Here is a 121896-nt window from a genome sequence, read left to right on the forward strand (position 1 = left end):
GTTCTAAAACATAATGCTTTCCTGAGTCTCTACCAAGAAGGCCAAGGGTTTGACTGATGGACTCTTGAGTCCTGAAAATAACTGATATGGTGGCCAAAGGTAAACAGAAGAGTTACTTGCCTCAATACTTGCCATTTAGCCTTGTCGCGTGTCCTAATCAAAGCGAGAGGGCAGAGTCTGACATTGAACTTCTCTGCCAGCTGCTGCAGACCTCTGCCCCCAGGGAGGGGTGGGGGAGAAGGAGGCAGCCCAGGAACCGCCTTGCCTTGACTGATTCTAAGCCACAGCAGCTCAGCGGCGGCAGAACTGCTGGGCTGGGTTTTACTTTGCCTCAGGGGTCACAACGGTGTCAGTTGAACAGGGATTGCTGCTGAATCTTTACTCCTGGCAATGAGGCGAGAAACAGCAAATGCACAGCTGGATCTTCTGATCACAGGTGGGGTTTGCAAGGCTTAGGGTTGGGGAGGGAGAGAGTCATCTTCTAATGCACTAACTGAACAATCAGGCTGGAAGTCAAAATCTATAAAATCGAAGAGGAAATCCCATATTTTGTCTGTTTCCAGTTCTCAGACGGGGCTGTTCTTTCAAAAGAAAGAACAGTATTCTTTTAGGTGACTAAATGAAAGAAGTAACCCCACCCTCCGGAAAAGAAGTAAAAATCATTGGATTTAAATAATTTAAATACAAATCCTGTGTCCTCGTCATAGCTTGTCTATAAACTTTTTCAGAGTAGGGACCTTATCTTCCCCCTCTTTTATGTCCCACAGTACAATTTATGGTGCCTCGCACCGGGCAGGGATTGAATAAATGAAAAAACACAGACCCAACACAGCTTAACTATTCATCAAGCACAAATGTATAGGCCTGAAAGGAGGCATAAAAAAGACGCATAGAATAAAAACTTTGCAACTAGTATATTTGGAAGGAAATATCCCTGGTAGATAAAGCAAAGACTTTAGGGTAAGAGCACCTGGGACAAATCCTGGCCCCACCACCTTCTGTGTGACCATCAGGAAATTAGCCCACTTTTTAAAGTTTTTTATTTTTATTTTTCACTTTTAAAAAAAATGAAGTATAGTTGATTTACAATGATTCAGCTGTATAGCATAGTGATTCAGCTATACGTATAGAAATTATCCCATTTCTTGAGCCTGCATTATTGCCTTTGCAGGGTGCTCCTGATCTGGTAAAGACATAAGTCAGATGATTTCATCCTCTGCCCCAAGACCTCCCTCCAGTGGCTTCCCAACTCATGCCAGGTAAAAGCCAAGGTCATTACAAGAATATTCTCCGCACTCTGGCCTCAAGCTGAACTCTCTAGGGGAGAAGAGCTATTCTCCCCACTCTGGCCTCAAGCTCGACTTTCTAGGGTAGAAGAGCTAAGATAGATCCTATGTATTTTGTTGATTTCTTTCATTTATTTTCTGTTTTCCTCCTAGAATGTAAGCTCAGTGAGGGCTGAGGATTCGTAGGCTTTATCCACAACACTTTGAATGGTACCTGGAACTCAATAAATATTTGTTGGATGAATGGATGAGTTTCTAGCACAGTATATGGCACCTAGGAGAAGGTCACTAAATGGATACTTTCACCGTAAGTCGGCCCTCTGTAGATTGTTAAATCTGCAGATGTGAAACCCGAGCATACAGAGGACCAGCTGTACTCTGCACTGGACCATTTTACACAAGGCGCTAGAGCATCCAGGGATTTTGGCATCCTCGGGGCTCCTGGAACCAACTCCCAGCCCCACCCCTGTGGATACTGAGGAACAACTGTACTCTTATTATCTAGGCTCTGAGGAAGAGCTAAGCTATGTACTGTGTGCTTTACATTAGACAGAAAAATCAGTCTTCTAAGAACAAAACCATAAACATACATTGTGAAATGTTTTTATATAATATTTTTCAGACCAAAAAAAAAAAAAAGCGATGAAATGAAAGAAGACACAGACCACAGAGTAAAGAGCAGCTACTAGAAGAACCTTAAAAGGTAGAAAGATGTAAGGCTCTGCACTGGGACAGGTTAATATACAAAACAATGGAGTAAAGGAGGCCAAGAAGGAAGAGCTTCAGAGAAAAGAGAGAGAGACAGAGACTATTAATTACACATTTTTGCAATGCTGTCTCCAACTTTATAACTTTGAGATGCCAGTGTGAGAGCTTAAAAAGCTCTATTTTCTTTCCTTGTAGGATATTTTCTCCAGCACATTGCCAGTGTGGCAACTGCATTGATTCCATTCAGTGGTTCCTAAGAGGCATACTTTCTCAGATTTCAAACATTTTTTTCAGAGTTGCTAATATAAGAAAATCTTCAGTTCATCTGGAAAACCCAAGTGAATCAAAGGAAAAACTACTATGATAATAAAAGAATTTAGTAAGATAGCATTTTTTAGCAAAGAAAAATAAACAGCCATTATTTATAATAAACAAAAAAACTAGTAAGATATAAAAGATCATATTTATGGTAGTGAAAAAGAGAGGACATACATCTTTCAGGCATAAATCTTAGAAATGAGTGTCTGAAACCCATATGAAGAAAACTGTAGAGGGCTTCCCTGGTGGCTCAGTGGTTGAGAATCCACCTGCCAATGCAGGGGACACGGATTCAATCTCTGAGCTGGGAGGATCCCACATACCACAGAGCAACAAAGCCTGTGAGCCACAACTACTGAGCCTGTGTTCTAGAGTCTGCATGCCACAACTACTGAAGCCCACGCCCCTAGAGCCTGTGCTCCGTAACAAGAGAAGCCACCACAATGAGAAACCCATGCACTGCAATGAAGAGTAGTCCCTGCTTGCCACAACTAGAGAAAGCCCATGCACAGCGATGAAGACCCAGTGCAGCCAAAAAACAAAAAAAAAGAATAAAATAAATCTTAAAAAAAAAGAAAAGAAAGAAAAGAAAACTGTAGAACACTTCTGAAAAGACACAAGAATAGACAAACAAGTAGGAGCATACTCCACATTCCTGGGTTGGAAGACTTAGGATCAAAAAGTTATCAGTTCTTGCTGAGCCAATATATGACTTTCATGTGATCTAAATTTTAAGATTTATCAGGTTTTTTCCCTCTGAGCCAGAAAGGTTGATTATAGAGTTCAATTGGAATAACAATCAAGAAAGAATAATACTCTGGAAAATAAGAGGAATGAGAGGAAAGGGAGGGTGGGTAGACCTATCAGATATTAAAACACACCATAAAGCTTCTATAATTTAAAAGGTTTCGTATTGGTGCTTGAATAGACAAACATGATACAGGATAAAAAAAATCTAGAAACAAACACATGAATACGAAAATTTCATGTACCGTAAAGACTACATCTTAAGTCAATAGGGAAAAGATGAACTTTTTTCAATGGTGGTATTGGGATAACTGCATAACCATATGAAATATTAAAAATTAAATCTTTACTAATGCTGTACACCAGGATACATTGCAAATGGTGTGTGTTTAAATGTTTTTTAAAAAATAAGATGCTAGAAGAAAATACGGGTGAATTCTTTTTTAACCTCAGAGTGAGTAAAACTTTCCTAATTATGACTTGAAATCTAAAAGCATAAGTGAAACGATAAATTTGATTACAAGAAAAACACTTTTTATGGCCAAAATAAAAAGCATAAGCAAAGTAAAGAGACAAATGACACTAAAGGAAAAATTCATGCAGCAGACAGTCAATAAACCTAATTTATAAAGAGGTTCTAAAAACAAAGAAGAAAAAAGCCAACTCCACCAAAAAGTAATCTAGAAATATAAATACGAGGGTGAGTCAAAAATTATCTGCACTCTGACTGTAGAATTTATTTTAATTAACTTTTAGAAAAGATAAATACATCATTTTTCGACATAATCTCCTTGCTTTTCAATACACTTCATCCATCTGTCAGCAAGCTTTCGTATTCCCTCTTTAAAAAATGGTTTAGGCTGAGCTGCAAGCCACAAATGCACCCCTGTCTTCACTTCTTCATCAGAAGTGAATCTTTGTCCTCATAGGGCTGCTTTCAGGGGACCACACAGGTGAAAGTCCAGTGGAGCAAGGTCAGGACTATAGGGAAGATGCTTTAACACCTCAAAGCGAAGTTTTTGCAGAGGGTCGACAGTGTGGGCAGAAGTGTGCGAACGTACACACCCTCAGACCACAAAATATGAATCACTGCACACTGCTCTTCTTTCATGCAAGTCACAAGTGGGGCATCCGTTTTTGCTTGTACCCCAGTTACAAATGAACTGATGTAATACGTTCACACCTGCACAGCAGTGACTGGGGAGACAGTAGCCTTGAATGGAAAGCGCTGATAAGACAGGGCGGGCAGCAGAAGTTTTAACATAACCGGAGTGCAGATAATTTTTGACTCACCGTCACAGATAGTTTATGGGAAAATAAACAGACTGACTCTTAAACAAATGAAAAGATACTCAAGATTACTTTCAATAAGGGAAAGGCAAATTAAAATTATTCTGAGGCAGAGAAAGACAAATATCATATGATATCTCATATATGAAATCTAAAAAATGATATAAATGAACTTATTTATAAAACAGAGACAGACTCATAGACATAGAGAACAGACATGGTTATCAAAGGGGAAAGGGCAGGGAGGGATAAATTAGGAGTTTGGAATTAGCAGATAAAAACTACTATATATAAAATAGATAAACGATAAGGTCCTACTATAAAGCACAGGGAACTATATTCAATTCAATATAATCTGAAACGGAAATGATCTGAAAAAGCATATATATATATCTGAATCACTTTGCTATACACCAGAAACTTACACAATCTTGTAAATCAACTACAGTTCAATTTAAAACAATCATTCTGTGACGCCATTGGACTGAAACACATCGAATATGGTTAAATCTCTATGTTAATAATGACATATATAGGCCAAAAAAAAAGTCTTCATTGTTTCCTGTGGAAGATGCCGGCAAACCAACTCATTATTGTGAAAATTAGTAACCAGAGAGAAAGAGTCAAGCATTTATCCCGCTTTCCATAAATGGGTTGTGCTTCAGTCTAGTTAAAGAGGTGATAGAGGAAACTTTCTCTTAACAGAACCATTCCAACTAATGAATGAAGAATTATGGAATTTGTACTTCACCATCTCGCAAGCCCTAATGAATTGATGGATTGGCAAAAATCCAAAATTTGACACTCTGTGCTTCACATTTGCCCTATGTGTCCCACTTCTGGATCTAAGCCAATGAGACACTGGCAAAGATTTAAAAACCTGTATTCAAAAGGCTATTCATCGCAGCACTATTTTTGAGATTGCACCAAACTTGAGACAACTCAAATATTTCTCCCTTAGCTGAACGATGAATTAACTGAGGTACATCTCCAAAGTACTAGGGTGCTATGCAGCTGTAAAAAAAAATGAGGAACATTTCCATTATGAAGTGATCTCTAGGATTTATGCTCAAATGGAAAAAGCAAGGGGAGAAGAGTAATTATGGAAGGTTAAGAAAAAAGGAGTGGGGGGGACTCGAGGGAGGGTGGGGGGGAGTCGAGGGAGGGAGGGAATACAGGGATATGTGTATAAAAACAGATGATTGAACTTGATGTACCCCCCCAAAAAAATAAATAAATAAATAAAATTAAAATTATAAATAAATAAATTTTAAAAAAAAGAAAAAAGGGGGCTGTGAATACATATAGGAATTTGATTAAATTAAAAAACAATTAGAAGTTTTCTTTTTAATGTTAATGGTTGCCTATAGAAAGAAAAAAGAATAGAATAGGGGAGATGAAAGTAGACTTCTTAGAATAAATCTTATTCTTTAGATTTAATTTTAGAACATGGTTATAAAACAAAATTAACTGTTGAAAAAGCAATCCATGAAAATCAAAAATAAAATGAACAAACTGAACTTAAATGGTATCCAGTTGATAGCATAACCACACAAAGGTACTATTTCAAAAACTGTTAAAACACATTTCCACCTGTACCTCTCCACTGACCACTCTCTAAGGTAAAAATAACTTCAAAGAAACCTGGAATTGTTTCCAGTACATATATTGCTCTTGCAAATGTTGATAATGTGATGTGAAACTTATATACGTGTGTGATAAAGCAAATGAGTGATTGCATTGGTGTCACCGAGAATCTGGAATTTTAGTGTGAAAGAAAAGATACAGAAAGTAAGATTGATTAGGTTAAGCAAAACACTATGACCCTAACTGAATTGGGAGTTTCAGGATGAACTCTGGATGGATTTTATCTTAAACAGCAGATAAACACACAGGAATATTTCTTAGCTCTGTCTACTGCAAGTCCTAGAATCCATGACCAGCCCAGTAGCAGTGAGAATCCACAGTGCAGAGATTTTGGTCTTGACGGCCTACATTTCCCACTAAAAGGAGTAAGTGCTCCTTGGTAAATAGGTATTTGCATGTCTGGGGCAGAAATGCATGAGCTGAGTCTGAATATTTTATCTTACCTGGAAAGCTAGAACACTGTGAAAGACAGCTCTCTCAAAATAACTTGGGGTCCAAGTGGAAATAACCCAAATGTCCATCAACTGATGAATAGATAAATGAATTGTGGTATAGCCATAGAACAGGGTATTATTCAGCAATAAGACCAAGAAATGAAGTATTGATACCTGCTCTAACATGGATGACCTTTGAAAACACTTTGCTAAGTGAAGGAAACCAGACACAAAAGACCACATATCGTATGAATTCCCTATATATGTGAGTTATCCAGAATAGGCTCAATAGGGGACAGAAAGTTGATTAGTGGTTGCCTGGGTTTGGGGTGTGTGGGGAGGGAGGAGGTAGCTTGAGGGAAACTGCAAGTGACTGCTAATGAGTACATGGTTTCTTTTGGGGTTGATGAAAATGTTCTAAATTTGATTGCGAAGATGGTTGTGCAACTCTGAATATACGAAAACCCATTGAATTATATCCTTCAAATGGGTGAATTTTATAGTATGGGAATTATATATATCTCAATAAAACTGGTTAACAAAATTTCAGGGACCAACTTGGTCAAAGACAGCAAATTCCATCCTCAATAAGGATGGTAAGTGCATTGGATTGAAATATGTCAAATATGGTCAAGTCCATAGTTCATAATAACACTAAAAAGAAAAAAGACTTTGGATATCTTTGGAAAATGTCTGGGAACCAACTCGTTATTATTAAAATCAGTAAGTAAAAAGAAAAAATTCAACTATTTATCCTGCTTTTCCTAAATGAGCTATTTCTCAAGATAATTAAATAGGTGATGGGGGAAACTTTCTTTATAGAAATAATCCAGCTAATAAAAAGGAAGTAAAGAGTGAGACCATCACCATTTTGCAATCTCTAATGAACTAATGCATTTGGTCAATCAGGAATTCTTTCTATAGCCCTCCAGCTAAGAGTAATTTTTACGTTTTCAAGGAGTTCTCAAACAAAACAAAACAAAGAACATGCTCAGCACCACGGAGAGAGCCAGGCACTCTTTGTGTCCCTCAGGTGGAAGGAAGCTCACCCCAGCACCCAAGGAGCAGCCTTGTCAAAGAAACCAAATCTGAATCTGATCATCCGTCTACCCACCACTTCAGAGGCAGGACAGCGGACAGAGGAACAGGATAAATGTCACAAGAGGGAAAAATCAGCAAAATCCAGACTGCCGGAGCCCCTACAGGATAAGCACCTAGACACATCCATAAGCAAGTGCAGGGAAAACCTATGGATGAAGACAGACGTAAGAGAAATGTCACCCAGTGCCCTGTTGGGGCCATGTTTGCATCCTGATTCAAACAGACAGATGGAGGAAAACCACAGAAATATACAAGACAATCAGGAAAAAGAAAGACCTTTCTGGGTGTTTAAGGATGTGAGGCATTCCTGTTACTTTTGTTTCGATGTTATGATACAATATATAATAATCCCATATACTTCATGTACTTTAAACAAAGTTCCTCTAAAATCAGCTTATTTAGCAGTATACCCTATATACCACCTTATTCTGTTTCCGCTCACCTCTAGCTTGCCTTCCAGCACCTGAGCCTATGTCCCACGCCCCCCCCCACCACTGCAGCCTCCTTTTCATGAAATAGGAACAGAGGAAGATGCCCTCCACCTTGCAGAGTAAAGGGTGTCTTTACAAGAACCAACACCCCAAAAACTAAAGCACCTTCCGTCAGAAAGAAATCCTGCTTCGTTTTATTCTTAACGAAGAGGAAAGCAGTTTCTCCCCCCTCAACATCAAACGAGGAGTTTGGGAAACCCCATTTGCCCCCCAAGAACCTCCCTCAGAACCTGAGAAATGGCTGCATTTCTGGGGGTCCCACTTTTACAAACTGTCCCCTGTGCAAAGCCTCCCAGAAAGTGTGTTATGCTTTAAGTGTGGGTGGGAGGGACCACTGCAAGCACCTTCGGTCCTGCCCTTGGGGTCTGAGATTGTTTGACACGTCACATGGTGGCCTGAGAGAGAAGAGGGGAGGCCCCAGCAGCAGGGAGAGTTGGCGGGCGTGCTGCCCCAATCCTGTCCGGAGCCTCCCCCCACGGCATGGAGACGTCGGTGCTTTGTGACCCAGACTCCTGTGCAGTCATCCTTCCACTTCTAATGCTGATCCTACATTTCCCACCTTTCCGTTTCCACAGGGACACCGCTTCTCCCTAACCAGGGGCTTTCCTGTCCCTGTCCCATCAGAGGAGGAGAGCTCCTGAGTCTCCAGCCTGGGCGATGCCCTGAGCACGCTCCCTTCCTGCCAGCCCAGCCTGAGGTCCCAGAGACTCCAGAAGAGCTTTGCCCCTTCCCCTGGCTTTCACTTTCTCCCCAGCTTTTCCACTCTTCTCCTCAGTGGTATACCCAGCATCCTTGTGGAGAGAAGTGCTTCTCCAAAACAGATCTGTGCTAGGATATTAGGCTTCAACAGCCTTTAGTGCTTTGTGAGAATTGTCTGCCCCAGAGGCTGTTGCGTTTGAGAAGAAGTTGCCAGAAGAAACCAGCGGTGATGCCTAAGATGACCCAACACGCGTGCAGGCTTTTCCGTTCTACGGGGCGTGGAGGCGGGTGGTGCCTGGCCCGGGGCCTCTTTACCCATGTTGGGGTACACCCACCTCCCAGCTGCTGAAAAATGTTGGCTGGTGTTATGGATTGAATTGTGCCACCCCCCAAAATTTGTATGTTGACACTGTAACCCCCAGCACCTTGTACTGTGACTTCATTGGAAATAGAGTCTGTTCTGAGGTAATCCAGTTAAAATGAAGTCACGGGAAGGGCAGTGAACCCAATATGACTGGTGCCCTTATACAAAGGTCCCCTTTTATTTGGACACTTACAGGGGGAAGGCAACATGAGGAGACACAGGGACAATAGTCTTTTTCAGATTCTTTTCCATAATAGGCGGCTAGAAAGATATCAAATATAGTTCCCTGTGCTATATACAGTAGGACCTTGTTGTTATCTCTTTTATGTATAGTAGTGTGTATCTGTTACTCCCAAACTCCTCATTTATCCCTTCCCCCATCACATTTCCCTTTTGGTAACCACAAGTTTGTTTTCTATGTCTGGGAGTCTCTTTCTGTTTTGTAAATAAGTTCATTTGTATCATTTTTTTCAGATTCCACAAATAAGTAATATCACATAATATTTGTCTTTCTCTTTCTGACTTATTTCGTGTAGTATGATAATCTCTAGGTTCAGCCGTGTTGCTGCCAATGACACTATTTCATTCTTTTTCATGGCTGAGTAATATTTCATTGTATACATATACCACATCTTCTCTATCCATTCATCTGCTGATGGACACTTAGGTTGTTTCCACGTCTTGGCTATTGTAAATAGCGCTGCTATGAATATCAGGGACCTTAATTTTGGACTTCTGGCCTCCAGACTGTCAGACAATAAATTTCTGTTGTTTAAGTCCCCCTCCCCACCCCCGGGGTCTGTGGTACTTTGTCACAGCAGTCTGCATGGACTAGTCAGCTGGTGACACCCTACTGGCCCCATCTCCTGAGCATTCTCCTTGTCCTAGTGGAAGCTGCCCCACTGCTACCCCATGACCACTGATCAGTGACCAAACGTGATTCAAAGGGCTGGCCTTGTTGCCTCTACAGGGACCAGTGTGTGGTACAATTCCTGCTGCAGAGCTTCCTGTGGCATCAGGCTGAAGCTGGTCTCCAGCAGAGCCCACATTCTCACCTGGCTCTCCTTAAACACACCTCCCACCCATCCTCTTCTCACCCCTCCTGCCATTGTCCTGAGGGCACTATCTCAATAAACCCCTTGAATGGCATCCCTGCTTCTGGGAAGCCTGATGTAAGCCACTCAGCATCTGAGTAAGAGAGTGTCTAGATGGGTGGAGGTTCTTCCGGTACCCACCACCCCTTCTCAGCACAGAGGCAAGTCCTACCTCATCTCCTTGTCTTCAGCTTAACATCCTTCTTCCCTGAAACCTCATGGTTCTGACAGCTGGGGCCCTAGGGCACCCCAGAAATCCAACTCCATCAGGGAGACTCCAGCGACACCAAGTCCCCCGCACCTCCCGTGGGCCGCGTCGCCGAGCCCCGAACACCAGCACATTTTATTCTCCTGCTGCCATTGCTCCTTCCCCAGGTACATGGCTTCTCAGTGCATTTATGTACCACCCTACTGGGGACGCCCGCAGAGCATCACAGATCCTGTTCAGCCTTGTTAGCAAGCCTCACTAACATGATGGAGGAGGGGGGAAAGAAAGAAAAATAAACAGGGAAAATCTTCTGTTTTAAGATTCCCTAGGGGAAAAAAATCCACCTGTTTTCCCACAGATTTCACATCACTAATGGTTTCATCTCAGTTTTCTCTTGCAGTAATGAAAAGAGAGTATGTTTCCCTTCATTTTGCAGGCATTTTGGAGGAGAGGTAATATTTTTGTTTTCCTTACTTTTTTTTAACCTCTAATTGGGTTCCTTACCCTAATGACAGCCCAAAAAGCAAACAGGAAGGGAGACATTGTGTAAATTACTTTCCCTTTGATCATGTTTCAGTGGGTCCAGGCCAACCCACAATTGCAATTTATTAATGGTTTCCATGTGTGTGCAGAGCAGATGGTTTTAAGGGTGTAGGTTTGCACTCAGAAGCCTGCTCCCTGCTGAACACTGCTGCTCTCACATGCTACAAACCATCTCAAAGGCAAGGTAATTCCACAGTAAAAAGAATTCAGAATCTCTCCGTCCAGCTAGCTTTCCGATGCAACGCTTCTGTGGAGTTGTCTCCAGAGATCAAATGTCTTTCTTTAAGAAAACATTCCAAAATATTCAGACAAAATTCTATCCTAAGTAGCATATATTTTAACATATAGCTGCAATGGCAGGTGAAGTAGTTGTGTTTCTTCTATTCAGGGTTTCTCCCACCCAGAGTTTCACATCTTCCTCTGGGTCATCCCAGAAGTGACACAATTCAAATTCATCTTTCCTACTTATTTTTTAATGGGTATTGTTTTAATTTTTTAATAGGCACTGTTTTAATTTTTTGCTCCTAATTTTAAAATAGGGTCAAAAATAGAGCAAAAAAAATGTAAAACAACGTTATTTTATCCCACCCATCTTTGCGAAAATATGCTACCCATCCTAGATTGAAGATGGAAAGATGAGCAGGACACAGAAGCTGTGCTCAAGAATTTTACAGTCAAATATTACGGCAATAAAAATATGCCTAAGTGGATCACAGGGCAGAACGCGATGCCTGTGGTGAGGATTTTACGAAGTGGTGCAGGGAGGGGAAAGCGTGATCCCACTGAGCTGTGGGTTTGGGAGAGCACATGGCTTTATAAACGTGATTTCAACAGTTAGAGATGGGAGAGGCATGGTGTGGGCATGCAAAAGTATTTTCCGTAAAGGGGACAACCTGTGTGTGCCAAGGCACAGAGGCAGGAAGTCTCAGACCATGTTCACTGCTTGGAAATCAGCCCAGCGTGAGCCGAAACACATAGATAAGCAGTGAAAGTAAAGGCAGGTCAGCTCCAGATTCTAAGGACCTTGTAAAGGCCAGTAAAGCCTAAGCTCCAGTAAAGGCCTCAGAAAGGAAGTCTGCTTAATGCTAAGAAACTGGAAGCCGTTAAAAAGTTTTTGAGCAAATGAGTGACTTGATCATAAGCGGTTCCTAGGGCTTCTGTAGCAGACTGGATGGCGTAAACAACAGAAATTTATCTTCTCACATTTCTGCAGGCTGGAAGTTCAAGATCAAGGTGGCAGCAGCGTTGGTTTCTTCTGCAGCTTCTCCCCTGGGCCAGTCTCTAGCTCCAGATGGCCATCTTCTCTGAGGTTTCTTCACATGGTCTCCCCTGTGTGCACATCTCTGTGCCCTAATCGCCTTTTCCTAGAAGGACACCAATTATACTGGATTAGGGCCCACCTTAATGACCTCATTTTAACTTAACCACCTCTTCGAAGACCCTGTCTCCAAATACAGTCATGTTCAGAGGTACTAGGGGTCAGGACTTCAACATATGAATGGGGTCTGGGCTACCAGTCACCCCATAACACAGTCTATGTAAAAAAATACCCTTAAAGAGGATGGAGGCAAACAGAGCAAGAAGGCAGTGGCATGTGGGAGGCCACTGGAGGTTGGCACTGTTGGTCCAGGGAGAAACAAAGAATGGACGGGATGAGGAGGTTTTGTGAAGATGGATGCACTGGTGGGTGTTGGAAATGTTGGGAGGGAAGGAACCAAAGACAGCTTCGTGAAACTCCATGGGCCGACTTGAAACTGGCACGGACCTTTGCATAAAATAGCTCGTCAGTAACTAGGCAGGGAGAAATGAAATAGTGGGAGAGAAAATTTGGTCAGGGACTAGTGTGGGAGGAAAATTTGTTGTCTTTCTTCTATAATTTTTAAATTTATTTTATTGAAGTATAGTTAATTTACAATGTTGTGTTAATTTCTACCGTATAGCAAAGTGATTCGGTTATACATATATATACATATTCTTTTTTATACTCTTTCCAATCATGGTTTATCACAGGATATTGAATGCAGTTCCCTGTGCTATACAATAGGACCTTGTTGTTTATCCAATTTGCTTTTTTTATAAGAACAGCATTTACCTTTATTATGCAGTGAATATCTTTAACAGTTACTTTATTACTTTTTATTAACTCTTTATTGGAATATAATTGCTTTACACTCTTGTACCAGCTTTTGAGGTACACCAAAGTGAATCAGCTGTATTTATATATATATCCCCATATCCCCTCCCTCCCGCGACTCCTTCCCACCCTCCCTGTGCTGGCCCTCTAAGGCATCACCCATCTTCAAGTTGATCTCACATTGTTATACAGCAACTTCCCACTAGCTATCTATTTTACAGTTGGTAGTGTATATATGTCTATGTGACTCTCTCACTTCTTCCCACCTTCCCCTCCCCATCCCTCCGCCAACCCCATGTCCTCCAGTCCATTCTCTGCATCTGCATCCTTATTCTTGCCCTGTCACTGGGTTCATCAGTACCATTTTTTTAGATTCCATATATATGAGTTAGCATACAGTATTTCTTTTTCTCTTTCCAGCTTACTTCACTCTGTATGACAGACTCTAGGTCTATCCACCTCATTACATATAGCTCCATTTCATCCTTTTTATAACTGAGTAATATTCCATTGTATATATGTGCCACATCTTCTTTATCCATTCATCTGTTGATGGGCATTTAGGTTGCTTCCATGTCCTGGCTATTGTAAATAGTGCTGCAATGAACATTATGGTACAAGTTTCTTTTTGGATTATGGTTTTCTCTGGGTATATGCCCAGAAGTGGGATTACTGGATCATATGATAGTTCCATTTTTAGTTTTGTAAGGAACTTCCAAACTGTTTTCCATAGTGGCTGTACTAACTTACATTCCCACCAACAGTGCAGGAGAGTTCCCTTTTCTCCACACCCGCTCCAACATTTGTTGTTTCTAGATTTTTTGATGATGGCCATTTTGACCAGTGTGAGGTGATACCTCTTGTGGCTTTGACTTGCATTTCTCTAATGATTAGTGATGATGAGCATCTTTTCATGTGTTTGTTGGCCATCTGTATGTCTTCTTTGCAGAAATGTCTATTTAGGTCTTCCACCCATTTGTGGATTGGGTTATTTGCTTTTTTGGTATTAAGCTGCATGAGCTGCTTGTATATTTTGGAGATTAATCCTTTGTCCGTTGCTTCATTGGCAAGTATTTTCTCCCATTCTGAGGGTTGTCTTCTTGTCTTGTTTATGGTTTCTTTCGCTGTGCAAAAGCTTTTAAGTTTCATTAGGTCCCATTTGTTTATTCTTGATTTTATTTCCATTATTCTAGGAGGTAGGTCAAAAAGGATCTTGCTTTGATGTATGTCATAGAGTGTTCTGCCTATGTTTTCCTTTAGGAGTTTTATAGTGTCTGGCCTTACATTTGGGTCTTTAATCCATTTTGAGTTCATTTTTGTATATGGTGTTAGGAAGTGTTCTAATTACATTCTTTTACATGTAGCTGTCCAATTTTCCCAGCACCACTTATTGAAGAGGCTGTCTTTTTTCCATTGTATATTCTTGCCTCCTTTGTCAAAGAAAAGGTGCCCATGTGTGCATGGGTTTACCACTGAGTTCTCTATTCTGTTCCATTGATCTATATTTCTGTTTTTGTGGCAGTACCATACTGTCTTGATCACTGTGGCCTTGTAGTATAGTTTGAAGTCAGGAAGCCTAATTCCACCAGCTCCGTCTTTCCTTCTAAAGATTGCTTTGGCTATTCGGGGTCTTTTGCATTTCCATACAAATCGTAAGATTTCTTGCTCTAGTTCTGTGAAAAATGCCATTGGTAATTTGATCGGGACTGTGTTGAATCTGTAAATTGCTTTGTGTAGGATAGTCATTTTCACAATGTTGATTCTTCCAATGCAAGAACATTGTATGTCTCTCCATCTATTTGTGTTGTCTTTGATTTCTTTCATCAATGTCTATAGTTTTCTGCATACAGGTCTTTTGCCTCCTTAGGCAGCTTTATTCCTAGGTCTTTTATTCTTTTTGTTGCAGTGGTAAATGGGAGAGTTTCCTTAATTTCTCTTTCTGCTTTTTCATTGTTAGTGTATAGGAATGCAAGAGATTTCTGCACATTAATTTTGTATCCTGCTACTTTACTACATTCATCAATTAGTGCTAGCAGTTTTCTGGTAGAGTCTTTAGGGTTTCCTATGTATAATATCATGTCATCTGCAAAGAGTGACAATTTTACTTCTTCTTTTCCAATGTGGATTCCTTTTATTCCATTTTCTTCTCTGATTGCTGTGGCTAAAACTTCCAAAACTATGTTGAATAATAATGGTGAGAGTGGGCACCCTTGTCTTGTTCCTGTTCTTAGAGGGAATTCTTTCCGTTTTTCCCCATTTAGAACAATGTTGGCTTTTGGCTTCTCATATATGGCTTTTATTATGTTGAGGAAATTTCCTTCTATGTGCATTTTCTGGAGAATTTTTATCATAAATGGATGTTGAATTTTGTCAAAAGCTTTTTCTGCATCTATTGAGATGATCATATGGTTTTTATCCTTCAATTTGTTGATATGATGTATCACATTGATTGGTTTGCATATATTGAAGAATCCTTGCATCCCAGGGATAAACCCCACTTGATCATGGTGTATGATCTTTTTAATGTGCTGTTGGATTCTGTTAGCTAGCATTTTGTTGAGGATTTTTGCATCTATATTCATCAGTGATATTGGCCTGTAATTTTCTTTTTTTGTGACATCTTTGCCTGGTTTTGGTATCAGGGTGATGGTGGCCTCGTAGAATGAGTTTGGGAGTGTTCCTCCTTCTGCTATGATTTGGAAGAGTTTGAGAAGAATAAGTGTTTGCTCTTCTCTAAATGTTTGATAGAATTCACCTGTGAAGCCATCTGGCCCTGGGCTTTTGTTTGTTGGGAGATTTTTAATCACAGTCTCAATTTCAGTGCTTGTGATTGGTCTGTTCATATTCTCTATTTCTTCCTGGTTCAGTCTTGGAAGATTGTACTTTTCTAAGAATTTATCCATTTCTTCCAGGTTATCCAATTTATTGGCATATAGTTGCTTGTGGTAGTCTCTCATGATCTTTTGTATTTCTGCGGTGTCCATTGTTACTTCTCCTTTTTCATTTCTAATTCTGTTGATTTGCGTCTTCTCCCTTTTTTTCCTGATGAGTCTGGCTAATAGTTTATTGCTTTTGTTTATCTTCTCAAAGAACCACCTTTTAGTTTTATTGCTCTTTGCTATTGTTTCCTTCCTTTCTTTTTCATTTATTTCTGCTCTGATCTTTATGATTTCTTTCCTTCTGCTCACTTTGGGGTTTCTTTGTTCTTCTTTCTCTAGGTGTAAAGTTAGGTTGTTTATTTGATATTTTTCTTGTTTCTTGAGGTAGGACTGTATTGCTATAAACTTCCCTCTTAGAACTGATTTTTCTGTGTCCCATAGGTTTTGGGTTGTTGTGTTTTCATTGTCATTTGTTTCTAGATATTTTTTGATTTCCTCTTTGATTTCTTCAGTGACTTCTTGGTTGTTTAATAGCATATTGTGTAGCCTCCCTGTGTTTGTATTTTTTGCAGTTTTTTTCCTGTAATTGATATCTAGTCTCATGGCGTTGTGGTCTGAGAAGATGCTTGATATGATGTCCATTTTCTTGAATTTGTCAAGGTTTTATTTGTGACCCAAGTTGTGATCTATCCTGAAAAATGTTCCATGTGCACTTGAGAAGAAAGTGTATTCTGTAGTTTGGGGATGGAATGTCCTATAAATATCCATTAAGTGAAGATGGTCTAATGTGTCATTTAAAGCTTGTTGTCCTTATTTATTTTCTGTTTGGATGATCTGTCCATTGATGTAAGTGGAGTGTTCAAGTCTCCCACTATTATTGTGTTACTGTCGATGTCCCCTTTTATGGCTGTTAGCATTTGCCTTATGTATTGAGGTGCTCCTATGTTGGGTGCATAGATATTTACCATTGTGATATGTTCTTCTTGAATGGATCCCTTGATCATTAGGTAGTGTCCTTCTTTGTCTCTTATAATAGTCTTTACTTTCAAGTCTAATTTGTCTGATATGAGTATTGCTACTCCAGCTTTCTTTTGACTTCCATTTGCATGGAATATCTTTTTCCATCCCTTTACTTTCAGTCTATATGTGTCCCTTGGTCTGAAGTGGGTTTCTTGTAGGCAGCATATAGAAGGGTCTTGTTTTTGCATTCATTCAACCAGTCTGTGTCTTTTGGTTGGAGCATTTAATCCATTTACATTTAAGGTGATTATTGACAAGTGTGTTCTGATTACCATTTTATAATTGTTTGGGGTTTGTTTTTGTAGGTCTTTTCCTTCTCTTGTGTTTCCTACTTAGAGAAGTTTCTTTAGCATTTGTTGTAAGGCTGGTTTGGTGACGCTGAATTCTCTTAACTTTCGCTTGTCTGTAAAGCTTTTGATTTCTCCAGTGAATCTGAGTGAGATTCTTGCTGGGTAGAATATTCTTGGCTGTAGGTTTTTCTCTTTCAGGACTTTCAGTATATCCTGCCTCTACCTTATGGCTTGCAGAGTTTCTGCAGAAAGATCAGCTGTTATCCTTATGAGTTTTCCCTTATATGTTATTTGTTGCTTTTATCTTGCTGCCTTTAATATATTTCCTTTGTGTTTAATTGTCCTTAGTTTGATTAATATGTGCCTTGGTGTATTTCTCCTTGGGTTTATTCTGTATGGGACTCTCTGTGCTTCTTGGACTTGATTAATTATTTCCTTTCCCATGTTGGGGAAGTTTTCCACTATAACCTCTTCAAATATTTTCTCAGGCCCCTTCTTTTTTTCTTCTTCTCCTAGGTTGCCTATGATTCGAATGTTGGTGTGCTTAATGTTGTCACCAAGGTCTCTGAGACTGTCTTCCATTCTTTTTTCTCTTTCCTGCTCTGTGGCAGTTATTTCCCCCATTCTATCTTCCAACTAATTTACTCGTTCTTTTGCCTCAGTTATTCTGCTGTTTATACCATCTAGAGTATTTTTAATATCAGTTATTTTGTTGTCCATTACTGTTTGCTTGCTCTTTAGTTCTTCTGAGTCCTTACTAACTGTTTCTTGTATTTTCTCTATTTTGTTGTCAAGATTTTTGTATCATCTTTACTATCATTACTCTGAATTCTTTTTCAGGCAGTTTTCCTATTTCCTCTTCATTTATTTGGTCTTGTGGGTTTTTTCCCTGCTCCTTTACCTGCGTGGTGTTTCTTTGTTTTCTCATTTTGTCTAATTTATAGGATTTGCTGTCTCCTTTCTCTATGCTGCCTAGTAGTAATTCCCCTTGTTTCTGCCCTCTGCCCCCTGTGGTGGGGTTTTCCACTGTCTTGAGTAGGCTTCCTGGTGGGGGGGGTCTGGTGCCTGCTTTCTGGTGTGTGGTTCTGTGTCTTTTCTCTCTGATGAGCAGGGTCGTGTCAGGTGGTGTATTTTAGGGTATCTGTGAGGTTAATATGGCTTTAGGTAGTCTGTGTGCTGATGGGTGGGTTTGTGTTCCTGTCTTGTTTATAGTTTGGTGTGAGGTATCCAGCACTGGCAGCTGTAGACAGTCAGATGAAGCCGGGCCTGTTACAGGGCTCCTTGAGAGTTCTCTGCAGTTAATCTTCCCTGTGCCAATATGCCTTTAACGGTACTTTTGTATTGCTTGGCTTTTAAAAAAATTATGTGCCAATTCAAAAAATCAAACACAAAAATAAATAATTGGGGAACTTCAGTGAGGCTTCCCTTCTGGGCTGGCTTTTTATATCATTGGGCTCTCTCCCTGACTCCTGGGCAGGTATGTTGAGGACATCACCCAAGAAAACAACCTGGGAAAAAATGATAGTAGTTAAAGGTGAGGTCAGCTGCTAGAAAGAGAAAACAAAACTCATCAGAACCACAACAAAACAGTTATTCAGAGAGAACAATTTGATGTAAGAAGGAGTAAACTTGGACTCTTCCAAGGAGATTCAGTTACTCAAGTTCCACCCCCTTCCTCCAAAAATTTCATTACAAGGGGGCTTCAGGCTGTTGAGATGATTGAGTGAGATGACACCTGTAAAGTGCTAAGCACCCTAACTGATGCAGAATAACTGCCCAATATGTGTTAGCTGTTATCATGGCACTGACAACATCCTATCTCTTATATATCCCATTTTGAAGAACATCATCTGTGAGTCACGTGGACCAGCAGAGGCAGTGGTTCTTGGTTGATGCCCAGCCAGCTCCTCCATTGCAGCTTCCCTCCTTGCCTGCCATCAGAATCCCAACTGTGTTCAGGGATTGGAAGGCCTTGTGCTTCTGTGGACCAGGCTCTCTCTAATTCCAGGGAGAATCTTGATTGGTCTAAGACAGTCACTGCCATTTTACTCTCCTTGTGGGTGACAGATTTAGATTTGGAAAAGGGATGCCGTCATGGTCAAGTGCAATGGAAGGAGGAGTCTGTTGGGAAATATCTGGGAAATCATTTCCTGCTCTTTCAAAGTGGTAGAGATGGAGTCATCTATGTGGTATGTTGGAAATTGTAGCAGCCATCTTTGGACTATAAGGGAAGCCAGCCTAAAAGTACAAGCCAAGACACTGAGGGTACCAGCGAGGGAAGGGGGAGTAAATCGAGTGCTAGGGATTTTTTTGAGGTGCTGATTTAACCAGTTCCAGCACTGGCCCATCTCAGGACTTCTTTTTAAAGGGTGATAACCCTAAACTTAACCTTGCTAGCTGTCTGTTACTTGCAGCCAAAAGTACCCTAATTAGTATAACTTCCTTTGGTCCATGTGGAAAAGTTCGATGACTCTTCCTCTGGCGCATCTGTCTTCTTCACCCAGACTAGGGGTGAAGTTTGGACCTTCCTGTGGCGGACTCTGTATACCAGCATCCCCCACAGCAGAGCAAGGCACACATCCCTGAAACAGCCACCTCTAGGAAGAAACTGGGAAAACAAGTGCAATTTCCTGGTAGCCAAAGTTCACACATTTCACGCCGACTCCTTCCCAAGTTGGAGCTTCTGTTCAAGAGTGACTCACATTGCTTTTCCTTGGACTCCTTCCAATGTTTTCAGCATCCTGATGCTGGTGTTTCTAAACACCAATGCAGAATTCCAACTGTGGGCTCGTCAGCTTTCTCCAGACTATTTCCTTTGTGTTTGCCAGGCTTCTTTTCTGACATGAGTCACAATGCTTTGCCTACGTTATCTGCTGATAAAGAAATAAGTCAGCCTCCCCACCCTGCCACCCTGGGCTGTGTGCCATTTTTCCCAGATCCAATCTCCCCTGCTGGACCTGAAATAGTAACAAGCACAACAATGCCTTATATTACACTGCAGAGTTCTCCATAGTTTACAAAGCATTTCCAACATGCCATCTAATTTCATCCTTACAATGATGTATGAGATAAGCAGGGCAGACAGAATTATTCCTATTTTAAAGAAGAAGACACACATTTAGAGAGGATGACTTGTTGGGCCAAGATCAAATGGCAGATACCTCGCACTAGTAGAAATCAAACCCAGAATTAGACAGAGTTTCTCTCCATCTAATTCAATTCCGTTCCACGTGTGTTTACTCAGTCTTCCCTTTGTGCTGAGCATTTGGGAGCTTGTCTGAGACAACTGTGAGAATGAGGACTGACGTTCCTGCTTAAAAGAGATAGAGGGAGGTCAAATTGATGCCAGACAGCAGTGCCTGGAATCACATGGCCTCTCATTTCGTAACTTTTGTGTCAATTTAATGTGGTTTCAGGAATTTAATATACTCTGCTCTTTCTCCCATTAGAAAGAAGCCCTTTGGGGGTTTTTTTCCCTTGAACGCTATATTGGGAAATGAAATGCAGCTTGCAGAGGATGTCCATTATCTATGAAGCTGACTGATGCATGTACTTAGCACAGAGACCAGAGGCAAATGGGGACTGGAGAGGAGAGGCACATGGGAAGGGGGCTCACAATGGTGGAGCCAGGACTTATTTGACCGGGTGGTCAAATAATTTGACTAATAACCTAAAAATATTAGTTATGTTTACAAATACTTATTGTGTTCCTGGTGTATCAATTAGTTACTGATGAGTAACAAAAAGCCCCCAAATTGTGTGCCTTAAAACTATAGCCATGTATCATTTCTGAATCAGCTGGACTGGGCTTGGATGTCCTTGGCTGCCAAGTTCATGTATCTGCAATTAGTGGACAGGGTGGCTGGGACAACTTGGCTTTACTGCATGTAGCCTTTCATTCTCAAACAGGCTAGACTGGCCGTGTTCTCATATCAAAACAGAGATCCACGAGGGAGAGACCAGAAGTGCACAGGGTCTCTGGAGGCCCAGGCTCAGAGATGCCCCATGGTCACATTCGCTGCATGCTTTGAGCCAGTGCAAGGCACAAGGCCAGCCCACGTGCAGAGGTAGGGAAATAGACATCACCTCTTGATAAGCAGAGATGCCAAGTCATCTGATAAGAGGTTTGGAAAGAGGGAGGGGTGAAGAATGGAGGCCAATGACATGAATTTTGAGGGCTGAAAGAAATCTGTTTGTAAGATTGTCTTAGTCCTTCAACGTGGAAAATATTTACAGGTCAATCCTAAGACCTGATAATGCACACTATGTAGGATTACTTAGAAAAGCATCAGCTGAGGCTTCTTCAACGATTACAAGGTCAAGGAGATATTTTTGCATGAGAGAGGGTGGCAGTCCGATGATTACAAGGTCAAAGGGATATTTTTGTCTGACAGAGGGTGGCAGTCCCTACACCTAAAAGATGAAAGAGCAGACCAAGAACCATAGCTTCGGTCAAGGTCAGAGCTGTTAGCATCTCCTGGGGCAGTGCCACTTGGGGAGTTGGAATGCTCACCACATTCAGATCAGGCTCACGCTCGCTGTGTGAAGAGGGCTTTACACACATTGTTGTGTGTCACGCCCACCACACCTGAAAGTAAAGAATATTCTGAGATTTGTTACTGAGCTTTATTCAGCACACTTTTGAGAACTCTGAGGCAGAGAGCTAATGTCAGGTTCACCTGAGCTCTATGGTGCGAGAACACCTCTCCAATGGAAGCAAAGGGAAAAAAAGAATCTCTCTTATACACTTTGTGTTACACAAAAGGAACATCCTTATTTCCAACCAGGCACTTCAGACCTATAGAATATTTTAAGGCTTGACATTCTCCTATTCGAAACTAAAATTAACTGTTAGGAAAATACAACATCTGAAATATGTATTTTTGTAATTATCTAAATACCAATAGTCAAATTTTTTACGGCCTGCTGGAGATCAGACTTGATCGAACACCTACTAACAGTAAACAGGTGGGACAAAAACACATCTCTCCATGAACCCAGACACGTCAGTGCCCTGGTTCTAATACAAAAAGTGTTTTAAAAATAAGAACCACCTTTAGGGCAACAGTTGCCAGGAGGGAGATGTGAAATCAGCCTGGAGACCCTGCTAAAAATCGAAAATATATGAAATTTATAAATTTGTAAAATTCGAGCCTATTCCCTTTCACAGGTAGGCAGCAAAATGACAGGCGTGCTCAGACACACAAGCGATTCCAGTTAAGGAAAGGAATATAACCAAGGCTTTGTTTGATCGTGGCTGAGGTTAGACTCGTTAGAAAAAGCATCACTTGGAAAAGAAGCCAAAGAAGACAGCCCAAGCAGGTGCGCCGTCAACACCAAGGCTGTTTATTCTCCTTTGCTTTGTTCATCAATTACTAGATGTTTCGAGCACCCACTTTAGGAGGGCATCACCTCGGAGGTAAAAATCTCCCTCTAGTCCTGCGATGGTTCTGAGAGGTCTGGGGTGGCGGTGGGGGTGGGGGTTGGGGCGGGTTGCGGGGGATGGCCTGGCCCCAGCAGCCATGGGTTTTCAGGTCACTGCACTGACACCCACACTTACAGGGCCCCGCCAAGGCACCTAGGACATTTTTGCATCTCTTCTCAGAAGAGCCCTGTCTTTCTTCTGCAGCTCCTCCCAGTGGCCGAGGGCAGTGATCTCCCACCGCCTTCCAAGGGCTCTCCTGCATCCCCCCTCACCCCCAGCAGAGCCCAGGGGCACCCTCGGGTTTAGGGAAGCACGCAGGATGGGCCTGAGCTGGCCTGACTGAGTGTGAAGTCCACACGCGGCCTCGGGCGAGTCTCTGCTCACTCGCTGGGCTCTAGTTCCCCCCAGAGCAGAGGGAGGGGCTGGGTGCAGGGAGGGGCCCCCTCCTCAGGCCTCGCCTGCTGAGTCTGACCAGGGGCCGCCTCCTGGGTGCTGCAAAGTCAGGGCGTGGGGCACAGCAAGAGTTAAAAGCCGGGACAGAAATGGATCCCTCACCTGGCCTGGGAAGGCAACATTGTTACGGTTACATTTGAGATACCACGTTGGTGGAGAAGAGAGTCTCAGAAACTGGCAGCTAAACTGAACAGCTGCCTCTGGCCCTTGAGAGACTGAATGGCGATATGGCTGAGGGGCTGGCACTTTGGCCTCCAGGTCTCCTTCTGCCACTTGCTGGCTGTGAGATTTTGGACAAGTTACTTCATGTCTTGGACTCTCAGTCTCCCCACCAGTGAAATGGGAATAGGTGTTACCAACCCCAGGGGATCCTTGCGAGGTCTAAGGCTCTTGTAATACATAAAGATTCAAGAGCAAGGCAGGCAAACTGTAAGGCCATGTAAGGGTCAGAGCAGCCCAGCCTCAGGGCACAAAGAGGCGTCCAGGGCTCCTGCCCACACCTCTCACTCTGGGTGGTGACTCAGGCCTCCTCCCCAAATAGCCTAAGCAGTAGCTACAGAGGTCAGACAAAAGCCAAGAGCTGCACAAAGGTTCAGGTGCCTGGGTCAGCCTAAGTTTTTACTGGAGAGGAGGAGAAAGAGGCCCAGCCGGAGGGTGCTAGGGAAGCGGGAGGCTCCGACACGTGGCCAGTCCAGACCCTCCCTGCCCCACCCCCAAAAAAGGTAAACAGGTGGGTCAGCTCTTCCTCCCTCCTCATTCCCCACCAGCCTCCCCCCTGCCAGGGCATCTTCTTCTCCTTAAAGGGCCCCGAATGTTAAGTTTACTGGGCAGAAAGGAGCAGGGGAGGAAAGAAGGGGAAGGATGTATTCGGGAGGAGGGAAGGGGAAGGATGTATTCAGGAGGAGAGAAGGGAAAGGATGTATTCGGGAAGAGAGAAGGGGTAGGATGTGGTCGGCGTCGCCCCAGCCTCATACTCCCCTGGGGAGTCCTCTTCACTCTCACAAGGCGTGTTCAGCTCTGAGCAGCTCTTTGCCCAGCTAATGAATGCCCAGTCGGATCTGACGGGCTCAGACAGGACGGAAAGATGAGGAAGAGGAACGAGAAACTGTGTAGCAGGGTGAGGCTGCTGGAGCCCTTGCACACACAGAGGCTCACACACACACACACACACTCACACAGAGGCACATGCATGAATGCACACACTCACACACACAGACACACACACACACATACACACAGCTATAGCTTCCGGCTGAGTGATGGGCGAGACGGCGGCAGTAGGACCCTCCAGCATTCTCCTCTGTTGGTGAAGCCCCAGACCACGTTCCCGGATGGTTACTCTTTGTCCAACTCTTGTACCAGGTCTTCTAGTGCTTGAGTCACTGAGACGTGACAGTTGCAGGCACTGAAGAGCTGTAGACATTTAACAACAGGCTCTCAGGGAGCAGCGGGGAGGCCATGATTTGTAGGGCTTGCCAATTTCTATGGTGTAAATAGTCCCTTGAGGCCAATTTCAAGTCCTTACATGATGTCACTGAAATCGTGGTGGGGAAGAGACACATACACCCAGCTGTGATGAGCAGCACACCTCACAAGTACCAGGGAAACACCAGTCGTGTGAATGCAAGAAGGGCTTCCCAGTTAAAAGACCATGGTACCCAACCTCAGCAAGAAACAGAACCGAAACACCAGCCCAGCTGCTGGCCAAGGTTTATTTATTCAACTGACAGTATTTACTCGAGTAAACAAAAACCATGGAGGAATCTTAGGGGAAAAAAGTCCCTTTGACTTTTGCCAAAATATAGTTAACATAGGTGGAATGTTTATCAGTCCAGAAATTGACAGAATAAGTATTACTGGATAAGCTTAGGGAGACATCTCTTATGAAATTTTTGTTTGTTTTGGTTTCAAATAACTTCAAACAGCTTTATATCATACGAGGTCAGAAAAGAACTTACTAGAAATGCACTCCAATCTAACTGAGGTCATGGGAAGGAGTCTCTGCCTCAGATGTGTAGGATTGCTTTGCATGAAGGGTGAAGGGTCATCTGAACCCTCTGTAGGGACTACCTGGTGTGGGCAGAAGCAACCCCCCCCCCCCGCCCCACCGCCACCGCTGCCGCCTAAGTAAAAGCTAAGCCTTGTCCAATTGTTCTGCAAACTCCTCATCAAACAAATTCTTTTCATTCCTCTGCTTTTGCCCAATTGTTTGCAGCTCACATTTTTGTTAGGTTTTCCGAATGTAAACCTGAGATGACTCCCAATGCAAACAGAGAAAGCTTCTGTTACAGTCCATTTGAAAAAGTGTTCACTGGAATAGGGGAAGAGAAAACACATTTCTGTATTTATCTAAAGGCAATGGAGCCTCAAACAATAAGTTAAGATTATAATATTCTTGAGGGAAGCAAAATCCTCATTTCCAATATAAACTCTACAATTGGTTATCTCTATACCGTTATGAAAGTGTCCCAGCCGAATGAACTCAATATCTTTCGGATAGCCCAGAGCCCTTACAGAACAGCAATCTGAACAAAGGCAGAGAGATAAAAATAGAATGCCTCCCCAAGACAGTAACCCCAAGTGGAAAGCCATGAACCTATTGGAAGTGTGGGTTTAACATCTCTTCCTTTGGGAGTTTATTAATGAAGCTGTCGGACTATCAGAGACTGGATTTATGAGGCACAAACTTCAGTACTGACTGGGACACCAGGACTCAGAAAGGTGAACGTCCAGCCACAGCCCCACTGCAGGAACGGGAGGAGTCAGGACCAACCCCAAGTCCAACGTAAATTAGGTCAAGAGGGCATGGGGATGCCACCGTCTCAAAAGATTCTTTCCATAACATTCCTTTCAAAATTAACTTCCCCTGGGGAATTTGAAAGATAGACGCATTCTATTTTGTACGCTTTTCCAAAAACTCGTACATTGAGTGAATGGAGGTGAATCTGCTTTTCCAGGTAACAGGGGGATAGAACAGGGAAAGATGCAGCTTTCCTGCATCTTGTGTTCTTCAGAAAGCTGAGGTGTGAGGGTCCTGGGGTCCTCAAGTTGCTTATTTCTTCCACCATTTTGAAGCTGTGCAATCCTTGGCGAGTTACTTAACCTCTCTGAATCTCAGCTGTCCTCCTTTGAAAAATAGGGGTCGTAATAAATATCATATGTAATAGGTATCCATGTTGAAAGTATTTAATGAGAAATACTAGGCGTGGTTGTCAGCTATTATTTCCGCATTTCATTGATCCTACAAGGCACATTTTCCCACATTTTCACATGTCTTCCATGCATATGACAGTCTGCAGCCTCCTAGCATTGTGTCAAATTTTAATGGCACATCCTACAATCAATTGAATCTTGGTTTGGTGAAATACAGTGTTGTAATTATCAGTACTATTATTACCAAAGAGATCTGACCATAAAATAATAATGAGACTGCTTTCACGAGCTGTGGAAAATAAGCAGCCTTATTATTTTATAACAGGACAGTACAGATTTCCCGACAGGAAGACTCTCCTGGGGGCCTCCATGCAGTGGCGAAGATGGATGAATGTTTCCTTCTAGCAGTAAGTGACTTTCTATAGATCTGTCTTACCTTAAGCAGCTCAAGATCTGAAAATCTGGATTTGTATTTAAAAAATTAATTAGAAGGTAATACTTTAAAATAGAGACTTTCACAAAAGTGTCCATTTAGAGTAGTGTTTCTCAACCTTTTTTTTTATCATCATCTCCGGCCTTCCAAAGAGTCTTTTTAGAGATTTTTGTCTTAATCACTTCCCAATGAAATGCCAATACTAAAGACATACTGTATATCTACTTAAGTATTATATAGTAAGTCCCCTACATACAAACGAGTTCCATTCCAAGAGCATGTTCATAAGTCTAACACAGTTAGCCTAGGTACCCAACTAACACAATCGGCTATATATACTGGCCTGTGATAAGCTTATAATACTTTTTACACAAATGATGCATAAAAAACAAAAACAAAAAAAAAATAAAGGAAACGTTTTTAATCTTACAGTACAGGACCTCGAAAAGTACAGTAGTCCACTATAACAGCTGGCATACGGGGCTGGCATCGAGCGACCAGGCAAGAAGAGTTACTGACTGGAGGAGGGGGAGGAGATGGGAGATGATAGAGCTGAAGGGTCGTCAGCAGTAGGAGATGGAGGGTGAGCTGCAGTGTCACTCACACCTGACTTTGATGGAACGCACGTTCTCATCTTTGAAAGATCACAACTAGAAGGTTCGTAGGTAGGGAACTTAGTGTATATCTGTACTTTGTACATAAAAAAGCTGTATAAATGATGTATAAGGAGTATGATTTTTCACCCCCTTGAGTGCAGAATTACCCCCTTTGAGAGTGCATGCTTTAGAGACAGATCTTAGAGGGCATTTGAAATACTACTGACAGGAAATTTTTATTTGCACTCAATTTTTCTATGACATGTCAACTCTGGAAAGGAGGCAACCCAAGTAGTGTATCTGATAAACTGTCCACAGGAGGGTGTCCATGCCAGATTCATTACAGGCCAGCGTCTCTAGTTGTTTTTTAGACCATGCTACCCTAGTGACTCACCAGAAGGTGGGACATATGTGAGTCAGAATTGACTTTGTAATTGAAGAAAACTTGCCTCAAAGTTAAGTAGACATTTTTTTAATGTGCATAAGTGTTTATCCACCCCATGACAAGTAGGCATGGATGATAAGTAGTTCATTCAAATAATAGTTATTGAAATTACTTTTACAATAGATCCCTGATATTTTTCCTTATCTCTTCTTGTTATGTAGCTGAAATCAGCATCCTGGTTAACAGTTTTCCTGAATATTCCCTACAGTGTAGCCCCAGGGCAGGATTCTCTGCATCCTTAATCTCACTAGCCACGGGCAGGCTGACGTTTCCTGGGCCCCAAAGGAAAGAATCCAGGAGCAGCTCAAACAATTACTTCCTGCTTCCGACTCCCTGCTTCCTGCTTCCCGCTTCCGGTTTTGGCCAAAGCAGCAGGAATGGTGGGCTCCTGGTACCTCTGCCTCGGAGTACATGGAGGAACCTGGGCAGAAGCTTGGTCCAAAGATGGACAGAAGGTACTCAGGAAATGAGCTCTGCAGAGTTGGAAATCTTTACACAGAAGGAGGAAAGAATACAGGCTAAAGGAAGCAGAGGGGTCAGGGGTGGGGGGAAGCCCCCGCCTCTGTGAAGGTGGCAAAAGGAGGGAACCAGTGGGGAGAGATAGGAAGGGGGGCGTGCACCTCACAGGGCAGAACTCTAAGGAAGTGGTGGACTCTAGCCTGGGGCCGCAGCGGGGGGAGCCCAGAGGCCCCAGCCCATGCTTGGGTCCCGTGGTCAGTAGCCCGGAAGTGGCAGGGATGGCCCACCAGTTAGCCTGACCCCTGTCCAGTGGCTGTTCAGGAGCAGGCTAGGAGGTTGCCCTGAGAACTGCTCCAGTCCAGGGCAGGATTCCCCAGTGACCTGAAGCCTGAGCCCAGAGATGCACCCAGATCCCCACCCCACTGCCCAGGAGACAGGCAGTTTCGTTGGCTGATGCCTGAAATGTCATTTAAAGAGGGCAGGGCCTCCCACTCCACAATAGGAGATTGGTTGCCTACAATGTTAATTCAAGAAACAAACAGCAGCCTGAGAGAATTTTCACTTCGATATAGCCCAAGTAGGGGATCTGGGACATTCAGTATGGCTGTCAGCTCTGTCCTGTTGAACCTCAGGGGAAGAAAAGGGGGCCGGATAAGAGCTTTCTCTCCTTCCCTAGATTTGAGTGCCTTCTGCCCACCTTGGACAGACAGTGTTTGTTCTGATTTGGATCCCATCCCTGGCTGCCTTGACCAGGCCTCCTGATGTAGGCAAGACCAGAGCTGGCCTCACATTCCTCTTTCCTTGTGCAATGGCCTGCCAGGGTCCCCAACCTACAACTCACTCAGCCAAGCTCAAGATCCTCAGGGATGAGAACTGTTGAGGTCACAGAAAAATGCACCATCATTATTCCTGAATAGAGAGCCCCAGGCCTGGTACCCCGACCCTGATTTTCCATCTAACCATGAATAAATGATAGCCGCTCTTGTCTTGTTTTCGTAAGTAGAAAGGATCCAAGATGAAGAGGACTGAGAGGTGGCCGGGGCACTGCCGAGGAGATGAAAGGGCAGAGGAACAGGAAACAAAGATTGTCATGCTGGGCTCTGCAATTTCTCCAGGGCTCTGCTCTGCTTCCACCGACTCTCACAAAATAGAGGTGGTTTCAAGGAGGTCAGATCATATCCGACGTCCAGAATTATGCCTGGTTCAGTGAAAACATGGCCAGGAACCACTTGTAGTTCGAGGTTGGTTGATAGCATATTTAATATTTTTAATACCTACAGTTGGGGTAAATTCAAAAGTCACTTTGCAGAACCTCACCTGGCAAATAAAAGGGGGTGAGCCAGGTGAGCTGGTACTGACATGAGATGTGTCAAGAGAATGTAGGTCTGCTGAGAAAGTATAAATTAGACGCTGGAAAGTTTAGCACTGGAGGAACCTGAGAGAAGGAGGCATACACACACACACTCACATCATTATCCTGTTTTATTTCCATCACTGCAATTATCACAACTTGAACACATTTCATGGATTTACTTGTTTGTCACCTGTCGACCCACTACTAGAACACCCCTGAGAGCAGGAACCTTGTGTGTCTCGTTCAACTGCAGGGTCTCCAGGATCTAGAATAATGCCTGGAACCAGGGCTCATCACTGTTTGGGAGGGAGGGGAGGAGGAAGGGGAGCTGCCAGGCGCTCGTCCCGCAATAGACACTGAAAGCAACCAGGCTGAAAGGCCCTGCACAAGCTGGTCACGTCAGTCTCCTCCATGGTCAGCAGGCCAAGTATGAAACCACATATTTGGGACAAAAACCATCTCTTGAATTCTGAGGTTACCTAAAGGGCAGCTACATAAACGAAAGTAAGAGAGTAAGATGGAGAGAAGGAACGTCCTTCCTGGTTTCCGATACACAGGAAGGGAGAGGAAAAAATGAACATGCCGATGAAAAACCTAGCTGCTGGCTTGCTGGCTGTGAGAAGCCCACCTAAGAGGAGAGTTTGGGGTTGGCATTGCCCAATGAGCTGGAAATCCAGGGAAGGGTCCCAGAAGTAGCGTCCTGCAAACTGGGGCTTACTTGCCTCAGTTTGTACCTTTGCCCTGGTCCAGATAGTGAGAATGAGTTCTTTCAGGTGACATACACGTAAAGTTCTGGCCCACAGTCTGTGCTCAGCCCACATTCCAATGCACTTATGTGGAAGGAACAGAAACGATGTGATCCACCTGGATGGGACACCAAGCACACAAACTGGGAGATTTTTGTTTACTCTGAGTATAAGAAGCTGGCACATTCAAAGCAGGATTGCGCGCAAACCCAGTTCCAGCCTACCCTGGGGACAACACGTTAAGATGCTCATTGGCAAACTGGAGGGTCCGAGAAGATGGGCCATGGTGGTCAGGAAACACTGGCCATGTCACCCACGGAAAGAAGAGGGGTCTGTACCCTGGGAAAATGAGGGCTCCAAAGTGCCTAGAAATCTTCAGGAAACACGTGACAGTGAGGAAAGAATACAGTCACTCTGGCTACAGAAGGAGGACAAAAAAGTTGGACCAATGAGATAGGGAAGCACAGACTGACCAAATGCAAAGGGGCTTCGGTAACAATTAGAAGTTTATGACAACTGAATGTACAATAGGGAGAAGCATTGCTTCTGAAATCGTTCCAACCTGGACTGGGGACCTACCCCACCACCTCCTAGGTGTGAGGTCTTGGGCAACTGATCCAATTTCTTTAAGCCTCAGTTTTATCACCTCTAGATTGGGAAACATGACAGCAGCTTCTTCAAAGTTTACTGTTAAAGGTTAAAATTGCATAATGCACGTAAAACATTTAGCACAGCTAGTAAGTACCCCATAAACATCAGCTATAATCATTTCACTATTAAGGACGATTCAGGACATCGCCACCTATTACGTGAAGGGGTCCTGTCCTTGGCTGAACTGTGTCCCCTCAAAAGGATACGTTAGAGTCCTAACCCCCCAGTACCTCAGACTGTGACTTTATTTGGAGACAGAATTTTTACAGCAGTAACCAAATTAAAATGAGGTCATCAGGGTGGGTCCCCATCCAATAAGACTGGTGTCCTCATAGAAAAGGGACATTTGGACACAGACAGGGGAAGACAATGGGAGGGTCACAGGGAGAAGACAGCTGTCCACGAGCCAAGGAGAGAGGCCCAGAATCAGATTCTCCCTCACAGCCTTGGAAGGAACCAGCCCTGCAGGCATCTTGAGTTTGGACTTCCGGGCTTCAGAGCTGTGAGACAATAAACGTCTGTCGTTTAAGCCCCCAGGTCTGTGGTGTTTTGTTATGAAAGCACAAGCAAACCACTCACCAAATATGTGTGGCCTCCTGTCGGGGTGGAGATGGTCATGGACAAATTACCATCTGTCATAGATACAGACTCCTGGGCGCCACCCCCAGAGGCTGATTCAACTAGGTCGGAACAGGACCCCAAATCTGCATTTGAAAAACATGCCCGAGGTACAGCAAGTGATGCTCGGTTTAAAGCCACTGGATGGACAAGCTGTAAAGTATCCTTCAGCTCTGTTTACTGTCCACGTGAAGCAAATATGAGAAGGAAGGTGTGTGCATGCACACGTGTGTGTCTGTGTATATGTCCACGTGTCCATGTCTGTGCCATTCTAAGCATATGTGCATGTTCAGAAAGAATCTCCATCTCAAGACTCTGCAGATGAAAATAAGAAAAGAAAGGTAAAGAATACAGGTCGAACTGATTTGTCTTTTCCAGAAGCAGCTTCCATCTTGGTCCAAGCCGCCCTGGCAGCAGAGTCCTACCTCCCGCTGCCCCCACAGCTCTGGCTAATGGGCACCCAAGCAGCTGCCAGGGGTCTGAGGGGCAGCGGGGCGAGCAGATGCGGCTGGGGCAACGCTGGGGCAGCTGCAGCTGTTCAGTGGCCGCTGTTCACGGCTCTTCTGCAGACCGCAGGTGCTGGGAGCTGCCTGAGCACGAGGGCTGCCCCATGGAGTGAAAATAGATCAAAGCAGGAATTTTTGCCAAGTCCAAACTTGTATTTGTGAGATGCTATAGTTTCATTTTCAAAGAAAGAAATAGCACCTCAATACAAAGTGGGCATTCCCTGGTATTTTCTTTTATATAAATATTAGCCAGTTCATGTATACAAGACCATTTTCCCACTTGAGCTAAGATCTTTGGTCTGGGCATAAAGATAGGTAAAGACCCAGCCCCTGAGCAGTAGGCAAAACTGTGAGAGGACAGATAGGCCCAGCATGTGCTTGAAAATAGGTGGGAACATCTGAGCTCATGTCAAATAACAGTCTACTTCCAAAGAGGGATAATTCACCTGTGTAATATTTTCCAATTTTATTTAACTTAAATAAATCAGACTGAACAAGTTCTATCAGCCTGAAAGTTGTATTACTCAAGTCTGGGTTTTTTCTCCTGTGTAACGGTTATCCATAGCTGCATAACAAATTACCCTCAAAATGTAGCAGCTTATCAACAGATGAATGGATGAAAAATCTGTGGTACATATATGCAATGGAATATTACTCAGCCATAAGGAAGAACAAAATAATGCTATTTGCAGCAACATGGATGGACCTAGAGATTATCATACTAAGTAAAATAAGTCAGAGAGAGAAAGACAAATATTATATGATATCACTCACATGTGGAATCTAATTTTTAAAAATTACATAAATGAGTTTATTCACAAAACAGAAACAGACTCACAGATTTCGAAAACAAATTTATGTTTACCAAAGGGGGAGATTGAGGGGGAGTGATAAATTAGGAGCTTGGGATTAACATACACACACTACTATATGTAAAATAGATAACCAGTAAGGACCTACTGTATAACACAGGGAACGCTACTCAGTACTCTGTAATAATCTATATGGGAAAAGAATCTGAAAAAGGATTGATATATGTATATGTATAACTGAATCACTATGCTATACACCTGAAACTAATACTTGTAAATCAATTATACTTCAATGAAATAAAAAGAAAATGACACACAATTATCTCACAGTCTCTGTGGGTTGGGAATCCAGGAGCTTAGGTGGGAGCCTCTGGCTCACAGTCTCTCAGGAGGTTGCAGTCAAGCCATCAGTCAAGGCTGTGATCTCATCTTAGGGCTGACTCGGGGGGCTGGGGTCCTGGATCTGCTTCCAAGTTCACTGGCACAGTTGTTGTCGGGGCTTGGTCTCTTGGTGCACGCGTCTCTTCACAGGGTACTTTACAAGCTGACTTCCCCAGGGCAGGCAATGCAGGAGCATATGAGAGTGAGAGAGAACCCAGAACAGAGGTCACAGTCTTCTTACAACCTAATCTCAGAAGCAACATCCATCACTTCACCATATTTTTTCCTTTCGAAGCCAGTCACGGGACTTCCCTGGTGGTGCAGTGATTAAGACTCCACACTCCCAACACAGGGGGCCCGGGTTCAATCCCTGGCCAGGGAACCTGATCCCACATGCATGCCAACCAATAGTTCGCATGCTACAACTAAGGAGCCAGTGAGCCACAACTAAGGAGCCCACAAGCTGCAACTATGACCTGGGGCAACCATATAAACAAATTAATTAATTTTAAAAAAAAAGCCAGTAACGAGATGCAGCCCACACTCAGGGAGAGGGGCTGATAAAGGACATGAGGAGGAGGAGGAGAGGATTTGGGGAGTAACCTGCTAGACTGCCTCCCACATTCTGAACCAAAGTAAAGTTTCATGTCATGAAACATGACATCAACATAAACATGGTCATGTCTCCCTAGGACATTCTAACAAAAACGGTTCTTCACAACTCACGTCGCAGATAGGAAAGGTGGTGCTCTCTGGAAGGATCTACTGATGTCTGTTTGAATACACATAAGAAATAAAGGGTTCACATAACAATGTAAATAAACTATACTCCAATAAAAAATTTTTAAAAAAAGAAAGAAAAAAACAAAGGGTTAAAATTAAATCATGGAAAATCCTAAAGTGGTCGATTATCAAAATCTTTACTGAGTACAAAATGCTTTGTTTCCATTTCTTTTCCCAATACCTATAGCAGAGCTGAAACATGGAAGAAAGCATCCTTCACCTGATTGAGTGTCATGAGGAAGTCAGTCTGTGTCCACCCCTGAGATGCCTTTGTTGTTGCCATTAAGTGCTGCAGTCAACAGGGGTGGGCAAACTTCCTGCAAAGGATCAGACAGTAAATATTTTTGGCTTTAAAGGCTATACGACCTCTGTCACAACTATTCATTCTTACCATGACAGCACAAAAGCAGCGTTAAGTAATATGTAAAAGAATGGACTTGGCTGTGTTCCAATAAAATTTTATTTACACAACAGGAATCAGGCAAAATTTCACTCACAGGCATAGTTTGCCAAACCCACCGTTGAAAATAGCCTGTATTCTATTTGTGAATAAAATAAAAATTAGCAATAAAGGGACAGTAGCACTGGTATGTTACTATTGACATTTCTAACAAAGGCATTCAGGTCACATGTATAAAATGCTTCATCACAAATGTGCAAATTATATTGAGTCCATATCAATAATCACCATCCAAGTAGAGGACATACGACCTGTGAATGCTCCTGTTGCCTGAAATCATATTAGAAGTTGTGTGACAATGGAATCAATACGGTGAGCGTGGGAAAACCTGTAATTACCTATTTTCCCTTTGTCAACCTAATATTGAATTGCTACCTAATCAACTAGAACTGGCATACCATTCATTTCTTTTCGTTGATGATACAGAAAAAAAAAAAAATTGTGCTGACTGTGAAAATCGCATGTGTTTGGAGAATACAGGACATGTAAATGAAAGAAAAAGCTCATGATAATAGTTACAGTACTACGCCTAAAGTGAAGACAGAGGAAGAGCCTTGGTCATGGAGAATTGTTAAGTCTGAGCACATGGAAACAGGAGTCAGGCCCACCATCACAAGTTCAAGGAAGTTTGATGGAATCTTTTTGTTAGAGGAACCGCTGACCCAAACTGCCAGATCTGGCCAGGCATGAGAGTAACCAATTGCCTAGGTTACTTTACAACAGGAGGTCCTGGTAAGGAACATGGAAATAACAAGCTACCACCAACCGGAAGAATTCGGGAAAGGTCAAAAGGAGAGAGGAGACGCCAGTCTATGTGTCCTACCAACCTCCCAGAACCCTTCTCACTGGAATCCATCTTGGCTGAACAATGCACATGCCACCAGAAAGGACCCTGAGTTAGAATGATTGGCCAGAGACCACGTGGAAACTAACCCCAACACCATAAAACCCGAGACTGTGAGCCACGTGGAGAGCCGTCCTTCTGGGTTCCCTTACCCTCCTGCTCTCTGCCCAGGCGCCCGTTCCCAATAAAGTCTCTTGCTTTGTCAGTACATGTGTCTCCTCGGACAATTCATTTTTGAGTGTTAGACAAGAGCCCACTCTCAGGCCCCGGAAGGGGTCCCCCGTCCTGCAACATTTTCATTCATCATTCATCCACGTAACCAGGGAAACATATTATTCCACACAGTGGACTAAAGGCTCCCAATGGTTACCCTTCCATTTCACCACGTAGACTGCATTTTGGAAATTCCAAGCATTGAGATCCAATGTGCCCAGATGCAGATTTTTTTTTCCTCCTTAAAAGAGGGCAACAGGGGGCAAGAGTCAGCAACCTCGGAGACAGCAGCACCCTCGTCCAGGGCAACAAGGGCACAGCCATCTCCCTCCCTTTCTCCTGCTTTCCACGGGAATCTGTAACTCAGGCTCATTCACAGCTTCCTGGGACAATGCGGGGAGTTGTTTTTAACCACAGAGCATTGATAGACATAAACAGTCAATGTCTTCTCCTCAACTGTGATCAAAAATTGAGATTTAACTTTTAAAAGGGACATTGATGTGATGTTCATAAATCAATGAGCTAAATATTAGCCTTCATGTTATAAAATCAGTTAATGATCCTTTCTGCAGTGAATACAGTTCCTAATCATTAATGCCATTGTTATATACAATGCCTCTCTTAAAATGCCTCATCCAATGCATCTCAACATGCAATATTCACTTTCTTAGCAATCACGTGAAAAAATTAGGAGACGTCAGGAATTCAAAAACTGCTTCCGGGTTTTGACTTCCTGGTAGGTCCCTAAAAATTATAGAAAAAAAAAAATCATACATTCAGTTGTTCTCAAACTTTAGTGTGAATCAGAATGACCTGGAAGACTTACTAAAATACAGGTTGCTGGGCCCCACCCCAGTTTCTGATGGAGCAGATCTAGGGTAGGGAGAGAACTTCCATTTCTTCACAAGGTCTCAGGTGGTGTAGGTGCTGTTGGTCCGGGGACCACACTTTGAGAACTGTCGCCTGAAAAAAAAATGCACAACCTAAAAGTTGAGAATTATGTTTCATTTGGTGGCCAAACCTGAGGACTTAAGCCTAGGAAGCAGCCTCTCAGATCGCTCTGAGGGATTGCTCTGAAGAGATAAGGGAGGAGTCAGGATTTATAGGGGTTTTTGCAACAAAGACCAGGTAGTTGGAACATCAAAAGGTTGCTGTTAAATAAAGAAAACCAAATATCTCAAGTTAATGAATTTAGCACTTTTCTACGTATGGGAAGATGCAAGGGTCTGGGCTCACTGAAATCATTCCTTTGATACGCAGCTATCTGGGGCCTGTATCCTGTGCTTTCCCATCCTAAGTCCCCTTGGGGGCACCGTTGGTGGTGGCTGCAGTGGCTGAGGGTTTGGCAACCAGGTAGCCTGTTTGTCCCCATCCTGAGTTCACTTCTGGGATCACCTTTGGGGGCTGCTATAGGGACTTGATGGCTGCGACATCCTTTGTTTACTGATATGGCAGGCAACATTTTTCATTCACAGAACCATTGTTCTAAAGGAGGCTGCAAACTTTCTGTGAAGGGTCAAATAATAGATATTTAGTCTCTGCAGCCCATACCGCACCTGTTGCAGCTCCTCAGCTCTGCCATTGCAGCATGAAAGCGGCCATTGGCAATACACAGATGAATGCACATAGCTGTGTGTCTGTAAAATTTTATTAAAAAATCAGTGGCGGGCTGGACCTGGTTCACGGGCTGCCATTTGCCCACCCCTGCTCCAGAGGAGGAAAGACTCTCACCGCCAGACCTACCCTGGATCCCAGGGTCATAGCAACACCTGAAACAAATAAAGTGTGTGCAAGGCAATCCCTCCATGTAACAGGGAAGAGCTAAATCAGACTCCATGTTAGATCTGCTTCTTTGACTTTAACCTTTGCTTTTTGCTGCTTTTGTTATTATAATCATACATGATGGTCTGCCTCAGGGAGCCCTGCCCCTCTGCCAGAATGTTAAACTGAAGTGCCTCTGCTCAGCTCACAGACAGATAGTTTGCCCTGCCCACCTGTGAATGACTACAAGAAAGAAGAAACTAACACATCCCCTCACAGAGGCTGGTCATTCCCGGAGATATTTTGCAAGACTGATGGCCCTTTCACTTTACTTCCTCACAGCCTCTCCCTCTGTGATTTTATAAAAGAAACTGGCATCCAGACCCCGATAAGATGGTTTTTTTGGAGACACTAGTCTGTCATCTTCTCGGTCTGCCAGCTTTCCGAATAAAGTCGTATTCCTTGCCTCAACACCTCATCTCTGATTCATTGGCCTGTCGTGTGGTGAGCAGCGCGAGTGTGGACTCAGTAACATCCACACCCACAGTTTCTTCCTGAAGGGTCTTGCGTGACATGAACAGAGAACCAGAAACACCACAACACCTGGATTTTGTCTTTTAAATTGTGTTCCGAGGAACACTTTCTTCAGTATTTGTGCAGAACCAACCTAGCATATTAACATCACCTAGCTTCAGAAACTGGGGAGTTAGCCAGCGTTTCAGTTGGTTTAGAGGAGAATATCAGAAGCCCACCTCTGCCACTTGTCATCATGCACAGTTTCAGCCTCCAGTCACCCAGAATAAAAGCTCTAGAAAAGCTGAAAACTTACCTACAATTTCTAGAAAATGCCTGGCACTTTTGCGGGCAGGTCCTCGAAAGTGTCTGTTGAACAAAATAAAGTCTATGACATCAGTACACCCCTTCCTAGTCTTAAGAGATCTAGATTTATCCTGGTAAATAATAAATAATTTGGCCTGGTAGCCAACTGTGCCTCCCTCCTCCTGTCCTTATAATCCTGGGATGGTAGTGAAACCACAAAACTCAAGTGGGACTCGAACCCAGCCAAAACCCAGATTGGGATCTGAACCCATGAGCTGAGACTCGAACCCACTGTCTTTTAATTAAATTTGCACACATGGTCTCAAGACTTAATGAACCTCAGTTTCTTTATGTCTCTGCACAGAAGGAATTCAGCGAGAGGCAAAGTGATAGGTAAGAAGTGGATTTATTTAGAGAGAGAACCATTCCATAGACAGAATGCAGTCCATCTCAAAAACACAAGAGTGGCCCTGGGAGAAACACACTCCACAGACAGAGTGTGGGCTATCTCCAAAGGCAAGAGTCTCCAAAATATGGGGGTTAATTTTTATGGGCTGGGTAATTTCAGAGGCTAATGAGTGGGAGGATTATTCCAGCTATTGTGGAGAATGGGTGAAGATTTCCAGGAACTGGGCCACTGCCCACTTTTTGGCCTTTTAGGGGTGGCCTCGGAACTGTCATGGTGCCTGTGGGTGTGTCATTTAGCATGTGAATGTATTATAATGAGTGCATAATGAGGCTTACCATCTACTGAAAGTCAAATCTTCCTCCATCTTGGACCTAGTTGGTTCTAACCAGTTTATGTCTCAACAGCTATGTCATTCTTTTAAAGATTGTGCCCTGCCTCCTTCCCTTCAGTTTCAGTAGGAACGACAGGCCCTCCAGGAGGGAGGCTTGGGGCCAGCATATGTCTAATAGGACCATCTCCTGTGAGTGGGTGATAAGGAAAGGGTTCCTTTCTATTCCTTAGCTACCGTAGCAGCTGTTGGAAACTCAAGGACCACTCAGTTCTCCAGCTATGTAAGTGGAAGTTGGAAAAGTTGGGAAAGAACATCAGGGAGGAGCTTGGGATGAAAGCAGAAAGCCTAGGGCAGCTGATGGAAAGCCTGGGACAAGTTCTGTGTCTCATGGGACAGGGCAGATTTTTGTATCAGAAAGGCCAGCAAGGTAGTATCAGAAAAGGGGTGACTAGGGGGAGGAGGGGTGGAGAGCAAAACTTCTGTCTGTGTCATGAATCCATTAGAGGAAATACTTTTTATTTATGTGCAATCTGTAAGTGTGAAAGGAGAAAATCTAGACCCTGAGAATCTTCCAACAAATAAGAGATTTTACACAAGATATATAATCCATGATGGTAAGTTAAATTGATACAAAAGCCAGGGAGATCATTTTGCAGTTTCAGTTATTAATGGTAGGTGTGATTTGTGAAGTCACTATTCCTCACTAGTGAATCCACTAGTTTAGGATTGATGCAATTCTCTTAAACGTATTTTACATCTTGGTGTTATACAAGGAATGGGGTTAAAGAATTACATTCCCCAATGAGTAAACAATGGATAACAGGAGTGTCCTTATCTCCTGACATCAAATTCCAGAAAAATCTGACAGAGAGGATCAGTAATATTTTATGATATATAACAGAGCCTCATCAAATTTATTTTACTTGAGATCTTCTAAGTCTGATTAGTCAGTTAACAGAGCTCCTTGTTTATTTAGCTCACTGGGTTGTAAATATTCTATCCACTTCAGCTTATTTATCAGTCCCCAGAAAAGTCATTTAGAGTGTAAAACAAAGAATGTTGCCCACCATCCAGTTCTACAAGGATCAAGTCATCAGCCAGTGCAGTCACTGACAGACAGAGCACCCTGAAAGGAATTCTGATACAAATGTTCTAGTAGGGTTCCCAGGAAACTCTTTGCTGGACCATCCCCAATTCCTAAGACTGGGAGAGAAAAAAAGAAGCCTTTTTAAACTCAAATGAGTAGACATTTTATTCCAACTGTTGTTTATAAACTAGTGAGTTTTATATTGTCGTACCTGATTCATGACTAAGCTTTAAAATGAAAACTATCCAGGATAGATAAGAAGATGTATCCTAGGATTCCCTTGGGCTCAAGGCCACTTGTGAGCCAATTTATATATGATTCCAGCAAATTTACCATTGGTATGAGCCTGATGGGTCACTGGTATCTCATCAGTATAACCATTTAGCAGCTATCTTTGTACTTTCAGTAAGGTTGGAAAATGTAATCACCCACATTGAATCCTTAACAAAATTCACTCAACAAGCCTTAAATGATAGTTGTCAAGCCATTATGCTACTGAATTCTGAAGTCTTTATGATGAGAAAAGTGGTATTACAAAATCACATGGCCCTAGCATCTCAAGGAGGCACTGGCACACTGATTCAAACTGAATGTTGTGTCTTTATACGGATTAATTCTTTAATATAACACATTTAATGACCCACATGAAAAATCAGATTTCTGGGACTTCCTAGGTGGCTCACTGGTTAAGAATCCACCTGCCAATGCAGGGGACACGGGTTCGATCCCTGCTCCAGGAAGATCCCACATGCCATGGAGCAACTAAGCCCGTGTGCCACAACTATTGAGCCTGTGCTCTAGAGCCCGTGAGCCACAACTATTGACTCCATGTGCTGCAACTACTGAAGCCTGCATGCCTAGCGTCCGTGCTCTGCAACAAGAGAAGCCATTGCAATGAGGAGTCCACACACCACAATGAAGAGTAGCCCCTGCTCACCACAACTAGAGAAAGCCCATGTGCAGCAACAAAGACCCAATGCAGCCAATAAATAAATAAATTAATAAACTTCACAAGTCTTTAAAAAAAAAAAAAAGAAGAGAAAAATCAGATTTCTGCCTTAAACGATCCACTCCCTACTTTTGGTGGTCTCAAAGATCTGGGTTGGTAATGGAAATTCTTGGCTTAAATTTTTGCTTATGACTTTATTAATGCTGCTAGCTCTATTATCTTTATTTTTATCTATTTTCCAAGATTGTTGTTTCTTGTATTACCCAATGTGTAGCAGTCTCTGACAAAAATAATGATGACTAAGCAACTTGAAACAGTTGACTGAATATATAGCTCTACATAAGATTGACATGATTGTAATAGAGTAGCTCTAGATATGGGAAGAAGCAACAAGGGAGAATCACCTCATGGGCTATAATGGACCAGTAAGACGTGTGGGCCACAGGTTTCTATTGCTAGAAAATTGAGTGGCCTATCAACGAATACTCACCTGACCTAGAAATGAGCCTTCCTAGTTCCATGAGACAAACCGGTCATGAAATGCCACCCAAACCTTGGTTGAATGTATAAACAAAAGGGGGGACTGTAAAACAAAGAATGTTGCCCACCACCCAGTTCTACAAGGATCTAGTTATTAGCCACCATAGTCACCGACTGGTGGTGTCCTGAAAGGAATTCAGGACAAAATCAGGATGAGGCACCCTGTGCTTTAGAAATACAGACCCCATCAAATAGTTAAATGCATATTTTAGGAAGAATTTTAATAAACTCACATTCTTTCATCTTCTCATATATAGAAAAGCACTAAAATCATTAACTGAGATATCTGTTCCTTATGACTGACAGTTATCTTCTACTGAGATGTGTGCTTAACTGCACATACTCCCTAGCCAAAAATCATGTATATACTGGCTTCTTTCCCTGCCTCTTCAGAGCAGCCCCTTAGAGCTCCAAAGGGCTGTTTCCCATGCTATAGTCTTCAGTAAGATCCCTGAAGAAAACTGAAACTCACAGCTCTTATGCTGCACATTGTTCTCTGAATCCAATCTTGAATGGAGAGCCAAGTGTATAAAAACAGTTGTAGCTAGTGTACTAGCCAGTGTTCTCCAGAGAAACAGAACCAATAGGAAATATAACTATGAGGGTGAGTCAAAAATTATCTGCACTCTGGCTGTAGAATTTATTTTAACAGACTTTTAGAAAAGACAAATACAGCATTTTTCAACATAATCTCCTTGCTTTTCAGTACACTTTGTCCATATGAAAACAAGCTTTCTTATTCCCTCATTAAAGAATATTTTAGGCTGAGCTGCAAGTCATGAATGCACCACTGTCTTCACTTCTTCATCAGAAGTGAATCTTCATCCTCATAGGGCTGGTTTCAGGGGACCAAACAGGTGAAAGTCTGATGGAGCAAGATCAGGACTATAGAGAGGATGCTTTAACACCTCAAAATGAAGTTTTTTCAGAATGTCAACAGTGTGGGCAGAAGTGTGTGGATGTACACACCCTCAGACCACAGAAATGAATCACTGCATGTTGTTTTTCTTTCATGCAAATCTCAAGTGGGGCATCCGTTTTTGCTCGTACTGTAGTTACAAATGAACTGATGTAACATGTTCACACCTGCACAGCAGTGACTGGGGAGACAGTAGCCTTGAACGGAAAGCGCTAATAAGACCGTGCGGCCAATAGAAGTTTTACTATAACCAGAGTGAGGATAATTTTTGACTCACCCTCGTATGTCTGTGTCTATGTCTATGTCTGTGTCTGTGTCTGTGTCTATGTCTACATCTGTGTCTCTCTCTATATCTATATCCATGTCCATAGCCATATCTATCTAGACAGATTGAGAGAGAGACACAGAGATATTTATTTTAAGGAATTGGCTCATGCAGTTATGGAGATTGACATGTTGAAAGTCTGCAGGGCAGACCAGCAGGCTGGAAACCCGGGGAAAAATTGCAGTTTGAGTTTGAAGGCAGTTTGCTGGCAGAATTTCCTTTTCCTCTGAGAGGTCAGTCTTTTTTCTATTAAGACCTTCAACTGGTTTGATGAGGCCCATTCACATTACGGAGGGTAACCTGCTTTACTCAAAGTCTACGGATTTAAGTGGTCATCTCATTTTAAAAATGCCTTCACAGAAACATCTAGAATATGGTATGACCAAATACCTGGGTACTGTGGGCTAGCCAAGGGGACACATAGAATGAACCATTGCCTGGGGTCATCCTCTGACAGCATTTTAGAGAGAGAAGCTCAGTTATTGGTATTCCTAGGGCTTCCGTGTTTCTTCCTGAAGCTACAGGAGTCCTCTCCTTCATTTCATGAATTCTTCCAGTATTCTACAATATTCCAATAAATACTCAGAGTTGGTTTCTTTTTCTGAGAAGTAAAGGGGGGAAAAAAGAGGAGAGGGGAGGGGAGAGGGAAGGGGAGGAGAGGAGAGGAAAGAAGAATAACATCTGTAAGTGACAGGGGAGCAGTAGATAAGCCAAATCCAACCCAAGCCTGGCCCAGCAGATACTCTCCCATATTGTAGGAGTGATATCACACCAAGTTTTACTTCTTTTGCGGGCCCTGCAAAGAATAGCTTAAGTGTAGATTTTCTTTACCCAAACACTTCATGGTTCTTTGTAAAGGAGATGAATAGTCATGATGTAAGTTTCCAGCAAGATGCTGAAGCTTGTAGATTTTCTTTCATCTTTTCCATGGCCAGTGGCAGTTTATTAATTTATGTCAGTGAAAAGCTCTGAATGGTGCCCCAGAGGGTCCCTCCAAATCTGAAGGATGGGCTTGGGATATGTTCTTATCTGGATTAAGAGCAATTGTATTTTCCAAGCTTGGACCTTTTTCTAAAAATTGAGCAAGAATAGAGCTGGCTTTTCTGCAAACATGCTAAGAACTAGGATGCTGGCTGAAGTCATTATTTACAGCCTTCTCAAGTCTGCAAAGTCACACACAGATACTTCAGCCTGAATGGAATAATTAATCAAATTATGTGAAATCACTTGGCTGAGAAAAAAAGATGGCTTAAAAAGAAAGCCAGGTAATTTCAGCAGACAAAATAGGATTTAAATTTGTAAGGGAACGTATTTGCCACCTCTAGCCCCAGAATTGTGAGAGAGAAGAAAACTGAAATGGGAAGAGCCAAAGACTATCTTTCAGAATCGTGGCCAGGTATATGTTTATTAATATAGATGCTTATCAATTATTAGGCAACTTCAAGTTATGAAATATTTAGCCTGTGTTCACACTGATTCCTAATATAGAGCCTAATACATGAATAAATTAACCTAAATCTACAAAATAAGCATATTTAAAACACTTTCTATCAGAGAGGTGATTTAGGTGAAAATCAATAGTAAGTCATAATGATAACACGTACCCTTGATATCATGTGATGAAAATGGCACTTCACTTATATGGCCTTCCTTCCCAAAACCCATAACCCCTGTTTAACAATGAGAGGGGAATTCTCTGGTTGTCAAGTGGTTAGGACTCAGCACTTTCACTGCTGGGGCCCAGGTTCAATCCCTGGTAGGGAACCAAGATCTTACAAGCTATGTGGTACAGCCAAAAAAAAAAAGAGAGAGAGAGAGAAACATCAGACAGACATAAATTGAGGGACAATCTATAAAAGGAGACAATTAAAAAGGATCCTTATGCATTTTTTTTTCTGGAAGCCTAGAGGAACATACAAAGAATAAGTGGTAGACTCTAATGCTAGTAGGATTGTTGAGAAGCAGACTTACTTTCTCCTTTGGACATAAAGAATATTCTTATTTAGGTTTTCCAAAGTATTTTGCTTTTCTGTGGGAAGACATTCTGGAACCTTTTTGAAGCATTGAAAGTGTTGAAGTATGTGGGCCGAGCGATGGGATTCAGAATGTCCTGCTTGAGCAGTGGAGGAGCTGAGGGTGCGGGGCGTGGAGACTAATATCACCCTGTTTGGTCCTGAGGGATGGCTGGTTAGCCAAAGACGGGTGAGATTCCTCAGAGGAGGAACAACCTAAGACAGGCACAGCCGCAGAGGGGCCAACAGGGGTGGTGCATAGAACCTTCCTTATATCACCCTGTTTGGCCCTGCAGGATGACTGGTTAGCCAGAGACGGGTAAGATTCCTCAAGGGAGGAACAACCTAAGACAGGCACAGTCGCAGAGGGGCCAACACGGGTGGGGCACAGACCCCCAATATCTGAGAGAGGTCTCCTGCCCCCAGGGCTGTTTTGCTCTCCACCCCCAGCTCAAATCCACACCTGCTCAACTCGGACCCAGGAAGTAAACAAAGATAATTGCCTCAGTCATGTGAGGCCTTTGATTGTTTATGAGTGTAACCTGAGAATGTTAGCCCACGAACTCAATAAAAGCAGCCTGGGATGAGTCAGCGGGGCTCTTGATCCGAGAGGTCTTGAGCCCCCCGGTCCCACTTTTCTCTTCAGTCTGTGTCTGTGTCTTCTTCAAGCTTGCGGCACCCGTCACTCACCTCGAGTCGCCGAGCTGGTCCCGGCACTTTTCTATTTTTTCAAAATATAGTCATAGAAAGTATTTCTTGAAAGCAGTCAAAACATTCACATGGCCTATGCAGATAGGCACAGCATGCATAATTGGAGGAAAAATATGGCCCGGAGCTTCCTGTGTGAGACTTTTGCCATTCCTCACTTAAAAGTCTGTGAATTTTTTCTAGTTCTGTGGAAAATGCCATTTGAATTTTGATAGGGATTGCACTGAATCCAAAGATGGCTTTGGGCAGTGTGGACATTTTAACAATATTGATCCTTCCAATCCACAAACATGGTATATCTTTGCATTTGTTTGTTTGTTCTTCAATTTCTTTCATCAAAGTCTTGTAGCTTTCTTAGTACAGATATTTCACTTCCTTGGTTCCACTTATTCCCAACTATTTTATTGTTTTGGATGGTGTTGTGAATGTGATGCGCCTTAAGGGCATTATACTAAGTGAGGTAAGCCAAACAGAGAAAGATAAATATTGTACGACATCACTTACATGTGGAATCTAAAAGAGCTGAACTCATAAAAACAGATAGTAGAATGGTGAGGGTGGGAGGAATGGGGAATGGGAAAGATATTGTTTAATGCACAAATCTGGGATTAGATAAATAAGTCCTGGAGATCTAATACACAGGCTAGTGATTACAGTCAATAATACTGCATTATAAACTTTAGAGTTGGTAAGAGACTACATTTTAATTGTTGTCACCACAAGAAAGAAATAATTCTGTGACATGATAGGGGTGTTAGCTAATGCTAAGGTGGTAATCATATTGCAGTATATAAATGTATGAAATCAACACAGTGTACATGTTAAACTTACAAAATGTTATATGTCAATCATATCTCAATTTTTTACGCTTGTGAAAGCAGCTCTTTTGAAAAGTGATGTCAACATTATCAAAACTCTAAGATTGCTCAAACTGCCTTTTCAAAGGCAAACAGCACAGCAGGTGGGCTTTGTAGATCCAGAAACAGCTGTGGTGAGTGGGGAAACCCAGACAGTAGGGATGCTACTGTCCTCTGGAGGCCAGCCTCATACTCCCCTCCCAGCTGACCCGGCTGGTCCAGCACCCGTGAGTCATCCTAGAAGACAGAGAGAGCCCCTGAGAGTCCTCCTGCGGCCCTGAGCCTCTGCTGGGGCACGCCACCTGGCATTGTAACCCTAGCTGATTGTAGGGCTGACATCACCACTGACTCCAGTGTGGAAGTTGTATTTTAATCCAAATTTTAAAATTCTTATCCTTAAATCAATGTGTCTAAAGAATGATCTACAACAGCAGTTCTCAAAGGGTGGTCCAGTGACCCCTAGAGGTTTTCTGTGAGGTCAAAACTAATTTATTTTTTTTATAATTCTGCAATGTTATTTGCTTTTTTCCACTCCTATTCTCTCTCAAGTGCACAAGGAAGTTTTCCAGAGGCTACGTGCCATGATACCGCAAGAAACTGAATGCAGTGTCAGAGATGAGAATCCAGTTGTCTCTCTTCAGCCGGACCTTAAACCAGGACCTTCTGGTCCACTGTTACCTTTCCAAGCTCGTCCTACCCTCAAGTCAGACTGGACCAAGCACCGCCTTGAGCCTGTGGACAGCTGCCCCACCTCGGCACGTCTCCTCTGCTCTTCTACCGAGCGGGACGCGCTCCTCCTGCCTCCCGTCAATCGGATTCCACCCCCCCCAGCCCCACCTCCTACACACTCCACCCCCCCCACACCCCACCCCCGTCCCTTGAAACCTGTTCATTATCACCATTCCTAGCCACCCACAAACCAGCGGGAATCTTTCTGTCCTAGAACTTTCATCGTTTGTTTTGCATTTTAAAATAAATGTTTACTTTGCTGTTGTTCTAAAATCTCTAACAAGTAATGTACTTTGGGTAGACTTGTGTTTAGTTCTTTAAAGTTTAGCCAGCATTTTCAATATGCTATCACATACACACATTCTAGAGGGGCATGTTATGGTCCCCACTTTTAGGTAAGGGCGCTGAGACTCAGAGCGAGTGGAGTTTCTCTGATGTTGCACATTTAACGTGTGATCAGGCTGAGTCTCAAACCTCAGTCAAGAGACCCCAGGACCCCGTGCTCAGTCATTCATAGATTCTCCTGCTCAGACTGATTCCATGTGGAAAGCTGAATAGAGGCTCATGGGCCTGAAAAGACAGGAGTAAAGTCTCAATGTTCTTTGGCTATTCATCTGACACTTAAGCTCTCTAAATATGACATACAGCCTTTCACACATACACATAAAAAAAAAAAAAATTAAGGAGAAACAGCTAAAATAATGTCCTAGTACCACTGAATCCTGGATAGATTCTTAGAAAAGAAAAGAAAAAAGAAAAGGCTAACAAAAATATGTTGTTCTTCAATTTCAGATTTCAGACTCCCTTGAGATGATTTTATCTTGCTGAAAGCCTCTTTATTCTTGATGTCTTTGTCATGTTTATTTTTTGTACTTATAGCAATTCGTATACCCTTGTAAGAAATTTTATACAAGGAGATAAATGCTAAGACATAATATTGAATAACTATTTGAATCCCCACTTGAGATGGGTATTATTGCCTCCACTATGGAACTATAATCACAGAATGTGGAAGTAGCTTGCGCAAGGTCAAATAATGACTCCGTGAAAGAGCCAGAAATAAAATTTTCCTACCCTCCACCCCCATTTCTCTGCTAAAACACAATTTTCATAAATAACTTACATAGCATTTGCAATTCTGTGGGAAATCAGTATTCACGGTTGTAGTACTCCCATCTTTTTTGCAGTTTCTATTTTCTCACTTCCAAATAAAGATAAGAGGAATATTTTGCAGAGATTCAGGCTGGTTATTTTTTCTTCAAATACCCTTAACTAAATGATGACCTCAGATGTGACGAAAAGTGACCTCCATGTCCTTTACCAGCTGTTGAATTACTTTTGCAAAATGCCTCAAAATGTCTCTCAATTACCCTGTGACTGACTGACAAGTTGGAGCCCAATGAAACTCTGAAGGATTCCCCGTGTGGGGGCGGTGGGGTGGGGGGGGGATCCAACATTTATATTTGGCTTTGGGACCTGCCCATCTTCTTCAAGGACTGTGTGTGTACTTGTGGGTGTCAAAGAATGCCAAGACCAGCTCGGCGACTCGAGGTGAGTGACAGGTGCCGCAAGCTTGAAGAAGACACAGACACAGACTGAAGAGAAAAGTGGGACCGGGGGGCTCAAGACCTCTCGGATCAAGAGCCCTGCTGACTCATCCCAGGTTGCTTTTATTGAGTTCGTGGGCTAACATTCTCAGGTTACACTCATAAACAATCAAAGGCCTCACATGACTGAGGCAATTATCTTTGTTTACTTCCTGGGTCCGAGTTGAGCAGGTGTGGATTTGAGCTGGGGGTGGAGAGCAAAACAGCCCTGGGGGCAGGAAACCTCTCTCAAAAGGATTAAGGGTCTGTGCCCCACCCGTGTTGGCCCCTCTGCGACTGTGCCTGTCTTAGGTTGTTCCTCCCTTGAGGAATCTTACCCGTCTCTGGCTAACCAGTCATCCTGCAGGGCCAAACACGGTGATATAAGGAAGGTTCTATGCACCACCCCTGTTGGCCCCTCTGCGGCTGTGCCTGTCTTAGGTTGTTCCTCCTCTGAGGAATCTCACCCGTCTTTGGCTAACCAGCCATCCCTCAGGACCAAACAGGGTGCTATTAGTCTCCACGCCCCGCACCCTCAGCTCTTCCACTGCTCAAGCAGGACATTCTGAATCCCATCGCTCGGCCCACATACTTCAACACTTTCAATGTTTCAAAAAGGTTCCAGAATGTCTTCCCACAAAAGAAGTTATATTTAAATTTATATTATTTAAAACCCCTGTAACATGATACAATGAGAAACATCCTGGATGTTACAAAGCAAAGTCGAGAGTGGCTGCTGCCCTCCCTTTCCCAGCACCATCAACAGCGAGAGAGAAATCCTGTGAAATGAATAAGAATTCTCTTCCATCAGACAGCAGCACAGGAGACAGAACATATAGGCCAGCCTAGAATAAGAAAGCAATGTTCATCAAACTGATTGATAGGTGGGGTTATTTTAATACACCATGGGACAATTCTTGTATTTCATGAATGCTAATGAAAACTCCCACTGCAATAATAACAGTACATTCTGCAGTATATTATGGTTTACAAAGCGCTTCCAAATATGCAACCAGGACGGTGGCAAGAGCCCGGCTCTCCTGGGTTTCTCCACAGTAGCTTCCAATCACTGTGCTTGGCCTTTCGCAGGCTCAGTTCCTCCATCAGAGGGCAGAGAAACCCTCGTGTCTCAGGATCTCACGGAGAGTAAGTAGATGGGATGATGCAGAGCTATGTGGGCGTACAGACGCCCTGGATTCTCACATCAGTCCCGAGAGAGGTCAGTGTTCACATCTCCAAGTTGCAGATAAGGAAACTGAGGCTCGGCATGTTTCAGTAACATAGTCAAGGTTACAAAATACACACATGGAGGAGAGAATCTGCATTTTCTCTTTCATCTTTGAATACTTTTTCCAGTGTTCACAACATTCACATTAAGTAGTGTCTTAGATTCAGTGCCATTTTTTTTCCAGCACCATTTGGGATTACAAAAGAGCCTTCTTAGAGAAGAAAGGGAAACAGCGCCCCAAACTCTACTTTAGAAGGCAGCCAGCGGTGGGGGTAAATGGGATTGGAGTAAAGATCTGCCTTCTGGTCCCAGTACACACTCAACAGGTTGGATCCCACATAAGTCCAACAATCCTTCCTTCTCCCTTTTGTTTGTTTGCTTTTACTTTTCTTGGTATTAAGGGGTCAACCTGCTTTAATCCCAGAGTTATAGTGAGCTGGTAAGATTATTCACTCAGTAATTCTAATAATTATTATTGAATGTGCACGTCCACATAAAAAGCTTCCAAAGGGTGGTGTCTGACATATATCCTCAGCATCTAGGACTTGTGGGGCTGGACACACACACACACACACAAATGTACTTATGAGTGAAAATAAGTATCAGAAAAGATTAGTGGTCATCTGTATTATTATCTACATACTGTGTATATTTTTCATTCTCTGTGTAGACTTCATTTGCTGCTCTTCATTTACGTAACAGTTGTGAGAAATTAAATGTATCTATGCCCCAGAATTATGGGGGAGAATATCAAATGCTACTCCTGTGCCCACCCTAGTTTCGGGTGGTGGGACTGCAATGAGCAAGGTGGAAAAGATCTCTCTCCTCATGGGGCTGACACACGACCACGCTAATCAGAGGAGAAAGACAGTAATGCCCAGGGAGATAAATGATAGATGAGGATGAAGACAAAGTGATGAGAGTCGAGTGCCTGGACTACCTTCTTCAGACCTGGTGGTCAGGATAGGACCTTTCAAAAGCTGACTCCAGAATGAGGAGTCAGCCATGCAACAATGTAGGGGAGACGGTCCCAGGTGGAGGGAACAGCTCATGCTAAGGCCCAAAGGGAAGGATCGGCTTGTCACACCTGAGGAGCATCAGAAAGGCCAGTGTGGCCAGAGGACCTGTGAGAGATGAGCTCCCAGAGGCCGGCAGGGCCCCATCACCCAGGGCCTAGTAAGGGTTGCATTTGGCTGGAAGTAAAGACATCAACCACAGGGACCGGATCTAATAGGGGTTTGTTTTCCACAACACAAAACAGTCTGGAGGCAGGGTCCACTGCTCTGCAGAGCCTCCACAGAACCTCAAAGTCCTACTCCTTTGGTTTTCCTGTTCTACCACCTTTAGCATATGGCTTTCACGCCTTTGGTTGCCTGGTGCTTGCAGTACAATTGCTCTGCCTTCCACCTTGTGCCTGAATTTAAGGCAGGGTGAACAACGAAGTCAACAGGACAAGGATGGTCCTCACATCAAGAATGCAGAAACTTCCCCAGAAAAACCCAATCTACTTCCACTTACATTTCAATGGGCAGAACTGTCTCTTGGCCACCCCTAGCTGCAAGGGAGCCTGGGAAATATGGGTGTTCTTTTCAAGCTAAATTCCTTAAAGAATAGTAATGTCGTCAGTAGGAACACTATGGATTAGGCAGGTACTTGCACCATAATGAATAATTTGGATTCTCTTCCAGATGGGAAGGCATCTGTGGGTAGGTAGGTGAGTCAGGAGTTCTGCTTCCACACGTAAAACTAGGCATGGCTGTTACACCAGATCAGTGTAGTCCCAGAACAGGTCTCAGGCAGAGACAAGGATCCTCTCAGACCTCGGTGCAGCCCAGTGCTGACCGGAGCCTCCAGGGTCCTTGGGTAGCTTGATTGCTTCCCCAGAGCCTCCTTCTTTTACTCCTAGGGTTTCCTAGCAATACTATGGATCACTGAATCTAAGATGCCATCGCTCTTAACATGCGACTTAATGTACCACGAAGAGGAAAAAAATGATGCCAACTGAGCGATAAAATGTTCTCTAGCCCAGAATTTTTATTCCATACTTCTTAGAAATGGTTCTTTCAGACTTAAGACATAAATTTTTAACCATACAGCATTCTTGAACACACATGAAAAGGAAAATATTCATACAACTAATTTGGTTAGGTATTCTTAAAGCTTCTTTCTATTTAGAATCCAAATCATCAGTGTCCGTGGATTTCCTCATTCTGTTCTATCACTAGTGTCAGTGATGAAGCATCTCTTAAAGGAGTGTTCCACTATTGATTTTGGATTTTCTTCTAAGCTGCTGACACCTGTCTGCAAGTTTTGATGTGAATGCAAGACAATGACAACTATATTATGATTGTCGCCTGGCCAACAGCTAGTAGTGCCAGTGAAATGTCGGGGCGGGGGAAGTCCCAGACCAACACGTAATATGTGCATTTCTCTGTGTGCCGCGATGCAGAGAGATGGGCAGTGCTGAGTTAGACATCCGGGTAGGGAGGTCAAGGACGCAGTGGGGTGTGAGTCTGCAGCTTAATGGAGAGGCAGGCATGGAGACATGGGTCTGCACATTTGGGATCCATAAGCATCCGGATACTAGTGAGCCTCACGTGACCAGTGAAACCAAGTCTAGACACGAAGAGGGCTGGTGTTGAGCCTCGGGATACTCAAGTGTTTAGAAATCTAGAAGAGGAGCCAACCAACCCGACTGAGAGTTAGCAGCCAAGCATCTGGCCCAGACACTGGATGTCAAGGCAGTGATGCTGCATCCCTGAAGCTGAGGAGGAGGCCGACGGTCAGCTAGGTCAAGTGCTGCTGAGAGGTCAAGTAGGATGAGAGTGGAAGACTGACCACTGGATTGAGCAACACGGGGGGCACGAGTGACCATGATAAAAGGATCTTCCTGGCGGGTGGCAGCCTCTGTGGAGCTGGATGACTACCAGTTGGACTGGACTGGCTTGAGGAGGGGGGGTGAGGTGCTCTTCCTGAGGTTGTGTTCTCAAAGGTACAGCCAAGAGAGGCGCTGCCGTCCCTTTTCTGAAGATGCTGGCCGTGTCTGGACGCCAATTTAGCAAGGAGGGCCTGTCAGTGCAGGAGGAGATACCTGCAGCTGCACAGCGCTTGAGATAGGCGAGAAGGCTGCCATCCAGGGCACAAGACCCAAGGGTCAGCTCTGGACAGAATCAAGACCCATCGCAGCAGGAGGACAGCTGAGAGAGGGGCACAGACCCAACCTTCCCAGACCTCTGTCCAGGTTTCCAGGCTTCACAGCCCTGCCTTTCTCTCCCGGGCGTAAGTCTCCCACCTGCAGCATCTTTTAACAAACCTCTGCTATTCTTGGGCCCCTGGTGGGTCCCACCTGGAGTCTCATCTCCGCACTTCCCCGGTCGCTCCAGTGTGAGCAGGGGGAGGCCGGCTGGAAAACCGGCCGGTGCCCCGACGACACGCCACTCCCGGGGCGCCGCCACCCCCACCCCATGGAGGCCGTTTCCCCATCCCCATCAACGTCTGTCTGACCGATCGGCAGAGCACCGCCCACGGAGATGCCACTCTCCCGCTGGGCTCTTTCCAAAAACCTCCCGCCACGGCCCCTGCCGGCAGCAACTCCCGCCTCCTCCGACCGCCAGCGCCCCGCCCCCGCCCCCGCCCCCACTCGCCTTCCCCCTCCTCCGCCCGCCGCCGAGGCTTCCGACGTGGCGCCGCCGACGGCGCATGCTTCGTACACGGGGCGCGCGGGGGCCGGCGGGGCGGGGCGGGGCGGGGCCGGCGGGGCGGGGCGGACGCCGTGACGCCACCGCGCAGCCGCGGGCCGCCGAGGCCGCGCCACGTCGGCGCGCGCCGGCCGCGCCCCCTCCCGGCAGCCGCAGTCCGTCCGTCTGCGCGCGGCCCCCGCCGCCCCACGCGCACGCGCCTCCCTCGCTCCCGGCGCTCGACGCCCGCGCGCGCGAGCTTCCCGCCTGGCCCGCGAGCCCGCGCAGCCACCGCCGTCCCGGCGCCTCCGCGACCCGGCCGCACCATGTCTTCGCCTCCCGAGGGGAAGCTAGAGACGAAAGCTGGACACCCGCCCGCCGGTACTGACTCGTTCCCACTTCCTCTCCTCTCGCGGGTCCGGAGGGCGGGCTCGAACCCGCGAGGCGCGGGGCGCCGGGCAGGGGGGTGGGCGGCCGGCCGGCCTGCGACGTGTCGGCTCGCGGGGTCTGAATTCAGCTCGGCCCTGGGCTGCGGAGCCCCGTTTCTTCCTGCGGAGCATCGCGAGCCCGTGGGCGCTGCATGCAGACTAGGCTGACCTGAGTCAGCCCCGTGGAACAGGTTGCCCCCAAAAAGTTTGCGCGGCGAATACTTCTCTGGCACGTACACATGTTTCAGAAAAACGAGTGGCCGAAACGATGACAGATCCATGTCCTTAACATCATGGTGATGATTAATGGTAGGCTGACGGCGTTAGCAAAAGAACCAAGGCAGCGGAAATCATTTCTATCATGAATCCCTAAGTATGACTTTTTTTCCCGCCAGTGTCTTTCGCGTTCTGCTTTTCCTCAAATATGGTTTTGCTTTTTGCTTTTGAACATCCTGAACGTCTGAGCCGAGCAAGTTAAAGGGAGGGAAGAGTCCTTTTTCTTAGAAAATGTGACTCGGAGCAACCTTTCTGTCCATACCGTCTCCTCCCCTCCCTGAGCCCAGTTCCTGTTTGCTCTTTCGAATCGGGCCCCGGACTGGTCGATTGCTCTTTCTGCTCTCCTTTGGGATGACGATCGATCCGTATGGAAGGACACAGGGAGGGAATCCAAAGTGACTGGGTCCCAGGATCCGAATCACTTCAGTGTGTGGGGTTTTTAGGGTCTTCACTGCACACGTTAGTTAGAGTACCAACTCAGAAGCCTTAGCCAAACATGGCTGCTTTTCATGGAATATTTGTGCCATCCTCTTGTTAGAGGGAAGATTCCCCTAATTTCGGTCTGCCGCCCTCGCACCGTAGGGCACTACCTCTCTGCCCCAACGCAGTAGATAGAGAAGTTCTTTACATGTGTTGCATTCCAGCGTAGGTAATGCTTTTCACTCCTGAAACAAGCTCTCAACAACGAGAAGACTGACGGGCACCAGGAAAGAAAAAATGGCTAACCGATGGGTGGGGATGTAAGAGGCATGGTCTTTTAGAAAACAGTTCCACTGTAATGGAAAATAGACTTTGAGGGCCTCTGTGTTGAATTAGCTTAAAATTAAAAAAAGAACTTCAGAGGCGTTTCCTTTAACTTATAACTCTGACCTTTCATTCCTGCCGCTGCGGGTTCGTGTCCAACTGCCGGATGACCTGGGCAGCACCGCAGGAGGGAACACCTTCATTTACACTGGTGGCGGTGGACCACGCAGCAGCAGTCTGCACAGGGCTCCCCTGTCCCTGGGTAATGAGTGGCCTTAGATGTATGTGTTGGAATGATACCAAAGCAGTAATTAAATTGCATGTAGAGACAGCCATATGGAGGTTTTTAGGATCAGAGGTATAAGCTGTCTATATTAACTCCCTGGGAGAAATTTCATGAAGGACTCTGCTTTTCTTTGAATTGTAAACAGCTAGGCCTGTGTGAATTACAAATTAAATATCTTATTTGTGCCCAAGGAGAGGGGATCCAATGTGCTGGTGTAGCAGTGAACTTGGGTCCTGAGTTTTGAGGCCCGTCACTTCCCCAGGGCTCGGTTTTCCTATCCATCAAATGGGAGGTTTGGGCCAGATGGTCCCTGAGGAAGGAGCAGGGCGGGGCTGCCTTTGTGCTGTTACTGTCACCAGCCATCAGGATTGGAGCCCAGGGGCAGTTAATCCCACTGCTACACTCCTCAAGTGACTTCAGGGCAGGTCCCTTAAGCCTTTGAGACCCGAATCCAGCGGGGGAGCTGCTGAGGAAGCTGTCGGCTGTCATCTTGCATTTCCCAAGGCCGGTCACACTTGGCCAGAGTTGGAGGAAGGGCCTGGCATCTTGGCCCAGGGGTGCAGGTTGGAAAGAGACCTTAAATCGGTTGCGGTATTTTGTTTCCCAGGTATTACTGCTCAGGTGCATTTTTCCCCATGATACAGAGGCCCCTGTGTGGAAGCCTTTTTTGGCAGAAAGCTCTGGGTGGTCTTGTTTACTGTGACATGACCAGAGAATAGACAGTTTTGCAGAGTAGATAGTAAAAAAAAAAAAAAAAAAAGGCAACCACTATAATAAACAGTAATCATCAAGAGCCCAGTTCATAAATCAAAATACCAGCCTTAAAAACGTTGGGGACGCTTCCATTAAGTGCTTCAGTTGGGTGACAAAAAAACTTGTGCTTAAATCCTCAATCGAAAACAATAAAATTCTCCTCCATGACTCTCTTCATGTTCTTTTGTGTTTTCCCATTGCTGTCAGAACCAGGCACACTCCTGTGTAGCCCCACAGCCTCCCCCGGTCTGCCTGTCCTCCCTGCTTCCGGGCCTGGGTCCGACTGATGAGCGCAGTGCCTCGTTCAAAATAGTGAATAGCTCCTGAGTTTCTGCAGAGCCTCTTACTGCCTCTCACTTCTTCCTAGCATGTGGGGCCCACAACTTCCCTCCGCTTGCTGCGCTGTCTCCAGCGTGTCCTGGGGGTGCAGGTGGGACTGTCAGCTGGCTTAGGTAGCATCGTAATAGTGGCAGTTGTCACTGACATTTGCCGAGTGTTGCAGTGCGTGGGGTATAGGGGAAGATAAATACTTTTCCCTCTACCCTTCTAGGTTCTTGACTGAGATCCTCTTTACAGTAAAGAACAGATTAACAAGAGAAAAACAACTAGAAGTTTAATAACATGTGTATCTCCTGTATACATGGGAGATACTCAAGAAAAGTGAGTAACTCCCAAGCACCACCTTAAATACTAAAGATGAAAAATGCTGGGGAGAGGCGGAGGGAGCCAGGAAATACACAGTAAACCGGGGGACAGTTGTTATGCAGAGGTAAGATTCTCCTGTGATTTAGTCATCCTTCTCTTCCTGGTACAGAGGGAGAGACACTTACAGTGGAGATTTCCCTTGTAAATGTATCCAGCTTTTATCGATATCCAGCTTTTCCTTGTGTGCTGTTTCTTAATCAGCCCCAAATCATTCTTATGCCAAAGAGGCATGTTTTGGCATGGCATACTCTGCTCCCCATCCCTGGCCAGGTTCTAAGCACTTGGCACGAATGAGCTCCTGTACCTCGCAGTCACCTTACCATCGGGATAAACACTCCAGGGGGTGTTGCCGACACCCTAAGCCAGTGACTTCAGGGGGGCCAGCCTGGGGGGGCCTTCGCCTCCTGGAACCTCAGCAGCCCTTCTCGACAGGGGGCTCCATCACTCGCCAGGGGCCTTGTCCCCCAGTGTGAAATTAACGAGGCTTCTGAAGAGCCTGGGAGAAAGGTGCTGTGTGACTAAATACCAGTCCACCCACTGAGTGGTGGCTGGCGCTGCATGGTGTCTTGCAGTGCACAGGGGGCCTGGTCCTCTGTAAAAGCAACCAAATCTTCATGATTTGAGACCTTGTCACTGCCCTCGGCCACAGAATACCTGCTGAGAAGTGGGGTGAGACTGCTGGTTTTATGGGAGTTCTTGCAAATTCGTATCAGCAAAGTGAGTGAGGTCCTATTTCATCGGATAGCCTCACTCTGATCCCCACGGAAGCGGGGACGTGAGACAAGCCTCACTGTTACTCACTCCTACCGGTCTCTGTGAGTTTGTGGTGGCGATGGGGATAACATCTCTTTGTTAAACATGTTTTGCTGGCCCCGGTCCCCTCCATTCCCCAGGGGAGCCAAAACCATATGTCAGGAAAGTTCTCATAAATCTAATACAGGGTAGCTTTGAGCGTTACAAATTTTATGTATGGTTTTCTTTGAAGAGTAGACCTAACATCCCTTCTAGAACTGAGTCAAATGGAAATAGAAACACGATTCTGTTTATTAAAGTGAAATGGGAAAGAGACCACTTTGCTTTTCTTTAGTAACTTCAAAAAAATTCAGTTCTCTGTTCTATGAATCAGTCAGGATGCATTTAAAGGGTTGTGGGTGAGACTTCTCCCTGAATTCTCTCCCTTGGGGGTTTTCATATTACCGAGGCCACTCTGTTGCTAGAAAGGCAAGACGGATTTGGTTTTTATTGTATTAACCGTGCAATCACAGGTGTGCTAAGCATACCCCCGGTATGCTCAACCCAGTCACTGATAAGTGCTTGAAGATACAGGAGAGGGGTCTGCCTTTGTTCCTGACATGCCAAGGAGAAAGAGAGGCCCTCTTAGTCACTGCATTTTTTCAAAAAGCTTTCAGTCAGGGTGGACCAAGGGCCCCTAAGATGTGTTTTAGATTTCTCCTCTCTGCTCTAGTACTTTGGATGACAGATGCCTCCTCTCTTCTGGGAGTGCCCTGTTGATTTCAGATGATGCCTCTGCAGTCTCGTTTGGTTTTGTGAATGGCTTCCCCCCATCCCAGCTTCAGAAATGCTTCTGTTTCTATGGGGACTATTACTTTTGTATAAAGTACTACATTAGTCACAGTTACACTGTACTCTATTGTAACAGACAACCCCAGATCTCAGTGGCTGAACAAGTTAAGGTGTATTTCTCTCCCGGGTGGCCCTCTTACCAGGAGAAATGCAGAGGCCCAGGCCACACCTACCCAGGGACTCTGCCATCTCAGCGCATGGCCTCTGCGGAGGGGACTTAGAGGGGACGTGGTGCAGGCCATGGTGCGGGGCCTTGTGGTGTGGCCTGTGGGCAACGGTGTCCCTGCGTTAGTTTCCTGTGGCCTCTGGAGCAAAGCACAATGCATTTTATGGCTTAAAACAATGCAGTTTGATCATCTTACAGTTCTGGAGGTGAGAAGTTCCAAATGGGTCTCACGGGGCAGAAATCATGGTGTTTGCAGGGCTGGTTCCTTCTGGAAGTTCTAGTGGAGAATCCGTGTTCTTGCCTCTTCCAGCTTCCAGAGGCAGTCCGCAACCTTAATTGCATCCGTGACATTCCTTCCCCTTTGCCACGCAGTTCAGCACATAAACGGGACTAGGGCGTGGCCATCTGGGGGTGGGGGAAGCATGACCTTGCCTGCCACAATCTCGCTTCACCGTATTAGGCCACGACCCAGGTCAACGGCCCCAGCCAGCTGCAGGGGAGGCTGGGACTGGGGTTGGCGAACACTGTCTCGTTGCCTGTCCACAGGCACCTCCAGGCAGGGATCCTGCTTTTCTCTGGACTTTTTGAAATCAGCCTCCCTGAACCCAAGGTTTTCCCCCGCGACTGCCTCTCCCACTCCTCGGCTTTGGCCCTGTCACTGTCCGGCAGGGTCCCTGTCTTGGCCCAGTCACCACACAGTCTGTCTTCTGGGTCACAGCCGTCGGGGATGGAACACTCACTGCTGTCAAAAACAGGCTGTCCTGTCTAGTCCTGGTCCTCAGCCCCATGGCCCTGGCCCATGTGCCACGTCTCTGAACCTCACCTTCTCCTCTGCAGAGTGAGTGGGGTTGCCTCCGTGTCATTTAAGGGCCTTTCCACCTTAACAGCTTTTGCCTCTAAGCACAGAATAGCCGTTTCCCTTCATTGGTCCTCAGTTTTCTTAGAGAGGAAACCATCAGGGGTGCAAGTTCAGCAATTTATCAGGGACTCGGTTTTTAGCACAAGCATCACTTTCACCTGCTGCCTCAGACCGGAAAGCCCCTGTGGGGACTGCATGTGGTCTCGGGGGTGGGGGGTTCGGAGGCTCCCGGGATCCCCGTAGCTCACTGCCTCTCACCCCTCATCCTCCACTCTTCCTTCACGGGGCTCCCCTCTTGGGGCCACCAGCTTCCGCATGTTGCCGTAGAATCCGTCTAGGGAGTGGATTCGTGATCTCCAAAGGAAAAGAATTTCTCCTCAGGACCAATAACAAGCCGTCGCTCAGGTTTAAGCCACAGAATAACAGTTTATTAAGAGGAGCGCACAGCAGCTTCTGGCACAGACACCAGAAGGGAGTGGAGAGACCCCAGAAGGGGTCGTACATGAGTAGGTTTTATATCTTCAGAGCAGAGTTAATTATAGCATCAACCTTTACCTAAAGTTTACCGTTTCCTTAGGAATTTACAATCATTGATAATTATCAGAACAGAGACTTCCATTATTCAGTGATCTATTTCAGTTAATCGTTGTCCCAGTTCCCATGCTGTAGTCACAAGACAGAGTCCTTAGGGTTTGGAAGGATTGGTCACAGTCAACCATGTTCTTCCAGTTCTACCACCCTTCTCCCAGCGAGTCATCCCCTCGAACTCTCACCCAGATGGGCGTGGCTTCTCTGCTGGCCAAGGAGCCTCCTCTCCTGGTGGAGCCCTTCCTCTTAACCTTTGCCCCGATCCCACCCACTCTCCCCCATCCCGGGGGACATCCAGTCCCGTGTCCGCTTTGCTTTCCGGCCACTGCACTGCTGTACCTGAGATGATTGCGTTCACTGCTCCCCTGCAGCTCTGGGTGTGTCTGGTTTGCTTTCTTTTGTTCTCACCGGAACAGTTCTCGGAGTCTTTCATCTCTTAGGTGGATTTGCTTTCCTTTGACTCACATTTCAGTCGCTCTTTTTGGGCAAGGACAACGGAAGCATCCACTCACCGCCCCCTGGCTCAGGGCGCTTTCACAGTTAGGAGCCATCTGGGGTCACCCTTCTTGTCCCCCTGCCTGGCTTGCAGCTGGGGGTCTTCCTAGACTGCTGTTGAGTGTGGTCCGAATGAGCTGTCAGGGACCCCCTCGCCGTCAGGCACCCGGATGCCTGAGGGGATGCCCGGCCCCGCGGGATATGTCATCCGTTGCTTCCTCAGTGTTTGCTCACCTGGCAAAGTCTGACGTGGAGGTTGCTTCCTCCACCCCCTTTGCCCCTCGGATAGGAAGCTGCTCTGCAGAGAGCTTTCGACACCAAACGCAGTTTCTTCCCCAGCCTAGAACCTGCCCGTAGGCTGTCACTTGTGTCTCTCTGAGGAGCAGTGATGCTCTGTTTCCTGGAAGGTTCAAGCGGTGAAAGGCCTGCGGGGTGTGGTTAAGGGCACAGGCTGCCGGGTCAGAAGCTTGCTAGCTGTGTGGTGGGGCCTCTGGCTTCCCCTCCTCGTGGTGGGGTCTGCACCATACGGTTGCGGTATCGTGGGGGACAGCCAGCCTGTGATGAGAACAGGGCCTGGCACGTGGCGGCATGAAGAGTGGAAGGGGTATCCAGGATCTGCGATTCTCCAGAAGCTTCCTTAGATGGTGAGGCATGGACCACAGCCCTGGAGGCGGTCAGCTGACCAGGGCAGGGGAGCCCCCCCACGGTGGGCAAGCACTTTGCAGGGTGTGTCGCACACTCCTCAACAACCCGGAACATCGGTCCTGCCATCCCCACTTTACACACAAGAAAACTGCGGGGAGGAAGTGATAACCACTGAGGACTCTCACAGTGGAGGGTTCGCTACGTGCTAGATGCTAGTTGTGAAAACCCGTCTAGTAAGAGTAGCTGAGAGTTGAGGCCGTGGTGGAGGTGTTTCCCGTGGGCTCCCCTTCAGTCCTCAGAGAACCCTGGGGGAAGGGAGAGCACTGCCACCCTTTCTTCACAGACAGGGGACCCTGGGACAGACTGCCAGCAACTTGCCCAGACACACACGCACACACACGTGCACACACACATACACACACGCACGCGCACACACACACACACAGAGGCAGAGCTGGGATTTGAACCCCGGGGTCTGGCTCTCAGAATCCAGACCCTCAGCCTCTGCTCGGCACTCCTGCTAAGAGGAAGCTTGCTGGTCTTGAAATTTGAAGCTCACATTTGAATCACAACCACAACAAAAATCTGAGTTGTTTTTTTTTTTAGCTAATGTCTCTCAGAAAAATACTTACATTCACAAAGAATTCTGCAAGGATTTCTGCAGAAATAACTCTGCCTTTGTATTTTTTAACCAGTGACGTTTCCCAGAGACAGTGATGAAACAGCCAATAAACATGTGCTGTCATTTTTTTGGCATCCGTGCGAGTTAACATGAACCTGTCCCAGCCTTGAGTTATTATTATTTTGGCCACTTTTATTGCTGCATTAATCACTGCACACACAGTGAGGGATTGAGGAAGTTAATTGTTTTTATAAACTAGATTAAATGAAGTGCTAACGTGGGGTGACTGGGTCTGGACGTGTGTACTTACGTCCACAGAGAGTGGACAGGGTCCCTGGGAGCTTCCTGAGACTTGATTATTTCGAACGTCACCTTGACATTCATCGTCTATTCCTTCTGTAGTGAGTTGCACAGCCCTTTTTGCTTTTAGCCACTTTATAGGCCACACCTGGGACTTCTAGTTTTCATGTTTTGTGTCTGCCAAGCAGAAATGATTCAGAGGTTATTTTTGAATGGGCATCTGTATTAGTTTGCTCGGGCTGCTATAACAAAATACCACAGACTGGGTGCTTTCAACAACAGAAATTTATTTTCTCACAGCCCTGGAGGCCAGAAGTCTAAGCTCAAGGTGCCGGCAGGTGTAGTTTCTGCTGAGGCCTCTCTGCTTGGCCTGCAGACGGCCACCTTCTCTGTGTCCTCATGTGGCCTTTCCTCTGTGCATGTGCATCCTTGATGTCTCTTCCTCTTCTGATAAGAACATCAATCCCATCAGGTTAGGGCCCCATCCTAACAGCCTCCTTATATCTTTTTTTTTTTTTTTTTTTGGGGGGGTACACCAGGTTCAATCAACTGTTTTTATACACATATCCCCATATTCCCTCCCTTCCTTGACGCCCCCCCCCTCAAGTCCCCCCTACCCTCCCTGCCCCAGTCCTCTAAGGCATCGTCCATCCTTGAGTTGGACTCCCTTTGTTATACAACAACTTCCCACTGACTATTTTACAGTTGGTAGTATATATATGTCTGTGCTACTCTCTCGCTTCTTCTCAGTTTCCCCTTCACCCCCCGCCCCCTCCCATACCTCGAGTTCTCCAGTCCATTCTCTGTATCTGCTTCCTTGTTCTTGTCACTGAGTTCATCAGTACCATTTTTAGATTCCGTATATGTGAGTTAGCATACAATATTTGTCCTTCTCTTTCTGACTTACTTCACTCTGTATGACAGATTGTAGTTCTATCCACCTCATTACATATAGCTCCATCTCATCCCTTTTTATAGCCGAGTAATATTCCATTGTATATATATGCCACATCTTCTGTATCCATTCATTTGTTGATGGGCATTTTGGTTGCTTCCATGTCCTGGCTATTGTAAATAGTGCTGCAATAAACATGATGGTACAAGTTTCTTTTGGGATGATGGTTTTCTTTGGGTATATGCCCAGGAGTGGGATGACTGGATCATATGGTAGTTCTATTTGTAGTTTTTTAAGGAACCTCCAAATTGTTTTCCATAGTGGCTGTACCAACTTACAGTCCCACCAACAGTGCAGGAGAGTTCCCTTTTCTCCACACCCTCTCCAACATTTGTTGTTTCCAGACTTTGTGATGATGGCCATTCTGATGGGTGTGAGGTGATACCTCATTGTGGCTTTGACTTGCATTTCTCTGATGATGAGTGATGTTGAGCATCTTTTCATGTGTTTGTTGGCCATCTGTATGTCTTCTTTGGAGAAATGTCTATTTAGGTCTTCTGCCCATTTGTCTTAATCGCCCTGTCTCCAAATCCAGTCAGGTGGGAAGTTCTGGAGATTCAACATAGGAATTCAGCTCATAACAGCACCTTTAATCAGTTTCTCATGGGCATGGGATAGGGGTGGGATAAATGGGGGAGGAAAATGAATTAAAAAAAAAAAAACATTTAGTGAGTCATTTCTTCCAGCTTCCTCTTTTGGCCAAAAGCATTCATAATTTTATAGTTCAAGAGAGTGGGTAGGAAATGATCTTAAATATATTACAGACTTTTATTTTCAGTCTTCATTTCTTAAGATTTGGCAGGCTACATAGCCTAGTAAATCTTGATAAGCCACCTGCAAACGATATTTTTGTATTCTTATTTTTTTAAAAAATCTCAGCCCAAAGTAAGGGAACTCTGTAGGAACCACACCCAAAGAAGAAACTAAATTCAGAACAGTTAGCCTGAACCTTGGGCCCACGTGAAGCAGGAAGTGACCTGGTGTCTCTTCCTCTTCTTCTAAGAACACTGGTCATAGTGGATTAGGGCCTCACCCCTACGACCTCATTTAACCCAAGACCCCAGCTCAAAGCTGGGTGCTCAGAGGCCAAGCCCATGGAGAAAGGGTGCAGGAAAACACTGTGTCCTGCAACGCCGTGGGAGGGTGAGGAAGCTGGTGTGTTTTGGCCTGGCCTCCGGATGGAGAACAAAGTCTCCTTGAGAACTTGTAACTGCAGGCCTGCCTTTACGCCGGCGATGCGTTCAACTTTACACTGTTTGGCCGTTCCTGTTCTGAGAAACCTGACGTGAAAAGGATCTCCAGGTGCCGTTACTCCCGGTTTCACAGAAGCATGTACAGCATCTCTCCACAGGGATGCTGCCTGCGCCCCACACCCCAGAGGATCCCCACAGATAAAGGCCTACTGAAGACAAGCCCATGGCCCACCCACACCCCAAACAAGCCAGAATCAGAGAAAAACAAACAGTGCAGCGAGACTCCCGAGGACCTCAGATAATAAAATAATTATATATACAACCCTAAGACAAGTGTGCCTAAAATGATTAAATACATAAAAGAATTAAAAACACAAGAAATGAGTAGCACACTATCAAATAAAGACCAGACGAATTTGAGGGGGGAGAAGCTCTAGAAATGAAAAATAAAATGATTGGAATAAAAATCAGTCTGGATAAAAGTGGATTTTTGACAGAATTCTTGGACAGGATTCTATTTCCTTCTTTACAAAGTGCATGTCCCCTCCCCACTGAAAAGAAGTGGTGGGGCAGCCGGGAGGGTCTAGTTCCAAACCCAGATGCATCATTAGACACAGTCCTTTGTTTCACATGCCCTCTGCTTTGCCTTCCTCTGATGGACTGATGCTGGGTACCACTGGCCATGCAGCGGGCATCATCAGCTTCCTGAATCCTCCCAGGGAAACTGAAAACTGATAAACCTGAAGTGCGTAAGCCTCAGGATGTTTCACATTCTTCTTCCTGTTCACAGCGTCACCAAGAAACCAGTCCTGGACGCTCACAGTTCAGCAGGGTCCAACCTAATTTGAAACCCTGGAGGATGTGGCCTGAGAAGCTGGTGGTACTGTGTGGTCAGAGCAGGGCTGTGGCAGAACATGGAGTGGCTGTCCTGAGGCAGGTGTGGAGATGGTAAGCACGCTGAGCCCCACACGCAAACCTGGGGCCAGTGTGCTCAGCTCACTCACTCTGGTTTCTATCAAGTGCCAGGAAGCTGCCAAGCACCTCTGTCTTAGTCCGTTTGGGCTGCTGTACCTTAATACCACAGACTGGGTGGCTTGTAAGCAACAGACATTCTCGTGGTGCTGGAGGCTGAAAGTCCAAGGTCAGGGCACCAGCAGACTCGGTGTCTGGTGATGTCCTACTTCCTGGTTCACAGACGGCTGTATGCTCTGTCCTCACCAGGCCGAAAGGGCAAGGGAGCTCTCTGGGGTCTCTTTATAAGGGCACTAATCCCATTCATAAGGGCTCCACCCTCGTGACCTAAGCACTTCCAAAGGCCCCACCTCCAAACAGCATCTCTTTGGGGTCAGGATTCAGCAGCTTCTCTTCTCATCTAAACTTCTCCATCTTAGGACGTGGCTCTTATCCACTTTCTGGAGATGAAGCATCCAGGCTTTGAGCGGCTGACTAACCCAAGACCATATAGCTGAGGACGTGGAGGGACTTGCTGACCCTAAAACATGCACAGATGACTGCCATGTGAGGCTGGCTTTTTGGATATAAGGCCAGCATTTCCAAACTTTATCCCGTGGAACACTAGAGTCCTGAAGAATGATAACCAGCATTATGGGGCGGGGGAGTTCTGTGGTCAAATACACTTAGGAAAGATGGCACACTCTGTGCCCCCTTGTAAAGGTTACAGTGCCTGCTAAAGGCAGAAAATCTGTCTTGAGGAAGCCTATTTAATTTGTTCAATTTAGCATTTTCCATACTTAATAGATCCTAGAATCCCCACTTTCGTTGTTTTTTTCTCTTGCAAAACAGTGTCAACATATTAGCCATTAAGGGAATACAAATCAGACTACAATAAGACACCAGTTCACACCCACTGGAATAACTATAATTTAAAAGATTGACAATAACAAGTGTGGGTGAACATGTGGAGAAACTGGAACCCCTACTGGTGGGCATGGAAGACGGTGCCGTGGCTTTGGAAAGCATTTGGGGACCCTTCAAAAGGCTAAGTATGGGGTTACCGTGCGACCCAGCTATTCCATGCAACCCAGCTATTCCACTCTGTGCATGTACCAAGGAGATGAAGGTATACATCCACGTGTCCACACAGAACCTTGTACATACACAGTTGTTCACAGCTGCCAAAGAGTAGCCACGGTAGCCAAAGAGCGGAAACAATGCAAAAGACCATCCACAGGGCTTCCTAGGTGGCGCAGTTGTTGACAATCCGCCTGCCAGTGCAGAGGACACAGGTTCGATCCCTGCTCCGGAAAGATCCCACATGCCGCCGAGCAGCTAAGCCCGTGAGCCACAATTATTGAGCCCATATGCTGCAACTACTGAAGCCCATGCACCTAGAGCCCGTGCTCCGCAACAAGAGAAGCCCCGGCAATGAGGAGCCTGTGCACCACAACGAAGAGTAGCCCCCACTCACCGCAACTAAAAAAGAAAGCCTGTGCACAGCAAAAAAGATCCAACACAGCCAATAAAATTAATTGATTAATTAATTTTTTAAAAATTATGTCCTTTAAAAAAAAAAAGACCATCCACAGATGAGTGAATGATAACATGTGGTCGATCTGTGTCATGACGCATTGTTCAGCCATGCAAAGGGCTGAAGTACTGATACAGCTATGACATGGACCCTTGGAAACATTGTGCTAAGTGAAGAAGCCTGTCACCAAAGGCTACATATTTTATGATTCCACTTATTGTCAAATGTCCGAATAGGCATATGCAGATGACTGGTTGCTGGGAGCTGGAGAGAGGAGGGATTGAAGAGTGATGGAGGATGGGTTTCTGTTTAGGGTAATGAAAATGTCTGAAAAAAATTGTGGCCACAGTTGTGCAACTCTGAATACACTCAGAACCATTGAATTGGACACTCTAAATGGGTGAATTATATTGCATGTGAATTATATGTCAATAAGGCTGTTTTTAAAAACCGAGTAACTTCTGCCAACACTGGGGTTTCACAGCACAGTTTGGGAAAGGTTGCTGCCAGAGTAGGCGCTGTGACTGTGGCACAGCTGCTGTCATGTGTCACCTGTGGCTGTATCGCCCCGTTGAAAGCATCGTTGGCATTTGAGAAAATATCACGGGCAGGGATTAAGTGGCCTTTGTTGCGTCGCAAACATCACTGTACAGAACCCAAAGCAAGCAGCCACTGTCTCACACGGTGTATACTCTGGATGCACTACTGCTCTTACCAGATATTTGAAGGGAGACCAGACACACAGATGAGCCTTGGAAAGTTTCCAAGTGGAGTAAGAGACAGCACTGAGTGTCACATCGTACTGAGTCTGCCCCCCAACAACACTACCCTCTCTGGTTAATCACTGTCACCACTGGCTGATCTGGACTAACTTGGGGCCGTGGGACCACCACACACCCTAGAGCTAGTTCCCCTGCCCCATGGTGGTTCCGTGTCCACACTGATCATACCCCCATTTGTCTTCATTTCAGTGAAAGCCGGTGGGATGCGAATTGTGCAGAAACACCCTCACTCTGCAGACAGCAAAGAAGAGAAGGACAAGGACGACCAGGAGTGGGAAAGCCCCAGGTGGGAGAGTTCTGGCGAATCGCGAGGTGTCTCGCAAGTCACCATTATTCAGTTAAACATTAATGGTTGTTCTCTGCTCTGTGCTTGCGATGACCCCTGGGCTACGTGGGGCCCTGTGCTGTGTGCGGCCCTGTGCTGTGTGCTTTTCCTCTCCTGAGCAGTGAGGTGGGGGTTCTGTTCCCAGACAGTAGAGAAATACGGCATCTAGAGCACGCCCTCTGCCCCGAGTAAATCTGAGCAGATACATCCGTCTGTGGGCAGAAGCCCTCAACCTCCACCAGCATATTGAACTCACCGCAGACCTTCGAAAATGCCATACTAGTTGAATCTGTGGGCTGGACCTGGCATTCTGTGCAGTGAGGGCGGAGAATTACTGATTTAAATAATGTTCACAAGTGTTAGGGCTTTGCCAGTTTTAGCCGAACCTAGAATCATTGAGGCCACACCCTTATGAGTGACAAAGTGTCCTTAAATGACATCTCTGCCCCCAGCCCCCTGGGTTCCTGACAGCTCACCTTCCTGCCACACCACCACTTCTGTTTACACCGGTTTTCCTTGCCGATTCTGATGTGAAGTTTGGTCCAAGGACCTTGATACAAGTCCATTTCCTTCCGTCTTGTAACACACAAACATGCACCACCCATGCCCACCTTTCTCTGAGCTTGTCCATATAAAGGAAAGTGGACACTAAGCTTTCTGCCTTATAAGTCGCCCCCAGAGGAGTCTCAGTCAAAGGAAAAGGGAGACTGGAGGGCAGCCAGCTTGTGTTTCGTTATTTCATTCCGACAGCCTTGAATAGCAGGTGGAATGCTCCCTGGTTTACACGTGGGAGACTGAAGTCCACAGAGGTGATACTCTTGCCATGCTGAGCAGGAATTAAACCCAAGCCTGGGGTCCAGAGCAGGGCCAGCTTCCATAAGGGTAGCTTCTGACAGCATGCACCCCCTAAGAAGGACATGCATGTGCTTGGTGACCCCACATGTCTGCACCATTGGGTATTTTCTATAAAACCTCGTGTGGTATGACTTGCAGGACTATCACTGGAGGGGAGGACAAAATTTGGAGTAAAATTTCTGAGTGATTGTTACCTATTTTAAATCATGAGATCAGCAACAGGAAGGTTCAGCCCAAGTTTTGGTTTTATAAAAGAAGAAGGAGGTTTAAAAAAATTCTAGAATTTTCTTTCCACTGGCTATTTTCACAAAGCTGTGTTTGGCATGTAACAGCAGGAATTCTCTTCCAGGTCCACGGTCCTGTATCTGAAAACCTTGGGGCCTAATTTATTCCAGAATGGAGAAAGTCTGATGTTTTAGGAGGATAAGACCGTACACATTTCACACAGCACCCGTAGTGGGGTCTCAGGCAGCCTCATCTGTGTATGATGTTCACATCAGCAGAGATGCATTTTAAACATCTGCAGACTTGGGTCAGTTCGGGATAAGTTTTTACCTGCATAAGAGTTGTAACAAAACATTCAGTATTGAAGACGTTCTTGGATTTGGAATTGAGGGTAAGAGCACGTGGCCTGTGGTCATTTCTTCCGCTAGGGAACCTGGGATGCCATTTCCCTTCACACCCACTGTTCTCTAAGAAGGAAGAGAGAGGATGAGACAGAGAGCCGTGCCTGATAAAAAATCCTAGGAAGTTAATGAAACATGCTTTTCTACGTGAGTTTAAGTGGCATAAGGGGCAAGGAGCTATTTCTCTGCATAACACAGTGTCAGTGCGGTGACAGATGGTAATTTATTAGCATGTTTAGAAGTAAGGACGGAACAGCCCATTAGTTTTCTTTCTATTGATTTTTTTTTCATGAGGTGAAATACAGCATTTATAGAAGATGCGCAATGTAAATATATGTGCCGGCGGATGAATGATTGCAGGAGAAAGGAGGGAGCACCCAGCTCTCCAGATTTTAGCATCTTATCCACCACGAAGGTTGCTTTGCTCTGGAATCAAGTGTTTTGAAGCAGGCTGACTGCAGGGCAGGTTTGCATATGAGCAAGGGTATGTTTGTTCCCTGCAGTCAAATTGTACTGTGTTCCTTATGGGTGTGCTAGCTCTTGTCTTCTGGACTTGGGCATCTTTCTTTACTGCTGTGGGTTTAACCACCCGGCACGCCACTGACAGAAGGCATAGGCCTCTGCAGACCCTGAAGCTATTGGCATATGTTGCCAGTACAACTCCTTCCAGACCCCTGCTCCAGACCTGGTACTCTGTGTAATAATAGTTTACTTCCACCACCACACACTCCCCATTTTTTTGGTGGGCTAATTGAATAATCATAGTTAATAACGATCATTGATAATATTACAGATGCAGTAAACCTGGCTCCATTCTGAGTGCTCTGCCCACGTTGATTCATTTGATCCCTGCAGCTCCCCTAGTCTCATCCCTGTCTGAGAGTTGGTTGTTGACTGTTATCCCCATTCCAGAATACTACTCCCACTTCAATGGCTCAGAGAGGTTAAGTGACTTTTCCAAGGGCACATAGCGAGAGAGTGGCAGAGCCAGCATTCCAGAGTGGTAGCTGGGTCCAGAGTTCCCCACTCTCAGCCCCTGGGCTATGGGTACCAGTTGCGTGCTTGTTTTGTGCTGGGCACTAAGTGCTTCCCATTGGTAATGCTCATACCACCTAAAAGCTGGTATTACTGTGCCCATTACACAGATGAAGAAACCAAGGTGCAGTGAGTTTATCTGACCCAATGATACATAACCAGTCAGTAGTCTGGCCAGGATTCAGCCCTGACTCTCTCTTGACTTGGAAGCCCATGAGCCCATTTCCCTAATAGGCTACCCTGAATCCCCCTGAATGGACAAAATATTTTCAGGATCAGCATAGACTGCGAATCCAGATCCCCCTATAAAATAAAAGTATTGATTCTGAGGTTGCCCATAACCTTTTCCATATCCCTCAAGCCCATAATCCCATCCATGCAGCATCACCATCAATAGGTTGCCTAATTACATCTTATAACAAGGTTTCAGGGCACTGGGCTGGTTTTACTTTACATATGGAAAGGCCTATTTATTTCCAGAACTGGTCAGATATTTAATGTTTTACATTAATGTCCCTTGGAAATGTCATGGCATGTGATTGCAACATTCATGTTACCCTAATCCTAAAGTTTTATATTTTTTCATGCTTTGATCCAAGTGTTCTCCAGACATGGAAATAAATGCATGATCTCAGATGCCAATTTCCTCCTTAGATCTGCATTTGCAAATCTCTTTGCTTTCCTTCCCAGATATTTAAAACTGGCTTTGCATTTACTGACTCATCTCTGGTGACTTCCTTCCACAGTCAGAAAATCAAATACAGATTACAGAGAAAATGAACAACTGGAGCATTCAGGAGGTTATTATGTGACCCCCCCCCCCCGAAAAAACCAAAAAACTTTTACTTGTAATTTTCTTTTGCAAGTCTGTATGTTACTCTTACTCCCCTTAATCTTATAATTTTTCAGAAATTTAAAAAAATATTTCTTATACCACCAAAATTGTTTTGAAATGCTCCATTTAAAAAAAGAAAAAATAATAATGTAGCACAAATTTGAAAATGTTTCCCAAAAATTCCATCCAGCTGAGTTCTAGTGACCTGTGGCTCCTCATATCCAAGCAAAGTAAGAGGCTTCCTTATTAGTAGCTAATATTTCCTGAGCGGCTGCTAGATTCCATCTCAGAACTGACACAATCAAGGAAAGCTGTGATATTCCTCAAAGCCTTCTGTGAGCATGTTAAGACGAAGTGCCCAGTTTCATTATGTAAAAGAGAAACTGCAGACGTAGAGTGGACTTCAGTCGTCCGTAGGATTCACTAACAACAGTATCGTGGCAAACATGTACTGAGGTCCTACCGTGAATCAAGCTTGGTAAAAAATATTTAAATAGGTAAGTGACAGGTGGAGTAAAGTAGAGATGGAGAGGTTTGTGTGGGCTGGGGGTGGGTAGGCAAGGGGTGGAGGAAGAGAATAGTGTGGATGAGACAGCAGGGGTGGGGAGGGAGCAGCCCTTCTTTGAGCTTGGCAGTTTGTACACCTCTGACTCAGGACTGTGGTGCTGTGTAGTGTTTACATACCCCCAAATAAGGAAACAATTCCAATCATCCAGGATGTGGGTGAGACCCAAGGTGAAATACACACAGTAACAGATGGACCTAATTGTGATACAAATGCTACTGTTACCAACTGAAAGGTGTGGGTGGAGAGTGACCTAACCCAAGTACAATAATAGTATTTTGGGAAACAGTGTTTTGACTGGATAGTATAAGGCTAAAGACAAAAAATGCAAAAGCCTGTGCACAAATGCTACACTCCAGTCAGTAAATATTTCTTCAGGGGTTTGGGTTAGCGATTCTGAAATGGCTTTACGCGTATGCTATGATTGAACAAATAAGTAAATATTTTGTAGCTGATGAAGAGTCACCTTTCTGACTGTTTGGGAAAGAGAGTTACAAATAGGAAAGGGGGAAGACTAAGGGGACTCTGTGGTGTTTAACCGGAATTGGAGGTATTAGCGTGAACTCACAGTTTTAAATGGATGGACAGGTGGGTGGTTGGATGGATGAATGGATAGCAGATACATACAGACATTACATGCATACATAAATAAATATACATGGGGAAGGATTAGTGTATTTACCTGTACTTCCTAGCTGTGTTCACTGATACGGCATAAAAGAATTGGTACCATGTAGCCATGACCATCCCTAGGGCTGGGATCTTGGTTTCTAAACAGCATTCCCCAGTCAAGTGAACTAGGGTTGTTTGAAGAAGTGGTTAATTCTAGGACTGGGACTGGAAAAATACCAGATGCGTCTGGGACAACTTGTGGTGCTAGAACATAAGGAAGTGTTCCAAAAAGGATGGGACATGGCAGAACAACACAGAAGCCAACCTGAAGACACACCTAATGCAAAGCTGGAACAGTTTGTGATAACATAAATAATGATAGTATTGGATTATAACCCATAGAGTGAAATATTCATGAGTCCATACTGAAATAAATAGTTGAATACATGAATGAGAAGGGACAGCTCTTCTTTATAGAAGAATTCCAAATAGTAACTGTATAAGGAAGGAGGGAACTAGAATATCAGCAGTAGGCAGACAGCGCAGTGATTGTTAGCAAGATCCATTGATGGATGCTATGATTAGTGGGGGAAAATTTAAGGAGAAACAGGATAATTGCACAGTCTCGGTTTCCCCCAACATATTTATTAATTGCAAAACAAGGAATGTCTTTACATGGAAAAGGACACTTGCTTACAGTATAAGAGCTGAAATAAGAAGGTAGAGAGTCATCCTGTCGGACCTCAGAAAGGCACCTGCGTATCCATGCCAATCATCTTCGCTGCTCTGTGCGCATCTGGGAATGGCCGTGAAAGTGCCACGAGTATTTGTTTCTCAACAGACTTTCACCTGCTGCTTCTAGCTGCCCCGATGACTCTGGCCTGAAACAGTTATTACTAGTTGTAGGCTGTTACCATGAGGCTGCCGTCACAAATACCACAAACAGGGTGGCTTAAAATAACTGAACTGTGTGGTCTCACAGATCTGGAAATCCAAGATCCAGGTGTGCCTGGGGTTGGTTCCTCTGCCAGCAACCTTTGGCATCCCTTGGCTTGTAGATATATCATCTTGATCTCTTCACCTTCCCTCTGAATATGGCTGTGTCTGGGTCCAAATTCCCTTTTTCGTAAGGACATCAGTCATAGTTGAATAGGGCCTACCCTAAAAGCTTCATTTTAACTCAGTTAAAAGCTTAACTCAGTTAAATTCCTATAAGACCCTATTTCCATAAAAGGTTAAATTCTGAGATACTGGGGGTAAGGATTTCACATATTTGGAGTCAGGGAATAATTCAGTCTCTAATGGATGCCAAATGGTAATCTGTGGCCATTTTTAGTGGTTCTCTCAGTTAAAGTTAAGTCTTAACATAAGAAATAGAAAATTGAAAACGGTGAAGTAAAGAGGTGGCACAGCCTGTATGCCTGGGAATTTTTATCTAAGCCATTATCTGCATGTTTGAACTTGAATTAAACAGGTGTGGCTTGCGAGCCAATTTCAACATCATCCTTACTTTGCAACAATATTGTCTTTCATATGGAGGCTAGTTGTCAGCTGCCTTTTAAAAGAGATGTATCATTTTCCCCATGAGATGTGGGGACGCCAGTGGACTAGGAGTGCTGGGTGCAGCCAGCTACCAACTCCTGTGCTATTTGAGTGGCCAGTGTCGACAGGCAGGCCCATGACGTGGCAGCAGACCCCTGCCCTCGGCCGAAAGCAGAGTCAAATGTGGTGGGGGGTTGAGTGACATGGGATATCCTTGTGATGGGGATAACTGGTTGTCACCTGCTTGTGGACAGACATGCCACCTCCAGGGAAAAGCCATCTTAAAGGTACAGCAAGGGACTTCCCTGGCAGTCCAGTGGTTAAGACTCTGTACTCCCAATGCTGGGGTCACAGCCTCGATCCCTGGTTGAAGAACTAAGATCCCGCATGTGCAGCACAGCCGAAAAAAAGAAAAGGTGCAGCAAGATCCTTAGACCATAAAGCATGGGAGGCCCGATTTCATGGCAGCAGGAAATGGTAATGGACGGTCCTGTCTGCCCTGGTGGGGAAAATGGGGAGAGTCTGATTGCTGTTCAGCAGCTCTCACTGTCCAATGTGCCCACGTGAGTCTCATAGATCAATGTTCTGCGTCTGTGGGCTACCCAGAGCACATATGAAGTGTTACAGGTTGCATGCCACTGAAGGAGCGGTGAAAGTGATCATTCTGCCTGCAGCCACCTGGACAACAGAAGGTAGACAGAGCTCGCGCAGACCCCCAAGTCTCCCCAACCCCCTGCCCTCATGGCAGCCTATGTCAGTGGGTAGCATCTGTCTGCATTTACAGACTCTGCAGTCCGTCCTCAAGGCAGCACCCCTCTCCCCATCTCTCTGCAAAGGCTCAGATGAACCCACTTGCATTTCCACCCGGGTTATAGTGGGACCTTCCCACCAGGCTGGCTGCCACCCCTCTAAGGAGTCCTGAATAAATTTCCTAGACCCAGCAGTTTAAACAACAGAAATGTATTGTCTCACAGTTCTAGGGGCCAGAAGTGTGAGATCAAGGCGTCAGCCAGGCCCTACCCTCTCTGAAAGCAGGAGGGAAGGATCTGTTCTAGGCCCCCTCCTGGCTCCTGGGCTGCTGGTACTGTAACCCCAGTGTTCACAGAGCGTTCTCGCTGTGTGTGTCTGTGTCCAGTTTCCTCTTTTCATAAGGACGCCAGTCATATCGAATCTGGGCACACCCTAAGGATCTCATCTTAACTAATTATGCAACAACTTTATTTTCAAATAAGGCCACGTTCTGAGGTACTGGGGCTTAGGACTTCAACATTAGAAAATTGGGTGGGGGGACAGGTGTGCACACAGTTCAAACCATAATGAGCAGGCACGAGGCATCGGTTGGGCAGTGTCCAGCTCCAGTGACATCCCAGCAGCAGTGGCAGCTCAATAACCTATTAACCGTGAGGCCTACGTGGCAAATGCCTCTTGCTTCTGTGTGAGCACGTACAGTTGCCCAGGCTGAGCCCTGCAGCAGCCTGCCTTGCCGTCCAGGTGGATGCCCTGGACCAGGGGTGTGGCCCCAAGTACAGGGCATCGATTTAAAAAATGCTGTTTGCCTGCACCCTCCATATTTGCATATTCATTTAAAAATTATACGTGCATATTTTGCTACCGTTATATACATTGTAAAATGTATACAAAATGGATATTAATGTATTAGATCAAGGTGAAATAAGCAATATTTTAGATGTCTTGCTAACCATTATGACTTTTTATTATCATTAGCTAATATCTCAAGGTCCAAATGCCCTTGAGATAGTGTTTCTCATTAGTGATTCGGATGTAAATCTAAATTTCTAATGTCCTTCCTGGTGATTTCAGGTTTTGTGGGGAAGAGTGCCTTCCTGTTAAGTCTGATAAGATCTTCGGTGTTTGTAATGTGGTTCATGAAATACCTGTATCAGGACGAGAAGAGCTCTTCTCCTTTATTAATGTTCACTTGTGCTTGTATTGGTGTTAACTTGCACCTCTGGAGGTTTTTGGTGGTGGTGGTGGTGCTTTTTTGTTTGGTTGGTTGGTTGTTTGGTTTTTCAGGAATCTTTTGAAGCCATGTGTCCATTTTGTCAAAGTTAGTTTAAATTCATTCATTATACATTGGAGCACAGATCTAGGTGCTTGGAATCAAAGCACCTAGAGACAAAGACAGAACTAGAGAACTTAATCTGTTAGCCCACTAACCAGACAGTGTCCTATATATGTTGCAAGACACAGGAAGCAAAGGAAGGGGCCCAGGGACCTGTGGGTGGTGACCCCCTCCTCCCTCCAGAGCCTTAAGGACCGCGAGGCTGGGTGATGGACAGTCAGCCCACAGACAGGCAAAACAGTCCCTGTAGCAGATAGCAGCAAAGCATAGTTTGTTTTATTTTTTTTTTAGATAAAAGATAAAAGTAAATAGAATAATTTGCACATTCGTCTCATTTTCCCGATGACACGATGCCTTCTGCAGCACAACGCCTGCCTTCATTGCTGACCGGTTGGTGATGGCTCCAATTCCAGTTCTCTGGTTGTATGTAGTGTAAATTAAACGTGTCTTCCAAAACCCCTGGCTGCGTATATCTTAGGATAATCAATAGGAGTGCAACTATGTACATTAAGAAGTTTTGCCCAGAATTGCGCAGTGAACACAGAGCAGCTGGTGTGGGATGCAGATACCTTGTGTCCCAGGAGTCATGGCAATGGTGTTGTCAGGAACTCAGAGTCTGAGCTCCCCTTTCACGTAGATGGGCCACGACGAAGGCTTGGGTCTGCAGGTAGTGAATCAAAACCTTGTCGTTCCACAGAGGGAGGAAGCATGTGGGCATCCCCGTGTCACGGGAGCGTGGCTGGACTCCACCAGAGGGAGGATGAGAAGGCTCGGCTGCCCTCCAGCTGCTGCCCATGGGCTCGGAGGCAGTATTTGCCCAACATCTGGTTCTGTAATGCAGTGGTCCCCAACCTTTTTGGCACCAGGGACCGGTTTCATGGAAAACAATTTTTCCACGGACCTGGGGTGGGGGGAGGGTGATTCAAGAGCATTACATTTATTGTGCACTTTATCTCTATTGTTATTACACTGTAATATATAATGGAATAATTATACAACTCACCATAATGCTGACAGGAGGTGGAGCTCAGGTGGTAGTGTGACTGATGGGGAGTGGCTGTAAATATAGATGAAGCTTCCCTCACTAGCCCACCGCTCACCTCCTGCTGCGTGGCCCGGTTCCTAACAGGTTCCAGGACCAGTCCGTGGCCCGGGGGTTTGGGACCCGTGCTGTAACAGATGCAGAAATGAGGTGTGATGGCTGAGCTTCTGAGCATCCATCCCATGCCTGGGCCCTCTCCCTCCACAGGCCTCCAGCCTCCTTGCGAGACTGCCACGCTCCCCACCACCTTTTATCAGATAGAAAGAGGGAAGAAAGGAAACGGAGCAATCAGTTTTCCTCTCCAGACACAGCCCTGTGTGTCTGCACAGGAGTCAGCCTCTTGGAACAGATGAGTCTTTTGTTTTTATGGTGTTCCTCAAAGGGCTGTGCTATTTATCAGGAGTGTTTCCTTATTACATAAACATAGGAACTGAATTTAAATCAACTCTCCAGCGGTTGGGTTTTACAGAATGCAATATGTAATGATAACTACATAGAAGGATGCTATGTAGAAGAATAACTACGTAGAAACAAGAGCCCTTTATTAAGTTTATTACATTACAGTTGCAGTGCCTGAAATTTCTAAACCCTCTATTTAAATAAACTCCCTTGACTTCAACTGGACCGGAATGTATAGCGTTCAGAAAATAGTGAATCAGTAATAATTAGCTTAGAATTTGATTCTTTAAAGGTAAATAATTAACTTATCAACCTGATTACTTCTTTTTTCCCACCTGGTGGTCAGTGTTAAGGACAAGAATCCTTCATCCTTGTGGGCATATTCTACTGAGCCCCCAGCTCTCTCTAGGGAAGATTTACTTTCATTTTTGCTTTGGTATTTATTTTGATTTCTGCTTGTGTACATCCTCGTGGGCAGAGATGTACTCCTTAATGTGGACTAGAGTCATGAGGATGGTATTATACTCAAGAAATCCTCACAGAATCATTGGATTTAGAGCCAGACACACCTGAGAGGTCACCTAATCCAGGTGTTCCTGGGTGGAGCTCTTGATAGGTAAGATGGCAGATTTTACTGAAGATCTAGAAAGGTCTAGATACCAGAAGCCAAACATCTATTGAGTAGAGATCCACAGAGACTTTTATATTAAGAAGAAGCCATTGCCCACTTATGGGTATATATCCATATCCAAAAGAATTGAAAGCAATGTCTCCAAGTGTTATTTTCACACCCATGTTCATAACAGCATTATTTACAATAGCCAAGAGGTGGAAGCAACCTAAATGTCCATCAATGGATGAATGGATAAATGAAGCACAGTGTATACACCCAACAGAACAGTATGCAGCCTTAGAAAGGAAGGAAATCCTGTCACATGCTACAACGTGGACGAACCTTATGCTAAGTGAAGTAAGCCAGTCACAAAAGGACAATACTGTAGGATTCTACTTACACACATCAATATACGTAACACTACTGAACTGTACACTTTAAAATGGTTATGGTGCTAAATTTTATGTTACGTGTTTTTTACCCCATTAAAAAATTTTTTTAAGAAACAAACAAAAGAAGCCCTTGCTGTTGTGGAAAGCAGCCGTGTAAACATGGCATTCCTGTGTACCCAGCGATTCTGCTCCCCGATGTGTATCTAAGAGAACTGAATACAGAAGTCCATACAAAAACGTGTATGTGGGTGTTTATCACATCGTTATTCACAATAGCCAAAAAGTGGAAACAACCAGACAAAGCTATATACACCATATGATATATGCATATAGTGGACTATTCTTCAGCCATAAAAAAAAAAAAATGAAGTGCAGATGCGTGTCACAACATCGGATGAACCTTGAAAACGTGATGCAAAGTGAAAGAAGCAAGACGCAAAAGGCCACACATGATATGATGTCATGTATATGACATGTCCAGAATAAGCGAATCCAAAGAGGAGATTACATACAGCCTTACATGCAGATTGCATATAGCAGATTCCTGGTTGCCAAGGAGCTGGGCAGAATAGGGAGTGACTGCTTAATGGGTCTGGGCTTTTGTTTGGGGATGATGGAAATTTTCTGAAATTAGATAGAGGTAATGATTGTCGAACATAGTCAGTGTTCCCTGGTGGTCCAGTGGTTAGGATGCTGCCCTTCCAATGCAGGGGGCACAGGTTCAATCCCTGGTTGGGGAACTAGGATCCCACATGCCATCCGGTGTGGCCAAAAATTAAAAAAAAAAAAAAAAAAGCCATTGAATTGTGTTTTTAAATGGCTAAAATGGTAAATTTTATGATGTGCGAATGTTACCTCAATTGAAAAAAAAAAGAAGTCTTCAGGCACGAGAAGGTGGGGAACCACAGCCATAATCCAGCCCCCACATTTTTGTAGTTGGGGAAGCAGATGTGCACTGAAATGACGTGCTGGAGGGCCATGGCTGCAGTGCTCGAGGACGGCAGGACACCTCGGGGAGGTGGGGAGACAGGCATTAGTTGGATGCCTTCCACTGCCAGCAGCAGCAGCAGCAAATCCCGACGCAAACAGGCCCAGGCAGCAGGGACACGTGCTGTCTCCTATGCAGAAGACCCAGGGTAGGTCTGGCTGCAGGGAGGTGGGTCCCTCTTCCAGGGACACCACCCTGCACTACTGGTGGCTCTGCCTGGTCCTGGAGCGGCTTCTTCACCGTGGTGGGTTGGCCACAGCCGGTCCCGTCTTCACATCCTGATGTGTGGTACCCAGAGGAGGAAACAGGCATCTCTTCTTGCATCTTTTTAGGAGCAAGAAAGCTTCGCCAGGGCTTCCTAGGTGGCGCAGTGGTTAAGAATCCGCCTGTCAATGCAGAGGTCACGGGTTCGATCCCAGCTCCAGGAAGATCCCACATGCCGCGGAGCAACTAAGCCCGTGTGCCCAAAAAAAAAAAAAAAAGAAAAAGAAAGCTTCGCCAGAAGCCCTCTAGCAAACTCATTGGCCAGAACTGGGTCCCGGGACTCTTCCTAACTCATTCACTGTGGTTTTCAGTAACCTGAGTATCGTGGATGTTGAAAAGTCAGGCTCCAAGACCAGTACCCTGGGTCATGTGGGCGGTCCAGGGAGGGCTCCTGGAGCTGGGGGTTGGTGGGGGAGGAAGAGCAGGTGCCGCAGGTCTACACAGGAGAGGAGTGAAGTCCAAAGAGGGCAGTGGGACCAGAGGTTGGAACCCCAGCCTACAGCCTAGAGGACAAGGTTTGAGGAACCACACCCCAGGGCTGAGGACCCCAGGGCTGAGGACCCCAGGCCAATGAGGCTGGCAGCAGGAAGTCAGTGCCTAGACCAGGGTCTGAGTTAAGGACTGGCAGTTGGCCAAGGCCACAGAAGGATTCCCTTCCCAAGGGCGCTCACAGAATTCCCCTCAACAGCCAGACCCCGCCCCAGAGTACGTTTGAACCCAGAAGAGGTGGCCGTGCACGTTTAGAACGAAAAACTGAAGGATTTGTGAGTTAGGCTAAATCTTCTTAAAGGTTATTCCCTGTTGGTACCATCAGAACTGACCAGAGACCACTGGTTAAGTTATTAGAATTGCACCGTGCCCCGTTCCTCTAGATCTTTATGGGCTAGAGCGTTTTTGTACGCCAGTGTTTTTCCACGGGGTATCCTTCAGCGATTTCCCAGGGTGCCTACATCCCTGTCCTCCCTGCTCAAGGCCTTTCATTTACTCATCCCGTCTCCATAAGCACCTCCTCTGTGCTGGCCCCATGCTCCACAGCTGGGACACGATAGTGAACAAAACAAAACCCCTCTTCTCACGGAGTGGACGGTCACCACATTCGCAGGTAGACAGTCGTGGCAAGGTAGACAAGTGCAGCAGGCAGCGGGAAGGTTCATCTCTTAGGAGAACTGCACGTGGAGGAAGCTAGTGGAATGTTCCTCACCTCTGTTAAGGCAGCCAAGACCCCTGGGCATGAGCTGGCCTGAGGCATTGGCGTGGGGGGGGGGGATGAGGATGGATGCTGGTGCCACTGTCACAGGACACAGCTCGGTGTCCCCCTGAGCCCACGAGTACCACACATGAGCTGACCACCAGCATCACTGAGCACGTCTGCTCCGCTGCTGACGTGGGGTCACAGCAGAGATGAGATTTCTGCTCAGGGGAAGGGAGAATAGGATCTTGGTGGAAAAGGCTTCAAGAATAGTAGTCAAGCCTGAGGCTAGGGATTTTGCAAAGAGGGCAGATTATTATGGGCTGTTTGTGTGCTGGTGGGAGGTGGTCGGCAGTGTGTCCCTGGCGTTCGAGGTGAGCAGAGCCCCACGGGGGCACCCCAGAGCCCTAGAGAAGACTGTGTCCATGGTACCCCGAGAATGGGTCCAAAAGTTGGACTGCCACCGCTGACTTTTTAATCTGGCTGACTTTGACTTTGTATAAGTCAAGACGGAAGGTGAAAACCAGGGTGGGGGGGCTGGGGGCAGAGATTCTAAACGACCTCGGTTAGGTGTTCTTTTGTAGCCGGGTCCCTCGGTGTCATGCTAATGAAATGCAGAGTGTCTTTGGCCAGGCTCACTAAACTTAGAGAAGTAATTGCTGTTTACTCTTCTGGGGGGCATCGTGGGAGACACGGGAAGGAAGGGACACAAAACCGAGATGACAGAGTAGAAGCAGCCAAGTTCCGGTTTGGGGGCCCCATTTTGAGGATGGCAGTCGAGGAGGACGTTTAAGTTTGATTATAGGAGCACTAATTCCCTCCCTATCTTTAACGGCATTCCTTCCTTACGGATCAGCGTGACCTTTGCAGGGAAGCTTAACTTTGCTGCACATGGATTCAGCACAAAGCTGACCGGATGAAACAGCTTTGACAGTGTTTTGTTTTTTTTTTTTTCTAATTTAAATGCAGTTGATTTACAATGTTGTGTTAATTTCTGCTGTACAGCAAAATTATTTGGTTATATGCTTTTTTATATTCTTCTCCATTATGGTTTGTCACAGGATATTGAATAGCGTTCCCTGTGTTATACAGCAGGACCTTGTTGTTGATCCATCCTATATATAATGTTTGCATCTGCTAATCCCAAACTCCCCCTCCATCCCTCCCGCACCCCTCTACCCGTGGCAACCACACGTCTGTTCTCTATGTCTGTGAGTTTGTTTCTGTTTCGTAGATAAGTGCATTTGTGTCATATTTAGATTCCACATATAAGTGATATGGTGTTTATCTTTCTCTGACTTACTTCACTTAGTCTGATAATCTCTAGGTCCACCCATGTTGTTGCAAATGGCATTATTTTATTCTTTTTTATGGCTGAAGAATATTCCATTGTATGTATACCTACCGCATCTTCTTTATCCATTCCTCTGTCAATGGACAGTCAGGTTGTTTTCATGTCTTAGCTATTATGACTAGTTCTGCTGTGAACATAGGGGTGCATGTATCTTTTTGAATTACAGTTTTAGTTTTGACAGTTTTGAAACCTACACTCTGTAGAGAAAGTGGGTTTGATATCCTGCAAAATTGGATACGTTCTGGGAGTTGAGAGAAAAACTAGGACAGTTAACAACATGTATCATTAATTAACATGCTGTTCAGTTAACATGGAAAAGCTGATACTCACTGAACCTGGAAGCACATACAGATTTTGACGGGCAGAAATATGGGGGTGCTTACGGGCCAGGGAACAGCGTAAATGGGCATTTTGAGAAAGGTGGGGTGAGTGATGCTCGTGCTGGCAGGACCGCAGGGCGGACTATCCCCGCCGCTTCCTCCCCACGGCTCTCCTCCTCTCCTCGCTCACACTGTGGCCGGAGGGCTCCACGTGGAGGGATATCTCTCTAAGCTGCTTCAGGCTGTCACCAAAAACCCATATCTTCAGCCAAGATGGTCCTTCCGGTTTGTCATTAATTTGAACCTGGGATTTTGATGATTATGTCCGTTTACTTGGACTTACTGGCAGGTTGGGTTTCTAAAGAACACCCACAGATCAGTTAGATTACAAATCAGTAGCACTGCTTTAAGTTCCTGAGCCCAGAATCTACCACTCTGTACATCTATTTATATTTCATTTCCCTGAAGCTCTGAAAAATGAGGCGAAAGAAGGACTTCCCTGGTGGTCCAGTGGCTAAGACTCCACACTCCCAATGCAGGGGACACGGGTTCGATCCCTGGTCAGGGAACTAGATCCCACATGCATGCTGCAACTAAGAGTTTGTGTGCTGCAACTAAAGATTCCACATGCCGCAAGTATTCTGCAATGCAGATCCTGCACGTGGCAACAAAGATCCCACATGGCACAACTAAGAGCTGGCACAGCCTAAATAAATAAATAAATATTTTTTTAAAAAAATGAGGCGAAAGAAATGCAGTGTTGGTCCATCAAAGGTCCCCGTTGCTGTCTTTTTTGCCTACCCCCCGGCTGCCTAACTCTGTTCCCCAGCATTTTAAGTAACTCCGTACTTATGTTGTGTTTTTTTTTTTTAATACCAGTGATCATTTAAAACCGAATACAGACTGAAAAAAGGAATGGGAAGCACACAAATTCATGGTGAAAATGTCAGAGTCCTAATGGACTAAAAAGACCATAAATAAACAGTTCACAAAAGAGTAAATATTTGTGAACAAATATTACGAGTAAACAAATAAAACAAAAGTAAACAAAAAAATAAAAGTCCATATTCTGGTGTTAAAAAATGAATAAAATCGCCTTGATGTTATTTTTAATTATTCACTAATTATATATAGAGTGGATATCTCAATCCTGTATCCCTACAAATATTTCAAATTGCCTGCCAATTGGAACACATCGTTTTCTTCGCTAACTTTGATCTCCTCCTAGCTTTCCAATCTCATTTTTTCCCAGCTTTATTGAGATATTATTGACATGTACGTTTAAGTTTAAGGTGTATATATGGTGAAATGATCACCACAATAAGGTTAGCTGACACCACCATCCCCTCAACATAATTAACATTTTTAGTGATGATAACATTTAAGATCTACTCTCTTAACTTTCAAGTATATATACAGTACTGTTAGTCACCATGCTGTACTTTAGATCCTCAGAACTTATTTATCTTACACCTGGAAGTTTTCACTCTTTAACCAACATCTTCCCATTTCCCCCATCCCCAACCCCACCCCTGGCCACTGGCAACCACCATTCTACTTCTATCTATGAGTTTTCCATTTTAGGTTCCACATATAACTGAGAACATAACAGTATTTGTCTTTCTTTGCCTGATTGATTTCACTTAGCAAAATGCCCTCAAGGTGCATTCATGTTGTCACAAAAGTAAAAATTTCCATGTTTTTTATGGCTGAATAATATTCCATTGTATATACGTACCATATGTTTCTTTATTCATCCATCGATGGACACTTAGGTTGTTTCCATGTCTTGGCTATTGTGAGTAATGCTGCAGTGAGCACGGGCATGCAGATATCTCTTCAAGATAGTGATTTCATTTCCCTCTGATATAACCCAGAAGTAGGATTGCTGCATCATATGCTAGGTCTATTTTTTTTAATAAATTTATTTATTTATTTTTGGCTGCGTTGCATCTTCGTTGCTGTTCACAGGCTTTCTCTAGTTGCAGTGAGCAGGGGCTACTCTTCGTTGTGGTGCACAGGCTTCTCATTGCAGTGGCTTCTCTTGTTGTGTAGCATGGGCTTTAGATGCACAGGCTTCAGTAGTTGTGGCAGTTAGGCTCAGTAGTTGTGGCTTGCGGGCACTAGAGCACAGGCTCAGTAGCTGTAGCGCAGAGGCTTAGTTGCTCAGTGGCATGTGGGATCTTCCCGGACCAGGGCTCAAAGCCGTGTCCCCTACATTGGCAGGTGGATTCGTAACCACTGCGCCACCAGGAAAGTCCCACTAGATGTATTTTTAATTGAGGAAACTCCATACTGTTCTCCATAGTGGCTGAAACAATTTACATTCCCACCAGCAGTGTACAGGGTTCCCTTTTCTCTGCTGCTTTACCAACACTTGTTATCTATCTCATTTTTTTGATGATAGCCACCCTAAGAGGTGTGAGGTGATATCTCATTCTGCTTTTGATTTTAATTTTAATTTTAAAATTTGAATTTAATTTTAATCCCTGATGATTAATATATGCATTGGCCATTTGGATGTCTTTGGAAAAATGTTCAAGTCTTCTGCCCATTTTTTAATCAATTTTTGTTGCTGTTGCCATTGAGTTATATGAGTTTCTTATATTTGGATATTAACTATTTATCAGGTATACAATTTGCAAAAATTTTCTCTCATTCCATAGGTTGCCTTTTCATTTTATTGATTATTTCTTTTGCTTTGCAGAAGCTTTTTGGTTTGATGTAGTCCCACTTGTTTATTTTTGCTATTGTTGCTTTCATTTTTGGTGTCACATCCAAAAAAATTGTTGCCAGGATCAATGTCAAGGAGCTTTTTCCCTGTGTTTTCTTCTAGGAGTTTTATAGTTTCAGGTATTACATTTAAGTCTTTCATCCATTTCAAGTTAATTTTTGTAAGTGGTGTAAGATAAGAGGTACACTTTCATTCTATTCTGTGTGTATATCCAGTTTTCCCAACACCATTTATTGAAGAGACTGTCCTTTCCCTATTGAATATTCTTGGTTCGCTTGTCAAATACTAGTTAATTGTATATGCAGGGGTTTATTTCTGGGCTATGTCTGCTTTTATGCCAGTATCATACTGTTTTAATGACTATATCTTTGTAATTTAGTTTGAAATCAGAAAGTGTGATAACTCCAGTTTTGTCCTTCTTTCTCAAGATTGCTTTGGCTATTCAGGGTCCTTTGTGATTCCATACCAATTTTAGGAATTTATTTTTTCTATTTCTGTGAAAAGTGTCATTGGACTTTTGATAGGGATTGCATTGAATCTGCGGATGACTTTGGGTAGTAGGAATATTTTAACAATATTAATTCTTCCAATCCATGAACACAGGGTACCTTGCTACTTAATTGTATCTTCTTTAATTTCTTTCATCAATGTTTGATAGTTTTTGGCTCACAGATCTTTTACCTACTTGGTTAAATTTATTCCTAAGTATTTTATTATTTTTGATTCTATTGGAAATGTAATTATTTCTTTTATTTCTTTTTCAGATGGTTCATTGTTAGTGTATAAACATATAGCTGATTTCTGGGTGTGCTAATTTTATATCCTAGATCTTTATTGAATTCCTTTATAAGTTCGAATAATTTCTTGGTGGAGCCTTTAGGATTTTCTAAGATTATATCATCTCTAAACGGTTTTACTTCTTCCTTTCTAATTTTGATGCCTGTTATTTCTTTCTCTGGTCTAATTGTTCTGGCTAGGGCTTCCAGACTAGGTTGAATAGGAGTTTTGAGAATGGGCGTCCTTGCCTTGTTCCTGCTCTTAGTGAGAAAGTTTTCAGTTTTTCACCGTTGAGTATAATATTAGTTGTGGGTTTGTCCCAGAGATCTGTGTCTTCTGTACGTTCAGACATGCAGACACACACGCACGCGCACACACACGCACGCATGTACACACTGTGGCTGACTCACTAATTAGCTGGCAAGTAAGGTAAGACCCAGACCCTTCACAGATGCCAGTTTAATAGGAGGGAGGAGGCGTGGATGGTGTGTGACTTGCCCAAGTGGTGCTCAGCCAAGCGGCAGTGCTCCTCTGAGTGGCCCAGGAGTGCGCAGAGCCTCTCAAATTTCAATGCACTTGCAAATCACCTGGGAATCTTGCCAAAATGCCATAGTCTGGGGTGGGGCCTAAGACTGCATTTCTCCCAGGTTCCAGGGCATAGTGGGGGGGGGGGGGGGGCAGGGGAGGAGGGGGCATGGTGCTGCATGTTCCCACAACACTTTGAGTAGCGTGACTCCATCCTAGTCTCTCTAATGCTAATAAAGTCTATATGCTTTTCAGAAACATATCGACACTATGTAAAAGGTAGAAAACAGCATATGAATAATTTACCTTTTAGCTGTTCATAAGTAATTATAGCTTCCTAATTAACCAACATGTTTATCAGTACTCCAAGGAGGAGGCAGACAGTGTGAGAACTGTCCATAGAGCAGGATTGAACTTTTTTTCTGTGGGACTTGAATCTACTGAGAAAGTATCTTATCACTCAGCTGATTGAGTTTATGGTTACGTCTCATCTTAATCTGGCCTCGGGGAATGAGAAGTTTAGATTGTCCCTGCTATCAGACAAGCAATTCAGCATCATTCAGAAGTCTAATGGCCAAATAATGACAGATACAAGCTGCTGTTAGATCAGGTGCTTTATATACTTAGTCTTATTTTGTCTTCGCAGCCTACAAGGGAGGTGGTAGACCCTTATTTTATGAATGAGGAAATTTGCTCAGAAAGGCTAATAACATGCCCAAGGTCATTCCAGTAGGAACTGACAGAAGTAGGATTTGAACCCAAATCTATGATTCCAAAGACACACACTGCTATATTTAAAATGGCTGACCAACAAGGGCCTACTGTATAGCTCAGGGAACTCTGCTCAATATTATGTAACAATATAAATGGGAGAAGAATTTGAAAAAGAATACATACGCATATATGTATAACTGAACCACTTTGCTGTACACCTGAAACTAACACAACATTGTTCATCAACTATACTCCAATATACAATAAAAAGTTTTTTAAAAAAGTCCTTTACTATTATTTTTAAAAAAAACAAACAATAACAACAACAAAGACTTGCCGCTTTGCTGCCTGACCCTTGTATTCTGGCCCTCTTTGTGCAAGGAGTTGGACAGAAATTATCGAAAAGAGAGCCTAAAATTCTACTTAGGATTTTAAAGTTCAGAGACCAATTTTCAGCCCTAGGATTGTATTACTAAATACTGATTTCCAGCTAAGCTCACTTAAGATGGAAGAGCTTCTATGATTTTCCTTCCACCCCAACTGGCAACAAGTGTTGCTGTTTCAGAAGGTTCATGTTGGAGGAGCTCTGCAGTGACCCCGGCTCCCACAAGGGCATGTCTCCCCACTGCCCCCCACCCCACCCCCGCCCCCTTGGCCTGAATAATAGCAGCTGCTGCTCCGGCAAGTCAGTAGGTCTCCAAGGCAGGAGCCACAGAGCCAGGAAGAGGACCATCCCCTTAGGCACCGCGCAGCCCCGAGTGTGGGAGACACAGGGCACAAGACCAGGTCCAGCTGGATTTGAGAAGCCATAGATCCAAGGTTCCCAAAGTCGCTGCAAAGAATGGAAATCAGACCAGAAAAGTACAAAGAGGAAGTTGGCGTCAAGGTAAAACTGATGACTCACGGCTGCTAAATTCGTTGGGACTTTCAGCGGGAAAAGAAATAATGTCTTAAATGGAAAGGGTGATGCCACATGGACCCAAAACACACACCACTAAAGAATGGGAGGGTCTGTTTTCATTTTGCCAGAGGTTCCAAGTGTGATTATAGGGAGAAACAAATGCAAACCCTTCCCACCTTCGGCAAGGGTGAGCCTACGAGGTGGATTTCTACAAGAAATGCCTTTGTTGCCTTTGCTGGGCCAGAGAGGAGCCTGGGAGGGGAGAGAGAGTCAGGTCAGCAAGGGTCTATTGACCCTCACCTCTCCCCGCGGGAAGACGAGGGAATTCCACCCCGAGCATCTCTGGGCATTCAGAGCTTGTGGCTTCCTGCCCAGATGGCTATTGTCCTGGGTGGGAGGCACTGAAACCCCAGGCCTGGGGGTGAGCACAGGGGCTCCTTAGGGGCACACAGAACCAGAAAAGAGAAATGATTCCTCTCGAAGCGTGAGTTTGACCCACTCTGGTCTTTCGTCGGTTAGTTTATCTGTTGGTCTTCTCAGCTTCCTTTTTAATCCTAAACCACCCTTACGCCCATGAAATCTAGCAATTTAGGTACACATCGTCCTTGAGAATTGGCTTTCCGTGTCTGCCTGAAATGTCTCTAAAGCAGCTTGGCCTGGGAAAGGGCCGGCCTGCGGGATGGAGCCGGCTCCCCGTGTCCTGGCCCGTGGCCCCTGGGCAGTCCCAGGTAGGACGCTAACCTTCGGGGCCCGTCCCCTCGTCTAGAGGCCTGTCTCAAGATTTGTAGACCAATCTACTTCTCTTACGGGACTTTTATATCGAAAACAGAGTGAGGGCAGTGAGTCTCTGCAAGCTTTGAAGAGAACTCACAGCACAGCATGAATCAGTAACAGTCTCACCTGGTTATGGAGACTCTGCCACACGGCAGGAACTCCACTAGACTTGAGATGAGAAACACAAGTCCATCCTCCAGAGACTGGGGGAGACGGCTCAGTCGTCACTGAGCTCCTCTGCATTCCTTTGGTGGTAGAGGAGTTCCTGGGTAGATGTTTTATAAACCATTTCAGGCTTAAACAGGAGGAAAGGTGCTGTGCTGTTAAATCTTTTAAAGTTTTCACCAAAAATTATTGCATGACATTTTTAGGGGAGCACAGGGAAATGGACGCTCTGTGCTCAGTGGCTCACTAAACAAATCTCTCGGGTTTACTTCTGTGCTGTAAGTGTCTTTCTGTACCCACACGATGCACCATTTGTATTTTGGCATTTCTTCAGTAATCTTCTAAATGGATGCCTGGAGATGTACTCGGGTGGCGCCCAGGCCCCTGAAGATGCAGGGCAAGCTGGACGAGCGTCCTTTTCTTACACCCTTAGGAGCCCTGTCGACACTGCAGGTGTCATGACTCAGCACCAAGATGAGGATGAAGGTAACGACATAGAAAATGTAGAGCCAACCCAGACCAAGATGTTTAATGAGGAGGGAGCTGGGTTTCACACGTTTATTCTTTTGCTTTAGTATTTGGCCCAGAGCCTGCACGATAATCCTTGTAAAGTGCTATGTGTTCATTAGTGACTCTAGCATGCTGTCTTTTTCTTTACGAAAAATGTCCAAAACTGTTCTGTTTTCTCTCTTGCCTGGGTATTCTTAATGATCGTTCCTGTATGTGCCTCCGCTTCTCATCTGTTATTTCTCCCCAAGTGTCCCGGGGAAGTGGGCTTCACAATAGGGTTAGGGTGATCCAGAGGTGCGTAGTCTTGTTCCCGTGGTCCTGTAGCCACTGAATTGTCCGTACAAGGCAGCCAGGTGGCATAGAAGGACTTGGAAGACCTGAGTTGGGCCAGCTGTGCCACTGCCTAGCTGAGAGATCTCGTGCAACGCCAGTTATATTAATAGGATGGAGATATACACACACACACACACACAGGGAATTGAATTAATTTCCATGCTTTTTTACAGTCATCTCTTTTTTATCCAATGGGCTATTTTTTTAAGTCTTTATTGAATTTGTTATAATATTGCTTCTTTTTTTTTTAATGTTTTGGTTTTTTGGCCATGAGGCATGTGGGATCTTAGCTCCGCAAACAGGAATTGAACCCATACCCCCTGCATTGGAAGGCAAAGCCTTAACCACTGGACGGCCAGGGAGGTCCCTCTAATGGGCCGTTAATTTGGTATCTTCCCTCTTCTATCAGCTTAAAAGTTTGTTATCATAAATACTGTTTCAGAAGGAGGAAATGGTTTTTTCTTTCGTAATCCACTTCCTCTTTAGCAGAGACCATGAGAGCTGTCAGGAGGTGAGGCGGCAGATTTGCAAGGCATGTCTGTCTGTATTTCTTTGGCGTTGACATTTCATCAAGGGATGTGGCTCTGAAGGATGGCTGTCCCTTCTCACAGCCAGGACTTTTGCGTCTGCAGGGCCAGGAGCATAGAGACGTGTAAAGAGGATTTTTCGGTACATCGAACACTGGATGTCTTGCTGTGCAGCTTCTGTGATTTATATTCGGTTCTATGGGCTCCTTCCTAACTGCATCCCTTAAAGGGTGGTCGGGAATGTAATTTCCAGAAAGTCTCTGCTGGAGGGTCCGTTGCTGGTGGTGGACGTGAGCTGGGAGGGCACCACTGTCAGTGGCTAAGCATCTTCATTTAGACACCATTTTCCCCCAGGTGCTTTTCCTTAGGGTGACCAGCACGTTCCCCAGGCATCTGGACTTGGGGGTGGGGTGGCAGCCAGCAGCTGACCCTCATGCCACAGGGACCAGGTTTAGTTGGCAGCTGCTTGTAGGAGGCGTGAAGGGGTAGAGATGGAGAGATTTCTTCTGCTGCTCACGGATGTCTAGTCCAAAGGGAGTTTGCTTGGCACCATTAATGTGTTCCGGAAAAATTAATCATAAATCAGTTTCCCCAATCGAATGTTCTTTTCTTCCTGACATAATTTCAGAGTGTATTCAGCCTTGTTTTCCCGCCGAGTCTCCATTGATGGCCCTCAATTTCTGCTTCTCCTCCTGACATCCTGTTCGCCTCTGAAAACTGTAAATGATCTGTGGAGCAACCGCGGGACACCCTGCTTCCTAAAACTGGCCACGGCTGTCAGAGGAAGGGGCTGCGCGGCTGTGAGATGGGCGCTGAGTGGAGTGCTGTGGGAATTGTAAACGTGGCCCTGGTTGATCCCTGCATCTCTGCTGGAGAAATTAAAAACGGTGTTCATCTCTGCCGAATCCAGGCGTGTCGTATCATCAAGAGGCTTCTTGTCAGGTCCGATTTGGGGGTCATCAAATTAATTGTTGCATGTGACAAGCTGACATGTAAAGAAAGTGATAAATGCCTCCCTGTGAAAATTCCACAGTGAGGTTTCATGGCTTCGGGGCCTGGATAATGGACAAGGCAGGAGAGCGTCCCTTCTTCCAGCAGCTACTCATGTCTCCAGGGCATCGAAAACGGCCCCATTTGCCTAGAAACCCTCATTAACCCACTCCTTTCCCAGATTGTGTTCATTCTTTGCCTTTGTCTGTTGCTTCCTCCCCAGATAAACTCTTATGAATTCTTTCCAGGGGGGCTATTCAACCCCTAGAAGTGACCCAGCAACTATTTTACAAAACCCTTTGCTGGGTCTCAGGAACTGCCTGTTACGTGGCCCAAAGGACAGTCCGAGGACTGTCTGAGTTTCTCAAGGTTGGAGGATGCTGCTGTGGGAACCCACAGTGTCAGGCTGCTCCTGATGTGCAGCGGGGAGAGGGGGGTGGGGCACAGCTGTTAGACTCGGCTACCTGAGTGTCACCTGGAGGTGGGCGGGAGCGTCAGCTGCCTATGGGCTGGGACGTTACTCCCCATGTTGTCTAGAGCCATCCCCATCACGTCACGAATACTCTGTAGTATCAGATGCAGCACCACCCCTCTAAGGAGCAGACCCAGGACAGCAGGGTGTGGTAGCGAAAGCTCTGCAGCATTCGCCCTGTGGGTGGTCCTCCCTTCTCTCGCCTCTAAAAAATAGCAGCTCGGCAACCGCCCACATGTCTCCCTCCACGGTGGGTGCCGGCAGGTTTACAGCCACATGTGAGCCTCGAACCATAGGAAGGACCTTCATAGGAAACCCCTGCTCTCCCAACAGGAGAGCCTACGCTCTGCCCATCTATGTTTCCTTGTTTTTTCAAACCCTCTTGAATTTTTCCTTATATATTTTTCCTGATTTTGTTTTTGTTTCCTTCTAAGGCAGGTTTTCTCACCATAAGCGGTATGAAATGCAGTTATCAAAATAATGCTTCAAACGATGCTATATTTATTTAAAGATTTAACCACAAGGGTTCGTGACCACTGCTGTCACTTTGTAGTGGTGATGAATGTGAACAGCATCTCGAGGTGTCTGCCGTGTGAGTGATGTGAGAGCTACAGCTGCTGCGGATACTACCGTGGCGTGTTGCCTGCGTCCATAATGAAGGAGAATGAAACTTCAAATATAGGGATTGGTTTTGTTTGTTTTCCCCTAGCCTGCTTCCTGGAGGCCCTGATTTTTATTTCTGGGCCCCTTGGGTTCAGAACCCTTGTCCTCTCAGAGCCATGCTGTGTCAAATCATACGTGTCTAAACTTGTGTGTCAGGTGTATTCTGATTTTCCCTCACATCAGACAACTTTGCAAAGCTCTGGATTCCGGCATGGTTCTCAGGGTTCTACACCCCACATGTACCTTCATTCAATGTGGGAGGGGCCCACAGCTTGGTGTAAGTGATTGGACAGCAAGCCTGCATCCGTGCTGGTCCCAATTACCTTCTCCGTTTTCAAATATAACGAGAACGCACATGGGCAGACGGACGAGACTTCCTCTCACACCATGACTGTTCTCTCAGCTCAGCCCTCAGACGCCTCCGTGCTGTTTGCTATTCACCGTCCATTCCAGAACTTGCGGGTCTTCCTGCCTTGGTCCTCACCCCGGAGGCGGGGGTGGGGGTGGGGTGGAGACGTGAGGGAGGGGAGGGCCACCTGCAGCACCGCTGGCCCAGCCCCGCTGCTGCCCACGGCGCACCAAGCCTGCCCTAAGCTGCGGGGACGGCACCCTGGGGTGTCTGGTCTCCCCTCGACCTCTGCAGTGGAATGGGGTGCAGCGTTAGGGCCAGAAAACGTGGGTTTCAGTGCCAGCTCGGTGACCTGCTGCCTGTGCGATTGTGGAAAAAAATCGTAATTCTTAGAGCCTGGGCTTTTGGGGGTATAAAATGGGGGTAAAATAATAACCCCTTGCAGGGTGAAAAGACACCAGCTCTGTACAAGACAAGGTCCTTTGTGAACAGCAGCTGTGGCTCCCTGGGGAAGCCAAGGGCTCGATCACAGAATCACGCGCTCACCGGGCGCTGGTCCATGACTTCCCGATGTGCCACGTGGGTGTCTGGAGCCCCCACTGTCTGTGACCTGTCGCTGAAGGCCCTACCCAGCCTCACTCCATCCAGCCTTCCCTGCAAACCCCAGGCCCCACACTTCCCCATGAATCCAGGCCTGAGCAGACAGCATGCAACGCCCAGCCCTGCTCCACACCTTTGCACGGCTGCTGCTCCCATCTGGAAGGTTCTCTCAACTCTCCTCAAGCCCCCATGAGCTCCTTTCCACAAAGCCTTCTTCCCGCATTCCTGCAGCGCCTGGGGCCATCTCCCCAGTGCATTCCTTCTACGTGTGCTGCAGTGTGCCTCTGTACCACTTTGCTGGGACTGCCAGAAAAAAAGTGCCACAGACTGGGCAGCTTAGACAACAGAAATGTGTTTTCTCAAAATTCTGGGAGCCAGAAGTCCAAGGTCAAGGTGTCGTCAGGGTGGATTTCTCTGAGGTCTCTCTCCCGGCCTTGTAGAGGGCTGTCTTCTCCTGTGTGTCCACATGGTCTTCCCTCTGCGTGTGTCTGTGTCCTAACTCTGTTTTTGTGAAGACACCAGTCATACTGGATGAGGGCCCACCCTAATGACCTCATTTTAACTTAATGCCCTCTTTAAGATCCTGTGTCCAAATAAGGTCGCATTCTGGGGTGCTCGGGGTTAGGACTCCTCCACAGGAATCTGGGGACACAAGTCAGCCCGTTACAGCCCCCCACTTAGCACAGGGTCACCACCTGCTGGGGTCCTTCCCGGGCTGCCGGTGAGCTCTGGTGAGCTCTGTTTCCACCAAGATTGTCTCCTCTTTGGGGAAGCATCATCCGTTCTGTCCCTTGGCACCCCTGCGGTGCTCGAGGACTCACTCAGAGGACTGTGATTTAGGGACCTGGTCACGGTCTAGTTAGGGACACAGGGCGTAGACACTTGTGGGCAGGACAGCGAGAAACAGCAACCGAGTAAAAGAGAAGACAAAGCACTGTAGGAGCTCGGAGGGTTTTAGAGCCGAAAGAGTAACACTCCAGAGGGCCCGTGTGTCCCCAGAGCACCAGCTGGGAGGATTCCACTAGGATGCCTTTCTCAAACCACGCTAAGCATGTCCCCAGCCCCACCCCGTCCAGGCCTGGCCTGGTAGAGGACACATGCAGAGGTGGAGCTCTGGCTTGGCAGGTGAAACTCTAATGGTTTCTAACGAAGGAAAAGGGTCCGGCCCACACCAGGGGGAGGCCAGCCTTCCAGCCAGCTGGGAGCTGCAGGTTACTCTCTGCCAGGCTGCTCCCCGGTCCTGTTTGCCCTTAACTTCCCCTTGCCGTGTGCACAAGGGGAGAACCCCCTGCTCTCCCCTCACTCTGAGACCTGGAAGCGGGTACCCTGGGGCAGGATTTGTGTCATGTTCGAAAATTTCAAGTATTTCAAGAGGTCAAGTTTTGCACTCACTTGTATTTCAGGTAAAGCCCTCAGTTGTCATTTTTTTAGCTGCATCACGTGTTTCCTCTGTCCCTTCTTTTCCCACTTGATAACCTCCAAGGGTAATGTCATTTCCACTCACAGTTTTCACACCGTGCGGGTGCAGATAACCCCTTAGCCATTGTCTGCAGGTGTGGGTAACCCCAGGGCCCTGTCCCCAGCACCACTTCCCCAGTTCAGGCTGGGACGGCTGACCACCTGCCGGGTCTCTCTGTCTGGATGTCCAGGGCGAGCTAAATCCCATCGGCCCTCCCCTTCATGCCTGCTCTCTTTCACCCCCACCCCCTTGCACCTTAAAGCCCTAATAGGGGAACTTTTATAGCCCCCACCCCCACAGTGAACACACACACACACACACACACACACACACACACACACGCACACCACCCTCCAGTCCCAGGCCCGAGGAATCTGCCCGGCTGGACTCTGAGTCTCAGGGCGGGCTTCCGGCCATCCTCTCTCCGCTTCTGATGTGACTCTGCCCCACACTCTCTCTCTCTGAGGCCCCAGGGCTCCCTGAGGACATCCAGGCCTTGCCCGCGCGTGCATTCCTCCGTCCCGGGCCCCGAGGCGCTGAGGACTGGATGACAGAGGCCAGGACCCCACCCCCCCCACCCCGCACCTGGCTGCTTCCCACTCACCCTCATGCCCCGACCCCCGGGCCTCGGCTGCCCCGCCTGGGCTCCGTGGAACTCTGCTTAAACTCCTTAAGGGCACCATGTGTTAAAGTTGTGTTTTAAAACTTTCTCCTGCCTCCTTGGAACTCTCATTGCCCTCCGGGCCCTGCAGTAGGCCTGGAGTGACACCTTGGGCACAGGCCAGCCCGAGAGCACTGGAGCCACCCTGCAGGCAGCCTGACAGCAGCCCTGAGTGCCACCCCCACCTGCACCCCCTGGGAGGGACAGGTTGAGCGGTGCACAGAGACAGCCGGGCCTGGTTCTAAGCCGGCAGCCTGGGCGTTTTCCGCAGGGAGGCCCTGGGAGGGCACGTCTGCCCGGCTCTCACCAGCCAGGCACAGAGCTCCCAGCTGCCAGTGCTGCAGAACATTCCCAGAGAGGTTTCTCCCCATCAGCTACAGGAGGCACCTAGCAGTGCCCCTTCCTCAGCCCAGGTGCACCGTCGCCGCCCGCATCCCCACGTGATGCCCTTTCCACGGCGCCGACCGCTGGGCCTGGTCCTTGCTTCCCTCTCCCATCCCGAGCATCCCCACCCAGCCTAGGCTTCAAGACCCGATACACCTGACCTCACCTGTGACCCCTTCGCAGACCCCGTGACTCAGGGCTCTGTCTCCCTGTGGCGACGTTTCCCACAGGCAGCTTGGTGCCATGAGCACAGGATGGGAGGGTCCGGTCCTGCCGCAGCCGCGGTGTGCTTTGGCCGCGTGCCTGCCTGTGATGCCCTGAGCCTCAGTTTCCCATCTTGGCGATGGGGTGGCTATATCTCATTCAGAGGATCGTATGTGATAAAGCTGGTTGAGGCTTCTGTTCTCCAACAGCAAGCACACAGGAAAGAGCAGCCTGCTCTGCTCCACCTGAGGCCTTAGGACGGAAGCGCTCTGGATGGGTGTGGGGAGGGAAGGGGGTTAGCTTTTACATTGTGCGTGCGTGTGTGTGCATGTGTTAATACGGATTAAAAGCTGTTTCCTGGTCTGTCATCACTGCCCGAGCATATGGTACAAAAACTTCCCCCTAGTTGTTTTGAAGGTGGAGGGGACTGGACGCCTGGGGCCGCCCCTCTCCTCGTGAGCACAGTGACCTTGGGGACAGCTTGGTTCTCAGGCTGAGTCACGGCAGCACCTCCTGGGAGTGGCTGAAACACAGATGGCCAGCCCAGCCCTGGAGTTTCTGGTTGAGCATGTTTTTGCGGGGCCGCGGGGGGTGGGGGTGGGGGTGGGGGTGGGGGTGGGATGTGCCTTTACAACCAGTTTCTGATGAACTGATGCTGCCTTCAGGGACCACGCTTTGAGCCACTGCCCTGAAGAACACGAGAGAAAGGTGATAAGTTTGGTTGAGTACTGACAACTATCCTTCCCTTTTAAGGCCCTCCCCTGGGACATGTTACAAGGAGCTAAATGTCAGCTTCTTTTACATCAGCCACATTTTTCGATGACATCGTGCCATGTGGGTGCATTCCTCGTGTTGCGATGTTCAAAACCAGCTTCCCAGCAGGCCAGCCCTGTAAAGTACCCTGATAAAGAGTCATGTGGCCCAGATTTCCCCTCTCTGTCTTCCTGTGGCCTCAGGGTTCCTGAGCGGCCCCTCCCAAGAGGCCGTTGGCTGGGAACCAGGTGGCCGCTGTGCCTCAGGCCCCATCCACATCCACAGATCACGCGCCAGCCGGTGGGCACCGCACAGGACGAGGCACGCCCGGGAAATGACCTGCAGGCAGCACAGCTCACGGGCCACAACCAGGGCCGCATTTTTAAAAGTATTTTTAAAAAATATTTTTAATATATTTCTTACAGCTCCAAATAATCTTTTACTGCTTCAGGCAAACCAAGGGAAAAGGGGCTTTTCCAGCCAATCAGGAAAATTGAACACATTATTGGTTGTATGATATTTTTTTAAATGACTGTTAATTGTGTTGGGTGTGTTAAAATGGTGTTATTTCGTTCTGTCAAAAGTCCTTATCTGTGAAAGATACCTGCTCGGATGGTTATGGACGGAACGATGTGACATCAGGAATTGGCTTTAAAAGCCACCAACTAAACAAAAGTTGAGGTGGGAGGGACAGAGGGAAGAGGATTCTCAGTACGTTAGCTGTTGGAGCTGGGTGCCAGCATACACTACGCTTTCTACTTTTGAGTATATTTGCAAATTTTAAGTAAAAAGTTAAAATTTAAAAGAAAAATTTTAAGAGTCCCATAGAGGCCTTGCCACCATCTCTTGTGGTCCCCTCTCGGGAATTCCCAGTGCACCTGAGCCTATGACCTGGCTGGGGAGCCCCAGCTGCAGAGAAAGCCAGGAACCCTATACAACCCGGCACGTGCCACACGCGTCTGCGGCCCTCTGTGCGGTGCGGCGGGGAGTTTCCAGACGCGTCTGGGCAGTGAGGTGGGATGAGAAACTTCTCTGATGGTGGGACGTCTTTAGCACTTGACCTGTTGAGCTTGTTCCTCTCTGGAGCACATTCTGTTTGGCTCTTATATCCTGGGCAACAGCTGCACTGCCTCAAGGACACTGATGTGGGATCTCGTGGGGTTAATTGCTCTTTTGTTATCTGCCATCGTAAATAATTTGTCTGACTCTCTATAGGAATGCGTGTATATATTCTGAGTAGCAAACCTAACCGCTCTTATAAAGTATAACCTCACGCAGTAGAACTTTATCAATTGGTATGAACCCTAGTGAATAATAGTGTGATACACCTTTTAAAATTCCATGTTAGAAAATATAAAGAAATGTGTTGTTGTCGCTTTTGTTGACCATACTGTAACTCAGACTTGTCTAATTAGAGTGTTGCCAGTAAAGTTCCTCACAGAGGAGACATGATTTCACGCATAAGTAAGAATTCTTTGTAATAAACATATCAACTATTTGTGTATACAAATAACACACAAATCATATTTTCACTGTAGGGTGTTTGGGGTTTCTTCCCCAAACCTTATTTTCTTAAGGGGTTTTGACATTCTCCCTACTCTTCTGTTTAGGTTGCCTACTTGCCCAACCTTTCTCCTAATGAATATAAACTTCAAATTAGTGAAATCTGACCAAAACTTAATGTTTTACTCTAACGGAAGAATCATTCACCTATAACACACTCAAGCTACCCCCAGTGCTTTGCCATCTGGTCCAAGGACGTTGTGTCCTGGTCAGAGCCTTAGCTGTTAGTCTCGAAGCCCGTTCCTGTAACCACCCTGTGGTGCAGGAGTTGACCTGCGAAATCCTGCAGTAACTGTCATGCATTATTATAATTACGGAGAAAAATGGAGGCTCAGGAAAGCTTATCATTTCATGCATCACCTCAGAGTAAACTAGACTGTGGTCCATTGGTAGGTCCAGAGGTCGGTTCAGTGGGTGGAGACAGACCAGCATTTTTTAAAAAAAACAAGCAGAATAGGATCAAGGAGAAAATATGAGAGCACATCCCAGGCTGTAAGAGTCAGAATTGTTTGTTTTAGGTGTGTCCGCGCGCGCACACTGTGTTAAGTGACCCAAGTTTTTATTCTGGGTCCTGATCAAAGCCACCAGATAGAAAATAGTTTATGCAGTTCCAGACTAGAGAAGAATTAGTAACTGCAGATTAAACTTTTTCCCCTTAAAGTTATAATTTGGCCGTCTACGCCCCCAGTCTGTGCTCTGGCAGTGCTACGCTCATTGTGAGCAGCCTGCTAAACGCAGTTGCAGTGACACCTACGTTCGTGTCACCGGCGGAATTCCTTTGCACTGTTAAAGGATGATCCTGCTCCTCAGGGTAGCGTCCAGTCTTGGCGCTGAAGAAGAGCTGCAGCCCCTTGGAAGAAGGGATGTCACCAGGGTGAGGCACCAAACTGGTGTGATCGTGGAGAATTTAAGAGAGAACGGGACTGTGAGCAGGGCTGGTGCCACCAGCGTTCCCCACCCCTTGATCGGGGCCGGTGCTACGTTGTGAAGTAGTGTGAACATGAAACTTTATTCAGGGAGAACCAGTGTCCTGCAGCTGAGAAAAGATGAGACTCGCCCCTGGTCCTTTCCCCCCAGTCCACTGCGCCACCACGTGGCGAGCGCTTGTCTGTTTCAGAACCTCTGCCGGACAGATGTCATCTGTGCTCAGCACCGCTCATCTTCAGAGCACAGCCGCCAAAGCCTCCCTGTTCCCGCGAACCAGATCCTCCAGCCCCGTGCGCTCCCATCACGCCTTGGCTTCTCTATAACACCTCTGCCTAAATACACATCTTCGACTTGACCGGGGTTACGTGGTTAGGGGGAGACGGGGATGGTTTGCAGCTGTTCCTGCAGCAGGACAAGAATAGTCCACATGCACCGGGCGTGTGGACCTCTCAGCACTCAGAGCTGTGCCTGCTGTCTCCACGCCTATTCTCTGACCTACACTGTAGGTTTATGTGCACCCATCTGACGACCTTTTTTTTTTTTTAACAGAATAAATTTTCTTCTCTTTTCTTTTTTTCGTTTTGGCCGTGTTGGGCCTTTGCTGCAGTGCGCAGTCTTTCTCTAGTTGTGACAAGCGGGGGCTACGCGTCGTTGCGTTGCGGTGCGCGGGCTTCTCCTTGCGGTGGCTTCACTTGTTGTGGAGCACGGGCCCTAGAGTGCACAGGCTTCAGTAGTTGCGGTGCGCGGGCTCAGTAGTTGTGGCACGCAGGCTGTAGAGCGCAGGCTCAGTAACTGTGGCGCACGGGCTTAGTTGCTCTGAGGCATGTGGGATCTTTCAGGACCAGGGCTTGAACCAGTGTCCCCTGCATTGGCAGGTGGACTCTTAACCACTGCATCACCAGGGCAGTTCCTGACGACCTCTTAAGTGTAAATTAATGTATTAAATTTGGATAAACATTTTCTGACCCTAGGTACTGTTTCGAAGTTAGTGTGCCCTTGATCAAATCCCATGATAATTTTTCTCTCAGAAACTGTTACAAGAAATTCCTCCTATTAAAATGTTTCTCAGCTTCATAGTCATTGATTAGTAAAGTGAGTGAATCTTACTTAACTCTCCTCTCTGTCACTGGCTGATTTTCTTATAACATAAGCAGCATTTGGGTAAATTCAAAGAATTGTGCCATGGCCATAGAAGACCTTAAAGTATTTTGAGGTTTAGACTTTGAAAAGCACTGGCTGCCGTGAGGGGCCCAGGCTTGTGAGTTCAGATGCTGGCTCCTCCTCTTACTAGCTGTGTAGCCTTGGGCAGCTTACTCAACCTCTCTGTGCTTCAGTGTCCTCATCCGTAAATACGCTGTGGTTGATGACAGATCTTACCTGATCGGCCCTTGTGAAGATGACATGAGTTAATGCAACTCCAGCACCTGGATTAGTTCTTGGCACAGAGCAAGAGAAGTATCAGCTCTTATTAGCAGTCTGTCCATAACAGACTCTTCACCTTCATCATTTCACAGTCAAAATCCCAGAGCTGAAAGCAACCCTCACACTCTAAGTCGATCACTCTGGTTCTTCTAGAACATCAAAGGCACGGGGTGCTCAGGAGGCCCCCTGCCTGTCGGGTTTTAAGGCATCTTTTCAGAGTCCCACTGTTTGCTACAAGTGCCAACGCTAAGCAAAGCCCAAGCTCCCCCGTCCAGAGTTTGGAGATTACTGTGGCTTTCTCATCCCACGTAGTAAATAATGCATGTTTGAAAAAAAGCTTTGTTTCTAGGGATCTCCCACAATTTCAAGGGCAGTTTTACTATTACCCAAATGAAGGCAAAATTCCTATTCCCAAATGAATGTCACTTTGTTATAGCCCCTGGAACAAATATTCTACCAATGATACTTGGTGCAGCTTTTATAATTTCTAGAATTTCCCAACATCAAATAAATTCCAAAGGAAAAATCAGAGCTCAAAGATATGACTTCGCTTTACTTTTTAAATCTCCTGCTATCCCCTCATCACTTTGCTCTGGAAAGGGTATACTGGCTTGGAAAGGAAGACTGGAGGAGGGCAGAGTCTTAGACCTCAGGTGTTTCCCTTTCTCCATTAAAAATGCGCGCGGTCCACCAGGTTTTGCACAAACAGTGTGTGCCGGTGAGGGCATTCAGCCCTCGGTGGGGGCGCTTTGTTTCACCACAAGTGACAAGGTGCCCAAGCGTCTGCGAGCCAGGTTCACAGCCTTGTCCACAGTCAGCAGTGGAGCGGGCCAGGCTTGTCCATCCAGTGACCCAACAGCACATGGCTGTAGTTTACTGGCCGTGGGGAGGAAAAGGAGGAGGGTGGAAAAACGGATTCCCTAGACTTGGGTCTCCCAATAAATCGTTGTGGTTTCTCTTCCATCCTTGGAGGTAGGACACTTTCCAAGTGGATCAGCTGCTTTCAACTGTGTTAGTCTGGGCACAACTCAAACTGCCTTTAATCAGCATCCCAGGGTGCGTCAGTGCTGACGGTATTCTGCCCCAAAGCGTTCCCTATTCAAATGCATTTAGGAAACATGGGTTAAATGAAATTAATGCGGTTTCCTTATGACATCTCAGGGCCCTCATGCTCTGGGGGCATTTGAATCTCCGAGAGAAGGAGACAGGCAGCAGCGTTTCCAAAAATTACTTGACCAAGGTTACTCAAATCACGTTGCAGGACTAGAGTTGGTTGGAATGTATTTGGGGCCACAGTCTGAGGACCCAGGTTCTTATCTGGGTTCCACTTCCTCTCAGACCAGTGACCACAGGCAACATGGCCCCCTCTGTCACTAGGCGGCTTCCTCATCTGTATAAAAGGAAGCCGAGCTCTGTGTGTGCCGCCCGCCCTGCACACCTCACAGTGAGAGGTCTGGAACATGGGCGAGCAGGCTCTGAGATCAGCTGCAGAAGTGAGACAGGGTTATTAGTACAAGTTCTCTGAACCCAGAAATGGCAGAGGCAGGCTGCCAATTTAGGAGGAATTCCCTGGTTACAGTTGTTTTATTCTGCCTTGGCAAAGGTTTTGCTTAAATGCGTGAATCAAATGTTTCTCTCTATAGATAAAGGTGCAGAGCTGACCGCGGCTTCTCTGTGTAATCCCAGACTAATGCCTGTGATTCTTTTTACCCCTTGACAGCTATACTGTCTTGGTTATTCCAAATCCATTTCTCTTGCTTGGTGGTAGAGGAAGCCTCGTAGGAGGTAGTGAGCAGAAAGTGCCCCGTGTCCCCAGAGCAAGCAAAATGCACAGTCCGGAGGACTAAGAAAACTGCAAAGGTTTTCATATTTTCGCACTAAAACTCATACGGTGGCAGAAACTGAACTGATGTGCGGCTATTTATAGTTCTTATCTATCCTACTTAGTGTAATCGCCATGCATTTTGCTGTAAAAAATATTAATGATTTTGACTATGGGGTGCTGCCCGGACCGCCTTGGGAATATTCATTATACGTGATTTATGCAATGTGATGCCTTTATACTATTTGCAAAAAATCTGAATTCTGAAACGTGTCTGGCTCCAAGGGTTTTGGGTATGACAAGATCAGGGACCATAATGGAAACTCTGAGGCACAAAGACACACATGGAAATGAATGTCACCCAAGTTAGCTGGGGGGGGTTGGAGGAGCAGGCTGCCCTGTTATTGGGTTCAGGTGAGAGGCTGCCGACCCACCCTTGTGGATGTTGTTCACTGTCATGAACCTGGCAAGGAGAAGCCACATCAGGGCTTTGGAAGCCCCTCCCCGGCTCCTTCCTTCTTTCCTGCCTCCTCCTTAAAGCTACAGACACCAGCGCGCACCCTGGGCTGGGTGGCAGGGAGACACATCACATACCGCAGGGCCCTCCCTGCTCTCTGCTCCACCGGGGTGCCTTGGGAGGCCAGCCAAGGAGAAGGCTCCCTCGTACCCCCACACCTGGGCCGACGGGTAGAGAAGCAGTCAGCTTGCACCCCAGGTGCTAGCGACCGCCAAAAGCCAGCAGTACTTTATAAGCCCCGAAATCTTATTGTACCAGTCCATTTTGAATTATCAAATTAACACTGCATATTTATAGCAATTTCTTAATAGTGTAATGATTTACTCAGGCCTTATGGATCCTCTGGTGTATTTCTTTTAGATGTTAGAGCAAAGAGTCCTTTTAGAGCTACTTTACTGGGCGAGTCCCTGCTGATGCTTCCAGAATTCTACAATAGAATCCCACACAACTGTTCCTGACACACATACTTAAGAATCCAGTTGAAGAGGCAAAGGGAGCTTAAAAACGGTCCATGTTGAGGGTTAGAATAGCAGCTGCCCGTTTTTTGTTGTTGTTGTTTGGGTTTTTCTGTTTGTTTGTTTGTTTTATTTTTATTTTTTGGCCGCACTGCGTGGCATGTGGGATCTTAGTTCCCTGACCAGGGATCGAACCCGGGCCCCCTGCATTGGAAGCACGGAGTCTTAACCGCTGGACCACCAGGGAAATGCCCAGCTTGCCTGTTTTTATCTTCTCCAAGCTCCAGAGGAAATCCCTTGAACATTATGGTCACTCTTGCATTAAGTGAAGTCACATTTTATAAAAAAAAGACTCTGGTTTCTTTACAAGGTTGGCTGCCTTTGAGTTTGGGCCTTAGTTTGGTCACCTGCATTTTTTGAGATTTTTAGGGAAATATGGCAAAAGTCCTGCAAAGAAACCTAGCCCTTGTTGGCACCTACCAGGAATTGACATACAGAAAGCTGATAGATTTTTTTCTCCTGTTAAATTTAATTCAGACTCTCAAAAGTGGTCTCAATAAGGCACTCCCCATCTCTCTCCTCCATCTACCCCCAGCTAACTGTTCTTATCATCAAAGACTCAACTCATGGTTTCATCTGCAGTCCTGGTTTGACTTGAGATGATCTGAAGACATACCTCTTAGGGAGAGAGACTGTTCACTAGTCTACAAGATCATTCTGGCAAAAGCTGCAGGAAGAGCCTATTTGCTTGGGAATTCCAAGTTATGCTCCTATCACCAGCGGATCTGGCCCAGCCAGACTGGTAGGTAACAAAAACAAATCCACATTTTGAATTGCTCCTTTGCAAGCCTTTGAGGCTCTGGTGCAAGAGGCGTTTCCTGCATTCCTAAGACATGAGCCACAAACAGCTCCAGGGAGTCACCCTTGTTAATTCACTCCTTGCAACTACTACAGACCATGCCCGCGTTGCTCAGTTGGTGCTGACAGCCTACGCTGACAGCATGTGCGCACCAGGTAGTATGTCAGGTGCTGGGGACACAGTAAATTCAACTGTTGACCTTGACCTTGAAGGGGAGTTAGGCTTGCAAGAGCCTCCACTGTACTGTGATATGTGGGAAGTTCCTGTGGGAACACAGCTGGGCAAGGATCCGTTTGGGGAAAGCAATGGAAAGATAATGTGAGCCGCCGTCGAAGCTGGCTCAGGTTTTCAGGTCATACAGGCAGGAGTTCCAGCATTTTGAACACGCACGATGAAACTCCTAAAAGATCTGTGTAGAATTCTGTGTCTCGGCTTGGAGCGTGCAACGTGTTTAGACTAGTTTGTTCTTGGGAGTGAAAGGAGGCGCGATTAGTACTGACAGCATGACCAAGGCCTAAAGCCGGACTGTCCCAGGGAGCCAGGGACACGTGACCACCCCTCTTCCCTCTGCCGGTCAGGGAGGAGGCAGGAGGGGCTTGGCCGCTTTTATTTCTTCCAGAAAATGATAGGAAGACAAATACAATGCCATTTGCCCTTGCGATCGTTTTTGAAGGCCCTGATGCAGAAAATGTTTGTACTTATGTCACTGGTAATTGTTTTAGGATCTCACAGCCGTTACTGAACCATAAAGATGTTGCTTTTTTCTCTGTATTCAAATCAGCACCTTTTGGAGGTAAATGCGGAGGAAAAGCAACAAACGGCATCTTGAGCTTAAGGAGAACTCTTCTTCCACTGGGGTTCTCTCTAGGGGATAGAAATAACTTCTTTTAATACAGTGTTTCAAGTTAGTACTCCGATTCCACCCTCCCCTGCCTGCCTGAAAGGAGCAGGACAGGTGCCGGTGGATATTTACACGGGTCACTGCCCTCTGTTTCCTCTGGCTGGTCTCGGCCCTGCACCCACTTCCCCTCCAACTCCAGGTCCCACGCCTTTCCGGGTTGCCTCCTGGGAGTGCAACCTTTCTTTAGGGTCCTTCCCTCTGGTGTCCAAGGTGACAGCTCCACCACGGGATGTATCAACCCAGGCTGTGGACAGTGCAAAGCCAGGCACCTCATACCTTCTACTCCAGAACCCACGTGGCCCAGATTCCCTGGAAGAGTTCTGGTTTCAAATACTCTCTCCCACTGTCACACAAAGACTTCTGCTTGTCAGGCAGTGTGTCCTAGTTCGCAATAACAAAGTGCAAAACAACGGCTGGGTTCTCTCACCTGCGGCACGTGACCCAGAGAAACTCAGAGCAACCAGGGCCCTGGGTCCACTTGCTCGTAGATCAAGTCTGTCTTGAGTCCCATCCGCCTGGCGGAGTCCAGCGCCCAGTGCACTTAGGCTGTGCTGGTGATGCTGGGTCTCCAGTACCCGGCTCTGTGGCTGCACTGGCAGTTGCTCAGTGTTTATTCAACACACGGGCACAGACACAGGCGGTGGTGAAGAGACCCACGTTCGAGGACCCACCGTGCCCTGGGCACCCGTGCTGCCCCAGGACAGCGCCAGGTCGAGCTCTGCAGCCAGAACGTACTCTTCAACTAAAATGTCCTCCTCTCCCAACCCTGACAAAACTCCCCACCTGTGGGGCCGACAGGTGTTAAAAAGTGAAAAAGGCCCGCAGTCCTTCCTCTCCCCCAGCCTTAGTTTGCATCCTAAATCCTTTACCTTTGGGACAGGTGTCCTTGACTGAGGGAGTCCTCAGGCTCCCCTGAAATGTGGCCGTGCTGCTCTCACACTTTCCGTCACCCCCTCAGAACAGATGGGTCTTGGATGAGGATTTATTTGCCCAGCGGTGGTGGAAGGCTGTGGGGCGGGGGTGTGCTCATGGCTGCCATGGCAACATGACGATTACACAGTAGGGGTTCCCCTTTGATCTCTGAAACACTGAGTTTATATGTAGCCCTCACCCCCCAGAAGCTCATCGTGACTGGCCTGCTGCGAGCTCAGCCCAGGGTGTCTCACCCCAGCTGCCCTCTTTGTGGCTCTGGCCGTGGGACCGTCTCCCCAGGTGTGACTGGGCTTGGTAGGAAATTCCAGGTTACGGCTTGCACAGTTCTTCCCCCAAAGCCCCAGCGCGATTCATGCTGAGATCCCTGAGTGTTGCCGTGGGTTAGAGATCGGCACCGTCCTCCAGACACAACGATGTGCTTCTCTGCTCTAATTTTTACAAGTACGGTGACCATCATCCAGTCCTCCCTCAACACTGTAACGTGGGGATAAATGTGCTTCGGTTTACACGCTAACCTCACAACAGGTCTCTCCCGGAGTCACACCTTGTATGCAGCATGCCTGACGCATGGTGCTCCCCTGATCTTCCCCAGATTCCCGTGAACTCCGGGGGTAATTAGCTCTGCATCTCAGATGAGGAAGCTGAGGCTCAGGTGCCCCTAGCCATCAGTGAGAATGTTTTCTGTCTGCTGGCCCTTCTCTCCCAGTCCCATGCATCCACCTCACTTGTTAATAAGGGGCATGTTGAATCAGGGGTCCCCAACCCCCAGGCCTGTTAGGAACCAGGCTATACAGCAGGAGGTAAGCGGCGGGCCAGCGAGTGAAGCTTCATCTGCCACTCCCCATCACTCCCCATCATTTGCATTACTGCCTGAGCCATCCCCCCACCATCCATGGGAAAATTGTCTTCCACAAAACCGGTCCCCGGTGCCAAAAAGGTTGGGGACCGCTGGGTTGAATGCTTCATTGGTGGCAAAAGCATTGGATTGGCCAAAAAGTTCATTCGGGTTTTCCCGTAAGATGTTACAGAAAAACCCGAACGGAATTCTTTGAATCGGGCTGCCCCTGAGAAAAGCAAAGGGCCTTGAGGAAGGAGACACCCAAAGGGAACATTTGGAAGGGAGGGTGGTGATGAGAGCTTAGGGGCAGGGCCCAGGGCAGCACACCTGCCCCTGCCTTCATTCTCCTCTTGAAATCCTTATATGCCAAGTTCAGGGAGATGCTCTGGTTCCCACACAGGAGCAGCCCTGGTGAATTCACATCCCCATCGGAGGATGGGCCCGTGGAAGTTCTTCCTGTCAATGACAAGCTTGGTTTTCTTGTGGTTGTCATGGAGACTGGCCACATTGAAATAAGGAAAAGCCATTTCTGGAAAATCACAATGACCGTTTTCCAGATTAGCTTCTGGTAAACCTCACACATGTGCCCCATTGGCCTCCTGATAACACTTGAGAGGCCTCTAGGACCAGCTCTCTGAGGACTTTCCTCTTCACCTGGCCCCTAACCCAGAGCCCTGCCCAGTGGGTGTTAGTAGAGGAAGAAGAGGACAGTGATGAGAGGCAGGGGCAGGTCCTCCAGCTACTGCACAGGCAGGAAGCGGAAGGCGCGCACGGTGGTACGTAAGTGCTTCCTAATTCTGAGGCATGTTTGGTACTTAGTGTGTATATGTGTGTGTATATATATACACACACACACACACATATATATATAACATATCTCTCTTGTGTGAATAAAGAAATGAAACTGATAAATCAACAGATGAAACTGATGCATCAAAAATAGACCTTAGAGCCCCGAACAGTGATGTCCCAGGCAGTGACCTGGGCCGGTGAGGGAGTCAGTGCTTCCCAGCTATTCACTGTCAGGGAGGGGGAGTGAAGACTCTGATCCGCGCCCCGCGTGCACGCCCCAAAACGTAGTGACCTTGACACGGTCTGTCCAGCTGCGCTCCGTGCTATTAGAATATTCTCAAGCGCTGGCTCTAAACACGCGGGTGAGGGTAGGAACTGCTGGATTGAATGGAAGTCGTCCTAACTCACTAGCTGTTTTGTTTTTTTTTTAAGTAAGCAGAGTTGGTGGCAGGTTTAGTTTTCTGTGTAGTTGACTCTGCTCCTCTTTTTCTGTTAATTCTGGAAAAAGCATGAGGGCGTGGTGTGATCTGAAGAGGGTCCTCAGAGGCGGCGTTTTAATCAGGCAGCAGCTGACTTTGCAAAGCCGGAGACCACTGAGGACCGCGGCTTATCGCTGATCACGTGCACCCTGCTGCGCGGGGAGCGAGTGACGGCCACGCTCAGCTCCCCAAATCCCTCCGCGCCACGCAATCTTGGACGGTGGATTAGGGATGTAGTTACTGGTGAATCCAGCAACAGAGAAATCCAAAAGCTCTTGCCCATCACTCCATGTAGTTGATTTTACCCTGAGCTGTGTTTGGTCCTCCCGGGCCTTTTGCAAGAGGCAAAGCTGCCACGGCCAAGAGAGACCCAGCTGGCAGTCTCCTGAGAGCAAGTTAATCTGAGTCTCCTCTTTCTTTGCTAGGGTTTGGCAGAACTAGCCTAGTGAGAGCTGGTCCCCCGTAAAACCAGACCCCTGCACTGCCCAAGATGGGAGTAGACCTGGACCAGACGAGGGTTTGGGTGTCTGTATTTGATTTAATATAAGTGTGTACTTCTTTCTAATAGGAATTCTATTAGCAGTCGTCTTGTTGGGTTTTTTCTTTCGTGATCAGTTTCCTTTTTAAAGCCCTAATAGCTGTCCTCTAAAAAACCCTTGGTACTTTGAACCATGGACATCCTCCTCCCCCTAATCGTTCAGTTATAAAACATGACCTTGACCCTGAAGACAGGCAACGAGATCTGATTTCAAGCTACAGGCAATAAATACTATGGGTTTTAGCACCTGTCTAGTCAGCATCAGCTATTCACTGCTATTTCCCTATATTGGAATTCAGAAGAATGACACTAAAACAAATGTATTCAGAATCAAAGATGGGATGATTTTAAGTGTAAGTGCTACTTACTGAAATGATGTAACATTTAGAACATTTAATACATATGTATGATAGTTACACAGATTGTCTGATTGTTATACAAAGTGTTCGGTTATGCCAGGAGCACGTCCCTGTTGTAATGAGCTGATTTTGCCAGTGGAGGCAGGATTCTACTCTCTGCACAGTTTATCTACATTATTTTGTTTGAACTCCCAACTGTTCTATAAAGTAGGGATTGTTCCCATTTTACAGAAGGACACTGAGGCTCAAGGAGGCTACTCACCTGAAGTAAGATTTGAACCCGGAGCCACCTGTCTCCAAAGCCCAGTCCTCAAACACTCCATTACACAGCTTTGCTCTGTGCTGCCAAGTCCTCTTTGAATGCTGTAGAGACAGCGGCAGAATGCAGTGAATTTCCAAACCACACAGACACTCTGCTCACCCCAAGCTGTTGGGAGGCCTGGCCTGGTTTCTCTCATCAGATACGGTGACCACTGTATTGTGATGAATGCAGACACACATACTGGTCCAGAACAGCCCCCATGTATGAAATGGCAAGCTAATAATTAGCATCATGACTGCAGGTATCTTCTTTGCACCCAGCACAGGAGAGAGAATAACTAAGAACAGAGGGAAGATGGAGGACGGAAAGCCGTAGGTCACATGATGAGACAGTCCAGGGTGTACAGGGCACTGATGCGAAGCTTAGAGTAGCTTTCTGGAAATAGGTGTCTAGAAGGAAGGTGGGGCTTCCCAGGCCCTGGTAGGGTAGCAGCTGTCACTGTACCTTCTGAGTATGTGGGGGACACCTCATTTACATGTCGGCCATCCTCGCCTACACACTCAGTACTCGGGGTGGCAGCCTTCTTGAAATAAGCAGGTAGAGAGGTGTTGGCATCTGGATCAACAATCAGCCAAGCACCTGTGGGTGAAGTGTCATCTAAAAAGCAGTCTTTTTGGAATCCCAGAGAAGAGCATCCTCCCACCCAGAGACCAGACCCCACACCTCTAGGACAGACCCGGAGGCACAGGCTGGGTTGGGCTTTGTCTGAAAGTCACGGCATCCTGGGATCAGCAGGCCTGAGTCAGGGAGCTAGAGATGCCACAGCTGATGCTGAACCTAGGTCTTCTCGTTGAAACAGACATGCACACACGCGCTCAGACATTGTCCCCCAACAGAGCACCTTTGCTCACGCCCTTTAAAAAGATATTACAAACTCCACATGCCAAATCTTAGAAGGAATTGGGTTCCTGAGTATTTTCTCTAGATTTAGAATTTCATCTAAAGCCCTTGAGTTGTCTTTGATTTCCCTTTAGTGAGACTCCCTGGACTATGACCTGTCCCTTAGGGAGAAGGGGACGCACTTGTCCTAAGGTGCCAGTAGCCCCTGCCCACCTCAGACCCCTAGCTTGCTGTTACCCTGGGCCTGGCCGAGCTGGCCAAAGCTTTGCCGGCCCAAAAGCCACCAGCTAAGAGGACCAGCAGTGCCATCTTGTGGGAGTTCTCGAAGCTCCTGAAGTCAGGCGGAAGGAGGGAGACAACCTTGACTGTCACCCTTCGAAGAATGACAGGCGAAGAAATGTCTAGGTGCAGTCAAGTGAGACAGTCCCCTCTGGTCACCAGCCATGCTAATTATTATTTTGGTGTCCAGAAAATTAATAACCCAAATAAATGAACACCAAGCCAAAAAGATATTTCAAGAATTATAGTGGTTAAGAAGGATTTGTTTTCCTCCTATTAACTAGGAAATGTATTTAAAATCATCCCAGGGGGGACTTCCCTGCTGATCCAGTGGTTAAGACTCTCTGTTTCCACTGCCTGGGGTGCGGATTCAATCCCCGATTGGGGAACTAAGATCCCACATGCTGCGTGCACAGTGAGGCCAAAATAAAATAAAATAAAATCATCCCAGGTGGGAATATACTTTTCTGTAAACTCTGTGAAAACACAAAGCCACAGATAGTAAAGTCAGAATATAGCCACAGAATATGCTTCTAGATTGCCTCAAGGCTCTGTCCTTTCACGAGGAGGTTCGGGAAGGAGACAGCTCTTTCCAGGAACCCATCCTGCGGGCGGGGCCCAAACCAGCTCACCTCCGTCACTAAGAGAAGAGGGGCCTTAGGCCCCATTCGCCCTGTGCTGACAAGAGCAGATTAAACTGTGCCCCTTCCTTCCACTCACTGTGCTGTGGCCTCGTGTCCTTCCCATTACACACGCGTGTGCACATGTGTGCACACGGATCTCAGCCTAAACTCCACCTTCTCAGGCTCTGCCCTGACTCCCCCCTATGAAGTACCCACCCCCCACCCCGCACCCAGTGTGTTAGCTGCCTGTCAGAAAATGAAATCGAAACTCTGATGCAGCTTTCCGGGCTTGAGTGTTCATGAGAACACCGCTCCCTGACTCACCAGGAGGCTTTGACTTTTAGGGAGATTTTAAGGGGAAAATTCTTTTCTGAGCACTCGTGCTTTCTCACCACGAAGGGAGGGAACATCACATGGTGACTGCTCCCAGGTCCTGACGTAGCCCAGAAGGCTCCATGCTCCTGCCACCACTGCCAGCATGGCCCACTTCCTCCCATGCCTGCTTCCTGTGCTGTGACCAGGAGCTGTGGGTGGAGGAGGAGCTGGTGGTCTGGACGGAGCCTCTAGCCACAGGGCAACCGCCTTGCTGTGAGCTCAAGTGGCCTCATCACTTTCAAGCTTTCTTCCTGTCTTCAGTGGGCTGGGAAACGAACAACCAAGCCCTTTCCCATCATGTCAAAATAGGACTCAAATAGATTGAGGGCCCAGAGAGTTTGTCTTCAAGTCCGTGGTTTGGTGGCATCTGTTTTGTGTATCCCAGACCCTCTTTTTGCTTACTGGGAAGCTTTCAGTCCCAGATAAGCAGGGTTATTCTACATGGCTAGGGGATCTGAAGATGAAACAGAGCTGAACCAGTTGTGAATTAGCAGTGGCTGGGCATGTGGTCTCCTCACTCCACGCCTACCATCGCTGAGTGCTTGCAGTATGTTAAGGAGCATGTGTCCGTACAGTCACCTGGCAAGGGAGAGTCCACTGCCACCCATTTTACAGATGAGGAGACTGAGCCTCAGAAGGTCAAATGCCAGCCCACCAGCCAATCATTGGCAGAGCCAGGATGGTCTGACATCAGGGCCCACACTCAGCTGGTGTTCTTCTGCCACCTTTCCTCTGGGCCTCCTTCTTAGGCCGTGTTGACTGCATTTTGTTTGAAACCTTCAGGCTTTGTTCCTGAAGCTCGGGAGCTGATGTGTGGGTGACGGTGGGACTCATGACCCAACAAAGAGCACGGAGCTGAGAGCTCCAGACCTGCGTCCTCCAGGCTCTGTCTCTGGGGCCACTGACAAGGTTCAGCCTCTTCTAGCCGCCCATAAAATTGGGATGACACCTGCTGGAGAGAATCAGATGTGTTAATAATTTATGTGGACGCACTCTGTACCTAGTTAAGTACTATAGACATAAATGATAGTTTTCAGGGAAAAAAAAATCCATTATCAAGTCAGAAATTAAATGCTTAGGCAGATCTGAATGCCTTGTACTGCCTGGTTGAATAAGGGATGCTTTGATGGCATTTAGATTGCTTACTTTAAAAATCCACATCTCTAAATCATGTATAGAAGCCAGAACCTAAAAACAGAGGCTATTCCATGACCCAGTTCTCAGCCCTCAAATGAGGGCATCAGGCTAATGCCCTGGGCTGCCCTTGTTCCAAGTCTGGCTTGGAGTGCTTGTCTACTGTGCAACTGTCAGGCAAGTTACTGAACCTCTCTGATTTTACAGAATTCCCTCATCTGTAAAATGCAGATAATAGTTTCTACTTTGTAGGGTTGAAAGGTTAGATATCACAATTCTGTGTAAAGCTCAGTACCTGGCCCATGATAAGTGATCAGTAAATAGTAGCTGTTCCCATCTAAGATCATTCCCATCCTATAGGGAAAATAGAGAACAAACAACTCATTAAAAGCTATGCATCCCCTTCTTCTGCACAAACAATGCCTGCTGATATTTTCAGAGCGCATTTACGTGAAGAGGAGAAAGCATTTGCAGAGGATGACTTGGTGGACTTGCGTTGAACCCAGATCAAAACTGCTAACACGAAAATGCTTCTGTGAAATAGAACTCTCAGCAATGCCTTTGCTGCCATTTTGACGACTTGCAGTGGGATCGATGACGTGCCTGCGTCTTACTGATTCCTTGCGTGTGTGTGTGTGTGTGTGTGTGTGTGTGTGTGTGTGTGTGTCCCCATCCCAAAGCACTCCTGCATGGCAACTCAGTGACCCCAGTCCTTGTCAGGGTGCTTGGGAAGGCATAGGCTGACCGGACAAGTGGGCACTGACTCGTACCCACCCCCAACCACCCTGCTTTCAGAGAAGCCTAGTTTTCAATGAAGAAGGGGCCCTGGCCTGCAGTTTTCTGAGGGTGGAACCCCTTAGCCCTTAAAAGAATCTCTAAGGCCTTAAGCCCGGGGGGTTCCAGGAAAGAAGGGAAACGATTCCATGTAATGAGCTGGGGAAGTGGGCCATGGGCCAGTGCAGGGCAGCGGGTACGAGTCCCTCTGACCACGCTGCTTCTCGCTAGCCAGCCAGGAGAGATGGTCAGCATTTCTGGTCGTGTCCGGGCTCCGGAAACCACTTCCCCAGGCTGCACCGCTCTCTGTCACCCCCGAGAAGAGCAGCATCAGTGTCCCTGGACCAGGCACACGGGGACCTGCAGCAGCCTGGCAGCCGGAGCACATCTGCTGTGTCCACGGCGCTCCTGGGCCAAACTCTAGAAACTGCACCGGCATGGAGGCGGGGAGGGGGCCTGAGGTTGTGAAGAATTTGCAAGCACGCCTGTGAATCTGAAAAAGAGGCCTGGTAACTTTCCTCAAACCTGCAGGGGCTGTCCCACGGAGGAGGCCATGGACTTGGGTCGGGGCCACTGGGCGACGTACAGGAAGCCAGAGACCTTGTCACCATGAGGCCACCCCCAGGGCCACGAGCTCCTGGTCTGCAGAGGCGCGAAGGCCTGGGCTGGGGCCATGCTCCGCGTGGCAGGGAAGCTGGACGAGGCCAGCAGCAGGCCCCCGCCCAGCCCTGACTCTCGGGGCCGTGGATTCGCACCTCTCAGAGCTGCACAGAAAACGTCCACGTCACCCGGGGCCTGCGCTGACAGTGCAGGTGGTGAAGTCTTAGGACAGAAAAGGGAATGTCACCTCAATACGTTCTCTACGTGGTATTTTGGATATCAGTTAAAGAAAACATATTGAAATTGATTTCCATATTCACTGTTTTAGAGTTCAGTGGCGTTTTTAAGATATGAGCTCAGTTTTCTCAACCCTGGGGACGTTCATTTAAAGATGAGACCGTGAAAACTCAGTCCTTCAGGTGTCTGCTTTCCACAGGGTCACACATTCACTAAGCATTTCTGGCATTTTGTCCTACGTTCTGCCTTTTCTGAGAATGTCAATAAGGCATAAACCTTACTCACCAAGGAAATTTATAAAATCAAGAATAGGAAACTTTTGTTAAGTCCAGATGACCCTGTTAGGAATTTGATGTGGTCCTTGACGGGTGAATACTGGAAACCTAGGTGCACCAAACATTTGGTAGCTGCACAGGCCAGGTGTAGTGAAGCTGCAGTTTCCGCTAATGTATAGGACGGGTACCAGGGCTGTAATCCCCACTAATTCCATCAGATGTGCAGTTCCTTTAAGTGTAAATAAATATGGTTTTCAAAAACTGGAAAGGCCTGAGCATGTGAGGAGGGCAGCAATGATATTTTTCGGTTTCTCTGTTTCGTGAGAGAAAGAATGTTGCTTCTTCAAAACCACATCTGTCAGAATGATTTTCATCAGATTAAATAAATCCTCAAAGCCGCTATCACAGTTTATACAATCTTGGAAATGTAGGTTATGCTTCGCGTGGAACTCTAATGGAATTTAAAATACGTGTGTTTTTGCAAACACAGCTTCGAGAGCAGACTCTTTACCGGAGTTTGTGAATTTAAGCTACCTTATGTCAAGGAGTTTAGAAAGTGTTTTTGCTACAAAAGTGTAATAGACAATTGTTTACCAATTTGAGATGCTGTTAATTGTGGATGGAAAAGGTACTGAGTTCGGGGCCCTTTGACCAAGCCTGTTGAAAACCAGCACTGCTCACAGACTCTGCCGGAGAGCTGTGTGAAAACAGATACCGCCCTTAGGTGTGACGCGAGAGGCCAGCCTTCTGTCAACTTTTCACAGGCAGCTGCCAGATGTCCTGATGGTCGATTATGGCCTTTTCAGTTTTTTAGAGGAGAGAAGACATTGTGGGGGTGGGGTGGGGGTTTTATGTCATAAAGACCTGGAATGCTCAGTACAGATTGATATATATTATTCCCTGCCACAAGGAAGCTTATTCTTAAAATTAGTTGCTAAATTTAATCACAGTGAGATACCACTTCACACCCATTCGTATGGCTACTATCAAAAAAAAAGAAACCGAAAAAACAAAATGATAAGTGGTGAGGATGCGGAGAAATAGAACCCTTATGCATTGTAGGTGGGGATCTGAAATGCTGTGGAAAGCCTTTTGGTGGTTTCCTCTAAAATATTAGAATCCAGAACATGGTTCTTAAGCTTCAGATGTGAAACCCTTGGCCGTGAAATCCCTGGAGGCAGAGCCGGTGGGTGATTTGGACCCGTCGAGGCAGGATGTGCTTGGATTCCAAACAAATCCAAACGTACTACATCAGGGACTTACACTCGAGCCAAACTTACTCATCCGTGGCTGTCTATTGATCCCATAGCCAAGTCATATTTGTGATAAAAAAAAAAAAACCAACCCAGTTAACAACAAAAGCTAAATGAAACAAACCAACATCATGTAGGGACCATTTCTGTGCTGCTGAGTAAGACTTGAGGTTTCTTAGTCTCGTGGAGTCAGGGAAATTACTTGGGGGATTTTCTGGTGTTTTTGCTAAACTCTTTGGGATGCAGTGAACTTTCTGAAGAGTAGGACTTTTGCCTGCAGCAAAAGAAAGCTAAAACACGTTATTTCCTTCCAAGGACCCCCTGCAGCAGGGCAGAGCAGCAGAGCTGGTGGGAGGTGGGCTGAGCTGCTCAGAGATGCTCAGAGATGGATTCCCCTCTGTCTGCCCACAAGACTGGCCTTGAGGAAAACTGGCCACTTCCGGGAGCTGTCCGCATCGCCCTCTCCCCGCTGGCTGGCCTTGCACTCACCTACGGCTCCCAGGTCCCCTTCTGATTGAGGCATTTCAGAGGTGTGCACACCTGTGTACTACCTGGAACTGTGTTCTGGTGTTTTTAAACTGTGACACACGCAGTTATTTTTTTAAGGCAGAGAAGAGTCTATGATACCACAGGAGTGGTATCCTCAGATCCTAACTGCAGAAAGCAGACTACAAAACAAGGTGGCTCTTTTAGTAAGAAAAAAGGAAATTTAATACGAAAACAAGTGAGTCTGTCTATCCATAGAAAGGAAGGCTGGAAGGACATACCACGTGTTAACAGTGGTTATCTCGCGATGGTAGAACTACAAGTGATTTTAATGTGCTTGGCTTGTTGCTTTTCAACAGTGAACATGTACCGCTTTGGTCCCATATTCCATCCCCTAGGTATTGGTGACAGTGTGGGCCAGCCCAGTACCATGAGAGAGGCTAAGAAATGGCAAGAGCTTTACAAAGACCTTACTTTTTTTTTTTAATTTATATTGACTGTAGTTGATTTACAATGTTGTGTTAGTTTCTGCTGTACAGCAAAGTGAATCAGTTATACATGTATCCACTCTTTTAGCTTCTTTTCCCATATAGGCCATTACAGAGTATTGAGTAGAGTTCCCTGTGCTATACAGTAGGTCCATATTAGCTATCTATTTTATATACAGTAGTGTGTATATGTCAGTCGCAATCTCCCAATTTATCACCCTCCCTTTCCCCCTGGTAACCATAAGTTTGTTTTCTACATCTGTGACTCTATTTCAGTTTTGTACATAAGTTCATTTGTATCTCTTGTAGATTCCACATACAAGCAATATCATGTGATATTTATCTTTCTCTGTCTGACTTCACTCAGTATGACAATCCCCGAGTCCATCCATGTTGCTGCAAATGGCATTATTTTGTTCTTTTTTTATGGCTGAGTAATATTCCATTGTGTATATATCTGGAGAAAACCATAATTCAAAAAGACACAGGCACCCCACTGTTCACTGCAGCACTATTTACAATAGCCAGGGCATGGAAGCAACCTAAATGTCCATCAACAGAGGAATGGATAAAGAAGATGTGGTACATACATACAAAGGACCAAACGTTTTTAATACTTGGGGTCCCACAGGGGCCAGGACCTTTGTATGGGCTCTAGGATCTCACTCATTAGAAGCTTTCGGAAGCTGTGGAGTCTGCAAGGACTCTGGAAGGGGAGCCCCTCAGCCCACAGGATGGGAAGCTCCGTGGTTGGAGCTCTGTGGTCATCCAGCGTGATCCTACCCCTTCCCTGTTTCAGGGAGCACCCAGGTGCATAATCTCTTGAGACCAAAACTACTGGGCTTGCCCACAGTTACAGTTTAAAGATGAACCAAAAACGAAAAACCAAGAGAAAGGGCTTCTCGGCAACGCACCCGCTGCCTGCTACAATTGCTCTCCTCTCTCTGCCGGAGCTCAGCCTGCGGGGGAGAAGGGCCCACAAGTGTCCTGAACGCAGCGTCCAGTGGGTCCATGTGATGAAATAACAGGAAGAGGTGTGCCTCCCCCTCCCACTCCCCAGGGTCCTTGTTTGTCTCCGGGCCCTGATACCAGTCTCTGCATTCCCGTCGCCTGCCTGTTGCTCTTTTGTGAGTCGTGATGGTCAATGTCTTCTCCTTCTTGTCTTCCAGTCCACCCAAACCGACTGTGTTCATCTCCGGTGTTATCGCCCGGGTAAGAGCCCCTTCATCAAATCGGGTCCTCAGCACACCATCTGCCGATTCCTCCTGTCGTTACTCAGCCCCTCTTGTCCACCCAGGGTCCGGGGGTCTCTGAATTGCCCCTCATCCGTGGAGCGTGCTTCTGTGGTCGGGGGCTGGTGGGCAGTGACCACACGGAGCCTGCAGCACGAGCTGGCACTACCTTCTTCTCCCCCATCCTCACCCATCTCCTTTCTCTTTAGACTCAACCAGGGTCGGCAAACGATCCACGGGCCAAAGGGTTTATGGATGATCTGTGATCTGAGACTATTTTTACGTTTTTAAATGGTTGAAGATTTAGAAATAAGAATTATGTGGCCTGATATGTGAAAGTTACATGAAATTCAAATTTCCGTGTCCGTGAATAAAGATTTCGTGGTACACAGCCACGCCGTTCACGGCTGTATCATCGATGGTCCTTTCATGCCACGCTGGCAGAGTGCAGAGAGTATGACCTGAGAAGCCTAAAATAGTTACTGTGAGGCCCATTACAGAAAATAGGTGCTGACCTCTGAACTAAACTGATGGCTTTTCGTTTTTAGCTTTAGTTTTTAGCTCTTTGCCTTTCAAGAGCCCCGTCTTCTGGTGAGACCTGATGTTTTTTGTAAGCACAGACCTCCCCACCCCCACCGCCTGCCCCATGCCAGCAAGCCCCCATCTAGGGGACGGCTCACTAAGTCCATCCATAGCTCTGTGGCTCACAGCCCATTCTATCCCTTAGCATGTGATGTGTAAAGAAAATGCCACAGGCAGGGACAGCTCAGCACAGCCATCCAGGGACCCTGGGACAGACGGATGGCACATCTACGACATGTGAGGAAATTAAAAGCCCACACAAATCTGAGGTCACCCCACGGCTCAGCCAAGAGCTCACCATGGCTCCATCCTGCCCAGGGTGGGTCAAGCCCCAGCCCCTGCCACACATGCACAAGAAGGAAATTCCTCCTTGAAAAAAACAGCCGGGTACCTTCTCTGAGACTCAGGGGGGTGAGTCTGGCTATCTGCCAGCTTCCAGCCTCGCCCCGTGTGTTTCCTTCTCAACCAGTGCTCCAGGCACAACTCATAGCTGAGACAGCAAATCTGAATGTAAGACCTCGGATTTGGTTCTGTCTTATCCCCTAATTCAAAAGATCACAAGAACTGTTCTTGCAGAAGAAAGCCACCTGACACCCAACTTAGTTCTGAGTGAGTCGTATGGTATCTGATCCCATGGCGTGGGGGCAGAGACAGCAAGCTTTCTCACCTTCTGGAAGGTACATGGGCCTCGGTGCCCCCTTAAGTTCCCCAGAGAGCTTCAGGACCCCCAACAGTCCCAGGAGACTGGCTTCTACCTGCCAACAGGTTCCCCACTCCATCACCCACCCATGGTACCCACCCACCCACCCACCCCCACAGGGAAGCTGGAAGATGCTGGGTTGGGGTCTTGCTCAGGTACTCACTCAGCTGTTCATGGTTAATAAGCCAGGGCTTTCCATGTCTCCCCACAGGGCGACAAAGACTTCCCCCCGGCGGCCGCCCAGGTGGCCCACCAGAAGCCCCACGCCTCCATAGACAAGCATCCTTCCCCGAGGACCCAGCACATCCAGCAGCCTCGCAAGTGACCGGCGAGGACGCAGCACCCACAGCAGCCGGCCTCGGTTCCCCGACACATGGCATTTCTCCAGCAAAGAGAACTGGCATTTTCTTCAAAACACTGCTCCATGGGGAAATCTAAGACAAAGCAAAGCGCCCCTTCCTTTGCCTTCAAATTCCATATCTAAAGCTAGAATCAGACCCCAAACCCTGTTTCCAGGGAGTCCTGGCTGGTATCATTTGAGGATCACTGTGGCACTGCAAGTGCCATTAGCAGAACTTGCCAAGACCTGAGTGAAATGGAGTTGTTCAGAGTTTAGCTTCAGTTCCCGTTCATCAATTACTCTGCCAGTGGTCTTAAAAAAAAAAGTGCACACGCATTTGGGAGGATTAGATTAAGGTCAGGGCAAAGTTCAATCATTTCATTCTTTTTAGTAATAGGAAAATAAAGTCTTAACACCTAGCGGGGAGAGAAGGAGATGAAGGTGTTAATTACAGAAAAACTGAGCAGGGAAGACTTTTGAAACAGGCAACAGCATCACCGAATTCCCCTCCCTTGTGTGACGAGGAGTCACAGCACAGGGTGACACCAAGCATTCCTAGGAAAGCCAGAGAAAAGCTTACAGCTTTGAAATGGCAGTTTTATTCCAGGAGTCATCTTGCTGAAAAATTTGCCCAAAGGGAATACTTCCAGAATGAGATTTCTCCGTGTGGGTCCGAAGTCTTGCACAGCCCCACCATCCAGACAGGCTCACCAAGAAATGAAGGCAAGCCTTCATTTTTTTCAGTAATCACCCCTAGAGCTGCCCTTGAGCTCTGGGAGTGATCACTGACCAGGTGAAGGAATAGACACACAGCGAATTCTGAAACACTAGAGCAAAAGCATTGACCGCGTGGAAAGATCAGGTGAAAACCTGCCCTTTGTCTCCCTAGGGAAAAGTGGAACCACCACATGCCATTTGAGCTAGAAAAGCCTGTTTGTCCACCAGTGGACGTGTGAGGAAGTCCCTCTGCCCAAGGTCACATTTGCCTGGGCCCATGTTCACTTGGGCATCTCAGATTATCCTATGCTTTCTGCCCAGGTTTCCTGCCCAGAGCCGCCCTAGTCTGCTCACTGGCTCACAGCTGTTGGGTGCCCTGCTTTTCTGAAAAGCCGATGGGCTTGTTTACTCAGAGGTTCAAATCTGGAGGAGATGCTTTGGGAGAGGCTGTGGCCCCACGGTCCCTCTTGCCAGCATGGTGTTTGCTGCGGCTCGGGAGTGGGGGGAGCAGACACATCACAGCCTTTCTGATGGCCTCTCCAACGCCACATCCTTGACTGGTGAAGGTGACACAGACCTAGCAGACCCAGCTCTCGCCCTTTCCTGAGGGAAAAGCCAGCCCCGTTTCACACTCTAAAGGCAACATTCAGTTTCCCATGTCATTGACTTGCGGAGGACGGGGTTTCACACTCAAGGCACCGTGTAGTCACCTCTCGTATTTCATAATCCCTGAGATGTTGCTGTAAACTGAGGCTGGCTTTTGGAGTTGCAGACTGGGTGGACAGCCTCCTCCCAGCCACCTCCTGGAGCCGGCATCTTCGAAGGATGCTGAGAGCAGGCAGCGCTAGGTCAGTCTGTGGACCAACGCGCCCTCCGCTGCAGAAATGAAGACACATCCTTGATACTTTCTAATGTTGCAGCCAGGAGCCGCCGTGCTGTTCCCCAAGGTGCATTTTTCTTGTCCTTTTAGCTGTCTGGCATGCATCTGTGAGCTGTAGGTCACTGAAAGCAAAAAGTTCTCATGAATGAGTTTATCGATGGTTAACCTCAAGAATAATAATGATTACAATAAAGCTCCTGCATTTCTTCTCATAGTTTTTTCGTACATCTCAGAGATTTTTCCTTTTCATTTTACTACGGTTGCCAGATGGTTTCAGTAGAAACATGAACATGTGAGAATGAGGTGCATTTTCATAAATCGTTTCCCAGACACAAAGCTGAACTACTGGACACCAGGCACCTCGAGTATAATCGTCTACTTTAAAATGTCATAAAATGGAAAAGCTTAATATAGTTGATTAAAACGTAT

The 121896-nt window shown here is 46.2% G+C and overlaps 1 protein-coding gene and 1 non-coding gene across 2 annotated transcripts; one reads left to right on the plus strand and one right to left on the minus strand.

Annotated features, from left to right (window-relative positions):
- The first annotated feature begins 53703 nt into the window (after positions 1-53703).
- On the plus strand, positions 53704-121681 carry DAP (death associated protein). The gene is made up of 4 exons (XM_057708530.1): positions 53704-53903; positions 67581-67677; positions 118186-118228; positions 119742-121681. Exons 1-4 carry the CDS (start codon positions 53849-53851, stop codon positions 119853-119855), a joined length of 309 nt encoding a protein of 102 aa, XP_057564513.1. The 5' UTR covers positions 53704-53848; the 3' UTR covers positions 119856-121681.
- On the minus strand, positions 103806-103878 carry TRNAW-CCA (transfer RNA tryptophan (anticodon CCA)). The gene has a single exon. It is a non-coding gene; the product is annotated as a tRNA-Trp (tRNA).
- Positions 121682-121896: the final 215 nt, after the last annotated feature.

Source organism: Hippopotamus amphibius, chromosome 15 (assembly GCF_030028045.1).
Source record: "Hippopotamus amphibius kiboko isolate mHipAmp2 chromosome 15, mHipAmp2.hap2, whole genome shotgun sequence".
Classification (NCBI taxonomy): Eukaryota; Metazoa; Chordata; class Mammalia; order Artiodactyla; family Hippopotamidae; genus Hippopotamus; species Hippopotamus amphibius.

Bases quoted from the DNA above. Each gene is read 5' to 3' on its own strand.
- DAP (XM_057708530.1), top strand. From the start codon at position 53,849: ATGTCTTCGCCTCCCGAGGGGAAGCTAGAGACGAAAGCTGGACACCCG. The intron at 53,904-67,580 runs GTACTGACTCGT...TCTTCATTTCAG, and splicing joins AGCTGGACACCCGCCCGCCG to TGAAAGCCGGTGGGATGCGA. The intron at 67,678-118,185 runs GTGGGAGAGTTC...CTTGTCTTCCAG, and splicing joins CAGGAGTGGGAAAGCCCCAG to TCCACCCAAACCGACTGTGT.